Source organism: Typha latifolia, chromosome 1 (assembly GCF_019914945.1).
Source record: "Typha latifolia isolate L0001 chromosome 1, TyphaL0001v2, whole genome shotgun sequence".
Classification (NCBI taxonomy): Eukaryota; Viridiplantae; Streptophyta; class Magnoliopsida; order Poales; family Typhaceae; genus Typha; species Typha latifolia.
The window spans coordinates 14,426,963-14,566,843 of NC_133086.1; the positions used below are offsets into that span (position 1 = coordinate 14,426,963).

The 139,881-nt window shown below is 37.0% G+C and overlaps 4 protein-coding genes across 11 annotated transcripts; 1 reads left to right on the top strand and 3 right to left on the bottom strand.

Moving 5' to 3' along the window:
• The first annotated feature begins 22,779 nt into the window (after positions 1-22,779).
• On the top strand, positions 22,780-28,025 carry LOC140785920 (phosphatidylinositol/phosphatidylcholine transfer protein SFH12-like). 5 transcript variants are annotated; one of them, XM_073134027.1, is made up of 15 exons: positions 22,780-22,875; positions 23,484-23,621; positions 24,041-24,329; positions 24,450-24,549; positions 24,841-25,107; positions 25,303-25,380; positions 25,487-25,588; positions 25,666-25,715; positions 25,832-25,925; positions 26,066-26,164; positions 26,271-26,393; positions 26,703-26,832; positions 26,915-27,312; positions 27,532-27,612; positions 27,813-28,025. In XM_073134027.1, the coding sequence occupies exons 2-15, from the start codon at positions 23,561-23,563 to the stop codon at positions 27,828-27,830; spliced, it is 1,890 nt and encodes a 629-aa protein (XP_072990128.1). In that variant the 5' UTR covers positions 22,780-22,875; positions 23,484-23,560; the 3' UTR covers positions 27,831-28,025. The 5 variants fall into 5 exon arrangements, with proteins under 5 accessions (XP_072990128.1, XP_072990143.1, XP_072990153.1 ...); XM_073134042.1 differs by having other exon boundaries at positions 26,706-26,832; XM_073134052.1 differs by having other exon boundaries at positions 26,277-26,393.
• A 296-nt stretch (positions 28,026-28,321) lies between these two features.
• Positions 28,322-67,482, bottom strand: LOC140785944 (phosphatidylinositol/phosphatidylcholine transfer protein SFH8-like). Of its 3 annotated transcripts, none has more exons than XM_073134093.1 (15): positions 67,238-67,482; positions 67,059-67,158; positions 62,246-62,546; positions 53,503-53,602; positions 45,001-45,267; positions 44,824-44,901; positions 44,627-44,728; positions 44,492-44,541; positions 44,308-44,407; positions 44,113-44,211; positions 43,917-44,033; positions 33,359-33,491; positions 29,425-29,825; positions 28,933-29,007; positions 28,322-28,816 (listed from the first exon to the last, which is right to left on the bottom strand). In XM_073134093.1, the coding sequence occupies exons 2-15, from the start codon at positions 67,090-67,092 to the stop codon at positions 28,796-28,798; spliced, it is 1,878 nt and encodes a 625-aa protein (XP_072990194.1). In that variant the 5' UTR covers positions 67,093-67,158; positions 67,238-67,482; the 3' UTR covers positions 28,322-28,795. The 3 variants fall into 3 exon arrangements, with proteins under 3 accessions (XP_072990194.1, XP_072990174.1, XP_072990183.1); XM_073134073.1 differs by having other exon boundaries at positions 33,359-33,494; positions 67,238-67,474; XM_073134082.1 differs by having other exon boundaries at positions 33,359-33,494; positions 67,059-67,169; positions 67,238-67,471.
• Positions 67,483-96,998: 29,516 nt separating this feature from the next.
• On the bottom strand, positions 96,999-106,531 carry LOC140780697 (transcription factor bHLH110-like). 2 transcript variants are annotated; one of them, XM_073126409.1, is made up of 8 exons: positions 105,900-106,531; positions 104,870-105,449; positions 104,054-104,176; positions 103,884-103,949; positions 99,052-99,117; positions 98,092-98,151; positions 97,246-97,396; positions 96,999-97,144 (listed from the first exon to the last, which is right to left on the bottom strand). In XM_073126409.1, exons 1-7 carry the CDS (start codon positions 106,025-106,027, stop codon positions 97,283-97,285), a joined length of 1,137 nt encoding a protein of 378 aa, XP_072982510.1. In that variant the 5' UTR covers positions 106,028-106,531; the 3' UTR covers positions 96,999-97,144; positions 97,246-97,282. The 2 variants fall into 2 exon arrangements, with proteins under 2 accessions (XP_072982510.1, XP_072982509.1); XM_073126408.1 differs by lacking the exon at positions 96,999-97,144 and having other exon boundaries at positions 97,162-97,396.
• A 23,713-nt stretch (positions 106,532-130,244) lies between these two features.
• LOC140782352 (cyclin-T1-2-like) lies at positions 130,245-135,263 on the bottom strand. Its single transcript, XM_073128877.1, has 7 exons — positions 135,107-135,263; positions 134,488-134,824; positions 133,646-133,727; positions 131,846-131,980; positions 131,592-131,767; positions 131,311-131,462; positions 130,245-131,188 (listed from the first exon to the last, which is right to left on the bottom strand). The coding sequence occupies exons 2-7, from the start codon at positions 134,721-134,723 to the stop codon at positions 130,842-130,844; spliced, it is 1,128 nt and encodes a 375-aa protein (XP_072984978.1). The 5' UTR covers positions 134,724-134,824; positions 135,107-135,263; the 3' UTR covers positions 130,245-130,841.
• Between the last annotated feature and the right edge of the window lie 4,618 nt (positions 135,264-139,881).

Genomic DNA, 139,881 nt, shown 5'->3' on the forward strand with positions numbered 1-139,881 from the left:
GAACTTTTGAGTGCGAAATTCCTCGCTGTTGTGCAAGATAATTTCACTAACCCTATAAACTATGATAAATATTTTTCACTAGACCCTCTAAACTATTAGAAATTTCTTAACCATTTTGATACCATTTATACCCCTCAACTATTGGAAATCTCTATGTACCAAATAAAAGTTTATGGGAATACATGAAAATAATCAGTAGTTCAAGGGGCCTAAATGAATTTATTTCATATTTATTCACCCATATCTTATTTGTATTAGAGGCTAGAGTAGTATTAATTAAGTTGGTTTATGGATTAAACCTAAGTATTGGATCTTTTCTACTGGATGAAAAAAGATTTACTACCTTTCCTTATTAATTAGCAGTAACTTAACGGTGTCCCAATTAGATCAATGTCACTGAGTTTAGCCTCGAAACACTCATACAAGCGTGAGGCCTTGTAATACTTCTCCATTGTCAGTGAGCAGCCACTCTGGATCATTTAAAGATTTGCTGATAATCCTCCTCCTCATGTAGTACATTTAAGATGGTAGCTGAAAGCCAGTTGATATGTTAATTCTTCCTTATCAATGATGTCTGTGGTTTGGGGCTGATGCATGTACTTTACCTCAGCTCTGACTTCTGAGAGAAAAAGAGGTAAAGCCTAATTTGTCAGAACTCAAGAAGACTATTACTTCTTTTTTTCAATCACATAATTAAACTAGATATATATAGCAATTCTAATGTTGGATTACAATGATGAACTCCATTGCAGTCTCTGTATTCTCTTCCAAGTTTTCTCCTTTAACCGATATATTTGTTGAGAGCTGTATATGCTTCCAGAGAATATGATCAAATACCTTAAGAATTAAGGTGATTCTTTACCAACAAACTCCAGATTGTACTATTTCAGTTTTAGAAACTGTGCATTGTCGGTTGACATTCAATCCATGCTCAGATTGTTCAGACAGAGAGATTCCAGCATATAATCATGAATTCCAACCAGTTAAGGAATGTACACTTTTATACAGATTGGAAGTGATCTGCAATGAGATAAAATTTTACCTTCTCGCAACTCGAATGTAGCAGACTCAATTTAATGGAAGGCAAAGAAGAACACTAGCCCAAAAATTACTCCACAATCAAATGGAATTGTCTTATTTCCCTGCATTATTTTTGCAGTCATATCCACTTTAAAAGTGTAGTACAAACTTCACCAATGATCAATTAAAGCGCCTTCTTCTGAAGGTCTTCCTTGGTCCCCAGCTTGATCATGACTCCATTTTGCCTAGTCTTCAGAGCTGGTGATCTTTTAATTCTGCAACTGTCGTATAAGGAGAAGAAAGAGAGGTGACAAAATGCAACTCAAATTTGCATCCATCTCTTCCCAATGAGTTGCTCACTCACCCAAATGGACACCAAAAGTGCATCAAAGGTCCGTTCTAATTGCTTCATTACATGGTTGTTCTGATTATGATAGACAAAAAAATTTATCCTTTTTGTTGCAGAAAATTGTAGTGAAGGTGGATATGCTATGTTCAAAGTGCAAGAAGAAGGTGATGAAGCTGATTGCAGGGATAGAAGGCATAAACTCGATAGTTCTCGATGCGTCAAAGAACATGGCTACAATCACAGGACATGCTGATCCATGTGAGATCATGAGAAAGATGAGGAAATTCAGGAGATCAGCAGAGCTTGTAAGCATAGGTCCACCAAAGGATGAAAAGAAGGATTCAACTATCTCTGTACCTAAGACTTGTCAGAAATGTGACGTATGGTACGTGATTGAGGACGATTACCGGTATTGTACCATTATGTGAAGTACACAGCAGGATGTATGTATGCAAATTGGACTCTTTTTCCAAATAATTGTCTCATAATCTCGTGTTCTTGGATGGTCATAAAGAGTAAATGATATTTCATTGTAGATGACTGTCATGAGGCTCTTTCTTTTTTATTCTTTCATCATTTATTCTTGGTCTACAATCTGTAGTTTAGATGTAAAGACTTGCAGAACTAAAAGTTTCATATGATTTTGGAGAATATTAAGCTCTGGTCAGATAATAAATTAAGGGTTGTTGTCTATCTGATGGTAAGTATCACAAAAAAAGGGAAATAGGAGCTATAGATTCATTTGCAACTAATTTCCTCAGCTTTAGATGTCCACTGCTTCTTATGCAAGTATGGCATATGGATTCTACTCTTCCTTTTCTTCTTTGGATACTAAAGGTTTTTAACAGAAAGAAAATTTTGTTTTTTCTTTTACTTCCTTTGTATAGTATCATAACTTTTGTATTAGCCTCTCCTTTAAAATGCAATTCAATCACCATGATATCTTTGTAATTGAGCAAATTAGATAGGCATTAAAGAGTGGACTACAATTAGACAGCATTTGTTTAGCTCAGCGGTTTAAGTTCTTATTCCCCACCAGAGATTAACCACATTTTGTTTGAGTCATGCTCTTTTAAGATTAACAGGAAAGCTGCAAGATGATCAACATGTTATAGAAGATAAGTCAAATATTAGAAAAGGGAATTTTCTCTATTTTAGATGCTGAATAATTTTGGCAGGCTATCAGACTGCCAGATAGACAGGGGTGCAAAAGATCTGCCCTCTTTGATGACATGAACATCTATCCAAGACTGGAGGTGGAATCAATGCTTCTCTCTCTCTCTTCATGTTTGCATAATTACCAAAGAGAGATTTTCAATTACCATGGCAGAGGTTATAGGTTAAAATTTCTTGTAAATGTTTAGGGTGATATTTGATATATAGTTCGGGCTTGTTATAGCCTGTTTTCATAATAGAGTTTGCCCAGTTATCTAATTTATATATTGAGAAGAGCTAGCCCCTTTGTTTAACTCATAATTAACTTAGGGGCATGATCTATCAATAAATATATATATATATATATATATATATCATAATTGTCACCTAACTCCTTAAAATATCATAACCACCAAAACCATTAGCTCTTTTAGAAATGGCAGTCCCTCGTTAAATCTAATTAATCAATAGTTAACTTAAAAGTAAATTTACAATTAAAAAGATCATATTGTCCTTCCATAAATTGCTTTACATAGTTTGAAAGCTATCTAATATTACCTAATATATTACACTCTTTATTTCTTTTTGATGTAAAGTCCGTAGATGAAATTCATCAGGGTGCAAGGTTACAAAATTGGTCGAGTTGAGGACCAGTCTAGAGTTTACGAGGGCAATTTTTGATAGCAAATTGCACTAGATTATGGGCCCTACCATTGTTTCTATGACTAATGTAGCAAATCTGTAATTGAGGTCAAAGTTGTAGAAACTTCTTACTTTATGATGGATTCGTCAATGCACTTTATCCACCAAACCTTTCACAGACTTTACTACCATCAAAGAGTCACCGAAGATTCACCCCTTTTGATGGTTCCCATCCTTAAAGATCTCTCTCAAACCCAACAGGATTGCATGAGCTTCACAAAAGAGAGTGTTAGGGCAAAATTTTGATGTCTTTCCTAGTTCGTGACTGACCATCACAAATAAAGATCCCCACACCCACAAGCTGATTTCCAATCTATCTAGCATCAAGCTAAGAGTTCAGTAGACTAGCTTTGAATCTTAAAACGGTCGACTGGGTAGCCACGTGGCATTCATACAACACGTTTCCACTACTAATTTCACGTGAGTTATGCAACGCGTAGCTTTCTTGCAACTCCTCCACCTTTGCTCGCCTCATGAGGACAGCCGTAGCTTCATTTACTACCAAAAAGGGGCATTGTAACACCCCAATTTAAAAAACAAAAAAAAATCCCGTGAGCGTCACAGGTGCCTGCCACCCCCCGCCCCCCCGTCCTCTCTTCTCCTTCTTCTTCCCTTTCCCTTGTCGTGCACGTCACCCTCCCCATCTCCCTTATCTCGTCTCGATAGCTTGCTTCCCCTCCCTCTCACGATCGTCCTCAGCGGCTGCGACCCCGCATCCGACCGCCGATCCGAGGGCTCCGGTGGGACGTGAGGAACCCTCCCTAGTTGGGCTTCAGGCCCTTGTTGAAGGGAGAAAGGACCCCCATGGCCGCCGACCATGGAGCGCGGCCCGCCACCGTCGAGCCCTTTTCCCCTCCTTTTTCCCCCTACCTACCCGTCGACCTCGTGGCCATGCCGCGCGGCCTCGTGCTGCGCCGTCGGCCTCGTGGCTGTGTCGCCGGCCCCGTGTTGCGCCGCTCGCAGCCCCGCCGCCCCGTGGACCTCCTCTCTCCGCCTCAATCTCCTTCCCTCAGGAGGAGATGGTGTGGGAGGGTGGGGGTTAAACAAACCCCCACCCATCCCCGCTTAGTGGGCTGCACTAGTCTGCATCCCACTAAGCAAGTTTTTGTGGGCTGTAGACCGCAGCCCACCAACTCTGTGGGCTGTAGACCGCACCCACAACAAGCCTTGGTGGGCTGTGATTTCTCCCCCAACCCACCTCATGCAACCTTGTGGGCTACAGTTGGACTGCAGCCCACCAAGGCCCTCTTGCCTATTGGGTTAGGTTTGAGCCTATCCCAATACATCTAGCCTAGCCCATTTGAGGCCATTTGGATCCTATAATCTCGTTTATCTATTTTCACCCAATTTAATTAGCCTAACCCTAGTAATGACAATTTATTATCATGTGAATTTTTAGGATAACATAGAACTCACCCTATCAGACCCCTGACTCATGTATATGCTTAAACATAAATTCTCTAATAAGATAATTAATTATATTAGTTTGCTACTCTTACGTATGGCGTTACTTGCGTGAATTAATAGGATTGACACCTCGTGAGGAGGATTTTGGGATTCTTGAGGAGCCGGTTAGCTGACGAGATTTAGCATACTTTGGAGACCCCCCTAGGCGAGTAGAGTTATACAAATCTAGAATAATGTAGTTACAGTCATTATACCTATCATGACACTATAGGAAGTGTCGGTATTAATACATGCTTTTAGTATACCATATTATATCTTTACATATATAGTTATTGATAATTTGCTCATCATGATATTATGAGAATGTTAATGTAGCATAAACATTAGTGTGATGATGCTCTACATGTATCCTGTATGATATACCCTTGCATATATGTATATCTGTTGTGAATATAGAATGTAACGATCATGATGACTATGACATGTTTTATACACGCATAGACACTGTATCACTTCCACCTAGCATTAGTAGTCAAATTCTGACTAGGTAGTACCCTTACTCACTCAGCCTAGGGTTAAGGGTAGACTGTATTTTATATGATTATATTATTAGCGACCTACACCTCAGGTCGGGAGCCTGTGTGGCATTCAAGTAGTTATACTGCATAGTCAAGACTAGATTATGATGATAGAAGAACATGATTGTGAGGCAGGGATATAACTCTAACGGTACCCGACGACGTAGGGTTAGGGCGTCTATTGATGAGTCGAGGGCTCCCGATTCTCCCGCTGAGGGCGGTGATGATTTAGAGAGAGTGAGATATGGGCTTACGATCGGGGCCCCTAGTTTGATGGCCATAAACAACCGATCACTTGTAGTGTCACCATACACGTGTAGGTGGCATTACCGCTAGATGTGTATATATCCCCCGTCGATGTATGAGATGATGGATGGTTATGTGATGATGATTGTTTCTTAAGAGTATTTACCCTGTGCGGTGAATAGCTCGGTGAGTGATGATAAGTATGATAAATGCTTTGGTAGGCATGAGATAACTAAACTACTCTTTTATTGCTATACATAACATGTAAACACTATGATTGAGATGTCTACGAATAAGAGATTGTATCAAGCTTTATATCTGTGTGGACTTATCTTGATACGTTAGGAACTAGCATGTTCCAGGATAGTGACTAGTAATCTTTATCGATTGCATTGATTTAGTAACTCATGTTAAGTTATTTCAACGAGCATATTGTTATCGCTAGCAAATATAGGCATACAATGTATATACACATGCGATTTCATTATTTTAGATAGTATGGATCCTACTCACTGGGCTGTAAGTTCACCACCTCTTGGTGGCATTATTTCAGAGTTAGGGGACGTAGGCGCGGGTAGCGAGGAGTAGCTGCCTTTCATTTTCAGTACGTTTATTAGTTGTATGAAGCCTCTGAGAGGGCGTTATGATTGATGATGTATTTTGGACTTTAGCATTGTATTTTGGATATGTATTTAGAAGGCTTGTTGTGGCTTGTGGAACTTGTATTCGGACTCTTATAGTTGAGTTTATTTATGGCAAATTTGTGCTGTTGTGTACCTTGTGAACTCCTTCTACTGATAGGTCATATGATGCACCCCGTGGGGGGGATTTAGCCACGCGGTTTATATGTGTATTTGGAGGTTTGGATGTTTCAACTTAGTATCAGAGCCTAGGTTCACCATAAATCTTGCAAGTCTTCCTAGATATCATCCAAATACATAGGAAGTGGATAATAATAATGAATAACTTGGAATAATGAATAATAGAGTCACACACGACTTTTGATATACTTGTGGATTAAGAACTAAACTGCGTTGAACTTACCAGGAATGCCGCCTAGACGTGCTCAGTCTGTTCGTGCGACTGGTCGTGGATGGGTTTCAGCCCCCATTGACGAACCAGCTGTCGGTACTTCAACTAGCATTGAGGCCTTGGGACAGCTTGTCAGACAGCAAGAGAGGCTCATCGAAGAGCCTGACCAGTTCAAGATGGGCCTCCAAATTGAGATCCGTAAGCAGGTGAACATGATGAAGAACCTGTCCTATGCAGAGCTGGTGGAGAGTGTGGGGATAGCGGAGAGGGACTTACTTGAGGAGCAATCACAGCATCAGGAGCGGGCAGCGGGTCGTACCGACCACTTTGATGGGCGTCCACGTGGAGGCCATTCTGGTGGGACCTTCCTGCGACCGAGGTGTCACCCCTATGCTAGCGGCGCAGGTTCTAGTGTTACCCTGGGTAGATCCAGCCCTCAGGGTTCAAGCGGGCCAAGTAGGGCTCGTCCTTCTATTAGTGGTGAGAGGTCAGCAGCAGTTTCAGGCAGTGGTGGTTTTGCACGATCGTCTACCCCTGAGGGTCAGATTTGTTTTGCTTGCGGTAAGAGGGGTCACATATCTCGTGACTGCCTCAGTGCTCGCGTTACCTGTTTCCAGTGTGAAGAATCTGGGCATGTCCGCACGTAGTGTCCTCTGCTGATTAGAGCGCCAACCACTCCTACCACGCCTGCTATATCTGGAGCATCGGGAGCCAGTATTGTCGCGAGTAGGGTTGCGGGGGTGCACGATCAGGACCTCCTAGCAGAGGGCAGGGCGAACGTACCGGCCGGGTTTTTGCTATGACCCTACGGGATGCTGAAGCATCCAATGAGGTGGCCACAGGTAACCGAGTAAATTAATCATGTTTCAAGTTTTACGTATATCCTATTCATACATTATATTAGATCCTCCTTCCTGACCCAGTGCAAATTTACATATTGTGAAAAATGTGTTTCCTGTGTTAGTTAAGACTTATATACGCAATGGCAGGTACTATGAATTTATTTGCACACACCGCTAGGATTTTATTTGACCCCGGGGCCACCCATTCTTTTATTTCCACATCCTTCCTGGAAAATGTGGATGTGGCGCCGGGACCTCTTGTGGAGCCCTTAGTTATAGCCGCCCCACTTGGTGACTTTCTGGAAGTCCGCCATGTTTATCGTTCTTGCACTTTGACTATTGGTGAGAGGGACTTTAAGGCGGACCTCCTACCCCTCGAGATGTAGGACTTTGATCTAATTCAAGGGATGGATTGGTTAGCCACCTACCATGCCAGTATTAACTACTACAGCAAGGAGGTCATCTTGCAGCTTAATGATAGCATTGAGTGTCAATTGTGTAAGGATTGACAGGTGGACCGTTCACAGTTGGTGGCGATCATGTCTATCGAGTCAGCTGGGACCCAAACCCTAACTGACTTACCAGTGGTGCAGGAGTTCCCAGATATTTTTCCTGAGGACATTATGGGGCTTCCCCCAAACAGGGGAGTTGAGTTTACCATTGACTTGATTCCAGGGGCAGGACAGTCTCAAGGCACTTTACTTGTATGGCCCCGAAGGAGGTGGAAGAACTGAGAGAGCAGATCGATGACCTGCTAAGTAGGGGACTCATCCCGCCTAGCTCATCCCCTTGGGGTGCTCCAGTTCTATTTGTGAAGAAGAAGGATTGTACCTTTGCATTGATTATCGACAACTGAACCAGTTGACGGTGAAGAATAAGTATCCTTTACCTCGCATTGAGGACCTGCTTGATCAATTGCGTTGAGCGCACGTCTTCTCAAAGATTGGTCTGAGATCTGGGTATCATCAATTGAGGATTAGGGAAGCGAATGTCCCAAAAACCGCTTTTCATACCCGGTACCAGTTGCATGAGTTCCTAGTTATGCCTTTCGGCTTGACCAATGCACCCGTTATCTTCATGGACTTGATGAACCGAGTCTTCCGCCCTTTATTGGATCGGTTCGTGGTGGTCTTCATTGATGATATCTTGATTTACTCGCCTCCAGAATAGGAGCATGAAGAGCATCTTCAGTTGGTACTGCAGGTGCTAAGGAGAGAAAAGTTATTTGCTAAGTTCTCCAAGTGTGAATTTTGGCTGGAGGAAGTGGTGTTCCTTGGGCATGTGGTCTCAGAAGAGGGCATCCGGGTTGACCAATCCAAGATCACTACTGTTCTCAATTAGAGGCAACCGAGTACCGTCTCGGAGGTTCGTAGTTTCTTAGGTTTGGCCGGGTATTACCGACGTTTTGTGGGAGGATTTTCAAAAATTGCCAGTCCCCTCACTAAGCTAACCCGGAAGGATCAGTGTTTTGAATGGACAGCTGATTGTGAGGAGAGCTTACAAGAGCTGAAGAGGAGACTTACATCTGCACCTGTCCTTATAGTTCCTCGCAATGGAAGGGGCTACCAGGTCTACTGTGATGCTTCATACTCAGGCTTGGGTTGTGTCCTCATGTAGGAGGGCGGAGTCGTCGCTTATGCATCCAGGCAGCTCAAGAACCATGAGCGGAACTACCTTACCCACGACTTGGAGCTAGCAGCGGTAGTGTTCGCTCTAAAGATTTGGAGGCATTATCTCTACAGGGAGAAGTGCGAGATCTTCACTGACCACAAGAGTTTGAAATACCTATTCACCCAGAGGGAGTTGAACATGAGACAGCACAGGTGGCTTGAGCTAGTGAATGATTATGACTGCACTATTAACTACCACCCTAGGAAGGCAAATGTGGTGGCTGATGCCTTGAGCAGGAAGTCGATGGGGAATTTGGCTAGTTTGATTATTCAGTAGCAGGACATCCTATGAGATTTGCAGAGGCTGGACATGCACATCATAGATAAAGATGTGGGTGCTAGACTGTTGGCCCGGTTAACTATGAGGCCGACTCTAGCGGAGAGGATCAAAGTTGCACAGGCAGAAGACCCACATTTACTAGAAGTCCTCCAGCAAGTTCGAGACTCAGGTAAAAAGGGTTTTTGCCTTGATGGATTGGGAACCCTGAAGTTTGGAGATAGATTCTGTGTACCTGACGTGGGTGAACTCCGTCGGGAGATTTTGGAGGAAGCTCACCAGACTTCTTACAGTGTGCACCCTGGGGAGATGAAGATGTACCATGATGTTCGCAGATACTTCTGGTGGCTGGGACTAAAGAAGAGCATTGCAGAATTTGTAGCTCGATGCTTGATTTATCAGCAGGTCAAGATTGAACATCAGAGGCCGACTGGGACACTCAAACCCTTATCTATTCTTGAGTGGAAGTGGGAGCATATCACTATGGACTTTGTGGTGGGTCTGTCAAAGACCTTGAAGAAAAAAGACTCTATATGGGTGATTGTGGATCGATTGACCAAGTCAGCTCACTTCCTCCTGGTCAATACCACTAATTCTATGGATCATCGAGCTACTTTATTCAGGGATGAGATCTTCGCCCACCATGGGGCACCAGTTTCTATAACTTCTAACTGTGATCCTAGGTTCACCTCTAGGCTGTGGCATCATTTTGCTAAGTCACTAGGTACCAAATTGCAATTCAGCACTGCCTATCATCCTCAGACTGACAGTCAGTCAGAGCGGACGATCCAGACCTTAGAGAACATGCTACGTGCCTCAATTGCAGACTTCAGACTCAGTTGAGACCGACACCTTCCCCTAATTGAGTTCGCCTATAATAATAGTCATCACTCCAGCATTGGGATGCCCCCCCTATGAAACTTTATATGGACGAAAATATCGGACACCTATTAGTTGGGATAAAGTTGGGGAGCGAAAGATAAAGAGCTTAGAGCTGATCGAGGAGACCGTGGACAAGGTGCAGAAGGTACGAGAACATTTGTAGGTTGCCCAAAGTCGACAAAAGAGCTATGCCGACCGTCGACGCCGAGATCTAGAGTTTCTGGTCGGGGACAAGGTCTTCCTCAAGGTCTCGCCGTGGAAAGAGGTATTTCAATTTGGGAAGAAGGGAAAGCTGAGCCCTCGATATATAGGCCCTTATGTGATCTTGCCACGAATAGTACCGGTTGCTTACCGAGTGGATTTGCCATCAGAGCTATCTTAGATTCATAATGTGTTCCATGTGTCGGTGTTGAGAAAGTACCTATATGACCCGTTACATGTTTTGAGGGAGGAACCTATCTAGCTGAGGAAGGACTTGTCCTATGAGTAGCAACCAGTGCGGGTCACAAGTGCTTGCCACCCCCCCCCGTCCTCTCTTCTCCTTCTTCTTCCTCATACCTTGCCATGCACGCCACCCTCCCCATCTCCCTTATCTCCTTCTTCCCTCACCGCAGCCGTCCCGACCCCCCCCCCCCCCATTTTCTCCTCCACCTCTCTCCCTCTCTCGCGAGTTGCGGAGGCCGAAGCCAACAGAGCCCCAGAACTGACGAAGTCGAGTGCGCGGTAAGCCTCAACCTCGTCATTAAGTCTCGATAGCTTGCTTCCCCTCCCTCTCGTGATCGTCCTCGGTGGTCGCGACCCCTCATCCGGCCGTCGGTCTAAGGGCTTGGGTGGGAGGTGAGGAACCCTCCCTAGTTGGGCTTCGGGCCCTTGTTGAAGGGAGGAAGGACTCCCCATGGCCGCTGGCCATAGAGCGCGGCCCGCCGCCGTCGGGCCCTTCTCCCCTCCTTCTTTTCACCCTACCAACCCATCGACCTTGTGGCCATGCCGCTAGCTTCGTGGTGCGCCGTCGGCATCATGCTGCGCCGCTGACCTCGTGCTACGCCGCTCGCAACCCAGCCGCCTCGTGGACCTCCTCTCTCCACCTCGATCTCCTTCCCTAGGGAGATGGTGTGTGATGGTGGGGGTTAAACAAACCCCCACCCATCCCCCCTTAGTGGGCTGCATTGGTTTGCAGCCCACTAAGCTGGTTTTGGTGGGCTACAGGCCGCAGCCTACCAACTCTGTTGTGGCGGGCTACGGTTGGACTGCAACCCATAGCAAGCCTTGGTGGGCTGTGATTGCTCCCTCAGCCCACCTCATGCAACCTCTAGCGGTACCCGACGACGCAGGGTTAGGGCGTCTGTTGATGAGCCGAGGGCTCCCGATTCTCCCGCTGAGGGCGGTGATGATTTAGAGAGAGTGAGATATGGGCTTACAATCGGGGTCCCTAGTCTGATGGCCATAGACAACCGATCACTTGTAGTGTCACCATACACGTGTAAGTGGCATTACCACTAGATGTATATATATCCCCCCTCAATGTATGAGATGATGGATGATTGTTTCTTGAGAGTATTTACCATGTGTGGTGAATAGCTCGGTGAGCGATGATAAGTATGATAAATGCTTTGGTAGGCATGAGATGACTAAACTGTTATTTTATTGCTATATATAACATGTAAACACTATGATTGAGATGTGTACGAATAAGAGACTGTATCAAGCTTTATATCTGTGTGGACTTATCTTGATACGTTATGAACTAGCATGTTCTAGGATAGTGACTGGTAATCTTTATCGATTGCATTGATTTAGTAACTCATATTAAGTCATTTCAATGAGCATATAGTTATCGCTAGCAAATATAGGCATACAATGTATATACACATGCGATTTTATTATTTTAGATGGTATGGATCCTACTTACTAGGCTGTAAGCTCACCACCTCTTGGTGGCATTATTTCAAAGTTAGGGGACACAAGTTTGGGTAGCGAGGAGTAGTTGCCTTTCATTTTTAGTACGTTTATTAGTTGTATTAAGCCCCTGCGAGGGCATTATGATTGATGATGTATTTTGGACTTTAGCATTGTATTTTGGATGTGTATTTAGAAGGCTTGTTGTGGCTTGTGGAACTTGTATCCGGACTCTTATAGTTGAGTTTATTTATGGTGAATTTGTGCTGTTGTGTACCTTGTGAACTCCTTGTACTGACAAGTCATGTGATGCACCGCGTGGGGGGGATTTACCCATGCGGTTTACACGTGTATTTAGAGGTTTGGATGTTTCAGGCATGGTGACATTTTCTTGAATTGGTGATTGTTGCGGGCATTCCATATGCTCCAATAGATCCCATAGCAGTATGCAAGGTCCTCCTTAGAGATGATGGTGATATAGTGGAGGATCCAATAGTCAAGATTACAAGGAATTTGTTTGTCCGAAGGGCAAACTTGGTTGAGAACCAGATTGCCGTTGCAAAAGGGCAGAGTAGAAGGAGATGGATGCTATACCATCTCTTCTGCCTCCCCACAGAGTAGGCAGGAATGCTCTATATGTTAAAGATAATTATTGAGTTTCGTTCTGACATGAAAGGCTCCTAACACTCTCCACCACATAAATATCTATACCATGGGGGGGATAGTGTGTGTTTCCCAAATACAACTCCATGTCTTCAAGTGATGGTTGGATAATGATGAATTAGCTAGTGGCCCTTTGATAGCACGATGTAAGTAGATTTGTAGCTAAATAAACCTATTGTCACATTGGTCTAGATGAGCTTGTCAAGCATCTCAACCCTAGCTAAGTGATTGATTCTAATTTGAGAGATACGTTCCATTGTTCTTGGATGAAGAAGTTCTTTGTTTATTCCTCAGTTCTAGGCAGAGTCTATCGTAAGGTTCTTTACTCACCCAACCTAAGGGGGGAGTCTTAAATTCTCCATGTCATAATTACTTATCCATGGTTCTTTTAGGATGTTGACCGGTTCTTTTAGGATGTTGACCGATTCTCCATTTCCATAGTCCATCACAAATTGATTTTGAGTGTCTCCTTGACCTACCATTCCAGACCCACGAGTCCTTCGAGCTGGACTAAGCAATTGAATTCCTAAACTCTCTCCTTTAATAACCTCGCCAAAAGCAACCTCCAAGCCAGCTTTAGGATAAGAGCTTCGTTTGTGATGGCTAAACTCTTTATACCTAGGCTCCCTTCGTCAAGAGGACTACATAAGCTTTCAGCTTCATTTGTGATGACTTCTTTATATGTTACATACAAGATCTGGACTGATCCAGACGTAAGAAAATTATGAAAATTTAGGTGGAGGTAGCCTCATGAGTTTAGGGTTCTAATGGCTCTAGTTTCAGCTAAATCGAAGGTTGGGATGAAAAGTTAAAAATAAAATAGTAGAGATAGGTCAGAGAGGGCAGAATGGTAAATATCCAATGTTGTGGCAGTTGTCGGAGGGTGGTGGATGGCCAAGGGTGGTGGTGGATTGCTACGATCTCCCTTTTTTGGCGAAGGCTCGTTCTATTCCGAATTTCAGATCTAGACAGGATCTAACACAGAACTTTGGAAATAGATCTCAAAAGATGTTGACGTCGGATCGTCGTAGATTTTGATACGTTGTATCCCAGAAAATAGCTTTCTGAAAAATTAAGTTTCAAGCGAATCAGATATCGGGATCTCGAGATATCATTTGATTAGTGGACGAACGTTGGGTAATCTATCTTAGGATCCGTGGATGGAGGCACGAGATCCTAGATGATGGTGGATGGTGGTGGACTGCGTTAATAGGGTGGCATCGGTGAGTAAGTGGTGGTGGAAGGGTTATGAGTGATGGGAGGATTAGGGCAAGTGATGGATAGATTAGAATAAGGGGGAGGAGAGGCCTGCCCCTAAGGGACTAGGGTGATTGGCCGGTCGAGAGAGGTTAGAAGCGGCATCGTCGGGGAATGAGAGAACGGGAGAGAAGAAGACGAAGGAGACAGGGCAAAAACTCAATTCATCAATAATGATTTCATGCTTGCCATCCACACCTTTAGAAGCTAACCAAACAATTTAAAAATGATAATTATTAATCCTAAAACAGTATATTTTCGCCGATTGCATTCAAACGCACATATTTTGCACTCTTTGGATGTGCGAACGCGATGTAAGCGTTTGCAGGCACGTTCGAACGCGGCGTTCAAACACAATTCACACTCTCTGGATATGCAAACCTGATGTAGGCGTTCACAAGCGTGTTCGAACGCACTCCACTCGCTTTGAAATGCGACATAAAGAAAACTTATTTTTTTAAGAATTAAATACTAAAACTAGAAACAAAGACATCCCTAAAGTATATCCATGCTCAAGGCGACATCGGTGAAGTCCGAATCGTATCAATCCACCACGCTTCCGCAACCTAGTCCTCAAGGTTTGAAATTAGGAAAGTGGTCCATGATATCTGACTCTAGCTCCCAAGTAGACTCGTCAGTGGGCTTGCCTAGCTGCTCGATCAGCACTTCGGTCTCCAATCTGGATCCATGGCGTCTTCTCCTGCGGACTAAGACTCGGACCGATTTAGTTGAGCCATCTTCCTCTATTGGTTTGGGCAAGGCCGAACCCACCACATGGTTAGGCCCGATCTGGGCCTTCAATGCCGATACATGGAAAATCGGATAGATTCCTTCAGGTAAGTCCAACTGGTAAGCTACTGGACTGATTTGTTGTAGCATTCGGTACGGACATAATACTTGTGACCCAGCTTCCGGTTCAAAATTTGCCTCAATGTGGATTGCTAGTACGGTTGAGCTCGAATGAACATCAATTGATCCACCTCAAACTTTCGCTCACGCCGGCCTTTGTCATGAGTCTTTTCATGTGATTTTGGGTTGTTGCTAGGTGAATCTTGAGCTATCTCAAGGTCTCATCTTGATCAGCAAGTTCCAAGTTGAGCTCGATCCTATCCGCCGCCGCGAGTTTATCGTAGTCACGTAAGACAGGGGGAGTGCGCCCATAAACTGCCTCAAAGGGGGTCATGCCGATGCTAGAGTGATGAGCAGTATTGTATGACCACTCGGCCCATGGAAGGAATTTGACATAATCCTTTGGTCGGTCCGCCACAAAGCATCGCAAGTATTTCTCTAGTTCGTGATTCACCACCTTGGTTTGGCCATTCGTCTCGGGGTGAAAAATTGGCCTTGCACCCTCAACTCCATACCTCCACAAATGAATTCTGCCCACAATGTGGCGCCGTCTCCAATCGTCACGTCGAACCCTTCCGTGAGTTTCAACTCAAGCTTAGTCTTCTTAAGAAGCCTCTTCTCAATGAAGTTATGGATGGACCCGGTGTCAATCTAGATTCTCACTATAGTTGTCTTGATTACACCGTTCACCTACAAAGTCCTTAGTGTGGCTATCCCTGAATATGCGTGGAGGGAGATTTTGGCTATCATGTCCTCCATGGGTTGCTCCTCAACTACTCCTCTTTGATGTCCAGCTACACCTTCATCTTCAGCTGCAAACTCACCCTCAACATCCTCCAATCCATCCATTGCAGCAGCAGTTCTTGATACTCCGATAACATTTCATGCCGCTATGGTTGGTTAAGCTTGATTGCGGCTTCCTTGGCTCGTCCAGTTCTGCTTTACATGTAACTTCATGGCTCAGTGTTTGTCTTCCATGAGCACCGCATCTCCGAAGGCCTCCTTTAATGTTCTAGGCTTTAAAGCCCTCACGTCGGCTTGTATGTCTCCCCGCAGCCCGGAGATGAAGGTGCTGCAAAGTTGTTGATCCGTCCATGGGGGTTGGCATCGGCTACTTATCCTCTCAAATTCTTCTTGCTATGCTCTAACCATGGTCTTTTGCACCATCTTTGAGAGGAGGGCATCAAAGTCTTCATACCCCGACACTCCAAATTGCCGTGTGATATCGGCGCAAAAGTCAGCCCAAGTTTCGATAGCCTCATTGGCATTGGCTGCTCGAAACCAATGAAGCACTGCATCTTCAAGGTGGAAGCACCGTCATCTTATATTCTTTCGTCGTACCCTGGTTTGCGAAGAATTTCTCCGCCCTATACAACCAATCAATCGGATCGCCACCTTTAAACTTGGGGAATTCGAGACGCACGATTTGCCTACGGATGTCGTTGTCTCGATCAAGATCATGTCCAAGTCCTTATCTAACCGGAGGAGGATGCACCATGAATGGTTGATGACCCCTCCTTCGATTTTGATTAACCACTAGTGGTTTGCTCATCGGCTGGGTTCACCTGCAATTGGGCATGATGGAACCATACTTGCTTATCTCTGCCCATAGGGTGGGGGCAGCGGCTCTTGTGGTTGCAAATTCTGAACTGGTGGCGTTAGGTTCATGGGAGTGGACTCGTGTCGTGGGGTCGATGGTGCATTCCCTTTCGCCATGGCTTCCCTTGTCACCCGTAATTCCCGCATCACCTCCATCATCATCTGGTTATTGATGGTCATTTGTTCGGAAAGAGATCCCAACACGTCGTTAATGGGGTGGCATCGGTGAGTAGGTGGTGATGGAAGGGTTATGGGTGTGGGAGGATTAGGGCAAGTGATGGATAGATTGAAAGAAGGGGGAGGAGAGGGTCGCCCCCAAGGGAATAGGGTGATTGGCCGGTCGAGGGATATTAGAAGCGTCGTGGCCAGGGAACGATTGAATGGGAGAGAAGAAGACGAATGCGGCAGGGAAAAACTCAATTCATCAATAATGATTCTATGGTTGCCATCCACCTTTAGAGGCTAACCAAACAATTCAAAAATGATAATTATTAACCCTAAAACAGTAGATTTTTGTTGACCGCGTTCGAACGCGCCCGATTGCGTTCGAACCCACATGTTTTGTACTCTCTAGATGTGCGAACGCGATGCAGGCGTTCGCAGGCGCGTTCGATCGCACAATTCACACTCTTTGGATGTGCGAACCTGATGTAGGCATTCACAAGCGCGTTCGAACGCACTCCACCCGCATTTGAACACGACATACAGAAAATTTATTTTTTTAAGAATTAAACACTAAAACCAGAAATAAAGACATCCCTAAAATGTATCCATACTCGAGACGACATCGATGAAATCGGATCATGTCATGGATGGATGTATTGTAGGGTGGCTACCGATGGAGGAAGATGGCTAGGTTTGGAAGATCCAAATATTTTTATGGCTATGATCTACTCCTAAAAGGATAAGGTCGATCTAATGGCTACAGTAAAAGATAAATATGAGATAATAAAAATAACTTAACTTAATCTTCATTCCATTCAATGATTCCATGATTCTTAACAATACATGTCTACCCCTATTTATAGGAGTAAAATTTCCTAGCAGATCGAATCCACATGTAAATTATCCGATTTATTTGAAATTCAAACAAGAAGATAAAGCTAACTAATTAACTTGAGTCGACTCGACTTAACACATGTGGTCTAATCGTAATAATCCACCACGCTTGCGACACCTTGTCCTCAAGGTGACTAGTACGCGAGCTAGATCATCTAATTTACATCGTGCTCGTAGGCCCATAGGTCTGCATATAGATACGACTCAGTCCAATAGCATGGGCCCACCGGTTGTCCTCGAGCTCTAAGTTGTGCTCATGGCCTCCCAACTAGTTCAGGCAAGTTGGCCAAACCGAATCACAAAAATTTAGCACACCTCGAGATACATGCACTTCATCTCTCTCATAGGATTGCCCTAACCCTAACCCTAGTGCTGAAATTAGATTTCGGCCTAGGGGTGCTATTGTGGGCTGCATGGGCATCGGCGGCGGTTGGGCAAGGTTGTGGGCCGTCGACAGTCAACCTTCAGGTGGTCCTTGAGGTGGCGGAGTGACGGCGAGCGAAGGTGGAAGCCCAAATATCGAGCTCGGGCTCGGGTGGTTGTAGCGGCGGCCGCGAAGCATCGTCGGGGGTTTCCCCGGCCCCCGGCAGCTACGATTGGTGCCCGTAATCCCACTGCCGTGTAGTCGAGGCGGTGGTGAGGCCTGTAGAAGCCACCCAAACGTGGCCTCACTCGGGTAATAATGCTGGGAGCGTGGCCGTCGGGTTCGGCCATGCGGTGGTCTCCAGCGGCTTCGGTGGCTACCATTGGGTAGCATTCGGCCCCAAGAGGCCAACTATGGTCGTTGGTGGTCGTTGGAACGCCGAACATGCGGCCACATGTCGTAGTTTTGCTACAGCGAGGAGGGTCGTCAAAGGTGCTCTTTCAGCCTTCTGTTGTGGCTGCCACCGGTCTAGCTCAGGTGCGAGGGTCCTATGGGAGGGATCGAACATAGAGGCGGGGGCCGAGAGCGACCGAATGGCCGCTAGTGGGAGGCTAGGATTTTTGGCCCTAGATCCCACCGCAGGTGGGGAAGACGACTTGGGGGCCGTCTCTATCAGTTGCTCTGACAGAGCTGCGGTGGCTATAGGGTAGCTGCTAATGGAGGAAGATGGCTAGGGTTTGGAAGATCCAAATATTTCTTTGGCTATGATCTACTCCTAAAAAAATAAGAACGATTTAACGGCTATAGTAAAAGATAAAGATGAGATAATGAAAATAACTTAACTTAATCTTCATTCCATTTAATGATTCTATGATTCTTATCAATACATGTCCACCCCTATTTATAGGAGTAAAAATTCCTAGCGGATCGGATCCACATATGGATTATCCGATTTATTTGAAATTCAAATAAGAAGATAGAGCTAACCCATGCGGTCGGATCGTAACATTATACCTAGGCGCGCCCTTTGTCAAGAGGACTACATAAGCTTTCCCAGCCTTCAAGATGACGATGTCGGCCATCCCCACTATACCCCCACCAAAAGTTGTTGATGATGAATTCATCTTCATAATGACAGAGCTCGACAACAATATGATACTCATATGATATAGGGGAATGATATATATAAAAGACAGCTTTACTAGCACCAACATGCCGACAAAAAAAATAATTTGGATTTCCATCCCATTAGACTTCTAAAATATGGTTTTTCTTTGTACCCATAGTTTTCTTCCTAAAGTGGATAGTTGATTTATCCAAATTAAACTCCTATCTAGAGACTTTAGAGTACTCCTTAATCGTGTTAGAGATGATAGAGGCCTCTTTCTTAGTTGTCTGACCAAGTATGATGAGATCATATGCGAAAATTACATGGTTGATTGCAAGAGGACCCTGAGTGGGTCATTTTCCTTTGAGGTTTCCCTGCCTAGTTTCTTGGTCAAGCAGATAAGTGAGGACATTGACGCCAAAGATAAACAAGTAGGGTGATATAGGGCACTCTTGACGTAATATCTCTAGTATGCTTAAAGAAACCATCAGCAAGCATGCCCATTGACCTCTTCGACAATGCTCGCAGAGGTGATACATGCCATGATTACACTTGTGTAATTCCCTAATAAATGGCTATTCCATACAATCAAAAGTCTTCATGAGATCAACTTTGAGTATGAAATATCCCTACTTGCTCTTTAATGCCTTTAGGAAGCAAAGAAGTTGGTGTCGTTGCTTGATTATTCATTATGAATATTTTACACTCTAAAACTTCAAGAAAAAAGAGCATTTTAGTTCTTTTTATATATTTGTTAACTATCACAACCATCATTCAGAGATATTTAATGAATATTCCACTAAAAATTGATGATAATAATTATGATATTTAAAAAAAAAAATTAGCATCAGTTATGTAAACACTCTTAATATATTATATGTGTGTAAAATCTTTAACAAAATTAAACATATCTTCCATCTTTCAAATATATTGTTGATATCTTACTAATATACCCAAATTATGCATATTTGCAACTCTACTTGTCTTATTCATTTGTTTTTCAAATATGAGGCGCAATTTGTACTTCCCTTTATACTTTTATATTATACTATTGATATTTTACTAAACCCTCGTATTAGGCAGGTTTGCATACTTTACCTATCTTATTATTCAATTTTCACTCTTCCATCTTACAAATAATCTTCTTCAACATTTCCACTGCCTTGCAGAAAAAAGTAATACTATTTCTTTTGAAGGAAATAACTATTTAACAAGTGGTTTAGCTCGACTTTGATTTACACCTATTTACTTCAATCTTAACTACTAAACCTTTTTGTGGTTCAAATCAAATAAGGTTGCAATAGTTAATCAACTATTAACTAGAACGTAAAAAGATAATTAATCTCGTAAAATTATAGTTTGAACATTTTGCTATTTATTCATGATAAAGAATAATTGGCATCAATTCATTGTTTCCTTCGGAGGGTAGCGAAAGAGTAAGAAGAGAATGAGACTCTTTTACAATATATTGTCTAGTGGAACAAAGTTACAAAGAAAAAAAAAAAAGGAGGATGCACTTAGTTTACAAAAAAAAGAATTTGTAAAAAGGGAAAGTAGAAGGAAAAATATGACAAGTTTGCCAAAACTTCTACCAAAATAAACCAAAAATTCAACCTTTCCAACATAAAAGGAGTAGAATTTCCACATTGTAGAAGAAAAATAGAGATACAGCAAGGGATCCAGATAGATCAAAGGATCAACTTTCTTTCAAAAAATATCCACACATCCATCTATCCACGTCCATGAAACTTACAACCTATTCAAATACTCCATTCAATACATGTGATATTGGAAGAACTACAAACCTCAATCGAAGCCAAATTAAGCAACACAGAAGGAGAAAATATAATAGATTAGGGTTCGAAGCTTGCAAATTTTTCTGTCCCTATTCTCTCACGTTGCTTGCAAAAAGTGAAATGTCGTAGAAAAGAAAGAGGACGCAACCACACAATAGTTAATTACTAAAATTTACTTAATATTGGGTCGCAATAGGGTCTCATGGACCAGGTTGGGCCTAGTCCAGACAATAAAATCGGGCTCATGCTTGGACAAGGTCTGGCCCAATCTATTCCTAAATCTAATAAACATGGGTCAAACTAATTGCGGGCGAACATACTTAAGCTCAAAAGACAGGCTATTATCTATGGCCTTAGTGGACGGGTTGGGCACTACGAGCTCAGACCGGGTCAGGTCGAGTCCAAAGCGAGCTTGAGACGAAATATAGCTTGATTTTATTAGGTTGGACATAGACAGGCTTCGAGCTCACGGGCTTTTTTTAGCATCCCTAGATGGCAATCAAGTTGGGTTCGGATTCATTAAGATTGAAGTGGAATAGTTACAATATGGTACATGGCAAAAGAAAAGTGGAGATAGGACTACAATTCGAAAGCAAGTTCCACTAAATAAAAATAGAACAACTATGAAACATAATATCAATTGAATAACAAAACTACACGTACTTAAGCAAATAAAAAATAGAGAAGATAGGGTGACTACCTAGAACAAGCCTCCCTCTTGCTTCTCAAAGAGGGAACGACAGATAAATGCAGCAGCAAGAGAATTGGAAGAAAGGTAGAAGAAAGACAGTAGACATCTTATAGCTCTATCATGACATAAGTGACCTAACTCCACCACAACTTAAAGACCCAACTTAGAGAAAATAAACAAAGAAAACAAAACAAACAGATGGTCGGAGCACCGAGTCAAAGCCAAAAACAAGAGAAAAATGAGGCAAATCCTCTGAGTGACTAACCAACAAATAATGCTTCCAACCAAACTGATATCTTAAACTTGGGGACCTTGAACTTTTCCAATGAAACCTTTTTCTTACGAAGATAAAGTTTTAAGAACTCATGATTCAAATTCAACTTTTTAGCCAAACTCTATAAACCATCTAGGATTGGCGCTTCACCTTGGGGAGATGAGTTAGGTTAGGTCAGGTTTAAGTTGTGTTGAGTTGAATCAGGTTAATTTCAAACCAACATGAACATAACTCATTAATTAGATAAGTTAATTAATAATCCTGGACACTGCCAATTATTTCGTCCAACAGGTTAGCGTTGTCATTATCAATGATTGTCACCTTTCGTAGTTTTATGTGCTGAAGCTTTTTTAATTGATTTAGATTCCATTGTACATATCAAGTACAAATTTTGCTATGGTTGGACCCGGCCTTTATCTAACAGTAAATAAATCATTCAAAATAAATATCATATAGAAACATAAAAAAGAAAAAAAAAAAAAAGAGCGAGTTGTTAGTCACAAGTTCCACATAAATAAATGATAAACAGTCAACAAGCTATGCTTCTTCTAATCCACATAAATGGTGATTCGCCTAGTGGTAGTTGACATCCTAATAACTTGTTATCATATAAAAGATCAAATGGACTTTGAAACTTAAAACTTATTTTATCTTCATTTTGGATGACACAGGAGGGTTCAACTAGTAGACATCCTTTCCAAATTCCAACAGATATTACCTACTACATACAAACATTCCTGCTGGGCTTCTCTAATCACATTCCTTTATGATGTTGTTTGCTGCGTAAAGTTAGGTAGCTGATCCAATCCCTTTCCTGAGAAATAGCCGTTACTGGTTGTTGGTCCTCTCTCTCTCTCTCTCTCTCTCTCTCTCTCTCTCTCTCTCTCTCTCTTTCTCAACTACTGTCCTGTATTATTACTATTTTTAGGATGAAGAGGAGGGCTTAAAATGGAATGGATTGGCTTTCCTTTCACCAAAATCTCTCAATATTACACCAAAAATAAGCAAAGACCTCGTCAACAACCACTCTCTAATTCTTTCTCTCTTATCGTCTTGCCCTGTCCCAATTGCCGTCGTCTTCGCAGCGCATTCTATGGACATTTAAACATCCATTCTCTCCACCTCCAATTCTTGCTAAAATTTCTTTCTTTTCTCATAGGTATCTTTTTTTCTTTTCTCCCCTCCCTTTTTCTCTTTTCTTTATCGACCGTCGTCTTGTTCAACTCTTAGCCGATTCTGATCTCGCTGTCAAATGATTAGGCTTCTATCGATTTCTTGTGTTTTGGTACATTTTATGTTTGTTTACTTGTTTATAAGATTATATTAGCAAGTGCTACAGACGTAAGGTCACAATGGCAAAGTTTTGCTTAGTTGGTGCAATCAATCACCTTCTTCTGTAAATATATAACTAATTCACTTGATTTTTCTTCATTTATCCTCTTTACCCTTTTCCCATTTGAATCATTATGGCATTATCTCTCCTTGAGGTCAAGTCTGCAAACCACCTTTGTGAGATATAGAAAACTTGATCTTGGAAACCAATGCATTTCAATTTTAATCTGCACTAATTTGTTATAGATATGCGATGTGGAAACCAAGAATTTTCTGAAAATTCTGAACTTTCTACCTTGCAGTCAAAATAGTTATGAATTCTAGAGCTCTATGGTGTACCTTAATTATTACTTTTTAGGATCCTCTTTTATACTCTCTAGAAATCTTGAACACTTTTTTTTTCTATTTTTATTTTTCATATGAATCATATTTCAGGTATCAAAGAGGTTCTCCTAGCTAGCCTAGTATAATTGATGAGTTCTTGACTCTCCACCCGTTTGTTGTCCTTAATCATGGCCAGCCCGCGCAAGCGAAGCATGAACAATGTCTTGTCACTCGAACGATCTACCAAAGGTGGTGAGCTGTCTCTTTTCTCCTAATTGTGAACCTTATTTTTGTTGTAAAATCAGAACAGTCATCAACCTTTTTCATTTAAAGTAGAATCAAGCACAATTTAGTGAACTTGTATTCTATATAAACAAGCATTCCGTTGCTTTTAGACTTACAAAATATGATATTCACTAATTCTTGGATAAAAAGGTGATGTTATATATATTTGAAACATCATATTACAATGGAGGAACGTGTAACTAAACAAATTTGTTTCGAATGGATTAGTTCTTCATTTCCTAGTAGACATAGATATATATATATATATATATATATATATATATATGTGCAACATCTCAACAGTGAAGAATGTTGTAGCAAACTCACTGCTTCTGTGGTTTTCGTTTCGTGATTATGTTACAATTTGTATTTATTTCTGGCAGGTCTTGACGGCATTCCAGAAGATAAAAGAGACAGAAGATCTGATGTTGAGAACTCAGAGGATGAGAGGAAGACTAGGATTGGATCCCTGAAGAAGAAGGCAATCAATGCCTCCACAAAGTTCAGGTATTCCTTGACAAAAAGGGGTAGGAGAAGCAGCAAGGTCATGTCTGTCGCCATTGAGGACGTGCACGATGCTGAGGAAATGCAGGCCGTCGATGCATTCCGTCAAATTCTAATACTCGAAGAGCTTCTACCATCAAGACATGATGACTACCATATGATGCTAAGGTGATGATATCAATGGCATTCCACTTCAATATACATATAAAATTTAGTGTTCAATTAGATAAGTACTTCATGTATTGCATGTGTTTGACGAATTAATCAAGATCATTTCTACTGTAACAGGTTTCTGAAAGCGAGGAAGTTCGACATCGAGAAAACAAAGCAAATGTGGTCCGATATGCTCCAGTGGAGAAAGGAATTTGGTGCAGACACAGTAATGGAGGTTATTGTTCTTGTTCACCTTATTATCTCCTTCTAACAACATCTTGCAGCTTAATCAATTTCATGATAAATTATGGTTCATCTGAAAGTTCTTTTAATTGAATAACGAACTTACTTTTAAGCATCTTAAAGTCCATTTTCAAATAAGTTCTTGAGTAGAGTGAAAGATGTAACTCAGAAGAAGGAAAGTATAAAGCATATCAAATTGCAAGTTCAGTTCTTGGTCCATGCATATATATCGATCGTGTCATTGTGACTCATTTAGTATCGCTTCCTACTGTTTATTTCTCAGGAATTTGACTTCAAAGAGATTGAAGAGGTCTTGGAGCACTATCCACAAGGTAATCATGGAGTAGATAAGGAAGGCAGGCCTGTTTACATTGAAAGACTTGGACAAATTGACACAAACAAGCTGATGCAAGTTACAACAATGGATCGGTATGTTAAGTATCATGTAAGGGAGTTTGAGAGGACCTTCGCCGTCAAGTTCCCAGCCTGCTCGATTGCAGCCAAAAGGCACATTGATCAAAGCACAACTATTCTAGATGTGCAAGGAGTGGTATGTAGAGAGTGTTTGCTTCCAATGAGTTTACTTAATCAATCAAAAGCCATATGTTGAAGCTAAACGCATAAGAATCCAACACTCTTAAAGAGTCTGCATAAGGAGCTCTTTGTAAAAATAAGATGATCTTTTCCTTGAAGTTTTTCTTTTCTTTTCTTCCTTTACATGAATATGATATGGCTATGATCTTAGGGGTACAAAAATTTCAACAAGGCTGCAAGAGAACTAATTGGCCGCCTTCAGAAAATTGACGGCGATAACTATCCTGAGGTACTCATCATCATTTTGACATAAAGAAAAATTTATAGACTCTTCCAATAGGAGTTTAGGCATGAAACATGACATGTGAAAAAAAAAAGTTAATTGTTCTATCCAGACATTGTGTCGCATGTTCATCATTAATGCCGGTCAGGGATTTAGACTGCTCTGGAACACTGTAAAGTCTTTCCTAGATCCAAAGACCACGGCAAAGATTCACGTAAGCTATAATCCTTTTTCTCTGTCAATATTGTTTCTGATCATAAACTTCCATATTCAATGATAAATTCTTATCAGGTTCTAAGTAATAAGTACCAGAGCAAATTGCTTGAAGTGATTGATGCCAGGTTTTGCTTTTAAGACTTCACGTTCTACTTGAACATTGATTCATATATGTTAACAGAAAGTTATATAAAAATTGATGGGTGAAACCTATGACACTCATTTCATGAGCTTTTGACAGTGAATTGCCTGAGTTCCTCGGTGGCACTTGCAACTGTGAAGGTGGTTGTCTTCACTCCGACAAAGGCCCATGGAAGGATCCTGAAATTTTGAAGGTTTTTCATTTCCACCTTACTTTAAATTCTTTATTTCTTTCTCAAATAAGTTTGTAAGTTTGTCCTAGGTGTTAATCGATGCAAGTTGAAAGTATTAGAAAATTCCATTGCATTAGCACTTAAAATTCTATGATATTTAGATGGTTCAAAATGGGGTGGGGAGATGCGGAAAGCCAAATATGACTCCTTTTGAGGCTGATGAGAAGACTATTTCTGAGGATGAGATATTCTACGCCAAGGTGATACAATTTTCCAACTAGCTTTACCTTCATTTTTTTCCAATTATCGTTGTAAGTGCATGTTTAAGCACTAATGAGTAAAACACTCTTTTTTTCTAAATTTAAGAAGCAGGATCCTTTCCACGTCGAGACTATTATAGCTACCGATGATTCCAAAATCTTGAGGGGTTTGATTGAGCATCCACATTTGTCGCCGGTTCGGGAGGAATCAGGGTACCCAGAACACCAGGTAATTAGATATGTATTTAGTATTATTTAGTTAAAATCCTCTATTAACTGAATAATATCAACTTAATTTAACCAATCGACCATTGCCATTCCATTACAATGCCATTTTTAGCAAAGAAATATAAGACCACACTACATTAGCTACTAGTTCTATCATCTCGGAGATTATATGGACACCTTTAACCTTAAAACTTGATAGTAAAGACACCAATATAATGTGTCATTTATCAATGACAATTGTTTTCGTTACTATCTCTAAGATACTTGATTTCAGTCTGAAATAAGAAGATGACACAAAACTAGCATGCAGCAGGTTGCAATGGTTAAGGACCACATCCCTCCTTTATATTCTTACGACGATTATATTCCGATGATCGACAAGGCCGTAGATGCTAGTTGGAACAAGGCTGTACGAGACGAGAAACTCACGACATCTAAAGGTTCATTTAAAATCTTCTCATTGTTTTCAGTTTATATGAAACTTATAACACCTCACACTTGATTGATATCTTTCCCTTGCAGATGCCTATGCTCTAGCAGAAGCTTGCAGGGTATCAAATGGTCTCAGTAATCACATTCTCTCAGGAGTCATGGCCTTCGTCATGGGTATCGCCACTATACTTCGCGTCGGACGTGTTATGCCGAAGAAGAAGATCAACAATGCAGCAATAGATAGCAGGAGCATTGGCTGCTGCCCAGACACAATGGTAAGAGGACAAATGCAGCAAGCCAAGCTCCCTGAGTCAGCAGTGTGTGTTGCTGATTTCTCCGCGGTGGTGAAGCGCCTTGGAGAACTCGAAGAGAAGGTGAACATCCTCAGCATGAAGCCTGCTGAGATGCCATCGGAGAAGGAGCAGATGCTGAAAGCTGCTGTTAGCCGCGTCGATGCTCTAGAAGCTGAGCTTGCATCAACCAAGAAGGTACGTAAGAACAGTACTGGATACTCCTCTCAATTATGGTGTAATTCTTGTTTGAAAGCATCTGAGTACCTTACTTGAAAATATTGATATAGATTCCATATAAGTCTTGTCTTTTTGTTGTTATTGGTAGCTTCTGGTATTAGAAAGTGTATATTTTAATGCACAAAGAAAGGAGGAGCTCAGATACTGAAGGATGATAACTCCTGTGGTTTTTTGCAGGCTCTTGAGGATGCTCTTGGTCGTCAGGAGGAGCTTCTTGCATACATTGACAAGAAGAAGAAGAAGAAGACGAGCAGGCTGGTAAGCTCACTCTTGAATTTCTATAGATTAGCTTAAATTGTCATACCGGGTGCCAAATTATTCAATAGTAATTTATTAGGTGATTTTGTTATATTTTCCCATTTACGCCTTCAGAGTTTAGTGTTTATCTTGCCTCTTTTGCTATAAATTTGCCTCTTTTCTAATATCATGAAACCTTTCTACTTTAAAATTGTATGCAGAACCCATTCTGCTGGTAGATAGATAGAGGGAGGATGAAGACCGGTTGTGAATTGAGGGGCAGATTGATAGCAAAAGAGAAGCATATAATATTGGTTGTACTCTCGTATGTTTCTTCTTCGTGTAAATTGATCCAAGGTTTCAGTGAAAATACTATGATTCTTTGTGATCACATTGTCCCTGCATATAATATTGGCTATTATTTATGGATTAAATTTTCTTTTTTCCTGCAAGTAAGTCTACCTGCATCCTTTTGCCAGATAGACATCTAGTCGTATTTAAATGATTCATTTAATAAACCGACAAAGAAGACAGTGATAATGGATAAGGTAGGATCAAATCCGGTCAATCTAGCCTGTACTCGAGCAACATCTGAGATAGTGATCTCTTTTGTAGTTTGGAAATCTAATTGATCACAAACTATTATACACATCTAGCAATATCCCAAATACCTGCTGATACTAGCTGCAGATTCTTCTCTATAGACAAGTAACATCACAAACACACTGAGTTTTTGACCAACCTGACTAGTTTTTTGTTTTTTACGAAATAGATTGCCCCTCTAATAAGTTTGAGGGACAAATTCATTTCGGTAATAAAAGCTTGGAACATAGTTTGGTCAAAAACTTCACAAACACTTGCAGGTACTAGCTGTAGATTCTTTATACACAAACTATATTACCTCCCTTTAACATGGATGAGAGATACAATGTTTGCCAGTGAAAGAACAACAACACTCATATCTTTACTATTACATTAGTAAAGATATGAGTGTGAGGTGAACACAAATACTTAGAAACGCAGCAGATGAAGGTGGTCTAAACTTGACATGTTTGATCAGATTTATATATCTCACTGAACACTCAAGGATGCTCAGATAACTGTAGTTGAAAATCTGTTGCAGTAATTGCACCTCAAAATCACCTTTCAATGTGAAACACGAACAACAAAGTGAAAAGGTAGAATGGGTCTGTGCACTCTCAGTTCAAAAGCAAGATTTCTTCTTCTGCGGAAGTTCACAATAAAGAACATCCAGTCATGTGACACATAAACTGATAGTAAGATCAAAAGTGCTTTAAAAAAAACAAAGATCAAAAGTGCAGGGGAGAAATCTTTACAAACCCGAAATTTAGCCTCCTCTTGGCGGTCAATATATGCAAGAAGTTCTTCTTGTCTGATGAGAGCCTCATGTAAAGCCTGCAAGTACGTCGTGAAAACCAATACATATTTAGACATGGACTTTTCCATATAAAAATCACCAACAGGGACAAAAATTTAAGCAGTGGTCAGTAAATAGACTAGACTTTAAATGCCAGATGGAAAAAGAAAAAAAAGGAAAAACCTAATCAAACTAAAGGAAATGGAAAGTGCTACATATATCGTCTACAGATTATCATTGAAATTGTGTCAGCTTAGTTATTGCTGTTGTTTTTTCTTTGAGTGTGTGTAAGTTCAGTTGCTATAATGAAAGATCAACTTGTTGAGAAAAAATTGTCGCAAAATCTTGTTCGATAAACTGTAACATTTTAGCAAAATGGTGGTAGATGTCCAGTGTTTGCCCTAAAATAGGAAACTGACTGCAGTCACAGAGGCAAATAGGTTGAAAACCTTCACCTTTTTAGTAACAATAAGCTCAGCTTCTAATGCATCAACCCGGCGAACAGCAGCATTAAGCAACTCTTCTTTCTCAGAAGGCATTTCAGATGGTTTTGCTTGAAGAATGTCAACCTTCTCTTCAAGTTCCCCAAGCCTTTTCAACACCAAAGAAAGGAGGTCTGTTTCAGTGAACCCAGGAGTTGGTGAAGGGGGGCGGTATTCTTCTGGCATAGAGTCCAGATAATATGCAGAAGATTTGTCTTCTAGCTCAGAAATTCTGTCAGGTAATCTCTTTGTCATACGATTAGTGACTGAGCGCAGAAGTGTCAGGATGGTAATGAGAAACGCCATAAGCATTGCAATTATTTGAGCAAGAGGACCTTCAGGATGTTTCATTGTATCCAACAAAGGAAAAGCCCCTGGATTAAGAGAAATATGATAAAGAAATTGAATAATCACACAAAAAGAACTTAACTCATACAACATATATCGGTCTTATATTATTTTTCTTATTAACATAATATTCGCATGAGGGCATCACTTGATGTGACCTTACGCTTTGCATCTAAGAGGTCATGAGTTGAAGTCTTAAAATAAACCTCTTTAAAAATGAGGTTACAGTGAATACAATTGTCCTTTCCAGGCCCTAAGTAGTAGGGACCTGGGAAGAAGAAAGCCATATAGTAGTGAATTCAGTGTTTTGAATAGCATTTAAGGCGGTCGATGGTCCACCCCGCATACACATAAGTGACCCAACAATGCAGCTAGTAGGTGCATTTGTTGGGTTTAGAGCAAATGTGGGTGTAATTGGCAGATCCTAGTAGGCGCAAATGCAGGTGTGAGTGTGGAAACACAAATTTTAGTAGTGTAATTTACAACAATTTGCACCTACTTGAAGTTTATAGTGTAAAATATTTATCAAAGATTTTTGTCAGCAAAAGAGAAAATATTTTCCTTGTATTAAGATATTGGATAAAATACAGAATAGCTTTTAAATCATTTAAACAATTTATGCAAGGGCAAAATGGTCATTCTCAAGCCTAAATTCGCTTTTAATCATAATTACTTAGATTTAACTAATGGAATGATATTTTTGAAAAAGAACAACGATTTTGGTGGCAATTATGATATTTTGCAGAATGTAGTTGTAATCATGGTTTTAAAAATCGGCCAATGCGGCCGCCTTGGTGGGGTGGAGTACTGCTCACTCCACAAAGGGGGTAGACGGCAGTAATTTCACAGTTGGACCGAGCAGCTAGCAACGGCTAGCGAGTGGGTGCTCTTCCTCTTCTCCTTATTTTTCTTCTTTGTCTTCTCTTACGTAGGGAACTATTTCTTTCTTTTTCTTTTCTCACCTTTTGCACCCTTTCATTGGCTACCACGTGTCACCCACTCACTTTTTTCTCTCCATCACGCCCACACTCATAGGCTCATCGTTGGCTGCATGATATATATATATATATATATATATATATATTTGTTATTGTTGTAAATTACACTATTAAATTTTTTATATACATAATACTATATTAGTATATATATCATACATAATTATTTTTATTTTTCTATATTTTAAAATCTACCCATCTTAGCACTAGGTGGTGGGGTGACAGCCCACCACTCACGGTCGCCTTTCAACAAATGTGATTTCTATGTTAATCCCTAACTTAAGTCTCAAATTCCCAATCCAACATTCCATCTCATCTCTTCTTCTCCAACTTTACACTCTATTCTCGAAGTGTGCACTCTCTTCTCTCGAGGGTGATAAGTGTTCTCTTGATAGTTAGTGATCTATCTCCTCTCTCACACAGTTACAATCTCGCATTCTTTGCCTCCATCACCAACCACCGTCACATTAATACATTATCCACCGATCATCGATCACCGCCACCTTTCCCCTCTCCACTGCACACCCCCTCCACACACTACCACGATCCAGATCAGGAATGACCCAACCTGATCCCAATCCGAACTCTCTCTCTCCTTCTCTCTTTCTTGTCACTCTCTTTTTCTCTCTTTCACTCTTTCTTCTCTCTTTCTCTCTCTTTACCATATAACTATTTTTTTCTTACGGAGAGATCTAGCTCCGGCGACGCAGATCTAACTCCGACGATGCAAATCTAACTCCGGCGAAATTCGATGAACTCCGGTATATAATTTTTTAATTTATTGCTTTATTTCTTTATCTACTTTTCTCATTTCTTCCACTCTCTCCCTTTTTCTTCTCTTTTCTTCTTCTTCTTCTTCTTCACTACACTATGGTATTTTTTTTCTTTTATTTGATTTTCTTCCACTCACTCTTTTTCAAACCTTGCCACTGACCACCTCTCTCTAGCAGACCATATTACCCTTATCTCTATCATCTTCTCCTTTCTATGATTTGATTATTTTATATGAATTACTTTTAAAATTATGTGTGATATGTGATTATTTTCTGAAATTGTGATTTATTGTGTCAAATTGTGAATTAGTATGTCAAACTGTGAAAAAGTTTGTGAAGTTGTGATTTGATTATTTTGTCTAAATTATTGTGTGATATTTATGTTTGCGTATGTGTTACTAAAAAATATGTTGATTAGATTGGTGTATATATCATACCATACATAATTATTTTAATGTGCAAATTATAGTTTTCCCCTATGTAGTTTAGCTTGATTTTAGCTTACCTCCTTAAACTTCAAACTTAAGAACTTAACTCCCTCATGATCCAAAGTATGTAGACCAAATTGCATATGTTAGATTTTCCAAATGTAACCGTGTTCATCGAAGTCAATATCTCCCGTCGTGAATAAATTGCAAAATGACCAAAAAAAACCCTGCCATTTTCAAATCAATTTTATCTTTATAATTGAATTTCTTTTACATCTCAGTTAATGATTAACTAACAGTTGCAACTTGGTCTAAACTCTAGGGATTTAAGTGCTGAAGTTTGAAGCATAGGAGAGCAAGCTGAAATCAGACCAAACCACAGAATGTAAATTGTAATTTTTCCTACTTTAATATATTAAAATCATGGGTTGAAGTTCCGACCGACCCCAATTTGGATCAACCAAAATGGATTTGATCAATACAGCCAATCCCGATCCTAGTCGACCGAAATGGACCGACTAATACGGCTGATACATATTGTTACCACCTATATGCTATGCAGTGAGGTGATCACTCGCATACCAATGGCACTTTTTAAAACGTCGAGTGAACGTTAAACTATTTCATAATTTTTTCTGACTTCTTCAGTTTATTGGACTTATGGAAGAAAGGAAGATGAGAAAGCAGTATTTTCTACATCAATGCGTTGGAACCATATTTAAAATATAACCCTATAGAAAAAAATCCTATAACTACTAGGAAAAAGAAAACCTAAAGTGTAATAAGATATTTATGAAATTCAAAGTCAACCATCATGATGAATTACAGCCAAATATCTTTAAGCTGGAATATAAGAGTAGGTTCTTACTGCATAGAAGACTAGCAGACCAATAAATCTGATCTGTCCTCATATCTCCACAGCAATGAGATGCTAAAGCAATAATTAATTTCATTTGTTGGAAGTAAATTCAATGTTTATCTCTGTAGAGATGACTCCAAAAATTGCCAGGAAGAGAAAAGCCTAAGTTATATTAGGATAGCCGGACAATTCAAAGTTAATCATATCTGTGAAAACCAATATGAGCAAACATCTTCACAAGAATTATAGAGCAGCTTTTTATTGCATATGGGACACTATTGCAGATGTAGAGATTTGATGTTCACTCAGTCGGTACAACAGTGAGGTACTACTAAAGCAATACAATGAGAAAAAGGAGCAAACATTAGCTACAACTGTGTTAACTAGCATAACAAAACCGGGCCAGTAAGTATTTATTAATGTGGCTTCTTTAAAATATCAAGGGTACAGAACATGAAGATGATATCTAGTGCTGGCTAATTACATAATCACAAATTCACAAACCTTTCGATGGGAAAAGCCTACTGGAAGAAGTTTCTTTCTTCCAGCATGCATCCACAGCCTTGTCAACCATGGGAATACATTCATCGTACTGAGAAAGGCCTGCTGGAAAGCTAGCTGCCTTGACCATTTTCACCTGCTAGAACATAAATGAACTATAGGTAAATATATTGGGTCTGACAACCTTCTTCATAGTTTGCTCTTTTAATATAGAAAAAGAATTTGCAAAGTCATATAAAGTATAAGAAATTAAAAAAAAAAGGTTAACTTATTGTTAGGTTGTCATCAAGCTAATAACAGGTGCATGATTATGAGTTATTAATGAAGTTATGAACCAACAACACCATGTTATTATTTTATCTGGAGCCTAAGAGAAGGGCTTATTTTTAGACTCACACTATTGAAAGAGTAAAGAATGATTAATACTTAATTTTCTAGCAAAGCTTGTTCAAAAGGTACGATTATACATGCACCATTTGATTGGGAAGTTTCAATGCATCTGACTTTATCCCTTTATTTGCATGCACATTCGCTTAAAAAGAAAAGATAATAGGTTTCATAAATTCGAAGATAAGCATTATTATATGTACCCAAATGTACAATGAAATATGCCCTCAAATCTTTTGTTACTTGCATCCCAATGTGAACACAGGTAAGAATGTAATTAATAGGTGGTACATGCTCATCAAGCCTTATATTATAGTTTGACTATGTATTAAACTATTAATCCAAGTGATCATAAACATATTAGGCAAGTTTTTGGGCACATGAAGTAATACTGCTCTATGATGGAAATTTGGAAGTGAGCATGGGAGAAGGGCGAGAGCATCATAATTTTCAAGATCATGCCTCACTTGCCGCCTAATCAAACTATTGGAGTGATTGACCCATTGCATCATTTATTTCTGCCATATATAAATCTGTTTGAAACAGTGATATTAACAATAATATTGCTCAAACGGTGGTGACTAGATCCATTAGATTTTAGTTGCTTACTATCCAACCAAACCTAGAATAAATTCTGTATGACAGACACTAGTCCCAGCTCATAATTCTCCAACTCCACTCTCCTTCAACTACCGTGTAATCAACAAGGTTCAAAATATTGGGATTAGGATTGGCCATCCTAAAAAAAGATGTTATCTGCCATATCAGCCATTTCAGCCACCAGTATTGGGTATTTTTAATTATATACAAATTACAAAAAGAAGTCAGTGATCTCTTGATTGGCTTTACTGCAGAGCAACAAATGGTCTTTCATATAATGAATATTTGTAAACCCAAAGGGAACCTTTATATTTCTTTGACTCCTCCTTTCTGAATTTGAAAGAAAAAGAAATTGAATTTCTACCAACATAATAACAACTACCTATGATGAAACATTGAGAAAAGTTTTCAGCAGGCGTTTAGTTGTAGCCTCAAGCTCATAGCAGTCAGAATGAAATGAAGACAAAGTCAGGAATAGAAGTTCGTCTTGCTTTCCCTGGTCGAAAATGAGCAACAAACTTGTTGGTAGGTATAATATTTAACTTCTTTGTTGCACTCTCAACTCATGCAATAAAAGAACCTCAACTCTTGTAAACATGGGATTTCATCTTTTATATTTCGTTCTAACAATTTTGACAAAGCATAAGCTTCAGGAAAGCCTTCTGGACTGATAGTTTATGTCAAAAAATAGGCAAATCAAGTAGAAGTAAGCCTTCATTCAACCTCTAATATGAATCCCATTTTCTCTGATGTTTCTATTCCACATTTAGTTATAAAAACAACATCAACATGTTATTTCATAGCCAATCACTTATGTGCCACTAGCAATTGACTATGTCAAGAGACAGGTTGAATGACTGAGAAAAAGGGAACTCGTGGCTCAAGAGGAAGGGGGATTCACATGCCTGGTTGGAGCGTAGGAAGGAGATTGATTTGAGATGGATTCAGGTTAGACCTGATTTGACTTGGTGCACAAATTTCACTCAAATTTAACAAAATTAGATCCAGTTGGAAATATGCTTAAATCTAAACCAAACCTCCTTGGACACAAACCCTTAATCGCCTCCTACCAGGAGGCAATTAGAAAGGTGCATGCCTCTCTCGTTGCAGTGACATTGTCCTCATCGGAGGGACCTAGATGGAAACTAGAAATGGCACATGCTCGTGGACAAGGAACAAGATCCCTAAGAAGGTTTGGAAGTTTAGGAAGTACATGACTTCCAAATGGCTCTTCAAGATTCAAAAGAGATCCTGTAGAAAAAGAAAAGGACGATCCCTAAAGCCAAAGTAGACCTGATGAAATTTGGTGAGGGGCAGAGCAACCTCCAACAGTGCACTGCACAGGTGGAAAGTACTTCCAACTTGTCTTTATGAATATCATTTATTGGACTGTCGAGGGGCACTGAAACAGCCTACCTTAACAGATGCTTAAATCTTGTAAGGAGTCACAAAATTTATGTTATTTTCCTTTCGGAAACTAGGTTTAATGTTTCTAAAGCTAACAACATTGCTCGCAGGATTGGAAAAGATTGGGACTTCTCTGATGTATTTAGTCAAAGCTTGTTTGGTGGACCCAAGATACCATGGAAATCTGTGGTCCCGATGGCTGTCCCCAAGGCCTCACCACAAGTAATTCATAGTATTATTACCAAGGTTCCCAGTTTCGGCCGATCCCGAGTGGGATCGGCCGAAACGGATCGAGATCGGCCCTACCTAGCCGAAACCAGTCGGTTTCGGCCGTTTCGGCCGAAACGGGTGGGAACGGGTCGGATCCGACCCGGGGGACCCACCCCCCACCTGCCTCTCTCCCTTTTCTCTCTCTCTCTTTCTCTTTTTTCTTTCTTTCTTTCTTTTCTTTCTCTCTCTTTCTCACGGATCTCTTACTCTCTTTCTCACCGGTGACTGAATAGTGAGTAGAACACCTACTGCTGCAATGCTTGCTGCAGCAGCACGCATGCTGCTGTTGTGAAATGCTTGCTGCTACTGTGAGCTGCAGCAGAGACTTCTCTGCTGCTGCTGCAGCAGAAATTATATTATATTTTAATTTTAATTTATGTTTTTTAATTGCAGAGCTAAAATATCAATGGCTCCAAAAGAGAAGTCATATGATACCGACATCAAATAACATTGCGGACTATTGGGCAAGATAAAAGGCGCGTTAAATGCAACTGGTGTGGAAAAGAAATGAGTGGTGGTGTCAGTCGTTTGAAAGAACATTTAGCTAGAAGACAAGGAAATGTAGCAGCTTGCACTCAAGTGTCTTTGGAAATTAAAAAGCAGATGTTGGCTCATTTAATTGGCAAAAAGAAGGATAAACAATCTGCACAACAAAGAGAGTTAATGATTCGTGAAGAATTGATGCATAATCCTGTACACATTGATGATGATAGCAGTGAGCAAAGTGAGGAGGATGAGGACAGACAGATGAGGAGGGCAATGAAAGAGAGTAGAAATATGCATAGAAAAGAGGAAGAGATGAGAAGAAGCACTGGTGGTAACTTTCAGAGATCTAGATCAGTTAATATACGAGGAGAGAGAGAATATGGGGGCAACAGTTCTACCCATAGGACTCCTGGTGTTACAGCAGAGTCTGAAAATATTGGACCAATGGATACATATCTTCAAAAAAAAAGAGGTCGTACACAGACTTCAATCAAGACAGCTCTCAAAGGAATTAAGAATGCAAAGAAACACATTGGTAAAGCTATCTCTAAATTTTTCTTCTACAATCATATTCCTTTCAATGTAGCTGATAGCCCTTACTATCACACTATGGTGGATGCTATACAATCAGTAGGGCCTGGTGTTCCCCCTCCTAGTTCAAATGATATTGCTACTAAATATCTTGACTTAGAGGTAGATGAATTTCATAATTATATTGAGACATTTAAACGGTATTGGGATGAATTTGGTTGTACACTGATGTGTGATGAGTGGAGTACACAAACAGAAGAAATATAATTAATTTCTTAGTGTACTCTGGCATGGGGACAATATTTTTGAAGTCTGTGGATGCTACTGCTCATTTCAAAAATGCAGATTATATTTGTCAGTTGATGGATGAGGTAGTACAAGAAATCGGTGAAAAAAGAGTAGTTCAAGTGGTTACTGATAATGGGGCAATTACTGATGATTAAAAGACCTCATTTATATTGGACGCCTTGTGCTGCACATTGTATTAATATGATATTAGAGGATATTGCAAAAGAGCTTGAAATTAACATGGTCATATGTGAAGGTCAGAGGTTAACAAATTTTATATATAACCATGGTTGGGTTCTTAATTTACTCAGACAGATGACTGGTGGTAGGGAGATCATCAGACCCGACGTCACTAGATTTGCCACTCACTTTTTAGCCTTGGAGAGCATCATGCGCTATAAGGATGATATTATGCGGATGTTTACATCACAGGAGTGGTCTATGAAAATTAAGAATATGAAACCTAAAGATAAATCTTTATGTGAAACTTTAAAAAATATGGCTCTTGGAAATACATTTTGGGATAATATTACAATTGCCACCGTAGTATTTGAGCCTTTTGTCAAAGTATTAAGACTTGTAGACAGTGATGACAAGTCTGAGATGGGTTTCTTATATGAGGCAATGGACATAGCTAAAGAATCAATAAAAAAAATGTGGGCCAAAGTTATAGGAAGTGGTGGAAGATGATTGATTCTAGATGGAACAAACAACTATATAGAGATATACACGCTGCTGGTAAGCATGCTTTTGAGTTTTAAGTTTTAATTTACTTTTATTTATGAATATTTTAAAATTTGAATGCTTACAAATTTTAAATTTCTACAGGGTATTTTCTTAATCCAAGATTTTAATTCTCTAAAAATGTCAATAATGATAATGAAGTCTTGTTGAGGGTTAGAAAGGTAATCAGCAAGCTTGAGCCCGATATTCATAAACAAATAATGTGCGATAAAGAAGTGAGTTATGATTCAATTAAATAATTTTATTATTATTTATTTTAAGTTTTAACTTTCAATATAATCAATAAGCTAATAATATATTTCTGATTTCAGATGGAGAGATATAGATTGAGAGTCAAGCAATTCAAGATCGCTAAAGTTGCTGCAGCTATATCTCATAACACTCCAGCTGAATGGTGGTCTATTTATGGATGGGATGAGACACCAAATTTGACGCCAATAGCAAAGAAGATTTTAAGTCAAACTGTGTCTTCATCACAGTGTGAAAGAAATTGGACTACTTTTTCCTTAATTCACACAAAAACACGCAACCGATTAACAATGGAAAGATTGGAGAAGTTAGTTTTTTGTCATTATAATATGAGATTGAGGAAGAGAAATTTAAGAAAAAAAGCAGAAAATGAACAACTGATTGATTTAAATCATGTTTTTGATGAAGAAGGCCCCTTGCCTCCATGGATCAGAGAAACAGAGGACGGGTTATTAGATGATAGAGATAACCCATGGTTAGATGAAATATTGGGAGAGACCACGACGAGGGCAGAGGCTGGTACGAGTCATTCAGCAGCGAGAGATAGTATACCTACTAGTACTAGTCATAGTCCTGATGATACATATGGTGGTGAGATCGTTCCATCTACATTTGTTGAGGAAAGTCAAGGAAGCATAAGGAGTGAAGACAAAGAAACTGAGGATATATATACATATCAGCAACGTCGTCCTGAGATGCATTTTGGTTTCTATGATTATGGTACATCGAGTATTTATTGTTTGGAGCCATCACAAAATCAATATGCTAGTTATTATCCTCAATATTCTCAGGCACAAGATTCAAATGCTGGTTATTATCCTCCTCAAACGCAAGTCACATAACAAAATCCATACAATATGACTAGTATGATGGAATCACTTTTTGGAGCATCAGGTCCCAGACATCAATATTTACAAACTTATGGTGATTATGATGATGAAGACTATAGAAATTTACGAGAACCAGCTCGGTATTTAACAAAGTTTTAAATTTTGAGTAAGTTAATACATTTTTTTTAGTTTTTAGACTTCATATGTGAGTAATTTTTGTTTTCTTATTTTGTCATTTTTTCTAAATTTTTCTGCATTTTTAAATAATATTTAGAATTTTATATAATTAAAAAAATAGTCCGATCCGATACGAACGGCCGATACGGCCGATACGTATCATTTTTCTGGATGGCCGATATCGATCCCGATCCCGATACTAGGAACCTTGATTATTACATCAGAATCGTACAATTCATCTTGGCTTATATCACTCATATATATATATATATTTATATATATGTGCTATCACATCTTATATTCACAGAAATTTTTAATGGAAACATGGCTGCAATTACTATCTTTTTCCTTAAATATAGGTAGTAACGACTTAAGTCTTTGTATTGATCATGCCAATCTTGTGGAACTAGGTTTCTCTGGACCTCCGTTTACTTGGTCTATAATCAACCTAATGTGGAGAGGGTTTGGTGTAGACTTGATAGAGGTTTCACTAATGCAGTAATGCTAATTGGCTTCATCTGTTCCCTTCAGCTTCCATTTCTCACCTTATTCGATCCGAATCTCATCATGCTCATGTCTGCATCTCTCGTCTCCCTTGGTCTAAATTTGTGAATAGGCCCTTTAGATTCGAGCATTTTTAGTTTGACAATCTTAAAGTAGAGAACCTTGCTAAAGAGTCCTTTGTCTTCTACTTTGATTCTTCAAATTCTGCTGATTTGTATGGGAAGCTTGCCACTGTAAGCATGGCCTTTGTAAGCTTGAGAATTGTATAGATGCCCTAAATGCCCCAGATTGTTGATCTTGAAAAACTTGTTATTGATGGTATGATTGTTTCTCCTTCTCATCCTGATTTGAATGTCCTTTACAACAAGCATTTTGCCCTCCTAAGACATCTTGAAACCAAGTGAAAAACTAAGGCCCGAGATCTTTGGGTAACCCAAAGTGAGAGAAATTCGCGCTATTGCCATCTTGCAACCCTTATTAAAACAAAAGAAATTGCCGATCAATCCTTACTTCTGGATTCTGGGGAAAGAATTATGGATTTTGAAGCTATAAAGCATGCTTTTCTCAATTTTGTTCCAACTTATGGACTAATTTTGATTAGTATTGGAAGGGTCTCTCTCCTATGCCTTCATGTTGTCATGATGATGACTTGACTATGCCCTTTTCTAATGATAAGATTAGATGTGCATGGTGGAGAATACCTCTCGGCAAATCTCCTGGCCCATATGATTCTCATATTGAATTTTATAAGAGGTATTGGAACCACAATGATAAGGATTTGTGTCAGTCCCTGAGAGGCTTTCAACTCAATGGCAAACTTCCTACCAAGTGGAATGAGGCTTTCATTGTTTGTATCCCTATGATGCAAAATACTGCTAGAGTCACTGAATTTCAACCCATTTCTCTGTACCATGTGACATAAAAACTATTAACAAAGCTTCTTGTCTCTAAACTAAAAGCCTATGCTGGCACAGATCACCACCCCTAAGCAATCTACTTTCGTGGCAAGAAGGTGCATAGGGGACAATATCCTCTTAGCCCATGAGATTCTGCATTATTGACTTGCTCAAATCATAGAATTTGCCATTTTACGTATGTTGATGACTTGCTCATCATCAGTAAAGTTTTTGCTGCTAGCTGCAAGGTTATTAATGAAGTTTTGAAGATTTATGGGAGTATTACTAATTAGAAGATTAACTATAGCAAGTCTGCCTTCTATGTCCCTAATTTAGAGGTGAAAGCAAGTCCGATTAACTCCAGACCCGCTACCCGATCCAGATCGGACCGGATATGGGTGCAAATTTGCTACTCGTTTTGGATTCGTATCCGAATACGTATAGAAGTTTAGAAAGAAGCTCAGATCCGGATTCGGATATGGTTACACATTACTTAATCGGATCCTGATACTGGATATCCATTTACCCGTTTACCTACTTATAGATAATGATTTACCCACCTTAACCCTAACCTAACATAGAAGCCTCCATCTATTCTCTCCCCTATTCGATCAAACAATGGAGCAGCGACATCATTCCTGAGAAACCCTTTCACTGGCATTCACGACCTCTATCTCTCTCCCTCTTAATCTGCCACCACCTCTGTCTCTCTAGCTCTTCACCGGCAGCCACCAAGTCCTCCATCCCTCTCGCCATCTCTCTTTTTGTCATCCTTCTAATCCACAAACCCTCCTCTTTCTCAATGTTTGTGTCTTGATGGTTTCTTCTATCTTGATGTTGGAAGTCCAAACAATCAATCTTTCATCTTGTAAATGGCTTGAAGAATCTCTTGGATAAATGTCGGGTTTGTGTTCTTTCTTGAATACTTAGGGTTTTATCTAAGATTGTGATGTCTAATTGTTTTGATGTGCTTGGATTAGGTGGAAGCAAGCCTAAATGCTAAAGCTTTGAGGGACTACATTAAGGAGAAGAAGCTTAAAGCTTCAGGTTTGCTTTCTCTTTCATGTAAATTTGATTGTTTTGAAAATATAATATTCCACCATAATCAAACTCAATTTCTGGAAAATATCCTCTCACGATCTTTTAAAAGTGATCCCCTTTGGAGAACTAGGAGAGGGTATTGATCTTATTTCCATTGAATACACCCAATTAATCTTCTTTCCTTCCTCATCATTCGTATCTGTTAGCCATTGTCAGCTTGGAGTCATTTTTGAGAAAAAGGATGTTAAAAAAACTTGGCTGATGTGAATCAGAAATTCGTTTTGTATAAGAAAATCAGACAGTTGATAAGTGAGCTCCTTTTATGATTCACACATTGGTGTTTGATTAAAAAAGAAAAAGAAGAAGAAGAGTGATCTTATCTACGAATGCTAATGTTATGTAAGGTTCTTCTATGTGTTAGAAAGAGATGTTCTCTAATATCAACATGGTAGGAGAAGAAGAAGAAGAAGAACTTGGCACTGGCAATTAGAGCAAGAAAAGGGGCCAAACAAAGTAATGCCACTTCAAAGGAGATCACTTTTAAAGCTTGTAGACAAGGACTAAAATTTCTTTACTTTTCAATTTTCGATGTTTGGTTTTGTCCACCACTTCATTCCATCTCTGCATCTGTTTGCAGCACATGCACTATAAAAAAGAACACCTCATATCACACAACCCCCCAAGTCCACTGTATGAGTAGAATTGAAAAGCATATAGACTATTGAAGGATCCAATTCGTATCCGGTTGTGATCCGAATCCATATTCGATTTGTCTCCATATCCGTTTAAGATCCGATCCATATCCGATCAACATATGTATCTGTTTTGTTAGGATATTATTGTAAATATTGTTATATGCCTAATATTTGTATCCGAAATTCATATCACGGAGCAAGAATATGGATCTAGATATAAGTTGAGCATTATCCGATCCAATTTCACCCTTGCCCTAGTTAGATTGACCCTACTATATGCACAGATTAAGAATGCTTTAAACATTAGTCATAGTTATGTCCTTTCCGGTATTTAGGCACTAATATTCCCTTAAGCTTATGGTCAAGAACTGCAAGGAGGTGCTTGAGAAAGTGAACAGTAAATTGACGGGATGAAGAAGGATAACTGTCCCAAGCAAGTAGGTTGACTCTAATTCACTCTTCTATAAACATCTTATCCAGCTTTATGTTTAATAACTATGTGTTGCCTATTAGTATTGTTGAGGGTATTGCTAGGAATTCCAAGAATTTCCTTTGGGAAAAGAAAACCTCAAAAGGCACACATGATTAAGTGGAATATTGTCAATTTGTCTAAAGAGAAACGAAGTCTAAATATTCAGAATCTTAGATTAGCTTGCCTTTGCTTTTATAAATCCTAAAACCTCCAAAATCTTGAATAGTGCTAACCTTCTACGGCTTCTGCTCATGAGAAGTAAGTATGGCCAATTTAATCTTTGGGTTAACAAGAGATGGAAGATGTCTGAAATGTATAGACATATCCTCAATGCTAGCAAAGTGCTTACGGGTGGTTTTATCAACAATATCAGCAATGATAAGCCCGCCGGTATTTCAAATGATCCTGGGGTATTTTTTTGTCTGCCTCTTTCCCTTAAAACAAGCAGCTAATTGGCATGCTAATTACAACAGAACTTGTACGTCTTTCTTTCCATCAGATGGATCAGGATTTCCTGACTACATATGCATTTTGGGAAAAGATGTTGGTATACTTGATGCATATGGAAGCCAGGTGCAATTTTTTGGGCTTTTTGATTAATGAATTCTCATTTTAACTAAAAGGAAAAGAATGATGTTACCTTCATGTATATCAGATCCTATTCCTTAACACTAGCCCTTTCATAGTTTGTAACTTGATGTTAAGAAAATTAAGTACCAAACTGCCCCTAATTAGGAAGTAAGGCAACAGGTAATCCTGGTTATTTTGATGTCCAGGACAGGACATAAATAAACCACAACAAACCAAGCCTTGGCCAGCAGGAATGGACAGATATTGAAGAGGATATATTATAGCAAAAACAACTTCGTATATCTGAAGCATAAAAATCAAAAATCAAATTTTAATACCATAATGCATATAAAACCTTTATATATATATAAAATGTCTTACACCTATCGCACAGGCAAAAGAAATTCAACTTACTTCTTCACGAACTGGGGTCAACTGAGGATGCGAAATATAACTCCTTGATGCTTTTGGGGAGGTAACGTCTTCAGTTTCTGAACCAGACTCAGCAGTAGATGTATCACTACCCTTTATCTGACCAAACATGCAAAATCAGTCTTAACAATGTAGCAATTTGAGTGATTCTGAAACAGGAATAGGCAGAAAAACTTACTGTGCGATATTGTGGCTTAGCATAAGCAATAATTTTTCCCTCGCCATTGGAAACAGTTACGATTTGCCTAAAACATTGTGCTTCACCACTAAGGACCATCTGAATACCCGAAAAAGAAAATGAGGATTACAACTCAAAAACTAGAGTGGAATACCATAAAAAAGGATATTAGAAGGAAAAAAAAAAAAAGGAAACCTTCAATATGTTTGGGTCTTTCCAAGGGCCTTTTTCATATCTAAGGCATCCTCCATGTTCAGCACAGGTACAAGAACCACCAAGAAACTCTGGCAACTCACTGAATAATTTAGAACAATACAAAGGTGAAACATTAACCATACAAAGTTATACAACCAAGATGATCAAATGCTACAGCACTTACTTGGGATCAATTACTTCAAACAGCTTACTTTGGTATTTAGTCCCAAGAACCTTAAAAGAAATTCGAGAAGCAGTTTAATATACAATTTTGAATCTCTAGATGGAACTTGTCTTCATACGAAATTCAACAGCTTACATGAATTTTCGAAGTAGTTTTTGGGTCAAGGAAAGACTTCACAGTGTTCCACAACAGCCTAAAACCTGAGCCAGCATTGATGATAAACATTCGGTATAATGTCTGCAGGAAACATTCAGGAAAGATTTGTCAGACAAATCTAAGTACAGCAACCTGGGTCCAAGTTGAAGCAAAGAGTAGAAATGCAAATCACAAACCTCTGGGTAGTTATCACTGTCAATCTTTTGAAGCCGCATAATTAGTTCCCGGGCAGTCTTGCTGAAGTTCTTCAAACCCTATAGAGCAGTCAAAAGCATCATACGAGTAATTGACATGATTATTTCAAAAATGAACAGTCACACTTCTTTTGTAACTCCAATTATGGGGCAACATACCACGCCTTGAACGTCAAGAATGGTTGTACTTGAATCAATGTGCCTTTTGGCAGCAATAGAGCAAGCCGGAAATTTGGTTAAAAAGCTCCTCTCAAACTCCCTTACATGGTACCTTACATATCGATCCATTGTGGTTACTTGCATGAGTTTGTTGGGATCAACCCTTCCCAACCTTTCAATATAAACAGGTCTTCCCTCTTTGTCAACACCATGGTAACCATGTGGATAATATTGCAGAACTTCATTTAGCTCAGAGTACTCAAAATCCTACATCAGGTCACAATCAACATCAAAGCTGTCGAAATAATAATTTGAAACAAGAGGCCTATTGCACAACATAACAGCAGAAGCAAAATACAGAGGTACATCTTTCATGGGAAGTGTAGTTAATACCTAATATAGGGCATTCTCCCCAAAATTTAGAGGTAAGTTGAGGATCAATAACATCAAAATAGTGAGACAAATTAAACAAGCAATTTAGACTTTATATGGAGATTGAGAAAGGAGGAGAGAGATGGAGATTGAGAAAATAAATTTTTTTTTAGTTTTTAGACTTTATATGAGTAATTTATATTTGTATATCTTATTATTACTGTTTATTATTAGAATTTTTGTATTTTAAAATATATGTCGATGCAACTGATACATATCATTTGTTCGGACGGCCTATCCTGATCCCAATCCCGATCATGATACTTGGAATCTTAATATTTTCTGTTCAATAATTTACACAAATGTGTAGTGGTGCAGTAGGTTAGAGCGCTTTGCTCATAAAAGGTAACCCGGATTCAAATCCGAGTGTTTCCAATATTTAAGTGGTTTTTTCTTACTAGGCTAGTTAGCTTAATAGGAATAGAACAGGTTCGGAATTGAGCAATCCTGAGCCTAGACGAGCTAGCTTAATAATGCGAGTCAAGCTCGAGCCCATATTACTGGGCTCATCTTGACCCCAAGCCAACCTCAAGCTTGTGTTCAACCAAATTAGAGCCAAGCTGGCGCGAATTTGGGTTATTTATATTATACCCCTGGGCGACGACATTCTTTTACAAGATAAACTGTATTGTTCATCACATTAAGGGATTTTATTAAACCAACAGATATACTACCATCTACACAGTAGAATTTATCCATTTTTATAGGTACAATAAAATAGCTGACGTTTTCCAAAAAGGAAGGCAGAAATAATAAGGAAAGCACATATCACATAAAGAGACGGTGAAGGTTACCAATTTTCCTTCAAAATAGAAGCCAAAATGCAAAATCTAGTGACACGTTCAATAGCTCTATGGTCTAAAGTCTAAACAAGTATTATGGAGCAACTTAACTGTCAATCAGTTGATAGGTATGGCCCATAAAATGCTCTAAATATGCAAAAGCAAGCTAAGAAGAGAAGGGATGCAGATACTTCCTTGAGTGGCTCACTTCTATCTCCTTGTTTCATTAGATTATTATGCTTAACAGAATGGTTTTTTCTAGGGTTTGGATCTTAAATAATGGCTTTCCCATGCAATAAGTAGATTCCGATAAATTGGTCACTGAGCTCTATGCCTTCAATTGGTTAGGCTAGGGTTGTTCACGGTTTCGAATAGAATTGGGACTCCTTTAGATTCAAAAACTCAAGAGTTCCAAATGGTCATCAACTCCCCCAAATTGTGGCCCCACCGAATTAAACTAAGGAACATTGCCATCCATAATTTAAAAAGATGGTTTATTTGTCGCCTATGCAGCAACATAAGTGTAGTGGATATATTTCCTGCATATGCATTGTGTGGTCCCTATAAGCAAGACAATTGCATATGCAATGACCACATATACCACATAATGGACCTCATATGCATCGTACAAGCACCAGAAATGTGTATGCCTAGGGAAATAATATGATTATAATCTTCATGTTCATGGATAGGATTTTGATGAAGATCATTCTCTAAATATTATCTAAATAGTAGCTACTCTACCTTGTACTAGTTTATTACTAATAAAAGTATCTAGTACTAGTATCTTATGAACCTTAATTAATATATATATATATATATATGTTATGCTAGATAAGTGTTCCCAAGATGTCTATATTTCCTTTTCTTCGCATATGAAATCTAACCTTTGACTTAACTTTAAACCAAACCTTAACCTAAATCATGGATGTCCATGCCGACCGGCACGTAGCATGAGGGGTGCTGCATGGCGCCCCTCCTAATAGTTTCGTCGCTCGCCATCGATCTTGTCGTCGAACTACCCATTGCCAATCGCTGATCGCCGCTTGCCATCGCCCGAGCTCGCGTCGGGTGCCCTAGCCCGAGGGAGGAGAAAGAGAAAGAGAGATAGGGTTATCGGTTAAAAACTTAACCAACACGAACTCGGGCGATGGTGATGATGACGACGAAGGCGAGCGGCAAGCGGCAAGCAGCGATTGGTGACGGCGACGGCAACGGCAACGGCAACAGCGAAGGCGAAGGCGAAGGTGAGTATCCCTTACTTTTTTTCCCTCCTTTTACGGCACGGTCCGTGCCTGTGGCATGGCCATTGTTAACCTAAATTAAGCAGATTGCTTAATTAGTTCAGTATGAACAACCCACACAACTTCAGCTAACCAACCTTGACAATTGACTAGCCCAATTAATCAACTGAACCCAAAATTGTCATTGCACCATGTCAGATCCAATTTAACTCAAAAAAAAACTTGAAAGATTGAGAATTGATGTCACATTAAATATTTTCTACTTCAACTTGGAAGTCAGACAAAAATTATCTATGCTTTAGCTTAGATCTGATAAAGATATCCCTAAATCAAATATTCTTAGAAGCATTGTGTCCAACGGTCCAACCTTACCTTTAATTAATATAATGATTCACACCCTCTATTTTCACTATTTACAAATTGAGCCAAGTTTTTTCAAGTTTCTATTTACAAATTGAGCAATATGTTATATATAGTTTCAGTTTAAGTTAACCAAGTTTAGTGAATTGTCTCACACCTTGTGCCAACAGCTTAAGGGCACAAAAAATATCAAGCACCATGGGTCGTGTTGCCCAGTGTGGCAATTATGATGGACAAAGAGGAGGAAAAGGCATAAGTACAAGAGCGAAGACCAACTATAGGGCAAGAGCAATGGTGGTAAAGGAAAGATGGAGAAAAGGGAAGAGTAAAAAGCAATTGTTATGTGTACTATAGAGAGAAGAAGAGAGGAGAAAGATAAAAGGGTTTGTTGTTAAGTCAGGTTTGAGCTTGAATTGGCCAACCCGACCCGACCTAAACACAAAACACAGTTAACTTAATAGATTTTGACCTCAAGTCGGTTGATTCAGGATCTTACTACCCCAACTTGCAAGCCCTATTAACTCAGGAGGTATTTGGTTGTAGGGAAGTAAAGTGGGTAATTTCATAAACTGTTCTTTGTTTGGTTTAAGAAAGTGAGTTACGAAGTGACTTGTCTAACTTCTCCTAGATCGTAGGACTTCCTTATTTTTGGCCAAATACATTTTCTCTCAAAGGAGAGAGTCTACTTCCCAGCTTTAATTCTCAGTCATATGCAAGCATGTGACCACTAAGTTCCTAAAATATCTCATACTATTTTATTTCAAAAAAAAAAAAATTTAGATGTATACCCTTCTAAAATGACTCCAACAAAACTAATCTTTAAAATTTCATCAATTTAACAATAAAGACAAAAATACCCTTATTTTTTAATGATATTTATGTCTTTATATTTTAAGTACTAAAGATTTTAACCATGGATCCAAGTTTTGGCTGATCCCGAGTCGAATCGGCCGAAATGGATCCATGGTCGACACCCGATCTGTATCAGGTCAAGATCCGTCATACCGGCCATTCCCGCCCAATACGGATATTTTTCCATTGATACTAATTGGATCCAAGAAAGATAATACACACATCAATTATAATTGATACGGGTTCTCCACTTCTCTCTCTTTTCTCTCATTCTCTACTCTCCTTCCCAATTAGCGACATCCTTTGACCAAGATCCGACGAGCTCGACCTCCGGCGACCTCGGGTTAATATTTTATTTTTATTTTTATTTTTTTGTTTTCCCTTCTCTCTCTCTGACGCCTTATCTTTCTCTCTCTACCCTCTTTGAATCTGGCAAACCCCCTCTCTACTCTCTCTCCCTTTCTTTCTTTCTTTCCTCTCTCTCTCTCTTCTTCTCCGTCATCTCTGTTATTGCAACAGAAACTCTACTATAGTAACATAGAGTGAGATAGAGTGATGAGAGAGAGTGGACAGTGAGAGAGAGAGAGAGGGAAAAGAGAAAGGACAGAGAGATGAAAAGAATCAGAAAAAATGTTGCCTTGCAATAGTAAGAGAGAGAGCGGGAGGAAGAGAGAGAGAGAGAGGAAGATAGAGAAATGAGAGAAGAAATAAAAAATAAATAAATAAAAGATTTGCCTCGACAATAAGGAGAGGGAAGAGTGAGAGAGAGAGAGAGAAAGAGAAGGGAGAGAGAAGAAACAAAAAAAAAATTATAAAAAATGCTAATTATTAGTAAGTTAATAGATTTGTTAGTTTTTGGGCTTCATAGTAAATAATTATCATTTTCTTCCTTTCTTGTTAATTTTTCTAAATTTTTAAAAAATTTCCTGCATTTTTTAATAACATTTAGAATTTTAGGTAATTAAGAAATAGTTTGATCCAATGCGGACCGCTAATATGACTGATACAGCGGATACGTATCGTTTTTTCGGACGGCTAATCCCAATCTCGATACCAATTTTTAGAACCTTGATTTTAACTTATATTTATTAAAAACTAGCATGAAGAGTATACATTCAAATCTACGACTTTTAAAGTGATATACAGTATACACAAGTTAAATTTCAAAAGGGTATGAATAAAAATAAATCACTTTAGAGGGGTACAGATGTAAACAAATTCTTTTATTTTTGTTTTGAAGTTCTAAATTTTATTTTTTATTTTTCTCAACTAAACAATAAAAAGTAAAAAAATTCACAGTTTCAATCTCATACTCTGTCTCACCAAATATTAAGAAGTGAAAAGTTTTTGTTAAGAAGTAAGCCCCTAAAAACTTATACTTTCTAAGATTACTTCATTTTCCTCACTTTTTGGCAACCAAACATACTTTTAAATTACCAAAGCTTTAGGATTAAGTAGGATTAGGAAAGCCATTTTTCTCCTCTCCTGTACTTCCCATCCTCTGCCTTTCTCCCTCCATCTCTTTGGCCTAGTCCGCCTCCTTTACCGCACTACCCTTCTCTTCACCTCTATCTCTTATTTCATTCTATATACTAAGAAGTAGTTCTCTTGTCGATTATTTGGCTAGTAAGGGAATACTTGCCCAAAGGACCAAATAGGATAAGGGCAATAGGTTATGGAAAATAATGGAGCAACGTGACAAAAGATTTTCTTAGCAAACTATGAGACTAACATCAAAAGATTCTTGGTTTGGACAACAAAGGGGATGTTTTTTGTTGCAAAAAATGAAAATCAAAGTGATCTTGGGAAGTGGAAATTCCTAGGAAACTTAATTCCTAACATAAAGTTATTACTTCTAAGTGTTTGGTGAGAACAAGTGTGAGTTTGGAACTGGGAATTTCTTCTCTTTTTTTTATTGATCAGTTGAGAAAAGTGACAAATAGAAGGTAGGACTTCAAAGACAAAAAGAAGTGTTTTTGTTACATCTATGTCCCTCCAAAGTTCCTTACCATGTATACACTTTTAAATTTTATATTGGGTTAAAAATATGAAGGTCCAATGATTTAGGGAAAGTAAGAAAAATCACTTCCTAATTCACTTCCTGCAACCAAATAAAAGGAAAGTGGGGCAGTTCCAGAAAATAACCGCTTCACTTCCCTCACATCAACAACCAAGCATGCCCTTATGAAAAGTTAAATTTCCATATTTTTTCGAGAGAAATTATCAACATAATTCTCTAGAACCTACTAAGCCAAGCGCATGACCAATTAAAACATTGGATTAGCATAATTCCCCTGAGCATTAACAGATTGGGACTTTTCAATATACAAGTAGGCATATATGTTTTCTGAATGTTTTTCTCTTACTTTGTTTTTAATAGCATGAAGTAAGCAAATGTGCATCATAGAACAATGGCTCCTGCAATGTGGGTCCTGCCCTCATTGCACATGAGCCTTATCCACTAGGATACCCATTACTTCCTTTAGATATAGAGATGATAAAATGGCCAATTAGAAGCAAGGGCATATATTCCATTTAGCTATTTCAAAAGAATCCCGTAACTTACGTTCGTAGGATCCTCTTGAACCAGGTGCCCTTGTATCAGAATATATATTAATAATGTATTAGCTCAATAGAGAACAACTCATCCTTTTATTTCCTTTATGCAATAATTCTTTTGGAAATTACAGAAAGTCCACAAGTTGCAACAATGTAGAATTGTATAAGATATAGAGTTTAGTGATTCTTTTAACTGGAAAGAAGATAACAAAAATACTTTGACAAAAGGAGACAACCACTAGTACTAGGTTATAACTGAATTTGAAATAATTTAGTTGATTGAAATAGTAAGCGAGAGTCGAGAACTATCTCAATGTAACAACTTGTCAGCTTCTCTCCATTCTCCACATTGTACAACTCTTATCCATTATGAAATTAAAGAATCACATATGGATAGTCCCCCGCATTCTAGAACTCCATGCATTTCAAGAACTTCCTATTGATGGCGATGCCACACCATCACATTCCTCTCCATCGTTCACGTGCCCTACATGACAACGAAGAAGATGATGGCAAATGGGTTGGAATTAAAAGAATCCACAATGAAGATTCTTTATTTTCCTCAACACATTTCCATTTTTCTCCAATTCCATCGTCTTCTCCAATCACCTAGGGTACGGGCGGATGAGAGATCATCGTGCGACGGCAACAGAATGACGTAGGCAACAGCACAGTTAGTAATCTCCCTCTCTCTTTCTCCTATATTTCTCTCCTCTTGCATGGGGCCAATGGTGGAGCCTATACTCTTGCCATACCGGTCACCAGGAAGGCAATCCTTGCCTACCACATGTATTCTTGCTACCTAAACAAAATGTTATCCTTGGAATTCCAATATGTCTGCAATTGACCCAATTCAAAATGTATAGAATAGTAGGCCTAGCATATCTCAATTAAAACTTCCTGCAGTTGCACATCCAAGGGTTGCATCCGGATGAATCTTCCTTAAAAATTCTAAGACATGGCATGCCAGTAATTAGTAAATACATATGTGGCCAACATCTAGTAAGAGAAGAGGTTATTGATCCTCTAGGAGAACACTAAACCCTACAGCTTAATCTTTAAAATCGGACTGAGCCATACTACAACAACAATAATGACAAGCAGTGAATTCCAACTATTTGGGGTTGGCTATATGGATCATTTTCCTCTTCGTTAGAAAAAAAAAAAAAGCAATTTGTAAATCGCAAAGAAATTAATCAAACAAATATGAAAATGAAGTGTCGTAAGTTTTGTAAAAGAAGACATTTTCTAGGTCTAACTTAAACAAGCTTCACTATGTGTGCAGTACCACTTCTTAATTAACTACTTCACAAATTAATTTTGCAACATGCTTTCCATATCCATCAAGGTTTCGAAACTCGGTATTAAGATTGAGATCGGCCGTTAAAAAAAACGATACTTATCGGCCGTATCGGCCGCCTGTATCGGATCGAACTACTTTTGATTTCGTAAAATTATAAATAATATTTAAATTGCAGAAAATTTTCTAAAAATTTATAAAAGTTAAAAGAAAAAGAAGAAATAAAAATTAATCACATATGAACTTTAAAAACTAAAGAAAAAACTAATTCAAAATTGTAATGAATTTCGACTTGAATTAGACAAATTTTTATATTCATAAATTACAACTGCAAAACAACATGAAGAAAGAGATCTCTTTTTACTGTTGTTCTATAGCCATAAGAAAAAAAAGAGTTAAAAAGTGGGTGAAAAAAAAACAAAATCATCTGAGTTCACCAAAAGTGTAGACTAGCCAAAAAGGCTCGTCGAAATAGCCGCTAAATGAACTCGGTGAAGTGTGAGAGTGAGAGGAAGTGTGTTTGAGAGATAGAGAGTAAAAACTAAAAATTTGAAAAGAAAGCAATTGATGACATCAATTATTAATATCTCCTAGGTTAGATACATTTTAGATTCGACCTGAATCTTAAAAAAATTAATTTCAGCCGATAATATTATTTTCTACCGATACGGCCGAAATTGGCCGATACCGTCCAATACGGCCAAAATTGGCCCAAATAGGCTGATACCGACCTATATTGGTTGAAACCAACTGATACCAGCCAAAACCGAACCGAAACCGATCTAATCGAGATCGGTTATGGCCGATCCGACTCAAAATCAGCCGATTTTGGGATCCATGATATCCATGGACATCTCCAAATATGATTTAAAGAAGAGTTAGATGCTTCTGATTTCAAGTTATAATTTTGATGTTAGAATAAATTAAGATCTGCATTTTATATCTTTTGCATGATTAGAAAAAAAGAAGCTACCTCAACAATAGTATCAACATCGTACTCCTTCCTCCATTGAAGCATTTCACCCCACATGTGCTTTGCTTTCTCAATATCAAACTTCCTTGCTTTCAAGAATCTAAAGAAGTCAAATTTTTAACCGCATCAGATACAATATTATAGTTGTTTTGGAGAAATAACATCTGATGATTCAAAGCTAATGTCTAATATAAGGTAAATGTGTTATAATAAAGAAAAAGATGGGTATTGAAAGTTTCAGCTTTTTCTCACTTATTCAGCTTTGAGAAAGAGATATACAGCCCAACAACCTAGAGGACGTAACTTGATTTAACTATTGCGGTGGCAACGCCACAATAGTCAATAAGCCAGAAAAGATCAAAGGCTCTCTTGGACATGCACACCACACAAAAAAGCTAAACAGATGTGCATGTAAACACAAATATCAGGAAGGACATATGAGCTGGGGATGTAAAATAGAAACTGTACAAAATCAAGCATGAGTATACAGAAAAAGAAAATGGGATACTGTTTTCCACAAAGGCATCCAAAACAAACCTGAGTGCTTGCTAGAATGTAAAACTCATTAATTGTCATTTATTGAATTGCATAGATTTGAAGAGACAAGGAAAATTGTTAACAAGAAGAGAGATTATTAGTCCTAAGAATTCTTAATTCATGGAGAATAAATGGTAAAGGACATAAACATACAACACCAGTCAAGAGTTAAATAGTTAATACTTGGATAATAGGATGGCATGCAATTTAGAGATTAGGAATATAGCAGATAGTCATAATACTAGTCACAATCAGTGGATGCATGTCAATTATGGACTAAACAAATTGTGACAAGACAACTAAAAATATATTTCAAGTATTCAAAAGTCTACAGAGCAACAAAATCTTCCACCGGCCTAATTTTAAGTTGAAGTAGGTGGGAATGGGATGATCAAAATCTTAGCTATGAAATCCACTTAAGGAAAAGACAGAGGAAGATAAGGAAAAAGCAACAGAAGTGTTGCTAATTGAGAACTCCAATCTTGGTTAACAATAGAGACAGAAATCAACAAGTCTCAAAAAACGCTAGAGGTCATAAGTTTGTTATAAACAACAAAGTGTTGGGGGTGGCAACTACAAGGATTTAACCAAATTGGTAATAACTCCTATGGATGCATTGTATCAGTTATTTGTTTTTTAAATCATATAATTACTAAATGTGCTTTTCAGTTAAACACCTAATGTTCTCATTTTTGTGGTATATGTTTTACCTTTTATAGAAGAAAAGGATCGCCTTACTCCTATTAAGAATAGAGGATTTTATTTGGTTCATTGAACAAGATATTAAAAGAAGCAAAGTGCACTACTTGTAAGTGGCATGCACACATCTTTTGACACCAGCTTCCAGGACTAACCTCAGTAGTGCCTTGTTACATTCCCAATTTAGTCGTTTGACCTGCATTGGGATTTTACATTTTTTGCCCATCTGATTTTAACATTTATAATAGGTTCAAGTTATCTGCTTTACTCCTATCAAGAAAAGACGATCGAGTTTGGTTCATCAATTAAGGCTTTAAAGGGTGCAATTTGCACTGTTGCGCATTAGTAGCCTCATAACACACCCAACCCAGTTGTTTGACCTCTGCATTGAGGTTTCCAACTTTGAATGCCATCTGATTTCATAAGCACAATTATCTGGCTTCAATTTGCGTCCAAGTTCAGTCCAACAACCCCTCAAATCCATTATAATCAATGATAAAGAGTTCTTGGTCAAGTTGGATTAGGTCAAACTCTAAGTCTCTAACCTGACTCGATACCCTAATCTTCTTGCTCTTCTCCTAATCACCTCTACCTTTGGCCATAAATGAAACCTAATCCACATTTGTCTTAATCCCTCTTCCTCTCCCTCTCCCATTCCTCCACTTCCTCTCTCAATCCTTTACCTCATCGACAACCCATTATTCTACCTCTCCTTTCCTTCTGCTCTATCTCCTTGTCAAACTATTGTAGTCAAACTGCCTCATGGAGGACACACGGGCTCATCCAACATAAAATGCAAGAACCGGAAAAAGAAAAAAGGCTTGCACGTGCACCCCCTTCCCTCTCCTTCGCTGTTACGCAGCGACAAGATAGCAACGAGATTTTTGGCCACTCCGAATCCAAGTCAGATCCCAAATAAAAATTTGAAACCTACCATATAAATCAAAACTCAAACCTTATTCTTTTACCCTTGCACCGTCCTCTATCTCGCTCGCTTTCTCTCTTTCTTTCTCGTCGGAGCACCCACCATCGAATTAGAATGTCGGAGCACTGCCTGAGCAATCGAAGACTACTCTACAACTCACCGATCAGTCCTCTCCCATCCTTCATATTAAATTTAAAGTTTCATAGGTTAGAATACAAATGCCTATTTTTTTGGGTGATGCGACGTCATCAGTAATAAAATAAGATCATGAATCCAAAGAATACAACCTAATAAAATAAGATTGTGGAATTGGGCTTTAAGCCCAATCCATTTAATTTTGGTTTGATGGGCTCTGGTTAGCCGCTACCCAACCCGGGTGTTAATGGGTTTTGGGCCATAAGCCTAACCCACTTATTGTTTTGAGTTAGCTACGGACCAACTACAGTCCAGCCCAACTCTTTGGGCTTAATTTAGCCCACTTTAAAAAATTAATTAGTTTTCAATTTTAAAAAATTATGATAATAGTTATATTAAAATTATATTATTTATTCATTATTAAAGGTGGTGATTGTTAGCATGTGGACTAAAGATTTCAATCATTTTATTTAGACTTAGGTGAATGAGTTCGCTCACATATTTACTCGTCTTGTACTTCATGTTTATCAAATCATGTATTTATCTATGTGTAACATATTATATTTTTGTGTGCAAAATAAATGACTCAGTACATTATTATACTTCATACAAAATAGCAATTTTAATCATGAATGGCCCTGTGCCAATGGCACAATCTCATGTCGAGTCATGCTGACCGACACGGATGAGTGCCATTCGGCACAATCGTGTGCCGATCATTACGTCATGTGGAGTTCTTTCTTTTAAATTTTTTCTATTTCCATCAATCATTATCAAACCAACTTTAGTCATTTTCTTAACAAATATGATATAACATGCAGAGCGTATTTTTTTAACTTTTTCTTATTTCCATCAATTAACTTTTGTTAATTTTGGAATGACAACTCAATTGTCATGTTTGGAATAACTCATGCCTAATTTTTGTTTGTCATTCTCTAATTTTCAATCAAATCATGTAATTATCATGTTTATTCATTTAATCTTATTTCTTTTTTATATTTTTCTTATTAGCATCCATCAACTATTTTAAATATTTCTAAAACTCTCATGAAGTGTTAAACACAATTATTATTATACCATCATATCAATCACATGCACCAGAGCTACAACATCCTTATTCTACTCCAAATTCACAATTTACATATATTTATAGTGTGCATGTGCCTGTGTCGGTGCCAATCATTCCAATGCATGTTCAATATCCATATCATATCATAAGAAAATTATAAAATTCTTATTTGTATGAAAACTTTGTGAGACATTACAACAAGTAATACTATCAGTGGATTAGTTTTGAAAAATATTAACAGTATTTAATACAATATTCTCGTGTTATGCTTATGCTAGCAATTAAATCTTTGATCATCCTCATCATTCTACATTCAACTAGATATTATTTTTAATTATTGAACTATTATCAATTAATATTATGTGTTGGATGTTATTAACTTATTATATGTTTAATTATATTATGAAATATTCGATTATATTATAGAGTGTTTAATCATTAATATTAGTTTCAATGAATGTATTCAATCATATTATGTGTTGAATAATATTTATATTTAATTGTTATTTTATCTTCAATAAATAGTTTAGTTACAAAAATAATCTAAAGAAAAAGCACTAAATGTAGGTCTTAGTATATATATTTAAATCAAAAACCAATGATTGACATACCGAAGACATAAAAACATCTCAAAATATCCTAAAAATTTAATTAAAAATACTATAGCATGCCACTGGTATATAGAGGCGTGCCAATGGTAGCACGGCACGGCACGTGCCACTGGCACAATTGTTGATTTTAGTAACCAAGAATATTACTAAAAAAATATAATTGATATTTGGTATACTCAGAAAACAATCCCGACATAGATTTCTTCCGACATTCTGTTATGACTCAAGTCTACTTAAAACTCTAGAAGAAAGTCTAGAAAAAAAAAATCCTAGTTTAGATCACTGCGCTGACTTTCTTAGATAACTCTGACGAGGTTAGAGAATAGTCCCTGATTCAATCAAAAAAATTTACACAGTGACTCTAATCTCTCTTAACGATCAGTAGAAGAGACAGGGTGAGCTTATCACATAGTGACACCTTCCGGTAATCCTAACTGGATCTGTTATGAGAAAAGGACTCGAACGCAATCTTGAGGTAATTTCTAATTGATGTGGATTCACAGAGCATTGACCCAATTAAGACATATGGCATTGTTAATATTAAGATAATTTCAACATATTAATACGAAGCGTGTTATGAATTATGATTTACATCATTATTACCCATGTTGATATTATTACTATTGTTATAAACATGCTTAGTAAAAATGTCATTTTGTATCGTTGGAATTGAATTTATTTAAAATTATAAAGTTTTGATTTATTTAGCTTTTGAGTGGATTCCACTCACTGAGTTATAGTTATTGGCTCATGAGAATCCTCTTCTAATATTTTAGATATTGGCCAACGTGACAACTAAGTAAGATGCACTGGAATCCTTACCTCCACTTAGGATTTTACTATTTTATCATTAGATAGTATTAGACATTTTATTCTAACCATCCATTATTTTAGTTTAATTAGTAATACAATCCGACCATGTGGGTTAAGTCAATCGAGTCAGTTGAGTTAGGTCGAGTCAAATTGAGTTAGTTAGATACCATATTGCATTAATTTTAAATAAACGGATAATCTGCATGTGCATCCGATCCGCTATAAATTTACTCTTATAAATAGGAGCGGTCATAAGTTGATTGTTATCGTGAAATAAAACGTAAGCTTAGTCAATTTATTTTTATTGTCTTTATCTTTTATTATAGTCATTACATCGTTTTTATCTTCATAGGAGTAGATCGTAACCATAAATCCACCTTCAAGCACTTAGCCACCATCCTCCGCCACGAGCCATTTTATTCTACAGTCGTCCACCCCCACCCTTAGTCGTTCGCCACCCTCCGACAACTGCCGCAACATTGAATATTTACTAATCTATCCCGTTTTGACCTAGCATCCCGATCTCCATTTTGACTAGCTAGCATCATTTCACTGTGACGCATCGCCAAGAGTTCATCTTTCTTTTGATGCTCGATATTTTTCATTTTCACTTCAATACTTTGGAAATATCATCTTCATATCGACACTTTGGCTAGACTTCTTTCCTTCGACGTGCCGCGTTTGTTGTCTTCTCGTCAATGTGTCATCTTCACATCAACGCTCCACCTCCTTTATCTTCTCTGAGTAATTATTGCAAACATTTTTATTTAAATAAGATATTATTTAGTTTAATAGGCATCGTCTATAGTCTTTTTTTGCATGGAATAGCAAACCAATTTTGAGAATTAAATTATATGACTGGTATTTTTTATTATTAAGCTAAGGAATAAATTGAGAAGGTAATAATAAGCCAGTAGCTTTAAATTTGACCATTTGATATCATTAGTTTATTGTCATAGAATATGCTTGATAATTAGAGTTCTACCTTACCTTTACACGGTTACATTATCATGAAGGCTTTCTCTAGAATTTGTAGATTTTGTAATTCTAGGAATGCATTCTTCTTATCATGATTATGATCTTTCTTGAGCATTGCAGCAATTTTTGGAATTAATTAATTTGACAAAAAATTTAGAGGAGAGAAGTATTTTCTCTCATTTGGACAGAAATTTTAGCCAAAAATTAAGGAGAGAAAAAATAATATTTAATGGTTACTTTCTTGTTTCTCTAGATGCTAATATATTTACTTTTTTAATAGCTATGACCATTGAGTATATAAATACCTCAGTAACACTTATGGATAAGAATTTGGATCAATAAGTCAAGGTAAATAGATTATAACCTATTAAAGTTGGAAATTACTTTTGTCATAGATTTTCTAGAAATATTATACATTTTTGTGTCAATATTGTATGTTAGTGTCGAGTATGAAAATGAAATAACAAAATTCATTGAATTTGCTTTTCAAAATGTATCTATGGAGGATATGATTCTATGCCTACGTAAATAATGCTCTAATTTTTTGTTTTGGAGGGAGGAGAATGTTGTACATGAGTATCTATTATATTATGGATTTATGAGAAGCTATACACAATAGATTTTTCATAGAGAAACTATTTCTAGACTAATACATTATCAAAAATCTCATTCACATGATAAGAAAAACATTTATAATGAAATTGACACTATGAAATATGATTTGATGATCTCACTAAGTAGCCAAACGAGGACTTTTAGGCCATGTTGACTAAGCTAACTCAGTCAACAACACTTTGAACCCATCGGGAAGAGTTCGAACAGATCTATAACTGGGTCACTAACTGATCTAACTCAGTCCTAAAGAGTACCTTCATTAGTTGGCTTAGGCCTGACATCTAGGATGAGGTCAAGGCTTTAAGGCCCATTACGTCTAATAAGGCATTCTCCCTAATTGTTCTGATAAAATCCAAGTTGAATCAGTTGAACTAGATCTGCAAGGAGGAGAGAACAAAGGCAGGCAAGCTCATGGCCCACTAGAGACTGCATCTACCTCAACTCAGCTTGCGTAGATAGTTCAACCCAACTCATAACCACTTTGTACCCAATGACTTGGAGCAGAAGGAAAAGCTTGTGTTTTTATTGTGAGGACTGATTTACCTCCGGTCACAAATGCAAGAGGATGTCAACTAGCTCACATCATATACCTAGGTGGACTCAAATTCTCGAAAAGGATGAACCTAAGTCTATTGATTGGCAAGACAAATTATACGAGTACAAAAGGGTGAAAGACAGTCACCTTAAGGGCAAAGTGTCAAAAGCATGATAGATTGACACGATCCGACCACGTGAGTTAAGTCAGTTGTCAAGTCAAGTTAAATTGAATTAGTTAGTTAGATTTATCTTATTGCTTTAAATTTTAAATAAAGCGGATAATCTGTATATGAATCCGATCTGCTAAAACTTTACTTCTATAAATAGAATTGGTCATGAGTTGATTATTATCGTGAAATAAAATTTAAGTTTAGCCAACTTAATTTATTGTTTTTATCTTTTCTTATAACCATTTGATCATCTTTATCTTCATAGAAGTATATCGTAACCCTAGATCCACCTTCAAACACCCAAATCCTAGCCACCATCCTCCACCACGAGCCACCATACTATACAACTATCCACCACCATCCTTGGTCGTCCACCACCCTCCCACGACCACCGAATTGTCTTGTTTGGACCTACTTTCACTGTTCTATTTTTAACTTTTCATCCTCATCTCTGATTACATAGAACCAAAGTTCTTAGAAACCTAACTTTTAAGGCTACCGCCACAAAAATATCATAATTTTCTTATATCTAGATCGGTTCAGATCTGGTTCATAACAATTAGAGGCACATCAATAATAGCATATAGTTTTTTCTTTATTGTTAGATTATAGTTATTAGAGTTAGATATTCATCATTAAATTCTTGTTATTTAGGATTTATCAAAATATTAATTAAGGCTTCGTATATCTCAAGTGTATTAAGGTACATGGTCAAGCATGACTTCGATTTTGAGTTGTGTCATACAATTCCCAGTAGTAAGATGTAAGGAGACATCCCAAGGAAATTAGGTTACTTGATTTAGAGTTTACTTGTAGTTACTAAAAAAATATGTTTTCTATCTCAAACACCTTACTTAATTTCTCTCCTTCAGTTTTTTCAAAGATTAGGCTAAAGAGATACAACTAAGGGACTGATAATTTTTTTAAATTATGACAAACTAAAATCTGGCGGATCCTTTGTTGTTTGTGTATAAGCTTGCAAGAGTGCTCAACACCACAAAGACAATCAACAATTAGTGGAAGTAAATGCCACTAAATAAGTACGTGTTATCTAAGAAAGTTTCTGCCCCAGTTGAAGCAACTTACATGCTACCATATCAATGTGAGAAATGAGATATTTGAAATTTTGAATAGTACAAACCTTGAACCTTAATAAGAAAAGGAGATATTAAAGCCATACAAAATGATTAATGGTACAAGAATCTATTTTTGCTTAGTTTTGCTTGCCCTGCCTCAAGCAAATGGAGAGGAAAAAGATAATATAAGAAAATATATGTTAGTTCTTACATATTGAGCACGGCTACGGATACGAGATATGAAAATATGGTGATACGAATATGGAGATATGGCAAATTCTTAAAAGTAGGATATAGATACAGAATAAATACGCCAACAAATAAATAAATAATATATTTTCAATCCAATGAACAAAAGAATGACAAATTCAAACTGTACTGAAAACCGTCCATAATTATTTAACCAGCATGTAAAATTTCTAATATCTTCCATAGACATAAGTCTTACAGTGAGTTATGTGTTATGTTGTTAGCTGCTACTTAAGCCTTATCAGACAAGTGTTAAGAGTCTTCATAATGATGTCAGCAATAAAAACAGAATTTACAAAGCCAAAATATTAAAAGGAAGATAATGGTACCTCAACAGCATATGATAGTCATCATGCTTTGCAGGCAGCATTTCATCCAGCAATAATGATTGACGAAATGCATCAACTGCTTCTAGCTCCTCAATATCCCGTACATCTTCAATTGAAACAGAAATAACTCGACTATCACTCTTCCTCCTATTCTTTTTCTTCAAAGAATGCCTGATTTTAGTTGATGCATTAATAGCTTTCTTCTTCAGGGAGCCAATTCTCGTACGCCTCTCATCTTCTGAGATCTCAAAGTCTGATTTACGTTCTTTTCGTTCTTCATGACTGGAAAACCCTTCAAAACCTGAAACATAACATATTAGCACAGCCATTATAGTTCACTTAACAAACTGGTATTTTTTCAGATAAAAGAATCTCAAATCATACTGCAGATGCTGCGAAATAAGTAATAGAAAGGAAATAAAAATTCTTTTACAGGATGCACAAAGTAACTATAGCCATATAGAATTCTTTTTTCTGAAAGACAAAATGATCTGCAGATGGCTAAAAGTGAATTTCAGCTAGTTCTTAAGTCAAAAAGATCAAAGTGCTACATGATCAATCTACTATAGGGAAAGTAACTATTAATAAGTATGGATGATATCATGTCATATTTGGAAATATCATATGAGCTAGAGAATAATTCTTGATCGGAGCATTTCCAACTAAGCAGAAATTACCTAATATCTGGAGAGTATGAGATACTTAAAGTATCCAACATTCTAAAGATAAATTTAATATTGTGGATACTTCTCCTACCACTTGTCTCCTTCTCGTCGCCTGATCTCCTTCCCTCTCATTCTCTCAAGCCAAGGTCGTCGCCCACTAAGATCGTCGCCCTCCTCCCTCCTTCAACCGCCACTCCCCTTAGACCCCTAGAGCAGACCTCCTCCTCCCTCTTCTTTTTTTCTAAATCATCACCATTATCCCTTCCTCTGTCATCATCTAGATGGGTCTATATCATTGGAATCAGAACCACCGTTCCGCAAACCAACATGCCTGCCACCTAATCCATGGCTTTACATCCACACGAAGCACCTTCGTAGCGACGAAAGTGACACCTCTCGACAAGATCGATCCAAGTCCTAATTCGCGAGAGATCGCTTCACCATCTAAGACGTCTGGACTCATGGATTTAATCTAGATGATAGGCACGATGCAATGCTCATTTCTAGAATCACAGCAAACCCTACAAGCCAAGGCACGGGCGTTGTTTCTAGTGTTGTAGCGGGCTATGCAGGCCTCAACCAAGGCGTTGACACCAGCCATCATCGGCTCACGGCTTCACCTGGCAAAATAGGAGACCCCTTTCCGCAATTGGACCACTCCACCACCTCCTACACAAGATGGAGAATTTTTTAGGTGGACATCACCACAAAGGGAGCCTTTGCTGGCCACCCCAGCGGCAAGGAAGTAGCAGTTGATCGCCTTCAATCTCCGCTCGAGCCACTCGTTGATGATTTTGATGTTCAGGAAGAGAATGATGACCCAGCGCCTCGATGGCCATACTAGAAGGCCATGTCTATCCCTTACAATGGCTGAGCAAACCCAAGAAGGGGAGATCCAACCAGCGGCGTTGATCTAAGATCCATCAACAAATTGGGCCACCACCAAGGTGTGGTCACGGCTGCTCAAGGCCGAACAGCAATTCCTCCACCGTCACCACCTCACGACCTCAAAGAAGACCTAGAGGAGTACCGAGAGCCCCGCTATGGAGCCCCATACGGCCAAAGTCAACATCACCACGACTCGGCACTGAATTGAATGCCCCAAATCAACAACCAGCAAGCTGAGATGAAAGAACAGCACCCAACGACCGTTCCTTAGGACCATTAATGAGGATTACAGAGGGCACATGGCATACTAAGGACAAGAGAAAGAAATCCAAGGGAGAATCGTGCACTTGAGGTTTCTGACATTCAGTGAGGGAGATCAGCTTTGAAGAGTATGGCCGTCAACAGACTTTGGCAAGACATACAAGCTAAGGTAAAAACCATCTAACCCCAAACCTTGCTGGAGGCATTCACCACAGCCCAGATGATGGAAGAAATGTTAAATGGATTGTGGAACACCTTGAATGAAGGTTGGATGGCTGTGGAAGAGATGCATTCATTTCGGCCATTTGTGGCCACTACCCACACACTGACTGCACTATCGCGGTCAATTGAGCTTCGCCCTATTTAGAGACTATTTCTAGAAGATAGAGGATCTTTGAGGGCCTCCATTCAATGTCTCACTCCAACCCAGGTAGAAGATCAAAGGGCTAAGGGGCTCTGCTTAGTAAAATGAAAAGTATAAACTGCGACACAAATATGGCTGCCTAATGACAATACTCATGGAAAAGACAGGCAAAGATAAAGATGAGGGACCAAAGGAAGAAGGAATTCAATATCAGACCAGCCACCATGCATTCATTCATCAAGATGCTCAAGCCACCCTGAGCAAAGATGGAGTTGCAAGAGATGCCACCTCCATCGGTTGCTCCACTCAAAGATAGCTTCCATGGTTCTCACTTTAAGGACAAAGTGAGCAAAAGTGTAGTGGACTGATGTGAACTCAAGCTAGATCACATTAGGCGGCATGGGCTCACTGAGTCGAGCCTAGTTATCGTAAGAACTTTTCTTTTTAGTATTGGAGCTCTTGGACTAGGACATTCAAACACCTAAAAGGGCCATTTAAATGCCCCGTTCAATCAATGCTCGGCTAGCTTGTTTGTGATGACTATTTGGGATGAGACACCGAGCTCACAACACTCGAGCCCAAGAGTGCAGTTTTGGAGTTTCGACAATGCATTTGAATTTGAACGCCCCACCTAATTATTTGGACACCCTACCTAACTATTCAAACGCCCTATGCTGAGGCCATTTCATGTTAGAGTTAATTTTATTTTTAAATTTTTGGCTAGCCTCTAAATATATGGAGATCAGCCATGTTTAGGCATTGAAGAATATTGACCATTTCACCTTCATTTCATTATCTAAATCTCATCATCTCCACCGATTCCACCACCAAACCGTCGATCATCGTCATCGCAAATAAACTCACCTTAGACTAGTCTGTATCAAAAAGGTTTCTCTATATGAAAAAAATTTGAGTTTGCTTATTTATTTATGATCTATACGAGAAAATCATGTTACAATGGCCAATTTCTTTTGATTTATAAATTGAATTCGTTTGTCTATCTTACATTTTAATTAGTAATATATCATATATTATAGTAATTTTTTGTTACCAATGTTAGTTATTTAAATAGATAAATTGGAGATAAATATCATACGCAACAATAATATATAGTTCCTCAATTAAGAAAATGAAAGAACACAAGTTCACTAAGAAATATATGTATGAAAGGAGTTGCTAGGCTTTGATATGCTTTTGCTCTAATCCAGTGGAAAATTTTAGAAGGAAATGATTAAAAGAATCTTCCATTCAACATATATAACTATTTTTGGATTCATATCGGGCACCATATCTTTATGGCATAGATAGTCACAATTCTATCCTAACAAGTGATAACTTAAAATCTGTGATTCTGCCATAAATAACTAAAGTTCAAAAAGGGACTTCCTAAATGAATTGAGCTTATCTTCTAATTTTGTCAGCATCACTACATTTTCATCCCTAGCAAAATAATGACATACAAAAAAAATGAACTTTAAGCTTTTCTACACATGTGTTAAGCCCAATTTTTTATTTTTTACTGCAATTGCATAAAATTGCAGCGAGCTAACTACGATCTCTATTTTATTGACAATAAGTACAATACAGTAGGAAGAAAAAATATGAATAGCTAGCATGTAAAGGATGGGAGGAACAGCCTCTTACCTAATACTGCAGTAATACATTGTCGAAAATTGAGGTTTATTAGATAAAAGAATGCTTGCTTTGACCATTCATACTCCATTCTTGGGTCTAGATGGCAGTTTGTAGAATACAGAAAAAAATGGGGTTGTACATGTTTGAATCGCCATTGTTAATCGTGAATGTACAATTTCAGATATTTCTACAACCACTCATCAAAAGCATACACTGTGAACTTTCAGTGTTCCAGAGATGCAGCAATCAGCTTAAGGATAAATTCGATACAACCTAGAGGATCAGATATCTTTGCAACAAACACAATTATTTTATGTTAATGTAGATGGCATGCCACATCCATAAAAAAACAATAGCTACTCTGTCACCTAAATTATTCTAAAACAGAATGTCACACTTTAATGTTTGACAATTAAAGGATTTAATCTTCCAGACACTTCACCCATTATTAGAAACTACTGCAAGGCTCTTAATTTTGACATCAGCAAGTCATATAGTCAAGTGCAGTTTAATGGGCTTGGCTTTAACGAATGCCTTTAAATAGTACTGCAACCCAGTTTATATTAATCAAACATCTTAATATCTTATCGCTTGAATTGAAAAAGATTATAAATCAAACACAGTATCAACACTGGCCGCTAATATATCAAAATCAACTGCATCCCCATATTCGCTGGCGCAACAATTGACTAGAACACTCATGCATTCCCTTCTAGAACCATTATTTTAAGTATTCATAAGCACATCAAACACAGGATCGAACCACAAATTCTGTAAGGAGAAGTTATAGCTCATTGTTGAGAATGTACAACTCGACGAACAAATTTAGCTCACAGAGAGATCCCAAACCCTCGATAATTATCCAATAACCCATAAGCTAATATATAAGAAGATTCCATAAGGAACGCATAACTAACAAACCATCAGCTGGGAAACATGTAAAAAGAACGAAATCTTTCGAACAAAAATTAGTTAGAACCTAGCTTTACTACCAACTTACAAGGTATAGCAAAGCGATCGAGCGGGCCCGACATGTCCGACGGCGATCAATCAAGGAATTCAGATATCACAAGAAGAACGAAATCCGTCAATGGAATCACCTGGAAAGGAGCTGCATTACGATTAGAAACCCTAGAAATCATACGAAGCGAAAGAGATCGATGACTGCGACCGGAGTACCTCGAAACGATCGCCGCCGAGTGGGAATTCAGATGGCGGATGGAGGAGCGAGGTTTGCAGTGGGATTTTGTCGACGCACTCGAAGTAGAGCTCAGAGAGAGAGAGAGAGAGAGAGAGAGAGAGAGAGAGAGAGAGGGAGGCGAGGAAATGGAAGAGTAGGGAAGATAAAAAGAGAAACGAATTGCCTATTCCACGAGTTTGAATCGGATTCCTCGGGGATTTTTTTTTTCCGATTCTATTCTAGTCGGGCTTGGAGTCTGATTAAAGCAAGAGGGAATTAGGAAAGGTGTGGGTCCCGTCGGCTGCAATATACCACGCGGCACGCGGATGTTACGCCGGAAACCGGTCCTTTTCTGGTGTCGGCTAAGAGAAGCTATAAAGTTCTCAAGAGTTTTCGACTCCCAGTTAGAATGCTAGGCTGTTATAAATATTCTTTTATCCAACCAAAATAAACACTGATATGATCATCAGTATTATTTATAAAAAGAAATATTAAAAAATTCAGCGTTTTACTTTAAAAAAAGAGTATATTAAAAACGCTAAATGGTTAACTATTTATTGTTAAAAATATTAAACTATTCAATGTTTTATTAAAATGCTAAATTATTTAATTTCGTAGATAATAACTTTCTAATTGATAGTCCAATTTAGACATACTATGGCATTATGAAGATGAAAAAATATATATAAAATAATTTTGATCAAACCTCAAACGAGAAAGATATAAGTAAGAAACAAAATTTGTAGTATTATAACTTTATGCTCAGTTATCTATTTTAGTTATAAAATATATCATTGTGAAGATATAAAAAGAACTATAAATTAGACAATAATTCTCTACAACCAACTGCGTTCAGAATCAAAAAAAAAAATTATAGCTCCTTCAAATTTTATTTTAAACCTTTTTTTATTTTCTAATAAAATACTCAATCGTTCAAATTTATAAAATTTTGAACAGTTGAGAATTTTATTAAATAAACTTTATGCTATTTCCATCTAAAAATAAAATACTAAATTTATTAGCATGTTACGATAACACTATAATGGCACAGACCCATTTTGATATTAAATTTGAGATATAATTTATTTACGTAAATAAAATATAAGAGAGGGCTAGTTTAGTAAAAAAAACACTCTTGGTTATTAAATTTCTCTCTTAAGAAGCACTCTACGATGTTTATATTAAAATTAAAGATGGGACTGAATTGATGAATTCTTCACTCTCCTAAAATCCATCTAACTTTTCTCATCTCACTTGCACTTTCTCTTTTTATATATATTATATACTATTTTAATTTAAATAATTATTTATTTTTACCAGACACTTTTAATTTTTACCAAACACCAATAAACCATAATTATTTATTATAAGTGACTTTACGAGCAATTTTCACTATTTTCTTTCTTCACTTTTCGTCAACCAAATATACCTTTAGTCGCAAGTTATGTTATCTAGAAATATCAGCATAGTTTTTCAGTTTTTTAATTAGGAATATATTAAATGAAAGAGATATTTACATCCTATTAGTTTTTTATTTTAAATTCTGAAAATGACTAGCTGGCTTGAAATTTTTGGTCATATATTAGGTACTTAGAACTAGGCTAATAAAATAAAGTATTTGATTATGAACTAGGCTAAGAATTTAATTGTTATCTTTGATATGATATGAAAAAGTAAAATATATGTTAGTTTTAGAGGAAAATAAATGATATGTAAAATAAATAGACCAAAATATCATTTGACTTTGATGATATTAGAACAAAACATTATTATTAAATAAAATTAATTATTTAAAGTTTAAAATTATAGCAAAGAATTTATTGTGGTCTTACTCACTTGTAAATCCCCAAGCAACACTAAAGCTGCAGATTTACGTGCTTGTAAGTCTATAAATAAGTATTGCTTATTATTTTAGTAACAACATAGTCTTAAAAAAATAGTAAATATTTAAATAAAATAAAATTTTAGCATGAGGCACGACGTCGTCAACCTCGTGCCCAAAACCAGGGGCATGGGTGGGGTTATCACATGCCCCAACGTCTCTCTCTCTCTCTCTCTCTCATTCTCCTCCACCTCCCGCTCACATTGTCTCTCTCAGTTGCCGATACCGGCCATCTTTTACTACCACTACTAAGCTGCCATCATTGATGAGGCATCTCTCTCTTTTCTAATTTCTTCTCTCTTCTCTTCTTTCTCTCTTTCTCATCCTTATTGGGCTCGAGTTTGCCATAAATCAAGCGACTGGCAAGAGACTAGCAAACAGTGGCTAAGCCCTTCTCTGTTGACATGGCTTGCCCTTTTCTTCTCCTTCTTCCTTTTTTTCCTTTTCTTCTTATCCTTCTTTTCTTCTTCTTCTTTGTTCTTCTTCCTCGCTTCTACAAACATTGCTGGCCGTGGGACTTTTCCCTTTTATTTTTTTAATTGTATTTATTAATTGCATTTTATTTTCTTTAGTAATGGAAATTAGATTTTTGTACTATTAAGTATTTTAAAAATATATACTCACTAACATGATTATTAACTATACATTATTAGTACAATTACTAATTAATTATAATTATTAATAGTTCCAAATAAATATATCTATAGTTTATATACTGTTATTAGATTAATAAATATAGTTTTAAGCACACTCATTTATATACTCATATTCATACTTAGTGTAGTGTCTATATATATGTGTGTAGTTACGGGTGTCAAAATAAATGAACGACCGCACAATTTGAGCCTTATTTTAAGGCTTTGATTTGAATTTTGAACCGAGCCCAAGCCAAGTTCTGACTCAATAGGCTCAGCTTTACTACAATAAAACTAATTTTTCTTGACATTTATATTCCGATATTTAATAAAATATTAATTATGTAATATATATATTGATACTTTCTAATAATTACTTGCATTTTGAAAATAATATCAGCGAAAATTGGTGAGACTCGCATCAAATGCTAACTTAACAACACTTTAAGAAAATGTCGATATTAATTGAAAGGAATCCCGACAATTCCTAGCAGCAATTAATACCCATTGGCAATTTATTCGTTTGTCAACTCTTTTGAACATTGCAGCAATTTTTGAATTTTGAATTTCTTTTTCTCCATACTTAATTTGACAAAATTTTAGAGGGGAGAAGTATTTTTCTATCATTTGTACAGAAATTTTAGGAGAAATTAAGGAGAAAGAGAGTGAAAAAAAATTTAATGGTTACTTTTTTGTTTCTTTGTATGCTAATATATTTAATTTTAAAATAGCTTTGAGTATATAAATACCTCAGGAACACTTATGGATAAGAGTTTGGATCAATAAGTCAAGGTAAATAGATTATAACCTATTAAAGTTGAAAAAAATACTTTTGTCATAAATTTTCTAGAAATATTATATATTTTTGTGCCAATATTGTAAGTCTAGTGCTGAGTATTAAAAAGAAATAACAATATTTATTGAATTTGCTTTTCAAAATGTATATATGGAGAATATGATTCTATACCTATATAAACAATACACTATTTTATTTTTTTTGAGGGAGGAGAATGTTGTACATGAGTATCTATTATGTTATAAATTTATGAGAAGCTATACACAATGGATCTTTTATGGAGAAACAATTTCTAGACTAATATATTATCAAAAATCTCATTCACATGATGAGTAAAACCTATATAATGAAATTGACATTATGATATATGATATTTTTGTCTCCATGTCAAATATACAACTAGTTAAAATTTGATTTGATGATCTCACTACTGAGCCAAATGAGGATGCCAAATTTTTTTCTTATTTGGTTAACGATGCAAAACAAAAACTGTATTCTATCTACAAAATTTTTTTAAACTTTCATTCATTGACATTTATTATAAATAAAATGTTTAGATGGATGGAGCAATAAAAGCTTTGATATGCTCCGTAGGCTTTACATGAGGATGACTTAACATATTATGGAGTTCTTAAAGAAATAATTGAGCTAAATTATAACAACAAAGCTAAGGAAATATTATTCAAGTGTGATTGTATTGATGTGCGCAAGGTAGATGAATTAAGAAAGATGAACTCAGTCATACTCTTGTCAACTTTAATCATCTTTTAAGTAGTGGTGCAAATTTATCAATTGAACCCTTTATACGTCATCACAAGTTGAACAAGTCTTTTATGTCCAAGATCCTATTGAACTAGATTGGCATGTTATCATTTGGACAAAACCTAGAGATTTCTTTGATATAATGACGACAATGATATTAAGACATACTTTTCTAATTTAGCTCATGATAACCTAAACGTGGATAGCATTAAAATTCATGATATTGATAATATGAATTAGACAAGAATATATACACACCGCATAATAATTAACACACATTTAGAATTGAACAATATTAGAGATCAAAATCTAATTGATGAGTCAAATTTCGAAGATGTAGAAGACAAAGAAATCACACACTTTCTCTAGGTAACTTAATGTTGCCAAGGTTTTTATCTTCTCTTTGTCTCCTATCAATTTGTTTCAAATTATCAAGGTTATGATAATCTAATTATTTATGTTTTATTTTAAATCTAACTTCTTTTCTTACGATTTTGTTCAACATCATGATAAAACGGTCAAAGAGTCGGCTAAGGCATTAATCAGTAGAACATTATATTGTATCTCAATTACTACCAAATGAAAGCCAAATGAGAAAAACTAGAGTGTTTACATCTAATGAACCCACAATCATCCTCAAAATATTCAAAGTAATTATGATGCAAATATGTCTGAAAATATTAATAAAGAGTGACTAAGTCAAGGTCAAAGTTCATATCATTAATCTGCACCATATTCAACTAATAATTTTAATCCAATTATAGCAGAAATATAATCTACTTTATTTGAGTCATTCCTATGTAAGTAAATATTACTGGTTCATGTTAGTATATACAATTAAAACAAAAGGATGAGGTAGATACCCAATTCGGATGAAGAGGAGGAACATAGGCTTATAAAATTAAAGGGGAAATAATATGGTCAGTTTGTTGGTAAAAGGACAACAAAATTCACTTTCTTGGTACAATTGTAAGAAATGATATCAACTCACTATTAACATTTAGAGATTGGAGGACAGTGTCAAATCATAACAATGTAATAATGTGGGATAAAATGACTTTTGTCATGCTTCTTCTGGAACAATGCATAATTAATTATAGTTACTTATCTGATGTAGTTAATATATAAAATTAAAGAGACGAGGCAAAAATGAGTAATAAAGGCCTTTGGAAATAAATGGAAAGATTTTAAGGGTGAATTAAAGCATCTCCACTATGATACTCATGATAATAATGAAGATCGTGCTAAGCTAAAGGCACATAGTGGAATGAATAAAATTAATCGTGCTAAGCTAGTTGCTACACATATTGTTGGATCGAAAAGTTTTGCTGCCATAAGATTAGAATCAAAATTTTTTTAATATTAAACATATTATATTATAAATTACCTCATAATTATTTGTACTAATGTAATGATTATAACAACGAAGGAAGAAAGGTGAGAACTAAACAAGAGAAGATATCTACAAAATAACTTACGTAAATAAAGAGGGAGCTCCTATGAATGCAGCTTGTGCAAAAAAAGATTATAAGATACTCATCATTTTATTTTATTTTTATTTATTGTTGTTATTTAAAAAGTTAGTTTCACACTAAGTATATTTCTACATATCTGTATTATAAGAATGAACACCTATTTACTATTCAACCAGAGGATATAGAGAAGTCCAAGGACCATGATAATTTAGATTTAAAAGTACTTGGAAAAGAAAGACATGGTAGTATTTGTGGACTAGGTTTGAGCCCAGCACCTACTAAGTTACTAAATAATACACCTTCCCCTTCAGAATGTTTAATAATGACTTCATAAGCTGCAAGAAAGATGGACAATGAAAATAATGCATTAAGAAAAGAGTTGCAAACTATGAAAGAACAAATGGTTGAAATGAAAGCAAAGATAATATCTTTTTGGGGGGGAGGAATCCTAATATTCAACATTTTAACCAAGCACCAATGAACTTTATTGAAGCAAGAGAGATATATTTTTTAATTTTAAAGTATTCACAAAAATAGAATTATAGAAAATCTATATTAATATTTTTTTATTATAAAATATTACTACTACAAATAATCGAAATGCCAAAAATGCTAATTCATATCATCTATGCCAATCCATCTTTTTAGGTAGTATATAAATTTGAAACTCATGAATATGCTATCTATCTATTAAAAATATTTATATTTTTTATAAATTAACTGCTTATTCTTTAATCTAAATGTTCAATCTAAAAAATTGACTTGTGTAGATAGGGTAATTTCTAAAATGTCTAAGTATTATCATTCATTCAATATTTATTATACGACATTTTGTGTGCAGGGTGGAAAAGAAGTTGTATCAATGTCTATTTCAAAACAATGTGAAATTTTATTTAATAAGAATCGATAAATAATTATTGGAGGAGACAAATTAGGACACTAGTATTGAGAGGTTTATTTCGAGGAGGTGATGTCTCATACTGAAAATTTAATTCGTACTTTCAGATCCACAAAAACAATGAGGCATACTAATGAACAAACTATTATACGACCTTCTTATCTTGTATGTCATGATTTCTTCTTTCACATTTGTCAAATTTTTAAACATTTTTTCAATGTTATTTAACCCTTTAAAACTAATTAGTTTTATATTAATTATTTTTTGTAGATTAAAAATATTAGGAGATGAAGCGATATCTTGCTAATTCAAGAAATGAGAAGACTGGGTCAAAGCATGTTAATAAATGAATTAACATGTGAGCATTTGATTTTCTTCTTTAATGTTTAGATGATTGACCAACAAGGCTGACTTACTAGTTAATACATTAAGTTTTATTATTTTTGTAATCTAATTCACTTCTCTTATATGTTGTGTATAGAATTGGTTGATTGTTGTAGTAAATTTTTTATAATAATCCACAGCTTTTCCTATTTAATAGTTCATTGGCAATATTTACAAATTATTCATAATTTTTTTTGTGACAAATGTTGAGTATCTATAAATGTTATTAAATATATATTTTTCAACATTTATAAATGTCAATAAAATGTTATTAGAATGTCGCCAATAACATATTTGCTAATAGTTTCTAATGTCGGGCAATTTCTTTCTCGATAATTGCAATTATTAGTGAAGATGATACTGTCGACATTTCAAAAATGTTAGCAAGACTATATTTATCAAGATTTGTTAATGTTGGTAATAGTTTTATAATTGTTGGCTATAATAAACTTTTAAAGTTTTTGACTTTTATAGTGTCATTAAATACATTTACCAACAAATATAAATGTCGACAACGAGTTGGAAGCCAAATATTTATAAATGTCCCGAATTTGTTTTTGCCATCAGACATAAATGACAAGAAATATATATGTAGTGATATTTATAAATGTTAAGAAACAAATATTTGCTAGCATTTGACAAAAAGAGTTAGTAAAAAAAATTGCCGACACCATATTCAATGATATTTTTAGAAGTGTCACAAAAAATTTTGTGATCCTAGAAATAATTATTGTTCAGCACTTAGGAATTATTTTACTTACAATTAAAAATATCAGCGCTAATTAATATTGTCGTAGTGCTTAAATATTTTTTTAATATTATATATGTATTAATATATATTATATACAAATATATTTATAACCATTAGATTTTTGATCCAATGACTCATATGATCCTATCTCTACCTAACCTTAAGCCTAAGTTCAATAAATTCTCTTCAACAAGCCTAACCTCCTTCTCTTCCTCATTCTCATTCTCATTCTCCACCTTCTCCTCCTCCTCCTCCTCCTCCTCCTCCTCCTTCCTCCATTGGCGTCTGTCTCCTCATTCTTCTCCTCCTTCATCTCCTCATCCGGCCTCCTCCTCCTTCATGGGCAAGTACTGTCGTAGTGTTGCCTCCTTCTCCATCGACAAGCCATTACTATGATGGCCTCTCCTCCTCTCTCGACCTCCTACTCTATCGACAAACCATCGTTGCGGCGCCACCTCCTCCTCCTCTATCGACAAACCATCGTCATGAAGCTGCCTCCTCCTCTATCGACAAGTTGAGGTCATTGCCACTTTCTTCATTGCCACTTCCTTCTCCTTCTTTCACAAGCCACCTCCTCCTCCTCTTGCTTTAGCCTCCTCCTTCTTTAGCAAGCCACCTCCATCAGCCTCCTCCTCCATTGGTCTCCTTCTTCTCCAATTAAGCTTGAGCATCATTTGAGCTCGGCTCGGGCTTGGTCTGGCTTGGCTTGAGTTAAGATAAGCCAAGACTAAACGACTACCTTCATAATACCTTAATATTTTTAGATCTCAACTTTTATTTGAGACCATATAGAATCTTGCTAGTAATGAGTTAATATTTGATTGACAAACGCAAGAGATACATATTTTGTGTATTCTATGATCATATGATGAGTAGTCTTCTACCGTATAGTTGATGTTTGTGTCTTTTATGATTATATTTATACTTTCACCATAATTATATAATCCCATATATAGATGAATAAAGATGAACATATTATATTTATCATTCAATTGTTAGTTTGATATCGAATATGAGTATGCAGTTAACATACAAATGAGTAAAGATTGATGTACTATTTATATTTTAGTTGTTAAGTAAATCTCTAGCATGAGTATGTATGTGATTGATATCTGATTAGAGTGTATGATATCATATATTTCTTTGACTTCTCTACTATTTAGATTCCTAAATTGTACGATCTGTTATAGTAGATATATGCATATAATTTATTGTTTGGAAGAAAATTATGAAATCTTATTAATATGATAGTTGATAGAAAATATGAGGATACCAATTATATTGCTCGCTATATGTGAGGGATTGTTATATGATATATTATTATTATTCACCATATACGAGGGTTAGTTATATAATATATATTGCTCATGATATGCGACGGTTGGCTTTATGATATATATAATTTGCTATATATAATAGTTAGCTATATGATATATATTGATTACTATTTGCGATCGTTAGCTATATGCTACCATCATTAGTAATAAGTTTTTATGATTATCTTATATACTTTTTATCAGCTAGATTAGTACACATATTTAGATAAAATGATTGATATGCTCATATAATTGATGAAGTATGATTGGCTTTTCTGGCAGAATTATGATATGATATGATGTGGTGGATAGTGGTCTAGTATGATCGTGTCATTTAGAGTTTACATTAATAATAAATATATTAAGAAATGCATTTATTTTATCATATCGGGTAATTGTCATTTATCATATATAGTTGCATTTAGAACTATTATAGCATGGCTATATTATCGTACATCATATGTTGTCATATTTGATAAAGTTATGATATGATTATATCACTAGAGATATTAATATATTATTAAGGATACATTTATATGCTCGTTTATGATATGATGCTCATTTCTCACTTATATTATCCAATATATAATTTACTCTCTATTTGAAATTACTAATTTCGAGTAATGTCTATTCACTGAGCTCTTAGTTAATAACTCTCTTTATTCTTTTATAGTCTTTAGATATGTAATACTTGATAATAATTTAAGATATCGTGAAGATATATTTTAGAGTAAAGATGAAGTAAGCTAGAAGTTAGGTAGTATAAAAGATGGTTTATATGGAAATTGAGTTGTATTGGTGTTTTATATCTGTATATCACCATATTATACTATAATTTGTATAATAGGAGATAATATACATGTTAGATTATATTTTTATTTGTATATTAGTCGTAAACTTGATGGCTTGTGGTTTGTGTGGGTCCAATCGGATTATATAGTGGTCTAGCATTGTTATTATAAATTTAAATATTTATATGATATAATGCTTATTTAGTATATTGCCCCCACCCAGAATGGGCACGTGCACGCCCATGCGTCCACACGGCCTACGCGGCACACACGACAGGCCGAGCAGGGCCCGGTCACGCACGATATACTCCTGTGCCTATATAATTATGGCATCATTAAATAAAACCTGCTAACACATCCATGCTCACATAATCCATCATCAGATAATCATACTATTAACCAAATAAACCTATTAACATATGAATATCTAAGTCCACAACAACCATACTAGATAGCTATATAATTTAGTAGGGCCCACACAGGCTATGATAAACCATCAAGATACAATTAAAATTATTGATGCATGAGTACACTATAATTCGACTTATATTATACAAATCATCGCCTAATACAATTATAACAACCTAGAACTAAATTTTTTTTGTTATGGGCATGACGTGGCCGCCCTCGTGCCCATGCAATAAGGGAGCTGCCCGCAGTTATCCGACTGCAGCCAGTTGGCCGCGACGGGCCCTAGCGTCGCCGCCAACCCCCCACCGCCTCTCTCTCTCACCTTATAAATCTCTTTTTCTCTTTTTTTTCTTTCAGTCTCTCTCTCTCTCCTCTGCCGACGTCAACCTACAGCCGCTGTCGCGGTGAGCCTCCTCCTTCCTCTCCTCTCCTTTCCTCTCTCTCTCTCTCTCTCTCTCTCTCTCTTTCTCTCTCTCCTCCACTCACTTGCACTCTTGGGCTTGGGCTCGTCGGAGCCGAGCCGCCGGCGAGAGGCCGACCGCGGGCTGGCCACCAACGGCTGGTGCCCTTCCCACCGGCGCCAAGTCCTCCTCCTCCCTTCCTCTCCTCTTCTTCTTCTTCCTTCTTTCTTCTTTCTCTTTCTTCTTTTCTTTCTTCCTTCTTCCATTCATCTTCTCTCTTAGCTCCTTCCTATTGTTCTAGAATAGTGCTAGGCTCGACCTAGCACTGTAGCAAGCAGTGCTGGGCCAAGCCCAGCACTGGTGACATTGTTTTTATTATCTACTTTATTTTTATATTTGTTTATTTATTTAATTATGTATTACTTTCTTAATTAATACAGATAAATTATTTAGATATTAATTATTTTAATAATAATGTGAGGCCCTTATGTGAGGCCCCGTGGACCTTGATAGTGAAGAGTTGTCACTCGGTTGATTAGCGAATGTGAGGGATATGTGTATTGGGTCTTCTGATCAGACTATGAGTAGTCTTATCCCCTAGACGTCTTTATCAAATTAGGATATATTATATATTATGTACATGCATATTTTGACCTTCAACATGATTATATGACTTTATATAGAGATGATTTTAATCAAGCATATTTTATCATGCATTTTGATTAGGCTAATCTGGGATTTGAGTACATTGGTGATATATAGAGATGATTGGAGATGATTATATTGTTATGGTTTTTATGTCAAGATGATCTCTATCATGAGTGTGCATGTGATGGACTAGCAGGAGTATGTATGTGTTAGATACATGGTTGGAGTCTGCATTATATTAATTTTCAATTGGCTTCTTTACCACATAAATTTCTGAGTTGCATAATCTGTTGTAGTACTGGATATATGCATATGATTTATCATGTATAGGAAATCATAAAAGTACATGTGTATGTGATGTGATGGCTGGAATTGTATCTGGTCCGGACTGGTACTCGACATACTCTTAGCATATAGCAGACTATGGTGATGGTTAATGGTTGTACTCTTAGCGTATGACAGGGTACAACTATCATTGATATACCCTTAGCATATAGTAGGGTATGATTATTTTCTTCTAAGATATCCTCAATGTATGATAGAGTATGATTTATCTCCAAAGATACTCTTAGTGTATGACAGGGTATGCTCTGAGCTTGTGACATGATGTGTATCGAGTTTGAAGCCGAGTATCGTAGTCCAGCATGGTGGATAATATTTAGAGTTGAGACGGATGATTGTGATAGTGAGAGATATGTTGATTATATCTGCCTCTAACATATACGATTATTTAGTGGTTGGCATGCATCATGCAGCATCATTGATGTGACTAGTATTATTGGATCATGATTGTTATACATGATATGTTGTTATATTTGATGATGTTATATAGTAATTTCATCATGTGATATATGTTTGGTTGAGTATATAATATGATCATTCATGAGAATTGATTTCATTCATATATATGTCATTGAGGATACATATATACATGCTCATATATGGCATCATACTACTTTTTGATTCATATTATCTAGTACATGATTTACTCTTTATTTGACATCATTGATTTGGGGTAAGTTCTATTCACTAAGCCTTTTGCTCATGACTCTTTTTATTTCTTTTCTAACTCCCACATATATTATGGTACGTGACATCGACTTGAGATATTCTGATGAGATATTTTAGAGCAAAGATGAGGTGAGCTATAGACGTGAGATGGCATAGAAGCTAGTTTGACCAGATATTGAGTTGTATCGTTGTTTGTTATATTTGTACTTTATTGTATTAGACGATAATTTGTATAGTACATGTTAGATTATAGTGCACTCGTGTATCAGTTGTTTAGTTGTATCTTGATGGTTTGTTTTGGTCTGTATGAGTCCTATCAGATTAGTTAGTGGTCTAGTGTATATTATTATAACAACCCAAACCCAAAAAAAAAAAAAATTGGGCACGACGTGACCGGCCACACTGTGGCCGGCCTCGTGCCCATGCAAGTTGCATGCGCAACTTGCCTGGTGGGAGCGCCACGCGCCCGCTACCGCTGCCGCCGCCGGTTAAAAACTCTTCCTCCCTCTCGCTCTCTCTCTCTCTCTCTCTCTCTCTCTCTCTCTCTCTCTCTCTCTCTCTCTCTCTCTCTCTCTCTCTCTCTCTCCGCCTGAGCTCGGCTCTTCGAGCCGAGCCACGGCGAGAGGCGCCGGCCGGCGGCGGCGGCCGCCCCTCCCCGCCGGCTCGGGTCTGCAAGCTCCTCCCTCACCTCCTCTCTTTCTTCTCTTCCTCTTCTCTTCTTCTTCTTCTTCTTCTTCTTCTTCTTCTTCTTCTTCTTCTTCTTCTTTCTTCTGTCTTCTTATTTCTTATTTCTTATTTCTTCTTCCTTTCTCCTTTCTTTCCCTTAGCTCCCCTTCTCTCTTCTTCTTCTTCTTCTTCTTCTTCTCCTCCCTTCTTCTTCTTCTTCTTCTTCTTCTTCTTCTTCTTCTTCTTCTTCTTCTTCTTCTTCTTCTTCTTCTTCTTCTTCTTCTTCTTTCTTTCTTTTTCTTCTTCCTCCTCTGTTTCTACTCCTTTCTTTTCTGCACAGCGCTGGGCTCGGCCCAGCACTATAGCAGGCAGTGCTCGGCCGAGCCCAGCACTAGTGACATTGTTTTATTATCTACTTTATTTTATATTCATTTATTTATTTAATTAGGTATTACTTCCTTAATTAATGTAGATAAATTATTTAGACATTACTTATTTTAATAATAATATATATTCTTTAACATGATGATTATTAATTATAATTAGTATAATTAATGATTAACTAGGTTATAAAATATTATGCATAAATATAGATAATAATTATTTTGATGTAACTATGTATTTATATTTCTATTAGATTAATAGATAGTGTTGTAAATTATAATTATTAGATTTATGTACTAATATTCATAATATATGCAATTTCAGTAATCTTAACAATTTATTATATACTATTGTGTGTAGAATAAGATACTAGTCTTATTAATTAATTAATTACTTTATATAATTAAGTAAATACTATATAACTTCTAATTAATCAAAATAGACTAAGAAATATAGATTTATTATAAATAGATCTTATCTATACTTATATCCCATTTATAATTGTTTAGCTTTTACTTTATAATTATATATTTAGAATATTAACTAAAAAGAAACGAACCTTTTTCTGTATATTATAACTAACATTTTATAATAATAGTATGTCATAATATTTGAATCGTACCTATAATGTGAATCTAGTTATGTGCAAAGTAAAAGAAGTGTTTTTAAACCAAATAAATATTTATATTCTATTTAAACTAATTTTAATTGGATAAACGACTAATTAATATTACTTGAATATTTTCAGATCCCGAACCCCCTTATTTGAGACCCGGTGGATCTTGCTAGCGATGAGTGTCACTCGGTTATCTGATAGATGTAAGAGATGCGTGGTTTGTGTCTTCTGATCAAACTATGAGTAGTCTTATCCCCTAGACGTCTTTCTCAAATTAGGATATATTATATCTTATGTACATGCATGTTTTGGCCTCTAGCATGATTATATGATTTTATTTAGAGATGATTTCAGTCAAGCATATTTTATCATAAATTTAATTAGGCTGATATGAGATATGAGTACATTAGTGATATATAGAGATGATTATACTGTTATGGTTTTTATGTCGGAATGATCTCTATCATGAGTATGCATGTGATAGACTAGCAAAAGTATATATGGTTAGAGTCGGCATTGCATCATTTTTCTCTCGGCTTCTTTACCACCTAAATTCCTGAGTTGCATGATCTATTGTCGTACTGGATATATGCATATGATTTATCATGTATAGGAAATCATAAAAGTACATGTGTATGTGATGTGATGGCTAGAACGGTATCTAGTCCGGACTGGTACTGGACATACTCTTAGCGTTTGGCAGAGTATGGTGATGGCTTATGGTTGTACTCTTAGCGTATGACAGGGTACAATTATCATTGATATACCCTTAGCGTATGGCAGGGTATGATTACTTTATTCTAAGATACCCTTAGCGTTTGGCAGGGATTGATTTATCTACAGAGATACCCTTAGCGTATGGCAGGTATAATTTATTGTAACAACCCAATCCCAAAAAAATAAAAAATTTATGGGCACGACGCGATTGGCCACACTATGGCCGGCCTCGTGCCCATGCTAGCAGCTCATGCAGCTTGGTGGGGCGCCACGCGCCTGCGGCCGCTGCCGCAGCCAACCAGCTGTTGCCAGCTGGTCGCAGTGGGCCCCAGCGCCGCCACTACTCCTCCTCCACCGCCTTCTCTCTCTCTCTTTAAATCTCTCCTCTCTCTCTATCTCTCTCTCCCCCACTCACTTGCACTCTTGAGCTCGGGCTCGCCAGAGCCAAGTTGCCGGCGAGAGGCCGGCCGCGGGCTGGCCACCAGTGGCCGGTGCCCTTCCTGCCGGTTCTAAGTCCTCCTCCTCCCTTCCTTTCTTCCTCTCCTCTTCTTCTTCTTCTTCTTCTTCTTCCTTCTTTCTTCTTTCTCTTTCTTCTTTTTCTTTCTTCCTTATTCCATTCTTCTTCTGTCTTAGCTCCTTCCTCTACTTCTGGAACAGTGCTGGGCTCGGCCGACCACTAGTGACATTGTTTTAATTATCTACTTTATTTTATGTTTGTTTATTTATTTAATTAGGTATTACTTTCTTAATTAATGCAGATAAATTATTTAGACATTAATTATTTTAATAATAATGTATATTCTTCAACATGATGATTATTAATTATAATTAGTATAATTAATGATTAACTAGGTTATAAACTATTATGCATAAATATAGGTAATACTTATTTTTATTTAATTATGTATTTATATTTCTATTAGATTAATAGAATTATTAGATTTATGTACTTATATTCATAATATATGCAATTTAAGTCATCTTAACAATTTATTATATACTACCATGTGTAGAATAAGATACTAGTTGTAACACCCGAAATAAAAAGAGGGAGGACCGCGCACGCACTGAGCCTGTGCGTGCGTCCTAGCACCCTGCCACCCCCGGTCCTTCTTCTTCTTCTTCTTCTTCTTCTTCTTCTTCTTCTTCTTCTTCTTCTTCTTCTTCCCTTTCCCTTGCCATGCACGCCACCATCCCCACCTCCATTAAATCCTCCACTTCTTCCCCTTATCGCAGCCATCCCAACCCCCATTTTCTCCTCCACCTCGCTACCTCTCTCCCTCTCCTTTCTCGCGGGTTGCCGACGAAGCCCCGGAGCCGACGAGGCGAAGCGCACGAATCGGTAAGCCCTCCTACCCCGCCGTTAAATTTAGTAGATTAACCTCCTTCCCTGTAACACCCAAACTCTAAATATGTGCATGGCACGAGCCCACACGGCACGTGCGTAGCAACTGACCATTTGGTTAGTTACTGGCAATCAAATAAACCTGTAGCAACATCATAATTTTATCCACAATATTTAAACTAAGAATAACTCAAGTCTAAATGGCAACAGCATACAGATAATCCTACTTAGGCCCCACACATGCCACAACATATCATCAAGAGCTTTTCACAACTACATATACACAACGGTGGTATATACATAATTATACAAGTACAAAGTCACCTGCTAAAATATAAGACAAGGATACAGATACACTTTAGAGGATGTCTACTAATACATCAAATAAGATAACTCATCTGACATATAACACTAATCACACTCTACTCCTCACTCACCGGCATGACCTCTAAGGGAGAATCCTGCTCCTCTCGTTCACCGAGGTTTTTGGAAAGGAGAAAATAAAGAGAGTCATGAGCTAAAGGCTTAGTGAGTAGACCTTACCCTGAATCAGTGATGCCAAATAAAGAGTAAATCAAGTACTTGATAATATGGATCAGAAAGAGTATCATGTCCCTAATAATACATAAATGAAATTTAGATAACATGTCATAACTGATGAGAATACATAATCCTCGACAATGAATAAACATGTCACCACGTCATAAGATCATCATAACTCTCTCTCAAATATGATATATGATGCATGCCGACCATGACAATGCTATGATATCAAATGCAATCATATATGGTGTATATTGACCACTCAATAATCAGGTATGTCAGATAATAATGAGATCATATGCATTTCTCAACATCACAATCATCATCAACATCTCGATATAATATAATCATACTACACCACTATGCACAGTCAACACGCGGTACCCGGTCTCAACATCATGTCCGAAGGCTCAAAGTATACTCCGCCACCCGCAAGAGTATCTCAACTATAATCATACCCCGCCACCTACTAGGGTATCAACATCCATCCAGATCGGGCACCCACATAGTTGATAGAAACCTTGTGAGGATAACTCGCCACATATGCCCTGGCGAACGACATGTGTTCGAATGTCTGCTGCGCACACAGACTAACGACCTCGGACGTAAGGCCAATAGGATTCTGACTATGTCGAGCGATCAATCATCCACCAAGCGCGTCCTAACCCTCGCGCCCACTCAGGTATCCTCATGCTTTCTATTAACTATCCTATCAATCATATTTCATGCTCTTTCTAAATGATAGATCATATGCATATATCCGGTACGATAATAAGTCAATGCATAATAGGAATTTTGGTGGAATATGAATCAAGAGAAAATGATGCAATGTAGTCTCCGACTGTATCGTCAACACATGCATACTCATACTAATCTATTACATGCATACTCATGCTATAGATCAACTCGGTATATAATCATAACAGTAGAATCATTTCTAATCATCTATATAAATATTACCAATGTACTAATATCCCAGATCAGCATAATTAAATACATGATAAAATATGCTCGACTGTAATCATCTCTAGATAAAATCGTATAATCATGCTGGAGGCCAAAACGTGCATGTACATCATATATACTATAACCTAATTTGAGAAAGGCGTCTAGGGGATAAGACTACTCACACCACTGCAAATACCAAACCACCACTCGTTCACGCTGCTACGATAACGATCAAGCCTCGATTGCTAAGTCCACGAGGTCTTGAACAAGGGGGTTGGGATGTGAAATTATTTATAACAAATATATCAGTCTTTCTATTAATTAAAATTAACCCGACAAAAGGATAGTTTCTTGTTGTAATTATGTACTCTTCATTTCTATATGTGTTTTGTTATTTATTAACCATAATTATATTATTTAATAATGTATTTAAAATATAATTATCTACCTATTATTCTCCTTGATAATTAAGAAAATAAGAATTAAGTTACTGCAAGTAATTACGTAAGAATATACATACATAACCCTAATAATTACTATTACTTACCTAGGATTACAATAGTAATTTATATTGCGGGTGTTTTGCTAAACATGATATAATTAGAATTATTTAATAACTATGATATAATTATATTTAATTTATACAAATTAAATACATTAAATTAATTAAACTAATTGAATAATTAATAACATAATCAAATATAATTTGAAAAAAAAATATGCATATATATATATATATTTATATAAACAATACATAGTGCTAGCCTCAACCCAGCGCCATGTGCAACAGGGCGTTGGGCTGAGCCCAGCGCCTTGCCCTGTGTAGTCCAAGAGGAAAGAAGGGAAGAAAGAGGAGGGGGAGAAGAAGAAGAAGAAGAAGAAGGAAGTAAGGAGGGGGTTGGGCCGTGGGGGAGGGGTGCGGCTGCTGATGGCCACTCAGCGACCGGCTTCTCCCTAATAGCTCAATCCTCTGGCGGTCACGAGAGGAAGCCGACAAGGAGAGGAAGAGAGAGAGAGAGAGAGAGAGAGAGAGAGAGAGAGAGAGAGAGAGAGAGAGAGAGAGAGAAAGAGAAGTAGGGAGGCTCACCGTCGTTAGTGGAGGTGGCGGCGGCAGCAGCAGGTCGACGGAGTGTCGACGGTAGCGGGTAGAGAGAGAGAGAAAGAGTGTTTGAAAGAGGAAGAAAGAGAAAAAGGGTGAGAGAGCCCGAAAGAGAAAGAGAGAGAGAGAGGGGGGAAGAAAAGGGAGAGAAGCGGTGGGGAGGGAGGCCGCGTCAACGGCGGCGGCGGGAGCCCACCACGCCAGCTGGCCCGGCTAGGTTGGTCGGGCTAGCGCTTTGGGTGCATGGTGCCCTACCCAGCTGCCACTGCATGGCATGAAGCTATCGTGCCATGCAATAAAGAGATTTTTTTATTACCTTGGGTTATTACATTCCCCCTCGCCATCGTCGGAGTCCGCGACGGCCAACGACTCCACCTCTAGCTGCCGATCCGAGGGCTCCGGCAGAAGGAGAGAAACCCTCTCTAGACGGACTTCGGTCCCTTGGTGAAGGAAGGACCTCCATGGCCGTCGGCCATGCAGCGCGCCCTGCTGCTGTCGAGCCCTCCTCCCCTATTTCTTTTTCTTCCCTTTTACTTACCCTTCTCGGCCTCATCCTGTGCCACCGGCATAGCGGCCTCGTGGGCCTTCTCTCTCCTCCCTTTGTCTCCTTCCCTTGGAAGGGAAGGGTGTGCGAGGGTGGGGGTTGTTTAACCCCCACCCACATCCCTGCTGGGCTGCGGCTTAGACTGCAGCCCACGTGACTTGTGGGCTGCAGTCTGAACCGCAGTCCATAAGGCTAAACAGGCTGCGATCTAGACTGCAGCCCATGACACCCACAAAGCCTGTGGGCTGCGGTCTGAACTGTAGCCCATAGGGCTAAACGGGTTACGGTTCAGACCGCAGCCCATGAAGCCACGGGCCTATTGGACTATGGTTTGAACTATAGCCCATGGAGCCCATGGGCTGCAGTTTGGATTACAGCCCACAAGCTATTTCCTCCCTGCCTATTGAGTTGAGCTTGGGCCTAACCCAATACCCCCAACCTAGCCTATTTGGGGCCATTTGGACCCTATAGCCCTATTTCTCTATTTCACTTGATTAATTAGCCTAATCACCCCCGTAATGACAATTTATTATCATGTGAATTTTAGGATAACGTAGAACTCACTCTAGGGGACCCTTGACTCATGTATATGCCTAAACATAAATTCTCTAATAATAAAATTTATTATATTAATTCGGTAATCTTACATATGGCCTTACTTGCGTGAATTAATAGGATTGACACTACGTGAGGAGGATTTTTGAATCCCGGAGGAGCCGGCTAGCTGATGAGATTTAGTGTACTGTGGAGACCCCCTAGGCGAGTAGAGTTTATACAAGTCTAGAATAATGTAGTTATAGTTATTATACCTTCCATAACATTGTAGAAAATATTGATATTAATATATGCATCTAGTGTAACATGATATATCTTGACATGTGCAGTTATTGATAATTTACTCATCATGATATTATGAGAATGTTAGCATATGCATTACTGTAATGATGCTCTACATGTATCCTATATACTAAACTCTTGCATAAATACCTGTTGTGAATATAGAATGTAACGATTATGATGACTATGACATGCCTTATACGCTCATAGACACTACACCACTTTCACCTATCATTAGTAGTCGGGTTTGACTAGGTAGCGCCCCTACTCACTCATCCCAGGGTTAATGGTAGAGTGTATCTTATATGACTATACTATTAACGGCCTACACCTAAGGTCGAGAGCCTGTGTGGCATTTAGATAATTATACTGCATAGTTAGAACTAGATTATGATGATAGAAGAATATGATTGTGAGGCGGGGATATATCTCTAGTAATACCCGACGACGTAGGGTTAGGGCGTCCGTTGATGAGCCGAGGGCTCCCGATTCTCCCGCTGAGGGTGGTGATGATTTAGAGAGAGTGAGATATGGGCTTACAACCAGAGTCCTTAGTTTGATGGCCACAGACAACTGGTCACATGTAGTGTCGCCATGCATGTATAGGTGATATTACCGCTAGATGTGTATATATTCCCCTCGATGTATGAAATGATGGATGGTTATGTGATGAATGATTTTCTTGAGAGTATCTATCCTGTGTGGTGAATGGCTCGGTGAGCTATGATAAAACATGATTAATGCCTTGGTGAGCATGAGATGACTAACTACTCTTTTATTGCTATGCATAATATGTTAATACTATGATTGAGATTTGTACGAATAAAAGATTGTGTCAAGCATGATATCTGTGTGGACTTATCATGATACGTTTAGAAACTAGTATGTTGCAGGATAGTGACGTGTAGTCCTTATTGATTGCATGGATTTAGTAACTCATGGTAGGTCATTTAAACAAGCGTATTGTTATTGCTAGCAACTATAGGCATGTATTGGATATGCATATGTGATTTTATTGTTATAGATTGTATGGATCATACTCGCTGGGCTGTGTGCTCACTACATCTTGGTGGCATTATTTCAGAGCTAGGGGACGCAAGTGCAGATAGCGAGGAGTAGCTGCATTTTTCTTTTACTATGCCTATTAGTTGTATTGAGCCCTACGAGGGCGTTATGATTGACGTTGTATTTTGGACTTTAGAGTTGTATTTTGGATGTGTATCTTGAAGGCTTGTTGTGGCCTATGGAACTTGTATTCGGGCTCTTATGGTTGAGTTTATTTATGGTATGAACTTGTGCTGCTATGTCCCTTGTGAAATCATATTACTGACAGGTCATGTGCTGCACTGCGTGGGGGGATTTACCCACGCGATTTACATGTATATTTAGAGGTTTGGGTATTTCAACTTAGTATCAGAGCCTAGGTTCACATAAATCTGGCAAGTCTTCCTAGATACCATCCAAATATATGGGAAAGTGATAATAATAATGAATAACTAGGACTAATGAATAATAGAGTCATGTATGACTTTTGACATACTTGTGAATTAAAAACTAAACTGCGTTGAACTTATTAGGAATGCCGCCTAGACATGCTTGGTTTGTTCATGCGACTATTCGTGGATGGGCTTCAGCCCCCGTTGATGAACCGGCTGTCGGTACTTTAGCCAGCATCGAGGCCCTGTGTTAGCTTGTCAGACAGTAGGAGAGGCTAATTGAAGAATTAGTTGGAGAGCGCACGACGACTATGTCTAGGATGCACATACCGAGGGAGCTGTCAGAGCATATCACTCCAGCTGAGCAGATTGGAGGTGGGTCCGCCTGGTCGCTGAACCGGTTCATGCAGCTCAACCCCCCTTTGTTTAGCAGCACGACGGACCCCATGGAGGCTAATAGGTGGATTGTGGATGTGCGGAAGATCCTGACCGATTTTGAGTCCCAAAGAGTCGTTAGGTGACCTTTGACACTTTTCTTCTCCGCGGAGAGGTGGAAGAGTGGTGGAGGGCCACTGAGCGCATGATGTCGGATCGCCTTGCTGGGGAGAACATCACTTGGATGGCATTTTCGAATTTCTTTGACTAGAAATATTTCCCTACATCTCTATGTTTCGAGCTGACGAGGGAGTTTACCCAATTGAGGCAGGAAAATATGACAGTGGCATAGTATGAGAACAGATTCAATGCCTTATCCCACTTTTGCCCCAGAGTCATACCTGATGATGCTGCTAGGGCTGACTAGTTCAAGATGGGCCTCTAGATCGAGATCCGCAAGAAGGTGAACATGGTGAAGAACTTGATCTATGCAGAGCTGGTGGAGAATGCAGGGATAGTGGAGAGGGACTTACTTGATGAGCGCTCACTTTGATGGGTGTCCGCGTGGAGATCATTCTGGTGGGACCTTCCTGCGACTGAGGTGTCACTCCTATGCTGGTGGTGCAGGTTCTAGTGCTACCCCGAGTAGACCTAGCCCTCAGGTTTTAGGCAGGTCGAGTAGGGGTCAACCTTCTATTAGTGGTGGGAGGTCAGCAGCAGTTTCGAGCAGTTCGGGCAGTGGTGGTTTTGCATGGCCGTCTACCCCTGAGGGTCGGACCTATTTTGCTTGTGGCAAGAGGGGTCATATATGTCGTGACTGCCTCAGTGCTCGCATTTTCTGTTTCCAGTATGGAGGGTATGGGCATGTCCGTACGCAGTGTCCCCTATTGGTCAAGGCGCCAGCCACTCCTACCACACCGTCTACAACTGGAGCATCGGGAGCTAGTACTACTGCGAGTAGGGGTCGCGGTAACGCATAATTGGGACCTCCTAGCAGAGGGCGGGGCAGACGTACCAGCCGAGTTTTTGCTATGACCCTGTAGGATGTTGAAGCATCCAATGAGGTGGCCATAAGTAACTGAGTAAATTAATCATGTTATTTAAGTTTTATGTATGTTCTACTTATACATGACATTAGATCATCCTTCCTAACCCCGTGCAGATTTGTATAATGTGAAAATTACGTTTTTCCTATTTTAGTTGACATATACACAATGGCAGGTACTATGACATTATTTGCACACACCGCTAGGATTTTGTTTGACCCTAGGGCCACCCATTCTTTTATTTATACATCCTTCCTAGAAAATGCGGATGTGGTGCTGGGACCTCTTGTTGAGCCCTTGGTCATAGCCACCCCACTTGGTGACTTTCTAGAAGTTTGCCATGTTTATCGATCTTGGACCTTGACTTTTGGCGAGTGGGATTTCAAGGCGGACCTCATACTCCTCAAGATGTAGGACTTTGATCTAATCCTGGGGATGGATTGGTTAGTCGCCTACCATGCCAGTATTAACTGTTACAACAAAGAGGCTATCTTGCAGCTTAATGATGACATTGAGTGTCGATTGTGTAAGAATCGACAGGTGGACCGTTTGTAGTTAGTGACAATCATATCCATCGAGTCAGCTAGGACCCAATCCCTGACTGACTTACCAGTGGTATGAGAGTTTCCAGATGTTTTTCCTGAGGACATTCAGGGGCTTTCTCCAGATAGGGGAATTGAGTTCACCATCGACCTGATTCTAGGGGCAGGACTAGTCTCCAAGTCACCTTACCGTATGGCTCTGGAAAAAATAGAAGAACTGAGAGAGCAGATTGATGACTTGCTAAGTAGGGCACTCATCTGGCCTAGCTCATCCCCTTGGGGCGCTCTAGTCTTGTTTGTAAATAAGAAGGATGGTACTCTCTGCCTTTACATTGATTATCGGCAATTGAACCAGCTGACTGTGAAGAACAAGTACCCCTTGCCTCACATTGAGGACATGTTTGATCAATTGCGTGGGGTGTGCGTCTTCTTGAAGATTGATCTGAGATCTATGTATCATCAATTGAGGATTAGGGAAGCGGATGTCCTAAAAATTACTTTTCGTACCTGGTACGAGTTGTATGAGTTCCTAATTATGTCTTTTGGCTTGACCAATGCACCGGCTATCTTCATGGACTTGATGAATCGAGTCTTCCGCCTTTTCTTGGATCGGTTCGTAGTGGTCTTAATTGATGATATCTTGATTTATTCGGCCTCAGAACAGGAGCATGAAGAGCATCTTCGGTTGGTATTACATATGCTAAGGAGAGAAAAGTTATTTGCTAAGTTCTCCAAGTGTGAATTTTGGCTGGAGGAAGTGGTGTTCATTGGGCATGTGGTCTCAGGAGAGGGCATTTGGGTTGATCAATTCAAGATCACCGTCGTTTTCAATTGGAGGCAACCGAGTACCGTCTCGGAGGTCCGTAGTTTCTTTGGTTTGGCAGCGTATTACCAGCATTTTGTGGAAGGGTTTTCAAAAATTGCCAGTTCCCTTACTAGGCTGACCCAAAAGGATCAGTGTTTTGTATGGACAGCTAATTGTGAGGAGAGCTTCCAAGAGCTGAAGAGGAGACTTACATCTGCACCTATCCTTATAGTTCCTCGTAGTGGAGGGGGCTACCAGGTCTATTGTGATGGTTCATACTCGGGCTTGGATTGTGTTCTAATGCAGAAGGGTGGAGTTGTCGCTTATGCATCCAGGCAGCTCAAGAACCATGAGCAGAACTACCCTACCCATGACTTGGAGCTAGCAGCAGTAGTGTTCGCTCTGAAGATTTGGAGGCATTATCTCTACGGGGAGAAGTGCGAGATTTTCATTGATCACAAGAGTTTGAAGTACCTATTCACCTAAAGGGAGTTGAACATGAGACAACGCAGGTGGCTTGAGCTGGCGAATGATTATGATTGCACCATTAACTTCCACCCTGGGAAGGCAAATGTGGTGGCTAATGCCTTGAGTAGGAAGTCGATGGGAAATTTGGCTACTTTGATTACTCAGCAGCAAGACATCCTGCGAGATCTGCAGAAGATGGACATGCACATCATAGCTAAAAATGTGGGTGCTTGACTGTTGGCCCAGTTAACTGTGAGGCCGACTCTAGCAAAGATGATCAGAGTTGCACAAGCAGAAGACTTACTTTTACTACAAGTCTTCCAGCAAGTTCGAGAATCAGGTAAAAAAGGTTTTTGCCTTGATGGATTGGGAACCCTGAAGTTTGGAGATAGATTTTGTGTACCTAACATGGGCGAACTCCGTCGGGAGATTTTGGAGAAAGCTCACCATACCTCTTATAGTGTGCACCCTGGGAAGACGAAGATGTACAATGATGTTCGTAGATACTTCTGGTGGCCGAGACTGAAGAAGAGCATTATAAAATTTGTAGCTCGATGCTTGATTTGTCAGCAGATCAAAATTGAACATCAGAGGCCTGTTGGGACACTCAGGCTCTTACCCATTCCTGAGTGAAAGTGGGAGCATATCACTATGGACTTTGTGGTGGGTCTGCCGAAGACCTTAAAGAAAAAGGACTCTATATGGGTGATTGTGGACCGATTGACCAAGTCAGCTTAGTTCCTCCCAGTCAGTACCACTAATTCTATGGATCATCGAGCCACTTTATTTTGGGATGAGATCTTTGCCTGCCATGGGGCACCAATTTCTATAACTTCTGATAGTGACCCCAGGTTCACTTCTAGGCTGTGGCATCATTTTGCCAAGTCAGCTTAGTTCCTCCCAGTCAGTACCACTAATTCTATGGATCATTGAGCCACTTTATTTTGGGATGAGATCTTTGCCCGCCGTGGGGCACCAGTTTTTATAACTTCTGACAGTGACCCTAGGTTTACTTCTAGGCTGTGGCATCATTTTGCTAAGTCACTAGGTACCAAATTATAATTCAGCACTGCCTATCATCCTCAGACTGATGGTCAGTCGGAGCGGACGATCCAGAACTTAGAGGACATGCTACATGCTTCAATTGCAGACTTTGGACTTAGTTGGGACCAACACCTTCCCCTAATTGAGTTCGCCTATAATAATAGTCATCACTCGAACATTGGGATGCCCCCCTATGAAGCATTATATGGACGAAAATGTCGGACACCTATCAGTTAGGACAAAGTGAGAGAACGAAAGATAGAGAGCTCAAAGCTGATTTAGGAGACCATGGACAAGGTGCAGAAGGTACGAGAACATTTGCGGGTTGCCCAAAGTTGACAGAAGATCTATGCTAACTATCGACATCGAGATCTGGAATTTCAGGTCGAGGACAAAGTTTTCCTCAAGGTCTCGCCGTGGAAAGGGGTAGTTCGGTTTAGGAAACGGGCAAGCTGAGCCCTCGATATATAGACCCTTATGAGATCTTGGCATGGATAGGACCGGTTGCTTACCAGGTTGATCTGCCATCGGAGCTGTCTTAGATTTATAATGTGTTCCATGTGTCGGTATTGAGGAAGTATCTGATAACCCGTCACATGTTTTGAAGGAAGAACCTATCCAGTTGAAGAATGACTTGTCCTATGAGGAGCAACCAGAGCGGATCATTGACAAATGTGTGAAGACGCTCCGAAGAAGAGCCGTACCTTTCGTCAAGGTTCTTTAGTGGCACCATGGAGTAGAGGAAGCTACATGGGAGCCTGAGGAGGAGATTCAGTCTACTTACCCTTATTTATTTATCGACTCGGGTGCGTAATTTCGATGACGAAATTTATTGTTGTTGGGCATAGTTGTAACACCCCAAATAAATATAAGCCCTTAGTGAAGGGAGAAAGGACCTCCATGGCCATCGGCCATGAAGCGCGCCCCGCCGCCATCGAGCCCTCCTCTCCTCTTTCTTTTTCTTCCTCTTTACTTACCCTTCGCGGCCTTGTGCCGTGTCGCTGGCCTCATGGCTGTGCCGCCGGCATTGCAGCCTCGTGGGCCTTCTCTCCCCTCCCTTTGTCTCCTTCCCTTGGAAGGGAATGGCGTGCGAGGGTGCGACTTAGACCGCAACCCATGAGACTTGTGGGCTACGGTTCAGACCGTAGCCCATAAGGCTAAACGTGCTATGGTCCAAATCATAGCCCATGAACCCACAAGGCTTGTGGGCTGCGATCTGAACCATAGCCCATAGGGCTAAACAGGTTGCGGTCTACTTGTTGGACTATGGTCTGAACCACAGCCCATGGAGCTCGTGGGCTGCAGTTTGGTCTGTAGCCCACGAGCTATTTCCTCCCCGCTTGTTGAATTAGGCTTGGGCCTAGCCCATGGAGCCTGTGGGCTGCAGTTTGGTCTGTAGCCCACGCACTATTTCCTCCCCGCTTATTGAATTGGGCTTGGGCCCAACCTAATACCCCCAGCCTAGTCTATTTGGGGCCATTTGGATCCTATAGCTCTATTTCTCTATTTCACTTGATTAATTAGCTTAACTACCCCGTAATGATAATTTATTATCATGTGAATTTTAGGATAACGTAAAACTCACCGTAGGAGATCCTTGACTCATGTATACACCTAAACATAAATTCTCTAATAAGGAAATTTATTCTATTAATTTACTAATCTTACCTATGGCCTTACTTGCGTGAATCAATAGGATAGACACTACGTGAGGAGGATTTTGGGATTCCGGAGGAGCGAGCTAGTTAATGAGATTTAGTGTACTGTGGAGACCCTAGGCGAGTAGAGTTTATACAAGTCTAGAATATTGTAGTTATAATTATTATACCTTCCATGACACAATAAGAAATATCGGTATTAATACATGCATCTAGTGTACCATGATATATCTTGACATGTGTAGTTATTGATAATTTACTCATCATGATATATCTTGACATTTTCGCCGAGCGCGTTCGAACGCACCAGCTCGCGTTCGAACGCACCTAGTTCGCTCTTCTTTGGATTTGCGAATGCGATGCAGGCGTTCGAACGCGCGACCGAACGCACATGTTTCCCACTTCTCTGGATTTACAAACGCGATGCAGACATTCACAACCGCGTTCGAACGCACTCCACCCGCGTTCAAACGCGACTTACTGGAGTGCGTTTGAACGTGACTTATAGAAAACTTATTTTCTTAAGAATTAAACATTAAAACAAGAAACAAAGACATACCTAAATAGTTTCAGTTCTTGAGACGACATTCGTGAAGTCCAAATCATATCAGCTTGTGCCATGCACATAGTTAGGATTTGGGTGTTATAACAACAGTAGTAGCAATAGCCATCAAATCCTAAATAATGGCCTAATTACATGCTATTGTGGCTTAAAGGTAGAGAAAGAGGCAAAGACTTTGGAAAGGTTGAGTTAATAAAGTAGATTGAGATCCTTCAGACATATAAAGTAGAGCTGGAGAGGATGTTTGTGCACATGAAATAGACATATAGAAGAATCTGTAAAAAGAGTGAACTAGTGTCAAAGAACATAGAGGCTGAAAACAAGAGAGATGAGGTAAAAAAAATTATGTGCAATATTGGTAAGATTAGGTTTAATAATATTGTTACTTAAGCAAAGGTGTTACTCCGTATAAATATGAATGATTATATTATTAAGTAAGTTGTTGTAATATTGTTAAGCATAAATCTGAATGAATAAATTATGTCTAAATCTAAACAGAATTATAATTAAAAAAATATTATATCGGTGCCACAACCATTTTACAACTGATAAGCAAAATAAGCTCCAAACAAACCAATACTATTATTTCAACCTATATATAATACATATAGATAATAGTAAGTGAAAATTAAGCTTCGAACACGGAATTATAGCTTTTATAATTTATAGATTGTACCAGTAAGTAAAGTAAGCTCTATATAACATAATTGTAGTTTTCACAACCATTATAGTTAACTAAGCAGGCTCCAAACACATGAACCGTTCAAAAATGCTCAATGAATACAAACAAAAATACCTAATTAATGAGTTCACCAACAATTGCCACAAATAAAACAAACAAGTTTATTAAGTAGTTAACTTAATACGAACATGTTTATAGTCTCAAATATGCATTGCATTATAACTTACTACACTTAAGACATTCTAAAATCATGTTTTTGAGTTTATAAATTCAAATGCCGAGGACTTCAAAAGAGGGAAAATAGGGTCCTTAAAAAACTATAAATTCATTGAGGATATATTGGTAATTTTCTAATTTTATTTTATTTATTGGCTAAATTAATGAGCTGATATATTTATTAAGGGTATAATAGTCATTAGATGTTTTACATCACTGTCATTTGTTGTTTCACTATGATCCAAATTTAGATTTATATTATAATGAAAAAAATAAGAGAGTGCCCGTAAAAACTAGATATATCTTAGGAGGGTATGTGTAATCAACCCTAATTTTTTTTACACTCTTAACTTAAAAACGGGGTATTTTAATCATTTAGATGTGTTTTTTAAATTTAATAATAACTTGTTAAGAATATTATGTTAAAATTAATTATAATAATAATTCTGAAAGAGTCAAAAATATTTTAGAGACACCTGTCATATCTTAAATAATATAGTAACAATTATGACATTTTGAATGTTTTCAGTGGCAATTATGTAAAATGCCCCCCCCTTCATCTGGCCCACCATGTGCTCGCATGTTGATTGCTACTATCTTGTGGGGCTATCTTGTGGGGCCCAAGTAATGCGTGGCTTACCCAAACCCAATTTGGTGAGCCAACAACCTAAATTCATTTCCTGGTATTCGTCGGATGCGGGCGGCAATGACTGCAGGAAATTCCCTGCACCCAGATTACGTGCTTGTTTGTTTGCCAACGACCAACCGCCAACTCAGCATGCAGCGCTAGTGTCTCTCTGCAGCTACTTCATACATCCAAGCACTTGGCGATCTCTAATTGGCTCCAATGGGTGTAACCAGCTTAAGAGGAGTATATATATTTTAAAAAACAAATGAAAAGCTTAAGAGGAGTAGTTTAGATGCATATGGATGATAATTATTACATAACCTCGTTAACTAAAAAATTTAAGCTGTTAGGCTACCGCAATATATATATATATATATATATATATATATATATATATATATATATATATATATATATATGCATTACACGATATTCATCTGTGATAAGTGAAAAATAATAATAAACTTTTTACACCAAAAATGGAGCAAACTTAGTTCTATTATCTGAGTACAGGTCATCAGATATTGATCAAACTTAATTGCTCCATCAAATTGTTACCTCTTCTGATTGCTAGGGTAGTATAACTGCAAAACATAGAGCATTGATAGTCAACAGAAAGGGAGAGAAAATTTTCCATTAATGACTTGTTTACTGTCTATAACTTAATGTACAACACTTCCATTACATAATTCAAACACTTGCTCTGCAATTTGGTTTGCCTGCTACCAAACTCCTCCATTTTCATTTGTTACATAGGATGTGCATGACAAAGGCACCAGACAAAGCCCTCTGCTCCTTAGATCAAGCTTTGGCATATCTTTCTCCTCGTTCGCTACCTAGTTACCGTAAAAAAGAATGTATATGAGCAGATTATCTACAAGGAGCAACTGACCTTAGTTTCATAAATATGACATAACTTGCCAAAACATCTAATGGCTCGGTTATCGTTAGCTCTATTAACAGAGAAATAGTCAGGTCACAATGTGTAAGTTTATATTTTCTTAATGAAGTTCATGCAAACATGCACTTCAACAGAAATTTAAGTCTATGCAAGAGTTAGCTAATCCTCCTTCTATGACAACCTTTTCAAAATAGGTTAAAAAAAAGATCTATCTGAAGATTAATGGTTGTTCTTCTGACACTGAATTTATCAATATAGGATGCTGAAAATTGATTGAGATGAATGAACAAGAAGAAATTTATAAATGAATGTAGATGCAAAGCTTTATCTTGGCTTTTCCCTGAGCAAAAACTATGGCCTCTTTTTCATTGCATGTTTCCAATTTGCCTTGCAAAGATAGGAAAAAGATATACCCTATTTGATTACTTGTATCGAAATCCATGAGTTTGGAGGAACTTATGATAAAAATTTGTTGATCTATTATGTGCAATATGTCTTCTGATTTGTAAACATATTAGATTTGTATCAAAATTTATAATTGATATCAAACAAAACATAAAGTGGAAGTAAATCTTGCAGTAAATAGTTTCATGATAGCTACTAAATTGAAAAAAAATGTCTATGACATACCCCTTGCATTGTCCTTAATTTCTTATTGTTGGATGGTCTCCTGTAAGGTACGCTTAGTGTCTGCAAGATAAAAAAAATAGAAAGAAAAAAGAATATCACTAAGTGACCACTTTAAAAAAAGAGTTAAACTAGAATATTGCTGAATTTTCTCATGAAATAAATAACCCTTTGGATTTGGATATATGACCATAATTATGCACATGTTCTCTTTGTCTAATCAAATTCCCAAGTAACATACGACTCAATAGTTCTCAACGAACTTTGCTATCGAATTAATATGACTTGAGCTGATTAATTGAACAGATTGTTGCATATTTACAATGTAATAATATTTCATAAGAACTGCTAAGGATTGCACTTGCTAGATGAATGTATAAATGTAGGTAGACTAATCTTGTAAATAAGTTCTTATTGGTGATTAAGTACTCCACATCTCTAGTCCTTCAGAAAAGGCTAAGATTTTAGTGATTTATCCAATTCATTTATCTTCCACTAAGATACAACAAATCTTTCTTTCTTTTTCTGCTCATTTGTTCTTTACATAAATCATGTGTTTCCATTTTCTCCATAGTAAATATGCTGTTCTGCTAAATGGATATGAATATTGAGGAGAATCTTCTCTTGCATACAGTGAACAGTGATTTTAATACAGCACATTGAGGACTCTAATTATTAAAAAAAAAGCACACACACACATATATATATATATATATATATATAGAGAGAGAGAGAGAGAGAGAGAGAGAGAGAGAGAGAGAGATGGATACATAGAGTTGAAGTACAATTAAGACTCTGTTTTCCCTTTCTGATAATTAGGCTAGAATGAATCACTTATTAGTGTTCAATGGTACATATGAGTGACAATTACCTGATCAACTTGGTCTTGAAGAAACTTAATATATAGTTTGGATAAGATTGAATGTTTTTGAAGTGTTCATGCTGCATAAGAATGATGATTACCTCAACTTGATCTTGAAGGAACTTGATGTATCCAATAGCCTCCATTAGAACTGATGCTGTGTCGGTCTGCATCACCAATTAGATGAATGAATCAAAACTAAGGTACAAGTGAAAGAAAGGCAAAATTAAAGGACATAAATTAATTATTATTGTATGGTTCCAAAAAGTGTAAAAGAAAAGAATTAAATCTCTTTTAATAAATGAATGACTAATAATGGCTTATGCTTTTGGGTTGGGTTGGGCTTCAAGGTTGTATCAAGTCCAGATTCACATGGCAAGGGCTCATCTATCTCGCCAATACTTGGTATCAGGGCTTCACGATTTGAGTGAAAGGTATTTAACGAATTACTTCATTGGTGGAAAATTCGATTGAGGTGGAGAATTTTGATGGGCAGAAGAAAACTTTGAATTTTAGAGGCTAAGGGTTCATCATTTATGAGTGCAACAATGACTACAGATGATTCTCATCACTTGAATTGTTCAACAAGCTTTGAATTGCAGTAAAAGTTATGATGTTTTAATTACAAGCTTTGAATTTGCAGTAAAAAGGTTTTCTTGACATGGTATACCATGGCTATGTACTACAATGGATAGAAGATGGAGAAGAAGCTCTCATCATGAAACATTGTTTTAGAGAATGAGATGATCATTCACAACTTTTCTCAAGTGCTATATTTTAGTTCCAGATGAAAATGTGGCAGCCACAACATGGATGGTGCTTCGTCTTGTGGTGAGACCAATAACTTAGAAAATAGATTCTCCAAAGAGAAAAAGATCAAATATTAATAGGGATTGCATGAAAGAATCAAGCTTTGAATGGCAGCTAACTAAGTTCAATAACATTTTTTTTTTGCTCTGTTGTATGCTGCTAGATTACTTTGATAATCTTGACAAAGATTTGTAGTCTAAAGAGAGTTTAAGTTAGAGGGTTTATACTAAACTAATTAGTACTTATAAAACAAATGTGCTTGAAGAAAAGATTCTATTCTTTATGGATGGAGGAGGATAAAGAGATCCCCGAGAATTTGAATGAGTTCAATAACATCATATTCTGTAATAATCTTGCCACTATGAATTATAGCAAGAAAGATCCTATTAACTATGACTTTGTTTGTGGTGATATTCATACCGACGAACTTTAGAAGAACCTTCAGAATTGGGTGCTTGATAAGGGGCTAGATATCTATTTTATGTGCCCCGTTAGTGCAATTATGTATTAGTGACAAATTCATGAACAAAAATACTTGTATAAAGTTATCAGAATGTCATGTATATAGTCAAAACACAAACCTAACTTAGGATAAAATCAAGCGGAGAAGATTGAAGACATTTAAAGAGGTGTAATTCAACTATTCTATCGGACAGAGTTTGAAGGACATTAATTAGGGACTATATGCACGCTCACAGTTCAGTTGATCAAACTGTTCAAAGAACATTTGGAATGTAAAGAGGTGTCTGATTGTTCAGAACGTATTTGAACATTGAGATGCAAAAAGTATAGTGAGGAGATTTGTAAACCAGCACAGAATTACTAAGGATCATTTATGAAATGTGAAGGTAAGAAGATTTCTGTGAGAAAAAGAAATTAAGGCAAGAAAGGCTAACTATATTGGTTTATTTGCTTGAAGAGGATCAATGGATATCAACTCACATATTTGATAATAGAAAAGTTTTGTTAAGTTTTTAATGTTGGTAAATATGTAAAAAATATTCTGAGTATTTTGATCTATGTAAATGAATATATATATACAAGTATTGGTAAGATTTGGTTAAAAAAATTTAAAAATTTAAAGCAAATAATAAGTCATGCTTTTTGAAAGGCATCTGAACACACCCTAGAAGACGTTCGAAGATACAGATGCATAGTTTTGACTTTCAATGCACCTTGACAGCCGTTTAAAGTCATTTGAAAATATAAAGGTATTGTTTGGACCATTCGAATACACGTTAGCAATCGTTTGAAGATATAGAGATGCAAATCAAGTCGTTCAAACGGGGGTGATTTTACTTCAAATATAATCGTGAATCTTGCAAAATTTGAAAATCTGTGAGACTTAATTTGACTAATATTTGACCTTATCTTTATAAAGTATATAAGACCTATGATACTCTAACTCCAAGTGTCGTTGGTCGTTACTTGGAGAAGAAGCTTTTAAAGAAACATTGCTTTTTACTGATAGAGGCTTTGATCATCTTCTACACACAAAAATATTCATCTTAAATGTCACAAAAATGAAAGAATCAACCTCAAGAGTCATTGAGGTTTGAAAATTTATTACGGAAAGCGGTGTGTCGTGGGATCTAACAAATAAGGTTAGTACAGATTGATAAGATTCTCTATAAGTTAGTTTTGTAAACTGCTACACTTTATTAGTAAATGGTTTGATTCGAGTTTGGATCAGTCATTTTTTTAGTTGTTGTGATTTTTTTTTTTACGTAAAAATCTTAGTATTCATCTTTACTTGATTCGTTAATTACTATTTTGCATTTTATTTGTTTAAGCTAAGAATTAAAAATTATGTGGAGGATACAATCATATGTTTAATATCTCTCTCATCTCTCGATGTGAATGGTCAAGGGTGCAACGAAAGATGCTCGAGTTGGAAAGTTATATGAATTAACGGCAGGTACAATGGCAAGATGTGGTCATGCTGAACCCTAGTTCTTTAGAGTAGTAGAAATTAGCCAAAAGTTGACAAGGCAAATAATATATTTTTGAATGCAAATTCAATGGTAACATCTCACAGTTAACAGAAATTATTAATGACAATTGAGAGGGTGTAGCTACCTATAAAGTGTAGCATTAAGTCAATATGCATGAACACCATTAGTTTATCCTATCAAAAGTCGTAAAAGTAGTTTAATATATTATTTGTTTTAGTTTGAGATCATACTGGAAAGTTAGCCCTCATTTTACTTTATGAATAAGTTAAATTCTAGAATATGTATTATTTTTATTATTTTTAAAATTAAGCTTTATTTTAGGAATAATTATTATTATATTCACTTGTATTTTAGAATAAGAATGTAATAATTATTTTTGATGTTATATAAAGTGAAGAAAAAAATGACAAAAATGTATGTTATATTTAATAAAATTATCATAACATTTTTTGATTTAATATAAAATAGGTTGATGGGATAAATATCAATGGTAAAATATAATTGAGTTAGTGAGTGGTATAAGATAAATAGTGTTTGTATTATAGAATATAATAATTATGATATTTAGCTATTATTCTGGAATGAAAAGTTATATTTCAGAGTAAGAAAAAAATTATTTTCAAAGTGAAGGGAGGCTTATATCATATTAGAACTGTAGCCATTATATCAAGAAGTTTAATATAGTTGTAGTCATTCAATTTATATCTCTATTGAAATGCCCATCTCCCATTTAGGTATAATTATAAGTTCTCTCTCTCTCTATATATATATGGGATTAGTGTATTGCAATCTAAAACATAATATCTTAAAACGGTGTTACAACTTTTTATACCTAGTGCCTAATTTTTTATTTCTAATTATAAAGTCAAAAACATAGTTATTAGAATCATACCGGACTAGATGGTCAGATTGGTAAACCAAAAACTAAGCCAATTCAGTTTTATTATCATGTGGGAAACACAATTGACTCCTCAATCCATTGAGTTGCTCACTTTTTTCAACATTACCTACTTGTCCTTAATATTAAACTATTATATTTTTATCCCGAGGGTAATCTAGTCCTAAAATTAAAATAATTATATTTTTAAACATTAAAATTATAATTAGGATATGATTTTATATAAGTTATACGATTTAATGTACTTAAATCTAAATATTAGTTAAAAATAGCTAAAATAATTGAAGAAATACAATTTTATTACTTTCACAGGTTTTTTTTAGTTTTTTATAATACTTAGAATAATAAATATATTATTTATATATTTACAAATTAGCCTTCCAACCGTGCCAGTACTGGTTGAACTAGTAACATAGTAGCCTTACTTCTAATTGAGACAATGTCCGATCCGGTTATAATAACTATGGCTAAAATGTGATATAGAGAACCAATTAAGACATATAATTTGCTATGTTATTTTATTTGTTTGCGGTTACATTAGATAACCGACAAAATAGTCCTTCCTTAATCTAAGTTTAGTTTAATAGTGACCAGTTAGATTTCACTCATGGAATGACAAACTTTTTTTATGGTGTTCAATAGTTTTAGTTGCAATTATGATATTTTAAAGAGTGCAGATAGGAAGCAAATAACAATTAATTATGGTAATTGAAAAAGTTTCAATAGCAAATATACAAAAATCGCTATTTATTTATGCTATCAGACTATTATTACTGTTATTGTGATTGTGGTTATTACTACTATTACATCTAATCAAGATACTTATCCCATTTATTTATTTTTCCTTCTATCCAACCTTAAGAAGAGATCAATTAATGTACTATTCACCTAGCTTTATAAAAGTGCTTAAAAGCGGACAGAAGAAACAACTCCTTTCCCAGCCACTGTACCATAACAATCGACCATCATCTGCTGCCTCTTTGGTAAACCCATAAAAATTAATATTTACCGTTAACCATTTTCTCTGAGCATTCTTGGTGTTGTATATAGAGCAAAATCCAGAAGAAGAAGAAGAAGAAGAAGAAGAAGAAGAAGAAGAAGAAGAAGAAGAAGAAGAAGAAGAAGAAGAAGAAGAAGAAGAAGAAGAAGAAGAACATATGCAGTGAAGTTAGTTCTAACCTGTTTATATTTTACTGAAACCTAATCTTCCTACTAAAACTAGGTAATAACAATATCTGAGGTAGGTAGAAAGATAGATATATATATGTACCTTGCCAAAAGGTGCGACTAGTTGCTGAAGAGCAGCAATCCTGTCTCCCAGCTTCTCCTTTCTCACCTACCGTTGGTTCTTTCAAGCATTTTAACAAGCACAAAGAGAAGGGCTAGAAAAGAATGAAGGCACTCTTATGTATAGTTGCTTACTTAGCTTATAGCTCGTACCTTGAAGGAGGAGAACGAGGAACGCGATTCGAACCGAGGTTTTCGGTGCACTGTTTGAGATGCTTTGTGCTCCACAATGTTGGTAGCTCTAGCTTCTGTAACTCCACTCACTAAAGATGGCACCTTTGGAGAAGCAACAGTTAAAAGAGAGAGAGAGAGGGAGAGAGAGAGAGAGAGAGAGAGCGAGAGAGCTTAGCTGTTAGTGATCTTGATGCTTGTGGAACTACTACAAAGCATGTACAACAACAGTGGCTAATCGCTTTCTTGTAAAAGATGATGTATGTCACTCATAAAGCTGAAAAGAGACATGTAAATGTACTCTATGGGTTCATTGATATATATATATATATATATATATATATATATACACACACACATACTAAGAGCTAGATATCTATAGAAGTATAGAACACTTTAAAGGCCCTTGCATATGATCATAAAATATTTAAAGAATATATTAAAGGTAGTAGTTTTAGTTTCTAGTAGGTGTACTTATTTGGAGAATATATATATTCTGGAAAGACAACCTATCAAAATAAGAGCAAATCGAAGATGGCCGAGGGATTTCGAGAATGAAGTTAATGCCAATGAATGCGACAATTTTGGTGATCATTAATTTCCAAAATGTTGGTGGTAGAACATTCTAATCTAGGATTGATTAACCTCAATACTGCTTAAATGCTGATGTTTTAGTCCATTCATAATATATTATGAATATTAGAACTAGTATGTATATATCTATCCATTCTACTATTAGTACTAGTAATTAACTTTTAGTATGATTATTCTTTGTGTTGGAGAAGAAAAGTGAATCACCATATGGTGGCTGCAACTGGTTGGTAGTACTCCTTGAACAGCTTCTTGAAGATGTGAAGGCCCATAATTTATGCCCTCTCTTAGCAATGCCATACCATTCCAAGAAGGTTGGCAAAAGCTCCTACCAAGCATTCTAGCAGAAGCTAACAGATGCAAAGCATGGACGTTCATGTCTGCGGCGCCCGGGAGTGGCAACGGCGGCAAACTCAGTCTCGCCGTCATAGCGCTTGGAAGATCGAAGGCGAAGCTCGCCTGGTTGTATAACGAATCGCCGGCCGGGGGCTGTAGGCCATTGCTATGGCTGTTCTCTAAAGGATATGTACTCCTCAGGAGGAGCTTCTCGTCTAGTTGGTAGTGTTCATTGAGCTTTGTGAATAATGTATCAGCGGCTGATAGCTCCTGTTTGATCTTTGGCAAGTGGCCTGGATGGTTCATGAAGCTATCGGCATTGCCAGTATCCCACTGAAGCCCTAGATCTTGCAACAGAAGTGAGCTGAGAGGAGGGGTTGGATTAATGTCATGATCCCTTTGGATTGATGAGAAGGCCTCATTGACATCTGAAGTGAAGTCACCACAATTCCTGCATATACATATATATATCATAGTTAATTTAAGCAACACTTAAGGTTTGAAATCTAAAGAGTTTTTGCAGTAAAGAGATAGAGAAAACTGATAGATTCTTCTCATGCAAAACAGCCATGCAGTTATTTCTAATTTCCTTGGGAGAGGAGAAAGAAGAATTTTGGAGTCATGACACTCTGATAATTATTCCTGAAGTTGTCATGATCCTAGGCTACAAATTAATTCCTAGGATCCATGTAATGACAACACAAGTAGCAAACAAAAAAAAAAAGAAAGAAAAAAAAAGTGCAAATAAGCAAGAAAACTCCAAATCCTAGGAATTTATTCAGACAAAGAGTATATAATGTCTTCAAAGAGCATCCATTCATTCATTCATTTTCTACATTAATTGTGGAAGAAGTTAATTTTACTGAAAGGAATAACTAACTTCTGTGTTGTGAAAACTTACAGCATGAGAGGTTGGTTCCATTCGTAATTGTTGCTTACCACTCCCACACCATGGAAAGGAGGAGCAGCAGCAGGTGGTAGAGAGGAGGACCCATGGATGAGTTCTTCTTGGTTTGAAGACCCCATCATGATGTTTAAAGGCTTGATAGTCCCAAGATGGAGGAAAGGAGGAGAGGATTAATGGGATTTATGTGAGCTTTATTGGAATCTCAACACCACCACCCCCCACCCCCACCCAAAGACACATTTAACCAGATGCCCAGATGGCCTGCCTTTCTCCCTTTTCTGCCTTTCTTTACTGATCACTTTCCACAATTTGCCCTTTCAAGAACTTGCATCCAAGCTATATACTCAAGCTCACATCAGTAGCTAGGGGAGGAGGAAGAATTAAATTTGTACATAAACCCAAAAGCTCTCTCTCTCTCTCTCTCTCTCTCTCTCTCTGCATGAAGGTTGCTCTTGCTGGCAATTACAGGGTAATGATCATACCTCTTCTGCCATGATTAAACTCTGAGCTTCTATCCCAAGGCTTCCCTTCCATATCACAGTATCCAAGAGATAGAGGGTTATCATATCACTTGTGCTCTCTCTCTCTCTCTCTCTCTCTCTCTCTCTCAGCACAAACACATGGTCAAAGGCTCTTTTATCTTATCAGATGGAATCTAAAGTGCGGAATCATACTGTATCTTTAATTGCATAAGCGCTGAAAAAGAAATTGCATGCGCCTCTTAGGTTATATAATTTCATATTTTATTTAGAGAGTTTTGCATAATTGCCACCAAAAACTTTCAAAATGTCATAATTGCCGCTGCATTTTATTTTTCCAATATCAGAATTGCAACAGAAATCTTTTGTATTTTTTCGAATTGTCATTATGATTTATTTTAAAAAAATATTCATAATAGATAATTATTAAAGGTAGTTAAACTCATATAAATAATTAAAATACTATTTTTTCGAGAGTTGTGTATAATATTTATCAATAAATTTTTTATATACAAAATAATATATATTTTATTGTATTATGGTATTGGATATAATATTGGATAGTTATCAATTATTTTTAATAATTTATATAAACATAAACAGAATGACATTTTAAAAAAGACAATAATTTCAATGATAATTACAATATTTAACTTTTATCAATTACTTTGAATAAAATGTGGCTCATCCACATCCACATCTTTTAGCAGCGAGATTTATTATTTAATTTCTAAAAGTGAAAAATATATTTTACCTCTATATAGTTAAACTAAATTTTAAGTGTCTTCATAAACTTCTATTTGTGTTACTTAACTCTATGCAAAACTATTAATATTCCATCAAAGCTAACATTGAAGGTAAATTTCTGTTAATATTATTAAACTTTTTATTAATTGCACTTCATATTACTTTTTCTCTAAATTTTTTATTGCCAAAAATATAAAAGTGAGAAAGATTGAGATGAGAAAAAAAAACATAAGATAGAAAATAAAAAGATTTGTACAGATTTTTCCTAAAAAGATTTCTGTTAAAAAGATTTTATATTCGAAATAATGTATGTTAAGAAATTGTATATAGATTATAAGAGGGTTAAATAGCACAATCAAAGAAAAGTTCAATGAGATCTCTAAATTTTTAGCCACATCGTTAGGGTTTAAATTATATTTATATTTAATTTTTTTTTCTTTTTTTATTTTTGGAAAGAAGATATTTAAGTGACACGAGCTCAGGAAATTCTCATTAGGTTAAAGAATTCACTAGAACATTCTCGACCATTTAGAAAAGATTAATGGCAATTTAAACGAAGCTAATTAACCCAGCCGTGGTCCATTAATCAATGGTGGGGCGATTGGCGTCGCAGAATTTTTAATTTTTAAGATATCATAAGTGCCATTATTTTCTTTGAAGTATTATAATGTCATTAAAACCATTAAATTATTTGTAAAAAAATGTTCTTTTCTGGCTAGATGAACATTCTTATGATATTCAGAATGGGTGATTAATATAGTTAATAGATCTGCTTAGAATGACAAAAGAAAGAAAGAAAGCCTTTTTGGAAGTTTAGAAGGTGCATTATATAGTTTTCTTCACGTTTCAAACAATTTTTACAAGGGTAAAATAGTTTCTTTTTTCCCCTTAATTTTGATTAAGTTTTAATTGTGAATAATTAGATTAAATTTCTAAAAGAGTCCTATAATTTTAATGATAATTATGATACTTTGAAGTATGCAAGTAAAATAGCTATCAGAGGCCAGTGTTAGCTGCTAGTGGCCCTCTAAAATTATTAAAAATGGAGTTATTCACAGTGTTAATGGACAAGTAAATGACATTATTAGCCTTCAATTTAATAAAATTGAGATAAATATTTTGTCTCCTTCTATGTTCCTAATTCTCAAACTCTCCTAAGATGAGAATGACATTTGGTGAGTTTTCTCTGGAACATTATATATGTATTTCGACTTCTTGTTGCCTCTTTGTTAGAAGAGTTGATCTAATAATTCATAGATATACGAATTACTTACAACACCTTATATAGTCTATCGTTTTACTATTGAAGTTTAATACAAGTCATAGTAGACAACTTAGAGCTCCTCCAGTGCTTAGCACTCGGACATGTATAAATTATATGTAATATAAGCTTCGTGAGTGAAACCTAGAACTCTTCGAGGTATGAAGCTTGATCTTTTCTGAATTCTCTTTGAGTTCGATCCTTCAATTTGTAGATGGTTATCTAATGTCTCAATTTAGCTCATCCAAATGCTTCAAAATACATGCGAAATAAGCAAATAACTCATCATACAACGATGGAAAGTTGAAGCTCCTTTTCACATAGATACCTTCATTTAATTTTCATGATATATTAACTCTCTTAATGGTGTAAAACATCCAAAATGCCCCTTCTATTAGTTATCCATTTAATTTTTTGTTAAAAATATTGTGCCATCAATTTTAGGCACTTTGAAGGTAAGATGATCAATTGATATTTTCCATTAATACGATCACGTGAGTGAGGAGGTATTATGAAGTTGAGGGAGTAAAAATATCGCAAAAAATAAATAAAGGGGTCCATATAAAAATGAGCAATAACTTATAAGGGTCTAGGTATAATTAACCCTAAAATAATAACATAATCTCACAAGAAGTGAATGTGTTAGAGGAGATCATATAGAAGAAGAATGTATGACAAATATAACGTAGAGTAGTACAATTGCAAAAAGTATGCATACTATGTTTCAAATTGTTGGAATGCTACTTCTGTTATTGATTAGGAGTCCATTGCGGTAAACAGAAAGTTGAAGAAGAGCCATTTATTTTATATGCATACAAAGGGGAAGATAATGACAAAGAAGTCATTTGTATCTAGACATCAGAGCAACCAATCGCATAAGCTTGATGAATGGGTAAAATGCAATATTTTATTTCATTTGAAAAATAGAGCTTCCTAATTTAGTTCCAATGTCTATTATATGCGCCAATCATGAAAACTAATATCTTGAGCTTAAGGCAACTTTGAAGAAAGGTTACAATACCCACATGCAAAATCATAAACTTGTTATAAAAGATTCGAAAAAAAAAATGATAGCTAATATTGAAATGATAAAGAATAGAATGTTTATTTTTTAATATTTAGAGTCAAGTTTCTATGTGCTTGCAAGATGGTTTTAAGACTCTTCATGGCGTTAAAATTTGAGATATGATCGTCTTAAATTTGATAGTTGGAAGTTGTTATCTAGGCAATGTTTGGTGAAGGACTATCATATATGGAATATCAAGAACAACTTACTAATTTTTTTGATGATAAAAAAATTTCACCCTTGACTCAACAGTTCATTATATCACTGTCTTAGAAAGTGGCTTACCTTATTAAAGTGGTGTTACGTGACAACAACGATAATTCTTTAATAAATAATTTGAAAACTATAATAAAGTACTAATTTCTTTTTTTTTATGGATGACAGATTGATCAAAAAATTTGTGTTTGCCATATAAAAAGATACTAGCCTCTTTGAGGATGAGTGGGAAGCGATAGGGGTGTCAAAATAAATGAGCGGCTTGAGTTCAACTTGAGCTCGGCTCGGTTGAAGCTCGGGCTCGACTCGGCTCAGTTTGAGTTGAGCTGAGCTGAGCCTAATCCTAAATTTTAGGCTCAATTTGAATTTCCAGTTGAGCCTAAGTCGAAGATGACTCACTCAGGCTCCGCTTGATAGGCTCGATATATATTTGGAGAAACCATAATTCTTAAAAATTCGTAAATCCCAACACTGTTCGTCGCTCAGGCTCCTCCTCCTTCCCCACCATTGACCCTTCTCCTCCTCTTCCTCCACTATTGGCTCGCCTCCTCTTCCTCGTCCTCGTCTTCGTCGTCATCCTCCTCCTCCACCAATTGGCATCCCGATCTTTAGTGTCACAAGGTCGAGGAAGCTGAAGTTCTCAGCGTCTTGATCTCTGGTGGAATCGCCCCTAGCGCAGAATTAGATCGGCGATGTGCAATTCCCAATCTCCAGTGCGATCTCCCCTTCTAGGTCGTTGAGGAGCAACTTGGCGAGCCTCGACAGTTGAAAGATCCTCCTCGAGATGGATCCCGTGAGGCTGTTTAATGCAATCGCCGATCTCCGGCGGGATGGTCCCCGTCAGCCAATTAGCTTATAGGTAGAGCATCTAGAGACTCTGGAGCTAATCGAGCTCTATCGAGATGGCGCTAGTGATTTGGTTGTTGTTGACTTTGAGATCGGTCATGTTACCGCATTTGGCGAGCTCGGGAGGGATTGTGCTAGAGAGTTGGAGCTCCTGGAGGGCGGTGAGATTATCGACGGACGACGACTTACAGCTCAAATACCCACCCAACTCTGGCGGTATGATGCCAACTAATTTGTTTTGCTAGAGCAATAGATTCTTGAGCTTAGTCCAGCTCGATCTGGCTTGGCTTGATTTAGGCTCGATAATATGCTTGATTTAGGCTCAAGCTCGGCTCATGCTTGGTCTAGTTCGGCTCGACTTGAGTTGGGTCGAGCCAGTAGGCTTAAAATTAATTTCAAACTGAGCTTGAGCTGTAGTCGGCTTGCTCATGCTCGGCTTGTTTACACCCTTAGGAAGCGATAGGTCCGTACCCAATGGGTCTTAATATGGGTGGATCACCATTGAATAAGTTATGAATAAGAAATCAAAGTAGAAAGTCTCAAAACTCAAGTTTTTGATCAAACTAGACATCTTTTAAACTTTGTTTATTGAAATAGATTACATCCAAAATTTAATACAAAAATGGTTTATTTCACTGTAGCCCTAAGTAAAACATTGAATTGTTAAGTATTTTATCTAGGCAAAAGTGATACATCAATGATATCAACATTTTTTTCAAGTAAAACACTGATATGATCGTTGTTTCATTAAAAGAAATGAGAGAAAGTTCAGCGCTTTACTAGGAAGGGAGGATACACATAAAATACTGAATAGTTAAGCATTTTATTGTTAAAAATACTAAACTATTTAACATCTTATTAAGATGCCGAACTATTCACTTTCACTGATAGTCTAATTTGGACATATATATGTCTTTATGAATATGGACATATATATGTCTTTATGAATACGAAAGAAAATGGAAAGTAATAATTTTGATCAAAGCTTAATTGAATCTCAAACAAGAAATATATAAGTAAAAAATATAAAAAAGGTTTGTAAGGTAATAACTTTTTGTTTAATTATCCATTTAAGTCATATATTATGTCATTGTGAAGATATGAAAAAGATTTATAGTTGGAATAACATAATCATCTAATCACACTTAGAATTGCAAAAAAATGATCATAGCTCCTCCAATTTTTTTTTTTTTGATAAAACGCTCATCTCTTCAGTATTTTCTAGAATGTAAAGTGTTAAATAGTTAAGCATTTTATAACATAAATTTTTTGATATTTCCACCTAAAGGTAGCATTTTACTGAGGGCTATAATAAAATAGACCAAGTTTGATGTTAAGTTTGAGGTATAGTCTATTTGGGTAAATAAAATATAAAAGAGGGCTACTTTGGTCATAAACTCCTCAAAACCCTATACAAAGGCTAGAGTGGGGGCCAAGTTTAATGCTGTAGTGGTATCGCCAAATGCAACTAGTTAATCCATGTTGACTTTAGTTTGGAAATATGAGGGTTCATCTAAACATGATATGAATAGATATGTCGAGTTAATTAAATACTCTTTATAACTTGTTTATGTTTATTCTTTTGGAAAAAATAGAGTCTACTAAAGCAATTTTCTTTGCTTGCAGCTTGGAAGATGGTGGGAGGTAGAGAAGATTCTAAATAGAGGCTTGTTGGATGGCATTTTGATGTGCTAGAAGGAGGTTAAAGCGAGAGTTACCCCTTTTCAGTCTCACTTTTAGTCTTTGTATGCCACTGCCTCAGTAAAAGGTGTCTTGGCTTCTCTTAGGTATTTATGCTAGTACCAATTTCATTGTCTATAGGTAGCTTTGAAAATATCTTAGTCATATCTCATCTTTAAATGCTCCTTTTTTTATTTATTAGAGATTTTAATATAATTTTGAATGCTTATGAGAACAAAGGGGGCAATATATTTTGTATTCCTAGGAAAATAAAAGAGTTTGAGTATTTTTGTGCTCAAAATGATTTATTGGATGTGGGTTGTGCCCAACTTCCATTCATGTTGAGTAACAGGGAAGGGCGGGGTAGGGTTTGGGCTAGACTCCATTGGGGCTTAGCCTTTTGAGTCTTGGATCTAATAATTACCATCCTTGAACTCCTACAAAACCACTCTCAAATTAGCGAGTAAAGAAGGTAAGCCATCATCATCCTTGGCTCCCTCTATTAGGTACATGAGGTATCCTTGGCACCCGACACTTGGCAGCCCTTCAAGGAACTACTTGATGTCTCTTTGTGGTGCTCCAAGCAGTTTGATAGGGCAGTTTTCATAGATGAACTCCATAGCCATGGTTGCTAAGTCGAGGATAACTGGTCCAAGTTTTTGAAGCCATTGTACGCCCAAGACCAAGTCAGCTCCTCTAAGGGACAACAGGTCGTTCAATAACCCATCTGAGTACACGGGCTCAGACCACATTGTCTTTCTGCTTAATTTGATGCCTCACACTTTACCTTTATCAATTCTACTATTCATGCTTTACTTTTGTATGTTCTCAATTGTTCCCCTGTTATCTTATTTGTCTCAGATAAAGTGAAAAAGGCTGTAGGTCTTTCCTATAGGTTAAAGGCAAAACCTTTGGTTAGTTAGGATCTTTATTGTCAACCTTCTAAAGGTGTGGATTTAGGCATCCACAAACTTAGAGACTCTCATATTTGGTCTGTTGGGTTTAAATCCATGGATTTACTTAATATATTAGAAAAGTTATGGGTCAAACTCAAGCAGGCTGAGTATGGCTGATGTGATGTGTGGAGGCTCTTATGGGCTAGATCCAACAAGTCCGTGATATGTAGGCACCTCTTTAATTCCCTCGTGACTATTTGATTGTGCATCTTCAAGGCCATTAGGGATAAGTTCTCTACTAGTATAATTGATGATCCTTTGTTTTATTCTACGCTACTATCTTGTCCGTCTAATTTTGTCAACATTACCCTCAATTGGCTTGTGAGAAGCTAGTTTGCTTCTTAGGCCTATGACTACTTCTACCTTTTGCTTCCTAGCTGAGTCTAGTGTTGGTAGTAGAAATTTCTAGGGTGGCTAATTCTACGAAGGTTGCCCCTTGCTTATAACATCAAAAAATTGTTTAGAACCAGCTTCCCACAAATTCCACATTGCTTAGTCTTTCCTTTGCTACCACAAATTCCACAAGTTGCCCGGTGTGTAACACATCAACTAAATCTTTCTTCTACTTGTTGTTTAAATGTCAATCGGCTTATGAATTGAGGAATATTGTGGAACATCTTGGTTCCAGTTTCATAGTTCGACCAACTTGGATAGCTAGTGACTACATTAAAGAACACCCAATTGGCAACAAAGAAACTAATATCCTCACTTGGTGCCTATATCCTCACTTGGTGCCTTTTCGGCCAGGGCATGTTGTAGCTCTAGAAAAGCCGAAAGGAACTCATGTTTGAGAAAAAGACTTCCAACGCAAATCAAATCCTCTCTAGCACCTTGGCCCTAGCACTCAAATCCAGAGTTTTTGAAACTTTTTTTTCACCTAAAGAGTTAATCACTCAAACTTAATACCAAAAGTGGTCTATCGTACTTTAGCCCTATACAAAATACTTAAATAGTAAGCATTTGTTCTTTAACCGAAAATGGTTATCTTTTAAGTGTTTCCCTTCTAGTCTATCATGCTGAACTTTTTAGCATTTATCCTCAAAGTTAACTTTAGTTTTTTGTTAACGAAATAAGATGTTACTAATAGTTTTTCCTTAAAGTGTAAATTGGTGAGGATTCCGCACTTTACTCCTTAAGACTATAACACTAATATGTATCGCGTGTTCGAGACTAAAATGCCGATCTCTTTGGTATTTTCCTTAGGCTTTCTTGAAACTCGCAGCGACTAGTTTTGTGACCGACTGGGGGTGAGAGGAAATGAATGTAAAATGCTGTCGGGTTATGTAAAACACTATACTAAATAGTGTTTTACTCGACTTAAATTTGTCCCACTTCTTTCTTCCCTCCCCATTTTAGTTCTTTGAAATTTGGTTTCGCAAAACCCCAGCTGACCATCTGAGAACCTGACAACCATTCCTCTCTTCCATCTTCCTTCACAAACCAATTCTCTCTCTCTCCTTCTTCTTTCACTAACCCATAACCATTTTCTCTCAACCAACTTCCTCTTTCTTCACAGCTTGTGGCACAAGGCTATAATTCACCACGGTCGTAGGAGGCTACATTTCACTAGAAATTGGAGGCATCTCGATGAGTAAGCTATGCTTTGAGTTAATTAAGTTAAATTGGTAAATGCTTTGAGTTAAATTGGTAAATTATGCTTTGGGTTAAATTGGTAAATGAGTAAGCAAAACTAAATAAGCTAGATTGCACACATTTGTACATAAATTTCATACATAGATTACATATAACATTGAGATTAGAATAGAAAATTGAGCTCTTTGTAGTTGTGAAATATAGTTATGATATTTAGATGGTTATGAAATATAGTTAAGATCTTTAGATGGTTGTATGGTATTTGGGAACTAACAATACTGTTATATAGTTGTAAAGGAAAAAGGAAATTGAGAACTGGTAATATGGTTAGAATCTGTGATATAGTTATAAAGTTATGACACGTGAGAACTAACAATATTGTCTTGATATTTGGTTGTGACATCAAGCTTTTTCTTCATATGGTTGTGAAATATAGTCTTACTTTGTATATTTAGTGAAATTTATAAGTTATATGGTATATGTTTAACAAAGCCTTAAAGTATTGGATAAAATTATTGTGCCATATCGTGCTATATTGTGCCGTATCATAGCCATCTTGGAAAATTAAATTTAAAATTTCAGTAAACTATTTTGATTGCTCTGATAGCTATTAATATTGTGTGAAGGCAAATTATCTTTTCTCAAAGGTTTATAACAATTATATATATATAGGGTGGCAATACTGTACAATTGCAAGATGGTGTAGTTAACTACGAGGGTGGGTTGAAAAAAATTATTAAAATTGATAGAAATTGTTCCTATGATAGATTAGTCATAAAAGTATCAAAAGCTACTAAAATTAGGAGAGAATATTGGAGTATAAAATTATAATATAGTAGAGTTTTTCAAAGAGGAAAACCTATAATTCATCGGAATTGATGATGATGATGATGCTATGCTCAAAATTATAGAACATCAAGATATGTTGAAAGTGTATATTTAAGATGCACCAATAATTAATGAAGAAAACAACATTATTGATTCACCAATCGAAGCTCCACTATATAATGTTAATGTTGTTACATGGATATCTAATGAAGAACCCAACCAACCAGTTATTGAAGGTTCTAGCTTACCAAGTTATGAAGATCTTACTAAACCACTTGAATTCTCAAGTATTAATGAACTAATTAATGACTGCTCTAGCCAATCGTTAGGTTTTGATGATCAGTCTACTAATACGAATATTACACGTAAATGTGAACAAAATAGCCATGCAATATACAACATTCTACGAGATAGTGAACCATTTGAAATATCTAATGAAAAGGATATTGATGAGTTGTTAGAAGGGGATTCAACTAATGATGAAGATGAGTCTAATGGAATTGCAAACGATCCGATTAGTATTTTTGAGCGGATGCTTCAATTGTTCAATATAGATTTGACACATGATCTTGATGTTATTAATCTAGTTGTTGGCTTGTCTACTCCTTCGAGATATACGAGCGGTAATTTATGTATTAGGATATTATTTATGAGCAAAGAGGAATTACAAATATGTCTAAAGAAAGATGCAATTAACACACATTCATTCAAAGTTAAAACTTCTAAATCTAACATTTTATATGTTAAATGCTAACAAGATTACATATGCCAATAGAAGTTACAACCGCTATTATATAAATATAATGTGAAAAATTACTAAATATAATAATCCACATATGTGCCTTAATTATTTTTTGAATAAAGACCATCATCAATTGGATATAAAGTTTATCACTTATGAGATTAAAATGTTTATTAGTAGTGACACATCAGTTAGTATTGCTCAATTGCAAACACATATCCTTGAAAAGTATTGCTATCAAATTTTATATCGAAAGGCTTGGGAGGCAAAACAAAAGGCCATTGAAGATGTATTTGGTAGTTGGGTTGATTCTTATAACCAATTGCCATCATTCATACCTGAATTATAAAATAACAATCTAGGTATTGTTGTTTTGTGGAAGAAATCCCATTCATATCAACTAAATATAGAAAATTTTTAATGTATGTTTTGGTCGTTTGATCCTCGCATTGAAGGTTTTGGTGTTAAGTATTGATGGCACACACATGTATGCCAAATACAAATTGACTTTGCTTATAACTGTTGCACTAATACGAATGATAGTGTGTTTCCTCTTGCATTCACTATTATGGAGAGTGAGAATGCTGACAGTTGGTGTTGGTTCCTATCCTACTTGCACTCTAAGGTTGTAATAATTCAAAGGGAAGACATATTTTGGTTTCAGATCATCACGTCAAAATTATAGCAGCAATCAATGATAAAAGAAATGGATGGGCCATTAGAACCACCGTTTTTGCTTTCAAAATATGGTTAGCAACTTAAATAAGGAATTACAAAATAGAAACTTATAAAACTCTGTTCACATGACTACTTTGTAAAATTAGATTTGACAATTTAACTTTCACATGGGCGAATAGCACAGTGTAATCTAGATGTCAAATAATGGCTTGATGATATTTCACTAGAGAAGTGGTCTTTAGCTTCTGAGGGGGGTCATCAGTATAAGGTCATTACTACTGACCTTTCAGAGATAGTTAACAAGGTAATGGAAGTGCATGTGGCTTGCCGATAAAAGTGTTGGTGGAAATGTCTTCTTGCTATGAGTTTCTCATATACAGGACGGAAATTGAGAGATGTAGCAAAATGGCTAAACATCAAAATTTTACTCCTTCAAACACTGCTATTATGGCTAGTTCTAATGAGAATGCTAGATTGCATATAGTTCACAAATTCGATCATCGTCATAGTATTTTTGAGATTACTATTGCGTGGTCCAATTTGAGCAACTTGAAGGGGACGATCTCAAACTGTTGACCTAATTAATTAGAGTTGCACATATGGCAAAATACAATAATATAAATACCCATGCATCTATATACTTCTACGTGCAAACCTGTGAACTTAAATTGGAGGTCATTTGTTGATTAGATATACACCGTGCAGACATATGTGAGTACATGGGAATCTAAATTTCATCCTCTTTGTGATAAAAGTTATTTATTGAATTATGATGATCCAACATTATTACCTGATCCTACTATAAAACAGGTGGCCAACGGGAGACAAAAATGTCAAGGTTTCATAACAAGATGGATGAGCAACCAAAAATACATTATGAACTGACCTTAGCTACCTGATCAAGCTCGGATGTAGTGAAGCAGTCCGCGCAGGTGGAGGAGAATATTCATTAAATATTCTCTTATAGCTAAAAAATTATAAAACTAAATGGATTCATTCCGTATCTTCCTGATATACGTTCTTGATATTCATGCCATTCACAGATTCAGAGTGTAGCTAGTGCAAAATAGGAAGAGTTATGGTGGAGGTCGAGATGACGGGTGGTAGTGATGTTGGTGGCGATGGAATGGTTGCACGAGGTGTTGTTGGGCGAAGGAAAACTAATAGATAATAAACCTAGAAATAGTGCATTCTTGTCGAGCACGTTCGAACGGATAAGTTACATTCTCTGTATGTGCAGACGTATGTAGGTGTTCGAACGACCCATCTGAACATGCCTAGAAACAGTGCATTCTCGCTGAGCACATTTGAACGGATAAGTTACATTCTTTCTATGTGTAAATGTATGCAGGCGTTCTAATGGGTAATTCGCATTCTCTGTATTTGCGAACATATGTAGGCGTTTGAACGGAGCGTTCGAACGTGACAGCTAGAATTCTTATTCTTCAAGAAAACTAAGAAACCAAAATATAAAAGGGGTCCATAGGTCATATCCATACACAAGATAACTCAGTGTTGTCCGAATCACATAAAAAAACTTATACGACATTTGTAGGCAAGAAAGGAATAATCAACGTAGTTGTAAAGGTAAAAATACAACTATTAGGCCTTCCTAAATCCTCAGTAAAGTGTCCCATTATGTACATTTAATACATAAAATAAATAAATAAATTTCCTTTTACATAACTTGTTTCAAAAATATTTTAGTAAACTTATTATTCACTTATATTATCTAGACTTGTGATGGCTCACACATTGGTGTTGAGGTTGTAGAGACACCATAGATTCAAGGTGATATGGAGAGGTGAGGTTTGTATTTATAATTATGCATTACTTTTTATTTTAGGGCTGAATTTTCTTATTTATATTTCATTCTAGGATCCAAGGCTTTTGGCATGTAGGCTTCATTTCACCTGTACTGGAAGATAATTGGAGCCTAATTTACGGATAGTTGATATCTTAGTGCAGGTAGGGTTCTATTATGTATATCGGGTCGTTGGGATACACATTGATTGGACATTGATCACTGCATTAGTTGAGTGTTGGCGGCCAAAGACGTATATATTCCATATGAATGTTAGAAATGTCACTATTACATTACAAGATGCTACAATACTATTAGGTCTACGAATCCACAAACATGTCGTTACTGATACCACAGATATTTAGTGGGATGACGTCAATTAGGAGCTCCTAGAACTTATCCCATAAACAACTAGGAGTGGTTTGTCGTTGTAGTAGTTGGGAGAGACATTTGGCCCCTCCTATAGATGTTCATTATCAAATGATTCAATGGTACTCCACGGCTTACATTTTGGCGATCATGGGAGGCTTAGTATTTGCAAACAAGTCTGGAGATATAGTAGAGTTGATATATCTTCCTCTATCATGGGACTTGGATTATACTAGCATGCTTAGTTGGGATAGTGTCACATTAGCAATATTTTACCAAGAGCTATTTAGGCTAGTCGACATGATATGGGAAAGATAGCTGGAGCACTTCTTTTGTTATAGGTATTTACATGTTCATATATCATTAGCAGTATAAGATGTAGTTATATATTGCACTTATCTTATTAAGATAATTGCAAGTTTGGGCATAGGAGCGACTACATGTGGGCAAGTCTGATAGATAGCTCGCTCCCACACTAATTGAGGCTCAACCATCTCTTTTATATTTCTAAAGGTTTTAACTACTAAATATTTGGTGCAGGTTCATATTTTATCAAATATTCACCATCAAGGTTTAAATGCACTTGTTGTATAGAGTAGCAGTCATGGTTGAGCATCACTGAGCGCGATTGTTGACATGTGCATTTAGCGCATTATATATGGTTGACGAGTTGTGACATTTACGTGCTCCTCCTATAGAGCATTAGCCAATACCTAATATCGCAGTGCATCAGCTAGTACCATCTCCTTCAAGTAGAGGTAGAGGTAGGGAGAGAGGTAGAGGGACTAAAGAGAGTAAGCTATTAAGGTTGCATAACATGCTAAATCACCTATGAAGTAGGCTACTAAGGTTGGGGGCATGCTACAACTACTGTAGAGCATGCTACTGAGGTTGGGGGCATGCTACAACTACTGCAGAGCATGCTACTGAGGTTGGGGGGCATGCTACAACTACTGCAGAGCATGCTACTGAGATTGCAGAGCATGCTACATCTACTACAGAGCAAACTATAGAGGAGGTGACTACTGTAGAGGAGCAGTAAGCAGATGTAAACATGCTTATTTCACAATTTACATAGGAGCCGTCTACTTCTTATGACCTAGGATTGCTTAGTAAGAAAGAAAGAAATCACGGCATATTCGATTTTATGTACTGGACGGGTAGATGCTTATATATAAACTTGGAATGTTTTGATGTATAAACATATTTCATTTAGTATCACTTTGAGGTGATTATCTATTTTGAGGTGTGTGAATTTAGTGTTTTAGTTTAGATATGGTTTGGTGATTTCATTTAGTGTTTTGATGTATAAACTTGAAAGAGTTAAGTGCTTCTCTTTTTCTTTTCTTTTAAAGATATGAGTACACGTGAATCTGTCAGCAGTGTTTGTGTTTCAGTTTCTATTTCAGTGTTTTATTTCAGTAATTGATATTGTTTTAGTGTTCCGTTTTAGTTTTAGCAAATTATAGAAAAATGCTCATATGTTAAGCATTTCATTGAAAGGCTCACTAGTTAGGCATTTTACATTCAATTGAAACGCTTTTCCAGTCAGCAGTTTAGCATATATATTGTTGTCCTGAAAATGCTTAAGAGTTAAGCATTTTTGTTTAATAAAATGTTTAACTCTTAAGCATTTTACTGAGAACAAATGTGTGTTTTAAGTTCTCGTTTAATTTGCTTAAGTTAAGACTAAATGTAAAGTGCCAACCAATTTAGTGTTTTAAGTTTGAGCTTAAACACTAACCAAATAAGTGTTTTGGGTTAAATAGAAAATGTTTACTAGTTAAACATTTTTTTATAAGGCTACAATACATAGACCCTTTTTGGATTGAGGGACAGACTCTTTTGGTAAAGAAATCTCAAACAGGGCTAGTTTGGTCAAAAACTCCTTAGATCCATCCAAACCAACCAAAGGCCTCTGAAAGGACCCAGACTAGCTCGGGCTAGGGCTAAGTAGACGACCCCAATGGGTAAACTATCAAACTCAACTCTTATATGTCCTAATCACCTTAAGACTCAAAAGCTGGCACCAGATATGTTGCCATAACTTGGGATCCCTATTCCTTGAGCCATCAATATTACCATCAATATTACCATCAATGATCCTGTACTTGCATAAACTAAAGGCCTTAAACTTGCTCTACTTAAAGCTAGGGAATTCAATTTGTTAGGGTTTATTTATATTTTATGTAATTGGCAAATTATATTTTAAAATATAATTTTTATTTATGTAATATGTATAAATTTTATGTATGGACATATGCATAAATTATGATAATAGTTATGAGATGTTTGATAAAAAATAGTAAGTGGAAGATTAATTTTAAAGTCAAAATATTCGAAACGATCTTGGAATCATTATTTAAGTGCTCAAACGGTGTCATGATAGTTGGAGAAGTATGTAAATTTACCCAAGGACATAAGAACAACCATTATGCATCCAACTATATACTCTTGTTGTTCGAAGTGCATTCGAACGCACTCTACAAAGTTTGTAGTGCATTCATACATACATGTTACCACTTTTGGCCATTCGAATAGGCTCAGCTTGGGTTCGAACGCAGCCGTAGAACTTGCATATTTTTGGGCTTTATGAGATCTGATTTGTCTTGGACTTGACTTTATTTTCATAAGATATATAAGGGTTGAAATGCTCTAACCCTAGAGAAGGTTGGTCATTGATTATTTTTAGGAGGTATTTATCTTATCTCTAAAAGATACTTATCTTATCTCTTTGAAGTATATAAAGGGGTTTAATCTAATTCTACAATTAGTTTTTTGAAATCATCTTTTGGAGGCTATTATAGATCACTTCTATACTTTAGATAGAATGTGCTAAATTGTTCTTGTCTCAATGCATTTACACTAGATCTGAAAGAACTATGTTTCGAGGGTCACTGAGATAGAAGGATCAACCTCAAAGGTCATTGAGGTTTGAAAACCTATGAAAGAAAGCAGTGTGTCACGGGGTTTAGCGAGCAAGATTGGTACAAATTGAGTCAGGAATCAAAGAGTGATATGTAAGCTTCTTATTAACTGCTATAAGTTTTAGTGATGGGTTTCGATTCGAGTTTGGATACGTAACTTTTTATCTGGCTTGGAATTTTTCCACGAAAAAGTTTCGTGTTTACTATTGTCTTTTCACACTTTATTTTTTGTATATTATTATCAACACCGTGTGATAGATCTTATCTCCTAAGACGTTTATTATATTTTTTAATTAGTATCATAGCATACCTAAGGATTTACATAAGTTTTTTTCACAACCTAAAATGGGTGATCATTGAAGCTTACTCTAAAGTGCTCAGTAACATCCTTTGCCATTAGATTATCTGCTCATGGCAACTGACTGAAACACATATTTTTGGATAACATCTTATAATTTTTTGGAACTATTTTAAGAAAGTTAACAACTTGTAAATTGGTTAGCTAATTAACCTTGACCTGGATCAAAGTTTTTCATCCGTTTCAGTTGACTCACTCTCCACCAATTTACTTAGCTTACTATTAATGAGTGGCTCGGGCTCAGCTCGGGCTCAATTCGACTAAAGCTAGAGTTTGGCTCGGCTCAATTAGAGATGAGCCAAGCTTGAGCCATCAAAATTGGCTCGAAATTAATATCAAGCTGAGCTTGAGTTGGAGCAAACTCGCTCAAGCTCAACTCGATAGGCTTGGCATAAAAGGGTTCTTATAAAACTCTATTCCCAAATATCTAAATCCCACATCTGTCCCTAGCACACCTCCTCCTCCTCCTTCGGCACCGGATTGGCGTTCCAAAGGGCGGTGATGCCGCGATGCCGGCTGCCTCCTCCTCCTCAAGCTGCTGGCTACCTCGTCCTCCTTCGCCAAGATCAAGGGAGATTCTTATGACAAAGGCAACGGTGATCGGGCCACGGCAGTGGCAACAAGGATGCGAGAGTTCCTCAATCTGCTCGCCAAGATGGATCCATTTCGGAACTAGCTTGCTGCCAAGGTGACAACGACGATAGAGGAGGAGGAAGGGATGAGGGCGACTAAATCAGCATTCCGGAAGGCGGTGATGCCGCGGTGTTAGCCTCCTCCTCCTCCTCATCCTCAAGTTGTCGGTTGCCTCGTCCTCCTTTGCCAAGCTCGAGAGAGATTCCAACGACGAAGGCACCATTGATTGAGCCACGGTATCTCGGTGATGAGGATGCGAGAGCTCATCAATCTGCCCGCCAAGATGAATCTGTTTCGGAACTAGCTTGCTGCCGAGGTGACAACAGCGATAGAGGAGGAGGGGATGAAGGCGATTGGGTCGACGTTCCGGACGGCTATGGTGCCGCGGTGTCGATTGCCTTCTCCTCCACCTCAAGCTACTGGCTGCCTCGCCCTTCTCAAGCTGCCACGATGCTTGGTTTGGGCTCAATTTGGCTTAGTCCAGCTCGGCTTGAATGAGGCTTGATAATAGGCTCATTTCAAGCTCAAGCTCGGCTGGAGCTCGGTCTAGCTTGGCTCGAGCTCGGCTCGAGTTGAGCTGAGCCAAGCCTAAGCCTAACTTTAAGTCTCGAAATTCATTTCAAGCTGAGCCTGAGCCAGAGTCACTCACTCAGGCTCGGCTGTTTTACACCCCTACTTACTATACATATCTACTTTCATGTATATATATAGATGAGGTATGTTTTCACTCTTTTTGAGATTATAGAATTACTTTTCTTATCAAAAAGAAAAAAAAAAATACTATATATATATATAATATTAGGAGAGAGAAAGATAGGATTTCATAATTTAATACGATCTTTGGTAATAGTGATGATTCCATGGCAGCAAGTTCAAAGTAAATGCTAAGTTAGAGGAAATAGAGAAAAGGAGGCTTTAAATAAAATAATGCGAGCACCATTACATCCCTTCATGTCAGGGAAAAGAAGATAGCTAGTAGGAGAATGTGATACAAAGGCATGGGCAGGGGGGGCTTGCCTTGGCCTTTGCCTTTGCCTTTGCCTTTGCCTTTGCCTTTGGCTTTCATGGATTTCCTTTTTCAAGTTTTCACTGATCAAGATTAGCTATCCACTGACCTACATCTATCTAGTTCCTAAAAGTATGAATTCTTTATGGACTAATTAACCCATTCTCTTTGCACCACCTTTTCCCATGACTGTATTCCAATCTCTTTTCTCCTAATTAATTAGGATAAGTTAACTAATTGTTCAACTATGTGTGAGGTGTTTAGGTTTTTCTTGCAAAATGACATAGTCTTCTTCACCTTGAGGAAAAGAAGAAGAAAACCCTATAATTGTTCAACTATATATAGGGCTTGACGGCAGGTATTTTTGAGACAATAAAAGTAAACAACTAGGATTAATAAATTATTGAGGAAAAGAAGAAGAAAGGATGGTCTATTTGCAAATACATCAAACCTAGTATAGCACTTTAATCTTGCAAGCAGATTTAACGGCTGATCTTTCTTTGGGTCTCAGATGTCAGAGACATACTTTAGAAAGAAGCCATTTATGTAGATCGATCTACGCATAATCAAGTCCTTCTTCCAAGGGTTGCTTTAAACCTTTTGTCTGAAATTATTTGACTGTTTCTGACTCCTCTCTTTCAGAATTACTCAAGACTGTCCTTCACTAGTACTTTCTTATTTCCTTTGTTCTTTATCTCTTAAGCAAATCAAAAGATTTCTTCTACAAATAAAATATGTATCACTCTCTGTATCTGTTTAAGGACTATGAATTGATCATGATATATGTATAGTTTGTCATGTAGTAAATCATAGAATCTATGTGATGATTTCTTTTGGCTTTTGTAGGAGGTCATTGTTGTAGTTTAATGGTTGAGTTTTATTCACATATGATAAATGTTAAGTGTTCAATTTCTTTCTTAAAGAGATATTGAGATAGATATTTGGGAGATGCATAAATGAGATTTATTGTGGCTTATTTCTGGGAAGAGTTATTTCAGTTGTTCAATTTATATATTAAAAAGAGTTAGTCATCTTTTTTTATCACATGTAAGGGTTTAGTTCTATATTAGAAAAAGAGAGGACAAAATAATTAAATAGTCAACAAGTTTACTTTTAGTAGAATTTGATCGTATCAAATTCTTTTTTATGTAGACCAAGAACTAGAGGTGTCAATAGGGTCGGATCAGGTATATGTCAGGTCATGATTACAAACATGAACACATTTCGTTTAATAATTGAGTTAGACGAAGTTAACCCGTTTATAAGTATCAAGTTATTGGAGTCGGATCAACTTTTGCACCCTTACCGAGGCCCCCTTCCTCTCCCCCCGTTAGACAAATGTCTTTCTAAAAGAGAACTTAGCTAAATCAGAACCTTGGCTCACATTTAAATGAGATGTCTTTCTAAAAGAGTATCACTTTTCATTAACTGACAAGGTTCTAAAATCACATGATCTAAAGCAATCTCTGCTGTGATTCACAACTTTAATGTCCATTCAAAGTTCATCATACTGGCTAAATCAACATCCTTTTTTTCCCCTCTGCTCCTTAGCATACTTTATCTCCAACTTTAGTCCAATCCACCACTTATTTGATTCTTTAATCTCGTTTCCCCATTAATTAAACTAGATGAATGGAACCCATTAACTGGAATCATTCACATATGATTAATAAACATAGTACCATTAGAGAGAATACAATAAGACACCAAACCTAACTTTAAAAACATACTTAGTACTTTTAAGTCATTCAAAATAAAATATAACAGTCGAATGAAAAACTTACTTAGTGTGGAACTCAGCATCAAAGATTGCAAAGAGAAGAAAATAAATAATAATAATAAAATAATAATAAAGTGTAGCCCCATGCTTAGTCCCTTAAAAAGAGGTCTTGGGTTTGTGATCCTAAAGGTGTTTTGAGAAGAAGACAATGTATTCAAAGGGGAGGGGGGGGAATATATGCTTTAAAGTAATCTAATCTCTCATAGGGGCGGGGGGCATGAATTCCAACACCAGGAGCCATGGCCCCCATATGTTATGGTGTCTTAGCTTTTCATGCATCAAACTTACTTACTTAAAAGCTTAGCCAGCCATGGATGTTATGGTGTGGTGACATCCAACTTGATCCTTTGGCACAGTGTGGAAGCCTCCCCAGGTGTGTCACGTTCTCGTGTTCCATCTTTTCTCAGACTTCAGGGCCCCATGCCACCTCCTCCTGTACATAACATCCCATGTCATGTCCCTGCAAGGACATGTCATGCATCAGTCTTGATGGGTTTTCATCCATTCGTTCATTCATTCATTCATCCATTCATCCTTTACCACCAATGAGTGAAGTATGATATCCATATCTAAGATCCAAACCCTTTTTTCCTTTTCTTTCTTTTGTTTTTCTGATTACAACTTAAGCTGCTAAAGGACCAACAACATTTAATCATATATATATATAGCAATATATATCAGTACATATTGTATTATATACACTAAGCTAAGCAGTCAGAGAACGGTGTTTTTATATTATATAGTTTAATAGTAATAATAATTTAATTTTTAAGAGTAATCTTAGATGCCTGCGAGCATTGCATGCATGGAAGCTCGTGATGGAGATATATATAGCAATGCAGGTGGAGTGCATCCAAGTATATTTATATGCTATGGTATGACAGTCTAATATGTGTTCAGGTTTGAAGTCCTAGTATGTGTTAGACTTAGTTTTGTTTAGATAACTTGATTTTAGTACCCAATAACCTGATGTACTTTTGTTGTCTGATGTTAATTAGTGAAATCACTGGCTCTTTCTTCCATGGGTGTAGGCAACTGCATGCCATGCTCTAGATTCATTCAGTGGTATCAAAGTTGATAATTTGATGATTCCTGAAGGACTACTCACTTTGGTGTGGCTAATTTGATGGCTCTTATAGACCTGCAAGGTTTTGTGATGGACATATGAGTCATGGTGACATAGAATTAGTCATAGTGTGGTTCGACCGGTGGAATTAGGTTCGAGTTGAGATAAGTAGGTTCGTGGTGACTCAGTAAAATGATAGGTTTAAGCATAAAAGAGCCAAACTATTGACATCAATAAGGTGACTAAAAGAAAATTTGGGCATAAAACTTAGTTGAGAGTAATAGCTTGAGATATGTAGCACATATGTAAATGGAGGAGATTGTTGAGGGAAGTCCCATTTGATGGTTCAAATCTCAAATTGGAAAAGAAAAAAAATGAAAGGATTTATATAAACTCTTAGGCCTCTCATCCAATAGCTTAAGCATTTAAGGCTAATTGGATTATAACGTTTTGTGTTAAACCCTCTTTGACTTAGATCAACTAATCTCTTGTCAAGCTTCTTAATTAGTTCTTAATTAGGCTCCTAAAAGTTGGTATAAAAGGTCTTGTTTTTTTTTTTTTTTTTTTTTTTTTTTGGTACCTGGAGAATATAAATAGCAGAGGTGAGGTGAGGAAGAAATAAATACAAATTTTCTCCATGACTTTGTGGAAATCAATGTAGATCTTTACCTCACTTGATGAATGTCGAGGGGACCATTTACCGACCATTTCTTGTTATCCCCACTAAAGATCTTAGCCTGACACCCACCCTCAATTATATGTAGTACAAATTATTAGGATGAAAACATAATAAGGATGGCCCAAAAATTAATTTTCATAGTAGCATGCATGGTAATGCTGTAAGTTTAGCTTGATCTAGATATTAAATGGCATTTTTTGAAAACTAAATTTAACATAAACACAATTATGCAAGAACAAGGACAAATAACATCAGATAAGAATATTTCTCATCATGTTGATTCTATCTGTGACTCATGAATGCCTAAGGAGAGAAATCCTAATCACAATGGATAATAACTCAGTATACCTGCTTTCAGTATGGATTATTTCAACATCCTTGTGCTCCAAGTTATTCCTAAGATCAAAATCAGAATGAGACTTTGGTGTCAGATTTTTCTGATAACAGACTGAGTGCCAAGTTTGCCACTCTCTGACTCTGGAACTGATATAGGAATGGAATTCTAGTTCCAATTTTAAGAGGACAATTTCTTTCCATAATAATTTTTTTTTCTTTTTTTTTCACAAAACAGGTAAGTCAACAAAAAAATAAATACAGCATCATCATGACTTCGTCGAGGCGACACGCATGCGAGACACACATGCAAACTTCTCCATGTAAGTAGTCAAATGGGTCTCATCACCTTTCACAGGTGACCTTTCTAAAGAATCACTCAATTGAATGGTGCTCCAATAGAAGAAGAAAGTGGCAATCCTCTATCCTGAAAGGCTGTAGGTGAAGTGGAAGCAATGGAAAAAAGAGTTGGCATAAAGTTAGCAGGGGGAGAGCCAAGTAGCAGAGTCTGTACAAAAGGCTGTGTTAAAGAAAGAAAACATACAGTCTACCAACAATCCAAAGGCATGATGAATGCTGTCAAGTTTCAACTTAGCCAATGATGGCACTTCAGTTTGACCAGCTTAGCTTGGTTGCACTGTTTCAGTGATCAGTCCCAGTAATGATGGAGCTTTATCTGAATGGTTGAAGCACTGAGATCCAGTTGCTAAAATTCCAAAACTCTTTTGAGAATATTGTCTATTCAAAATTACATGGTATTAGTGATGATAGTTACAAGGAATGTACTAGGTAAATCATAGAAAAAGATTGCAGGTTCACCAACTTTGATGAGATACCATAGAGATGGAAAACTGTCATGCAGATTGGGGTGAGCTTCTTTTTGGTTCACACAGTACCACTAGTGTCCTTTCTCCAAGTCTTTGAGGCCCCCAGCAAAAGAAACTTTAAAATCATCAAGTTACTGCAGGAGCCTGAGCTTCATATTTCCCTTCGTTATATTTTCTTATTATCAAGATAAGAAAATTTATATAACACTAAAAAAGAACACTTATTGATAAGATCATCCACAAAACAAGTGCAGAATTAGCATAGTATTGATGCATAAACCTGATGAAATCATTGGAAAAAAAATTAAGGAGATATATCATTAGCAAGCTAAACTTTTCAGATCAATGCCTCGTAAAGATAAGGGTTCTCATATACGAATAGAATTTAGGCCCATATACATGGAATCTCAAACAAACTTTATCTCAACTTGAGAGAACCAACATAACGATGTTCCACTGCAGAAGAGTTCAGAACATCAATGGCAAGACTAGTAATCAACCATAAAGTGATTAGTACATCCGTAATGTAATAGAGTATTAAACACAAGTTACAATAAATCTCAGTTGGTCCATCTCAAGCTCCATTATGCATCAACTGATACCTACGATACGAGAATCAAACACAGAGCAGCATATAATTATAACTCCAATCAATCCAATGGTCTGGTTGATTGATCAAGATAATAAACTTAATAATAAGCTTAACTCTTTCTTAATATGATAATCTTAAATCATCATTGATCATTGTGTGCCCTACACAACTCAAACAACCTGTGATAACGTGGATTTTAAGTTTGGATATTCGAAAATAGAGAGCGACGAAAAATATAGACCGTGGTCAAAGTCATCAATCCATTATTAAATGTATAAATGCATATAAATGAATTGTCAAAGTAGATATACAAAATTAAGACAACTCATAAGTATGGAGACAGCAATAAGTTGAGAAAATAAACAATAAATTAAAGATATTTAACAGAATTCATGCCTGCCCGCAAATCTAGAGTATAAAAACAGTAGAGAAAATTAAACGGTGCCGAAGATGCTCTAAATCTTTGTATTCGGAGGCTTTATACATAACTTCAAAGCAGAAAAAGAGCTGAACAAAATAATACTAGTCTTTATCAATACTTTATTCTGTAGAATAGAATAAGACAGGATGGATTAATCTTGACAAACATTACATTTCATTCCAACCATGTACAATTTTATTAGCAGCCAGCAATAAACCCCTTGTACAAAGTCCTCGTACCTGGCAATTATTACAATCAATCATTTGATCCTTTTCTTCGCTGCTTGGTCAGTAACAAGACTAACTCAAAGTACATGCAAAAAAAAAAAAAAAAAAAAAAAAAAGAAACGAAAATGAAGTGGGCATCAGATCATCTCCCCACAGCCAATTCTTTTTTTGCAGTAAATATTTGATTTTTGATTACTAAACTCTGAGAAAATTTACAGTGAAATCTTGTTGTAAAAAAGAAGTAAAATTCCTGAGGTAAAATCTTGAATAAACCTATAAAAGTTACAAAGAAGTAAAATCTTGTGGTAAAAATATTGGAACCAGCAGTGGTTCATAGATACAGTTGCCAAAGAACAAATGATCCTGAAAAGGATCTGTGACAAAATAGGTCACGGCTGCATTATATTGTATATACATAGAGGAAAACGACAGAAAAGAAACTCCTGCAGCTTCCATGCTCCCTTTGACAAGTAAGATTTGCATTACTTGACCTCTTTCTCCATGAAATTCACAACCAGCACACTTACTTATCCGAGACAGTAAAAGATGACAAACGGTACAGGTTACAGCTACCACTTCATAGTCTTCGTTTCTTGGTAGCAGATTCAGATCCACGGACAATCTCAGATTCTGAAGCTCTCTGGATCCAGGCATCTTTACTGGAGTCATCCACCGGAAGCATGTGATTGCTAACTTCTCTGTGCTTTTTCCTCGTCCTTATCAACACCTTGATTCTGACCATATCAACTTTATCAGGCTTATCACCCAATTATGAGGCTTTGTGGCCTCTTTCACATCCATATTATGAGGCTTTGTGGCCTCTCACATATTCCCTGGACTCCTATCTAAAGCAATAGTTATTGAATTTTCATCGTCCCTTGGCTGGCACTTAAGTCCTGACTTATCTTCACAGAAGTGCTTGACATCAACATTCCAGCTGCCAGCAAAGTTCTGCTTGACTGAGTCCACAGGCCTATGACCCCTAGCCTCCCCAGCAAACCCATGGTCCGAGCTGCTCTGGGAAGAGCCAGGCCTACTCAGAATGGAGTTCAGGCTGCTAGAAGTCTGTTGCTTTGCTTCCAATGGTGCCTGGATTGGCTTCTCAAGAGGACCAGCAAACATGGATTTCCTTTTAAAACCAAGTAGCTCTGTCATTTGCTGGATTATGACTGCAGCAGTAAATGATTCATGAATCTCAATAAGACGTGAATTCAATAGCATATTCAAATTGCGGGAAAGAACTTCAAGAATTTAGAAAAAGAAAGAAAAGGAAAAAAAAAAAAGAACTTACCTTGTAAATGCTGAGGAGCAATCTCAAATTCATGCCACCACACATATCCCCTTTCTGAAGGAAGTCTGACATTATGGAGCTTAGCAGCAAGGAAAAGGGACCCAGCAGCAATGTAATGGGGTTTATACTGCAAGCACAATGAAGTCCAAAGACTTCGTATACAAGCAAACCAGTATTAGTTAAAAGAACAGTAGAACAGAAAGTTGCATCACAAGGGAGAAAAAGAAGTGAATATAGGGGCATATAAGAAAAGAAGTGAAGTGAAGGCACATATTGCATACCAATCATTCACAAACTTGCACGCTGTTTGTCTCACATCCTTCTGAGTAATCCCAAGTTTCTTTAAAGCATCAAACAGTGGCATGTAAGGGTGCTGAACATTGAAGTCAAACCGAATGGTTGTTAGGAGTAATCTCTCCCCGATCAAAATCAGTTCTTTCTGCTTCTGAAAAACGTCCTGTTCATTGAGCCAAACTAATGAGTAGCGAGAAATGATGAATTACAATAAAAGTGCCGAGCAAAGAGAAGCTTGTACCTTCTGATAAATTCTCCGAGCAGCAACAGAATCCCTTTTGTAAATTGTTTCATAGGCCACTCTAACAACATAATCTAAAGCACAAGGGTTGTCTTCAACCTTAGAAGCAAGAAAAATGCATACAGTTGCAATAGTCTGGAGGGAAAAAAGAATGTTAAACTCAAAACTAACAAATATACAGTTCAAAAAAGATAACTCTCGTGTGTAGACAAAAAAATATCTCATAACAATACCCTATCATGATTACCTAAGATATACCATAACTCTAAATAAGCATTATCTCTTAATATATCAAAGAAACAGATAAGTTTTATTAAACTGGTAGAAAGAACAGGGAAGCAAGCCAGCAACTAGTCAAAAATTTATATCCAATACATGACTGCATCTTTAGGTTCAATGCAATTTGCAATGCTATAAAGGAAAAACAGGAATAAAATTACAGGACTTTTGTAGGACTGCTGCATTCACATGAATATCGTAAAGAAAAGATAAAGATAACGGTAAAGAGGAGAGAATATATCATGGTACTTACTGTACAGAGTACTATCAAAAGATGATGCTCAGAATTCTCATATTCAAATTAAGATAAGCTTGCATCCCAGATCCATGACTGCAATTAAGTATCCCTCAAGCGCAAATGCCAAATGAACTTGAACCCCGCCCAATGTAGTGGATGCAAGATAGCATAAATTATCACTGTTCTGATATCTGCCAAACCTCTTCAGACATAATACTACACAATACTTGATTAACCAAAACATGGCATATAGTCAAGGAAAAGGGTCAATATCTAATGAGAAAAGTAAAATAAAAAACAAGCCCATAGGAGAATCTCAAAGAATTTGAAAGAATATTTGTTTAACAAAAGTGAGATCCTATGGTATAGATTTGACTGCAAACTTATCTAATGGAATTTTCATTAAAAGAAAGATTGTTTAGCAAGTGTTTACCAATAGGTTGCTAACATGAGAATGCTATGAGATTCACTGTACATACCTCCATCATCGATTCTATCACCTGTCAATACCATAATACCATCTGTCTACACTCAATTCCAGCTCCCAGCATTGATTCCAGCCTCCACCACTTCCCTTTAATGTTGCCCTTCCCTCCCTCCACCTCTCATCTCACCATTACAATAGAAATTCGGCTTCTTTTTTAGCAGCAATAGTAAGTAGAATGAGAGATTTCAAATGGTTTAAATTATGTGACTCTTTAGGTTACTACATTAGAGTTGCCTAGGTAAAGATTTTCATCATCCCCAAATCTGACCCAATACGTAAACCAATATCTAAAACTAGATACATGAGCTCAAGATCATTTTCTTTACCTGAGAAAAAAAATATTCACCAAGATTGGAAATCTATAGAATAAGATATAATATTCATCTGATAACAGGTCAACAAGAAAATAGTGTAATTAAAATTATTCTTCCCTCCATTTCTCAGCATCTTTAGTATCTCCATTTCCTTTTTTAGATGTAGGTTGGTGGAGGTTTTAGTCATCATTCGATGCACAAGCATATGTACTAGGGCAATAATGCTTTTGCTCTAAATATTTCTCCAAATATTTGTGTCAGCTATATGATGCTTTTGCTCCAGTTAGCTTGTTTTTGTAAAGATCAAAGGTCTATGTTAGCATAGTCCATTATTTTATCAAAATGGAAGCATTTCAGATGCCAAATAGAAGAAATGGTTAAGTCTATGGGTCAACAGCTTAAAAGTATAATGAAAGCTCCAGAAAAGAAATTGGCTTTATGTGTCCAGAGAAAGAGAAAGAGATATGAATGATGCAACATACCTGCCAATCATTCTTTGCATGAGACTGAAAAAGATAAAATCGATGGCAAAACATTACTGCTGTCGCAATTGTGACATGAGGTCTGTGAAGATAATTCAACAATTAAAATTCTCACCTAAAGCAAAGAAAGAAGAATGATATAGAAGCTGAAAAGGCATGCAGCTGAAAAGGCATGCACTAACATGTCTCCTAAAATATACATCTATATCCATATCAACCTCCAGAAACAGAAAATTTATGTCAAACTAGAATACATGCAACATTATATTTATCATCGGGAGAAAAGCTGATTGACAAAAGAGCCAATGAGCCAAAATGGAGGTCGCATAGGCCAAGAACATACTGGAAAGAAGAGTTAAAAGTAGTGCCAATTGCCAAATAAGAGATAAATAACTTACTTGAGACTTCTACTAATATACCAAAACGCATGAAAACCAATCCACATGAAACCAGTTCTAGGTAATAGCATCCCAAGATAAATCTTCATGTGCAAATTAAATTAGGTAAAGGTTTTGAGGTTAAAGTTTTTCTTCAGAGATCAATTTGAAGGCCAACAAGCTGAGAAAATCCTTAACCCTTATGCTTCGACAGAACTTAACTAACAATTGAGAAATCACATAATGTCTAACTAAGTAGAAAAACAAGTAAACCTATAGTCTGTAGATGTCGTGCTTATAATCCTAAAGAAACTATTATTGCTAAAGAGTAGATGTATAAATAATCAAAGTTTTGAATTCATGCAACAGAATAAGCTAGATTCATGGATAAGACAGGCACAACAGTGGACAAAATATGACTTGCTCATGAATGTCGAAATGAAACAAAGACGAGGAAGTTCATACAATTTAAGTCTGATGCCAACATCTTGAATGAATAAACAGTATGACATCCGAAGCTCTGACTCTTTCTTTAAACCAATGCCATCTTTCCTGGAGGGAGAGTTATTCTCAATCTCTTCTCGACTAAAATACCAAGACTGCATACGCTCACTAAACAGTTCATCCACGGTCGTGGAATCTTCATCCTTAAACATTCTTTGCAGAAAAGGGGCCCTAAAGGGCTCTCCAGATGCCGTCATTTGTGCTCCCAGTGAGCGACACCCTAGAAAAGAAAAAAAATTCTTGTTTGGTGATTAGAAGTACGTTCTTTAACTTGCTTCTTGAGGTTGCAAATAAATTCCTGCAAATCAACAAGAAAAGGTAGTTGAATTATCAAAAAGGTGACAACGCAATATGCTGGCGTAATTGTTATAATGTTAACATGAACAAGGCACCACATACACATGATTATGCAAATAAATAAATCGATATAATGAAAAAGAAAAGGCAATCTTGGTAGTAAAATCAAAATATTCTAATCAAATTTCCCACAAAAAGACGATCATAAACAATATCCTCGTGTTGGATGCATGTAAAAGAAAAGATTTAAGAAAGACAGAACAAGAGAGGGGGGGGGGGTTACCTCGGTTGGGGGTTGCTGATCGCCGGAATCCGGGGGAGGTGGCGATGGCAGTGGCGGTGTGTTGCGATGACGAAGGGAAGCCGGTTTACCAAGCTGGGTAAAATGAGGATAGGGGAGGGAAGAGAGTAAAGAGGTCAATATTTAAATTGAGGTGTGGCCGTGTGGGGAGGGGGGGTGAGATAGGGGAAAGGAGAGGAGAGAGAAATAGGGAGAAAAAGAAAAAGGATTATAAGGAAATTAATAATTAGAAAAAGAAAAAATTGTAAGTAAAAAATTCTATAGTATTATTACCATTTACCAAGGGTTTTTTTTTATATAACTGTAGCTAAAAACTTTAAATATATCATAATTTCCACTATATTTTTTAACATATCATAATTATTGTGGAAAATATAGATTTTCATACAATATCTATTGAATATTCCAAATTGATGGTTGTTAAAGTTAAACGCATTTAAATGACTAGAATTTTTTTATCACTAAACTTTTTTTATCATAGTGTATATTTTTTTATCACTAATTTTTTCTTCTAAAAGGTAAGATTTTCTTTTATTGCTATCATATAATTTTGGATAGTTCTTGATCCATTTAAACAATCTATAAAAGGGCAAAATAGTTTTTATTTCTTAATCTAAGTTTATTTATAACTATGATTAGATATATTTAGCAAAAAATATATTTTACTTCCCTATTGTAGTGCTCATTGTGAACTCTCTCAATAAACTTTAAACTTAAGTATTTAAGTTCCTTTATTTATTTTTATTTAAATTTCTTATGGTTCTTGCAACTATTAGTCAACAGTAAAGTAAAATAACTTAATTACTCTTATATTATATATATATATATATATATATATATATATAGACGGAGGGGTACTTTTGTAAGACTTGCCTATCAGCCATGCATACCTTATACGTGATTATCAAGAGTGCTAGTAAATCAACCCTATACTCATATTAATCACAATATTTTTTTATTCTCACACACCAGAAATCTCTCAATAACAACATTTCCATTATTGTTTAGTAATTTTTTGAAACTAAAGTAAAAGTATAAGTGATCATATTCTAAAGTCAAATGAGAGGTATTTTAGGTCTCTAAATTTATTTTTATTTTAAAAATAATAAAATATTCTCTATTATTAGTTGAAGTTAGCTTAAAGATAATAAAATGTATTTTTAGGCATTAAAACTAAAATATAGCGGTTGAATAATAAATATCAAACTATTGCCCCATAAATCTAATATAGACTTATGATTGCATTTTCTCTCCATTTTTTATATTTCTATCTTAAAATCATTTAATTTTACTATTTTCAAACCGATTTGCCATTACTGCACTTTTTTACAAAGTTTTGACAACCACATATGTGAGAGAATGAAATGATATCTATAAAGATTATATAGAATAGAAGAAAATCTAAAAGTATATGTCTTCTTAGTGTCATACTCCTATTTTGGGACGACAATTTGAATGAATGGATCAATTAAAATAATGCGATGCATCATATGAGATACGTGATGGGTCACATCAATTCTTTATTTCTTGCTAGTATTGCAACCATCAATCTCCTTCTTAAAAAGATAGTTTTAAATTAGATTCAATTTTTACTGAAGCACAAGAGCAAGGCTAGGAACTCTAATTGATGCTACCTTCCTCACTGAGCACTAATCTTCAGTATTTCGTTCCTTTATAAATTGTGTTCTTGTAAGTATGGAATAGTTTTTCAGCGTTAATTTTCTTCATCATTTATATCATCTCATTTGTAGTAAAAACATATGCAATCTTCTTCATTCATATCATTTTCAACTTAAGTTTTAATTTGTCATCCTTGTCCTTGTTCTTGTGTCCTTGTGTTCAATTCATTCTCTATTTTTAATTTGTACTTGTAGTTATTTGTCCTGCATCTCCGTTCCGTTGTTGTCATTCAATATGTTGATGAGAAAGATGTTCGAACAAGAACATATACAGCCATTGTCAACATGTGTTAATTTGAATTATTTTGAGTATCATGAGTAAACCCTATTTAAACTCACAAGCCTACAGTCATTTAATCGTTCCTTTGTTGTAATCTAGTTAATCCTTAGGTTGTTAAAGTAATTCTTTATTATTCAAGACTATTCATATCAAAAACCAATTTTATTTTTCTCTTTTGCACTCCTACCCATTTTAGTTTCCTTTGTAGTTTTATCCAATTTTATTTTTAAATACCAACATTGCCCTCGCATCACTTTTGATAAAATCTCTATATATTAATTACTTGAAGATCTCATAAAGCCTTATGAGGATATGAGATAAAAAGAAATAATTTGTTTAAGTGATATATAAAAATATGTTACAATCCGACAACATGGGTTAAGTCGAGTTAAAGTCAAGTTGAGTCAAGTTAATTATTTAGCTTTATCTTATTGTTTTAAATTTCAAATAAATCAAATAATCCGCATGTGGATCCGATCTGCTAGGGATTTTACTCCTATAAATACGGGTGAACATGTGTTGATAATTATCATTGGAAGAAATCTGAGTTTAGCCAGTTATTATTTTCGTCCTTATCTTTTATCTAGCTGTTAGATCGCTTTATCTTTCTAGGAGTAGATCATAGCCGTAGAAACATCCCAACCTTCCAAACCCTAGCCTCTTTCTATCTCCAACAGCCACCCTACAATACAACCATCCACTACCACCCTTGGCCGTCCGCCACCCTCCGACGACCGCCACAACATCGGATATTTACCGTTCTGGCCTTTTTGACTTATCTCCACTATTTTATTTTTAACTTTTCATCCCGACTTTCTATTTAGGTAAAATTAGAGGCATTATAACCCTATCTCATGAGGCTACCTCTACCTATTTTATAATTTTCTTACATCCGATCACTCCAGATTTGGTTCGTAATAAAATATTATAAAAACATTGAAAAAATATTACGATACAACCGTGTGGGTTAAGTCAGTCGAGTTAGTCGAGCCAAATCGAGTCAGTCAAGAGTTAGTTAGATTTGTTTATTGTTTTGAATTTCAAATAGAGTGGATAATCCATATGAGGATCTGATATGCTAGGATATTACTCCTATAAATAGGAGAGATCATATATTAATTATTATTATCGTGGAATGAATCTTAAGTTTAGCCAATTTGTTATTATTGTTTTTATCTTTTACCAATTTGTTATATCATCCTTATCTTCATACGAGTATATCATAGCCTTAGATCCCTTCAAAGCACCCAAATCTTAGCCACTATCTTTAACCATGACTTCACGAGCAACTCTACTATACGGTCGTCCACCACAATCCTTAGTCATCCGACGACCGCCACAACGTTAGATATTTACTGATCCATCTCGTTCTAACATTCTTTTACTATTTTATTTATAACTTTTCACTCCGACCACGTATTTATGTGAAACTAAATCCATTAGATCTGCAACTTGTGAGACTATAATTTTTTGACTGTCGGTTCAAATCCAACTTGTAACAAGGTCTTGGTCACAAAAATTTCTATAATTTTCTTACGTCCAGATCAGTCCAAATCTAATGCATAACATTGGTATCAAAGTCGGCTTTCCTCAAACGATGGTTAACACGAGATTGAGAAAAATGAACGAGGAAGGAGCAACCATGGAGGATCAGGAACTCATCTCTGTTCCTCCAGGAGTTTCTTCGACCCCACCAGTGTAGGCAAATGCTATATTTAAGGAATTTTTGATTGAATTTAAGGAGAACTCGAATGAGAACTTGAAGGAGATATAGACCTCCTCAATGACTCGATCAAGGCCTTGGCAGAGGTCCTACTAGCCACCCTCCACCGCCTAGCGTTATGAGCACTACTAGCGGGTATGGATATGAATATCCAAGGGTATTCAGATGGTGAAGGGAGATTAGAAGAGAGATCGGGGAAATGGGGTTTTGGATGAGAAAGATAGGGTTTTCAGATGAGAGATTGGGGAAAGATGGGGTTTTACTAAATGTAAATGAGTCGGGTTTACTAACCGGTATGGATATGAATATCCAAGGGTATACTAGTTATTTGAGCATTGTGGGTTAGTTTAACCTGAAGTTTAGTTAGTCTCCGTGAAGATAGTTAACGGCAGGGGGTTTAGTAGATAGCAAATATAAAAAGCAGGGGCTAATTTAGGCAGGCATGAAAAGGAGGGGTTGAAACGGAAATAAGGCAAAAAGGAGGGAGCAAAATAAAATTTTCCCAAATTTTAAAGGTGTGCTAAAAAAATATAAAATGGTATAGTACCAAAATTTACGTTGGTTTTTACTGTAACAGAACGGGCGAGCCTAGTTGCAAGCCAAACGGGCGGGTCGAATGGGCGGGATTTCAGGCCGAGTCGGGCAAGCAAAGGATTGGCTCGTGTTGCCCAGCTGGGCACAGGCGCGCTGGGCCGCTTGATCAGGTCTACCTCCACCCTTGCAGACCCTCTCAACCACCGCAACCATGCCAGAGCTACCCACAGTAGTGGCTTCGGGGTCGTCTTCCCTGCCCACGATGGAACTAAGGCTGAACACCCTAGCTTTCTATTGGCGACGATCTAAGCGATTCCTGCCCAAACCACCACGTCCACTCACTTTCTCGGACCACCCGACCCTGAGACACGGTCGCTATTTGCGCGACCACCAGCTAGAAGATCGCTGACGACAATGGTTATTATTGCAGCAAACTTGTGGTTGGTGGTTGCGTATAATAGTCTAACCCTTAAAAAACTATGGCCCGCCCCGTGCCCATGCAAACAGAGGATGCTTGGGGAGGGGGTGCCACTCACCCCTA

Excerpts from the sequence above, each read along its gene's own strand:
- LOC140780697 (XM_073126409.1), bottom strand. The coding sequence starts at position 106,027 with ATGATGGGGTCTTCAAACCAAGAAGAACTCATCCATGGGTCCTCCTCT. Across the intron at positions 104,177-104,869 it reads CCAGTTGCAGCCACCATATG|GTGCCATCTTTAGTGAGTGG; the intron begins GTGATTCACTTT and ends GCTTCTCCAAAG. Across the intron at positions 97,397-98,091 it reads AATTAAGGACAATGCAAGGG|GTAGCGAACGAGGAGAAAGA; the intron begins GTATGTCATAGA and ends TACGGTAACTAG.
- LOC140785944 (XM_073134073.1), bottom strand. The coding sequence starts at position 67,092 with ATGTCGGGCCCGCTCGATCGCTTTGCTATACCTT. Across the intron at positions 53,603-62,245 it reads GACTATCATATGCTGTTGAG|ATTCTTGAAAGCAAGGAAGT; the intron begins GTACCATTATCT and ends TGACTTCTTTAG. Across the intron at positions 44,408-44,491 it reads TTTGAAGTAATTGATCCCAA|TGAGTTGCCAGAGTTTCTTG; the intron begins GTAAGTGCTGTA and ends TAAATTATTCAG.
- LOC140782352 (XM_073128877.1), bottom strand. The coding sequence starts at position 134,723 with ATGACGGCATCTGGAGAGCCCTTTAGGGCCCCTTTTCTGCAAAGAATG. Across the intron at positions 133,728-134,487 it reads GTTGGCATCAGACTTAAATT|ACCTCATGTCACAATTGCGA; the intron begins GTATGAACTTCC and ends TTATCTTCACAG. Across the intron at positions 131,768-131,845 it reads CTCGGAGAATTTATCAGAAG|GACGTTTTTCAGAAGCAGAA; the intron begins GTACAAGCTTCT and ends CTCAATGAACAG.
- LOC140785920 (XM_073134027.1), top strand. The coding sequence starts at position 23,561 with ATGGCCAGCCCGCGCAAGCGAAGCATGAACAATGTCTTGTCACTCGAA. Across the intron at positions 24,330-24,449 it reads GACTACCATATGATGCTAAG|GTTTCTGAAAGCGAGGAAGT; the intron begins GTGATGATATCA and ends CTACTGTAACAG. Across the intron at positions 26,394-26,702 it reads CAGGGTACCCAGAACACCAG|CAGGTTGCAATGGTTAAGGA; the intron begins GTAATTAGATAT and ends ACTAGCATGCAG.